Genomic DNA, 144,179 nt, shown 5'->3' with positions numbered 1-144,179 from the left:
ACACTCTTATGTTCGAACAAGGTGTTCGTTGTGGCCAAACTGTGATTAGCACAGAAGTCCAATAACAAAGCACCGCTCGGGTTCAGATCAGGGAGGCCGTTCCTCCCAATCACACCCCTCCAGGTCTCGCTGTCGTTACCCACGTGAGCATTGAAGTCTCCCAGCAGGACAACAGAGTCTCCAGGTGGAGCACCTTCCAGCACCCCCCCCAGGGACTCTAAGAAGGCTGGGTACTCCGAACTGCCACTCGGCGCATAAGCGCAGATGACAGTCAGGACCCGTTCCCCGACCCTAAGGCGCAGGGAACAAACCCTCTCATCCACCGGGAAAAACCCCAACGTACCGGCAGCAAGCCGAGGGGATATTAGAATACCCACCCCAGCCCGCCGCCTCTCACCAGGGGCAACTCCAGACTGAGACAGAGTCCAGCCCCTCTCCAGGAGACTGGTTCCAGAGCCCAAGCCGTGCGTAGAGGTGAGCCCGACTATATCTAGCCGGTACCTCTCAACCTCACGCACTAACTCAGGCTCCTTCCCCACCAGAGAGGTGACATTCCATGTCCCTATTGCCAGTCTTGGCAGCCGGGGGTCAGTCCGCCAGGGCCTCCGCTCCTGGCCGCCACCCGGCACACAATGCACCCGACCCCTATGGCGCCTCCTGCGGGTGGTGGGCCTGCGGGAGGATGGGCCCATGTCTCCTCTTCGGGCTGTGCCCAGCCGGGCCCCATGGACTAAGGCCCGGCCACCAGACGCTCGCCCTCGGGCACCCTCCCCGGGCCTGGCTCCAGGGCGGGGCCCCGGTAACCCTATCCCGGGCAGGGTAAACTGTTCCCTCTGTGTTTTTTTCATAGGGGTCTTCTGTAACAGGAAAATATGACAGTATAAATAAAGACAAAGTGTTCATGTCACTGCCCCAGAAACCCTCTACAGTCTGTTACGGAGGTGCATCAGTCTAATTTAGCTTTACAAGAACAGCGGTTCTTAAACCTGCCACAAGATGGAGCTCCGACACAAGGGATGGAAGTATCTCTGCTGTCCACAGTCAGACACACACACAGACACACTGTTCACAGTCACATAAAGCATTGAAGGAAACACTTGTATGTAAGTTCAAAGTAGAAACAACATGTGCATCAGTGTGTCTAAGTGCAATCATCTTAAACATGATATAGTCAAACCCCCGTCCATGTGATGCACAGTCAGAAGAATAGGGGGTGGTTTTTTCTTTAGTCCCTCACAGGGGTCATCACTGCAGTCAGCCAAGGTGACCATCTCCCTGACTGCTCCTGCAGCCCTCCAACATCTCCAGCTTCAACGGACTTTAGGATTATTTTCCAACTGTTAATTATCCGAGCCATTTCCTGTCATGTTTGATATATTACACTGACATGTTTTTCACCTTATTTAGCCTCATTTTCAAACTTGTGAGATAAATAAAGCATTTCTTATGTTAAGTAATGATTAATTATGATGTCACAAAGGAATAATCCTATTATCACATCCTGATGAGTTTGATCCTGAAGCAGCTTTTATGTCAAACTTGCTGCCTGTTTGACACCCGTCAGAGTCTCTGCAGAGGTTTTAGTTGCAGGCTGATGCTGCGGTGATGTGCTGCCACCTGCTGGCAGCTTCCTGTAATTACAAAGTCTATGTGAACAGCTCCACAGGCATTCAGATGTAGTCCCTGTAGTGTCTACTCCACAGTGGGAGCTTGTGCACTCGTACCTGTGTGATGGTGTGAAAACTGAGCCAGCTGAGAGCATCAGCGACCATAACCATCCATTTCTTAAACACAGAGGTCTCTGCTGTGGTTTCTCTCACTCACCACCAGGTGAGGATTTCCTGTCATTGACACTCACTGGACCCAAGCAGGTAATTAAAGTGTAAAAAGCTGTTTGTCTACAAGCTTGTCTCTCACCCTATCATGCGATTTCCTGAGGTCAGATGGCCCAGGATGTGAGTGGGAAGGGATCTTAGGGGGACACTCCAACAGGGTTAAATCTGGGACTCTTCACCATTTGAAGATTTAAGCCCTAGAACTGAAGAAGCTTCTCAGATGAAGGTGAAACATCTTCAAGCAACTTAAAGAAGTCCAGACGCTTTTCTTTCCAAGCTCCTTCGACTACGATGACCTGGATGAACCTTCATGGACATACTGACATAAACTGATCTGTAGAAGAAAATGTAGAAAAATGAGTTATATGATAAAACATGTTTATGATAGTTTCAGATATATTTCATACCATCACACTGACTCCACTCTGACATCACTGATCAGTAATCAAAGAACACACAGATCAAACTGATTGATCAGCCATCAGAGGAGTGGGATCAATGGAGCTGCTTCTGTTCCTGATGTTTGATCCTGGACCTGAACCGTCCCTGCAGAGGAGACACGACAGCTTCACACAGAAATACAATAAAATAATAAGTGAAAGCAGAGAGAACCAAGTGAAAGTGAACAAACACCTGTAACTGTGAGCAGCACGACTCTCCATCCGATGATGTTTCCCTGGCTCCAGGCCACACAGCTGTCTCTCTCTGTGGGGCGTTTAAGGGTCAGGCTGAACCGTCCGCTTTTCACACGCTCGTCTTTCTTTCACTCTGTGATGCTGCTCCTGTTTGTCAGGCTTCTCAGGACGGTGCCACCATTCCACCCGAGTGTCCTCAGGCAGCCGGACAGACTCCGCCCCCTCTTCCACCGCCACCTGACACTCTGAGAGAACAGCAAACACAGCATGAGGTGTACAGACAGCAGCAGGTTTCAGAGGTGTAGAGAAAGCTGAAGCCGATCAGAGCAGAGGACGGAGGCCATGTCCACATTAATACGTTTTCCTTCTAAAAGCTTCTTTTTCTCTCCTTTTTGGCCTCCACACTGAGACGGCGTTTTTGGTCAAGGAAAACTGAGCTTTTTGAAAAGGCAGTTTTCATGTTGCAATCTGGACTGCAAAAACTGAGCCCTTTGAAAACAACGACGCATTTTAGTCATATGATGCAGTCATGTGACCAATTAAACTAAGTGGGTGGACGGCATTATACAGCAGTTCTTTTGTTTGCTCTCAGTTTTGACAGCCCTATTAAAGATTAATATCAGTTTATACATGCTGCAGATAGCTCCAGATAAAACTTTTCCTCCACATTTGGCAGCGAAGCTTCAAAGAGCTGAAAAGTAAATAAACGGCACATGGAAATGACTTCCTGTGTGAGGCTTCAGTGTTAGTGGAGCCGCTAAAAGTGGTGGATCTAAATCGGCACCTCAAACTGCGTTCGCATACAAGTAGAAGGGGAGTGAGTGGGTCAGCGCTCAGGGCACAGACACTAAGTTGGCCTTGAACACACCATTTATTTCCATGGAAACAGACACAAGCAGAATTACAGTTTAAAATCCCCCTATACAATAAAAAGAGTCTCAACAAGCTAAAAACCCTGCCGCAGAAATAACTCTACGCTGTCAACACAAAGGCTAAACAAATGTTTCCATATGCTAAAATTCCCATAATGCCACAGTCCAGCCACACGCAGGCAGATGTTCCTTATCTGAAACAGGAGAGGAATTTCTCTTCCGGGATGGAAACACGCCGGCCAGAAAAACAAGGGGGGCGGGGCTCCTGTCGCAGACCTGTCTCCTCCTGACAGCACGTCACCGCACAGTCCCGCCCCACTCCACACCTGAACACGGCCTCCATCATAGCACTGCCAGATGCAGGCAGAGGGACACCCCTGCCCTGCTGTGGATTGCATCACCTCCCACTATGCTGGCTTGCACGCATTTCTTTTCCTCCTGCTCACCTTTTGTGCGTCGCCTTCCCATCTCTGCGCTCACTATCCCCTTTAACAGGTCCCCACCTCCACAGGTGCCTAATATTGCCTGCAAACACCAGAGTGTTCATCAGCACTACAAACGATAAAGGGCTCAGAGCCACCTCTTTGTGACCCCCACTGCCTGAGCCTGTGAGTATTTAGAAAGTAGAAGGACAGAAAATCCAGGTATTGATGAGGCTCATTGCATCATCCCCAAAAACAGCTGCTACTGTGATTCCTGCTGAAGGGGCTTCAAATAAGTGTCTGAATACTTCAGGAAATATGATGTTAAAGAAACAATCGTAAAGTTGTGTTTCCAGTTTGTCATTATCAGTGTTGGGACTAACGCGTTATTAAGTAACGCGTTACAGTAACTACGTTATTATTGCGGTAACGCGCACGGTAACTAGTTATTATGCCAAAACCAGGAACGCGTTACTCGTTACTGGGATTTAGATAGGCTCGTTATTCGTTACTTCGTGTGGTGGCTATCGCAGAGCTTCCACAGATTCAATAACATTAGCAAGTGGTGGAAGCCAGCAGGTGGATGAAGGAAAAGGGAGGCAAGAGGAGAGACCCGAAGCGGCCGCTGGTCCGAGAGTGTCAGGTGAACTGAACTTCAGGTAAGAAGTTATACCCTGCAGTCCATCTGGGACAGATATGAACCAAGTTTAGGTGGAGTTTATTTTCGTTATGCTGACTTTTTCGTATTGCGTGCTAGCTAGCATGACGGAGTTTCTATACAGCTGGGTGGGTGAGCTGAAAAGGAACACAGTTTGTCCTGGACTTCAGCTACAATGAAAAAGACACAAAGCTGGAGTTATTCTGTGTTTACGCTGCACAGCTGCCTCTTCTTCTTTCATCCTCTCACCCCCCCTCTTCTGTTTCTACTTCAATCATGAAACTGATCAATGATCAGCTGATCGGCTTTTCTCTCTTGTTTATTTATCGCCCACTTTGCGCCAAAAAGAGGAAACCAGCGGATGTCACAGTAAACAACAGCAGCACTTTTAAGCTTGATCAGCTGTTGTTAGAATTTATTTAATATTAATTAAGTATCAGCTGATGTTTGCTGGAGCCACAGCTGTAAACCTGCTGGTCATGATATCGGTTTGAATATGTGGTGAGAGGGAAACATGAAGATGAAACCAGGAGATGACAGTTGGTAACTGTGCAGGGGCGGGTCTAGCAAAGTGTTGCCAGGGTTCCATGTAGGGCATTAAAAGGGAAAGGGGGGCACAAGGAAATACTTTTCTTATTCTCATTTAAAATGTCTCACTTTTAAAAAAATAATTATCTGAGTCTTACAACAAACGTTGATAGATTGATACATATATACCATCAGAACAGTGTACATCACTGTCACAACAGTGTTTATTTTCATTCAAAGGCTTTATGATTTTTCCTATAATGGTGGGCCGGTCTCTAGCCAAAATGCCCGGGACGATTTTTTTTGTCCCAGTCCAGCCCTGTATGCAGCTCATCTGCAGTCTGGTGTTGCCTACATCTTCATATTCAGAAGGCAGAATTTCCGAGTTCTGAGTACAATCGAAAACACCATGACTGCAGTTTTTGTGTTGGATGTAAAAAGCAGGCTAGGATAGAATCAGGCGTGGGATTTCTCTCGTGGAAATGTGCACATTATTTTTTCCTTTCTATTGGTAGGTGGCACAGTGCACTTGTGGCAAGTAAGCAAGCTAGAAGACTGGCAATCTTGCTGGGTATCCAGTTACGGAAGCAACACATTAACAAGAGAATTCTGAGTAAAACCAAAGTTACTTTCCCTAGTAACTAGTTACTCTGAAAGTAACGAGTAACTTGAAGTAACTGAGTTACTTTTGAAAGAAGTAACTAGAAATGTAACTAAGTTACTAATTTAAAGTAACTTACCCAACACTGGTCATTATTAGAAACATTATCAGCCACAGGCTGAATGGATTAAATGGAGTAAACTGATACTGGTCCCACCATGACCTCTGACCTTTGACCTGCATCTACAGCACTGAGCCCTGACAGTGAGCAGCACTTGTTTCTTCAGCAGGATGTTTCCCTCCCTGCTGCAGACGGTGCAGGTGGAGATGTTTGTGTCTCCATCTGTGGGTATTTCAGGGTCAGACTGAGGTCTCCAGGTTACAGCAGCTTTCTCTTCATCTTCGTTGGGTCTCTGTAAAACTTGTGTGTCTCAGTTTGTTGCTGATGTGTTCCTGACTCGTTCTTTGGTAACTAGTCTGCAGCGTCCTGTAAAGTGCTAAAGACATGTTGGATGAAGAGCAGAAGAACAGACAGACTGAGCCTCCACAGTCGGCCATGTCTCACACGCTTCGTTTCTTTGGGCCTCAGCATCAGCAACGTGTCTGCGGAGGATGTAGGTTTGAGTGACCACAACTGTGTCTTTGTTGACCTTCACTTGAGGACATGCCATTGGATAAATGAGTCTATTTGAAACTTCAGAAACAAAACTCATATCAGAAAATGGTTTTGTTTGACAAAATCAGCTGTTGCATCTCGAGCTCCTTCACCTATAAATGTGTGCTCTAAAGCAGAGAGCAACAAAAGTCTGATTTTCTGTAGATAAGATCAAAGAAATCAATGACAACCCCCCAGAGCGTTCTTGTTGTGGCAGCTCACTGCTGCTCTACTTTTACACCTGTGACATTTGATGATAATTAGCCGTCTTCAGCTCCCTCAGATATTCTCCCCACAAAGCTTTTTGCCTTGTAAACCTTTTTAACACTTTTCTTCAGACTGGACTGTTCCAGCTTTTTCAAACATGCCATTGTGGAACCAAAGCTCAGCAAACCCAGCTTAGATCCAACATTACATCAACATTATAGATCAGTTTCTCCTTCATGTCAAAGGTTGTTGAGAAGCCGGTTGCTGCCCACCTCACAGTCTGCTTGAAGAAACACGACAGGATATTGGAGACCCATAGAAAACATGGATAATATTATTTGAAGACATCTGTAGCACTGCCTCAGTTCTGGATGTTTCCACAGACTCCTCTGTGCACCTAAAGAAAAGGTCAAAGGTCAGCAGCACTGTATTTGGGACAATTCTTCATTTACAAACGACAGTCGCACAAACTATACAGTTATTTTCCTCCAATTAGGACTTTTCACTTGCAGAAATGGTCCTGTGTGATTTCTAGGTTGTGATATGAAAAACTAGTTCCTAATGGCAGCGATTCACTCAGTAAACATGTGTTTCCTTCACCAACCTCACACACAGATCCAATAAGATCAGGAAGTGGGCAGTATAGTACAATATGTGTTATTTTGTACTGTACTGCCCAAACTAAAGATCTGCTGAAGTGTTGGAAATGATTCAGATGTTTATTTTGGACGATACAGCAGAAGATCAGACATGAAAATGGAGATAACACAGAAGACCTGCAGCAAAGGGTCAGAGGTCAGACTGGGCCACTGGATTCAACAATGAGCCAATGATCATCAAGTAGTGACGTTCTGACATTTATCACACAGTCAGAACAAATGTCTGCTGATGACTTCATCTCATGAAACGACTGATAGATGTCAATTCATTGATCAGCTGAGCTGCTGCTGCTGATCTTCATCATGCACAGAAACATTTAGCTTGTTTCAATCAGTAAATAACTCCCACTACTCTCAGTTTGAACTGTTCCCACTCAAAATGCTGTGAGAACAATGATGATTGTAGAACTTCACAAACATCACGTGTTGTTTTCCACATGTAAGATCAGCAAACATACAGAAACTTCCTGTTGCCACACACGGCCTCTAAAATCTCTTCCACGGTTTCTGTCTGAAGTCCACTCTCTGTGTCGGATCCACAGGAAACAACAAGATCTTATTAACATGGTTTTCAATGTGTCTCCTTTTAAAAAGTCCAACCAATGAACAAATGTGTGTATTTGTGGAGGCCGAACAAAAGCATGACACATTTCTCTGTTTCTATAAACTGGTGTCAAACACAAATATGAAGAGTTTCATTGACAGACTCCAAAATGCCCCCGCAGTGAATCAAAGGGAAATCCTACAGTGTGGCCAGAGAATCTTAATGGCTCCAACATCAACACATCCACATTGTTGGATCCAATTCTACCTCACAGAGTTACTAAGACACACCCTCTGCCAGCATTACAACAGCTCCACCTGCTTCACCTGCCTCCTCAGCATCTGTACACCTGAAGAGAAAAGAAAGGCTCCAAAAGCTCAAATCTACAAAGGATTCATGACGTTTCATCCAACAATAACATGTTTGGCTTCCACAGTGTGCTGTTAGACACCACTGTACCTCTGCCATTTCAAAAAGAGCAGCTTTCTAACATTTTGGCTCCAAACACTTTGTGTTTAAGTTCCTAATCTTTGTTTTCTTTGTGAAGCCGACAACATCTGGAGCTTTTTGACTCATAGAAACATCATTTTGTTCTTTAGATGACAGCAGATTGGGACTGAATAATCAATCACTATCAAACCAATAAAGACAAAAATGCTGATTTTACAGGAACTTTGTTGGAGAAGCTGTAAAGACATGAAACTGGTGGAGATCCCAAACCAGTTGATGGTGCTGATTATTCCAAATAAAGCTGTTTTCCATTTGAGATGAAATGACTTTCTGTCCTGATATATAATAAAGATGTTAGTTGTTTTTGAGCCCCTGTATTAAAAGTAGATCCAGTTTAAAGTCAGCTTGAGTTTGATGTCTTTATATCAAAGCTACTCATGATGTTGAGCTGCTGATGGAATAAAAACAGTGAAAAATCTCCCTCAATATAAAAGCATGTAGTCCAGACTTAAATGTAGCCTATTGTTAGCTGAGGTCCACACACAGTGTTTGACAGTGTAAACTGTGTGAAAGGGCTGCTGGTGGAGCTCACTAGGATGAGCAGATGACCATGTGCCACGAGGTGGAGAGCAGATGGCCTGGTTTGATTCTGACCCGGGCCACGTCCCCTTTCTCTCTCCTTCTGCTTTGCTGTCACTTATCTTCACTGCTCTGTCCAACAAAGATGAAAAAGGCCCCAAATCAAAGAAATCTGCCTGCAGCCTCTGAAATGTCTTCCGTTTCCTTCCAGAGGCCGACAGCTTTTTCACCGTCAGCCCATCAGACAGTCCAGTAGCATTTATGAGCATTTATTTTGAAGAGACTGCTATGGTGGCCTCCCATGACCCCCAGCCTCATCTACACTGAGGTGCAGTGGCAAAGACACGAGGGGGGATCTAATAAACTAAACAGAACACTCTGGGAACCATAGAAGAAATCCTTAAAATAACAAATGAATTTAACATAATACAAAAAGAAAACTGGGAACACTGAGTGAAAGTGACCCAGGACTATGACACTCTCAGCTCGTCCTTGTTCCCAGACCTGAAGATCCTCTTCTTTCATTCAGCAGCAGCTTCAGGTCTCTGATGGTCCAGGGCTTGTTGTTGGGAAACAGCCCTGCTGGGATGATGGTGTCCTCACAGAAAAAGTCAGTGATGCTGTTGATCTCCATCACAGAGCACGTCCCAGTCTGCAGTCTGATGCTGTGTCCCAATTCGGGGTATGCACGCTTGAAGTACGCACACTACGCGTACTACGTACGGTGCGTACTATAAGTACGAGAAGTGCGGAAGTGAGAGGCTTGTGAAATGGGACGGTATATGCTTCGTCGCGCTGTTCAGGTTGCCTAGCAACCATGATACTAACCGCGAGACACGCTACATACAGCTTTGTTTGACAGAAATGAAGCAGAAAATTGTTTTGTTGGTCAATCATTTTTGTCATGACATCACTTTGATTAGTTGAGTATCTGAGTCTGAAACCACCGGACTGTAAAACATGATTCAAGGGCTTCATTTCTGTACTGAACAGTCATTTAAGATTAACTAGTAAATAATAATTAGTTAATGTTGTTCATGAGACTAAAGTCATCTAACTATGGTAATGTAAATATAATATAGCCAATATTATAGTATTGTCAGATTATTATGATATATATATATATATATATATATATATATATATATATATATATATATATATATAATCTATATCACTGACTGTCAGCTTGTTGTGTTTGTGGATATATGACTGACTTTAATTATCCATAAAATCATCAGATTCTCTGTAAGATTAAGGTCGACTATATGTATATTTAGAAGTAGAGGCTTTAAAACCAAGTTAATGCTGAAAGTACAAACATCACTAGTGTCACATAACTTTGCCGACATGTGGCCAACAGCAATGTTTTAATGTTCTTCGTTATTAAACATTCGCACATGAATAAGTGACGTCATATTCAGTACTTACTTTTGACAGTTCACTTTTCGGCCGCTCCCTTCTGCCGTATTTTGCGGCAAAATTATCCACACCCACCGCCGCACTATGAATTGTGGGATATATGGGACCACGAAGCGTGCACCGGACCACGCTTGATATTTGGGGAAATCCACGGCGCATTTGGAGTATGCATTTCAAGTACACTTCGAATTGGGACAGCCGTCGTCGCGTGGCGGTGACGTAACCGCACTTAAAATGCGTACTTCAAGCGTGCATACCCCGAATTGGGACACAGCATCAGTCATGCAGGCCCTCGCTGGCTTCCTGACTCCACCCAGTCAACAACAGGAAGTGTTTGAAGTGCAGGAACAAACTGAGGCTGTGGTCAAACAGGAGTTTTTATCTCCTCGCTCTGACTCTCACTGCGGCCCCGCTGCTGTGTCAACATTTGTTTGTGCTAAACAATGATGGAAAGTGTTATAAATGACTTGTTGGCCTCTGATCTGTCACAAACAGCTGAAACGTGTCTCTCATGAGTCACATGAAGGTTTTTGACAGAAAGGACAAAAAGTAGCTGCAGTCAGTTTGTGTCATTTTTATATTTATTCATCTGGGAGAAAAATCTGAGGGACATTAAAATGTGTTTTTCAACAGAGACAAGAACATAAATATAACAGAACAGGTAAATGAACATATTTCAAGTAAACAGCTGGACTGATCAGGTCCAAACACAGTGATAAACTTGTCAAACAGCTGTCATATCTTTATATATAAGCTCTTTATAAATCCTGTTCACTGCAGTCTGTTTACTAATAATGTCAAACTGTTAGAAACACAGAAACATCAGAATCGTCTTTGTTCACATAAACCTGTCTGGGATCCTTTGTTGTTCTTTTGACGCAGAGTTACATTATAAATATAAAGAGTTATTTCAGAGTCTCATCAGTTTTCCTACATGTCTTTATTGAACACATCAGCAGGGCTGAAGCTCTCATGTTAAACACACACTGATCTATGGACACGTTCATGTGTTTCTAACAGAACCAGGCTGTTATCAGCCCTGCACTAACATTATGTCACACACACTGAATGTAACAGTGACAGTTTACATCATCACACAATCAGCTGTGATTGTTTCACTGTCATCAAACTAGTCAACAGGAAGTAGAATCAATAGAAACCAATCCTTTACTGACAGCATGTCTGATGGAAATAAGTGCAGATTATGTATGAAGTATAACTGCACACAGTAACTGTATTACAATAAGGACTTAACAGCGCCCTCTGCTGGAGTGTTTCAGTACTGCGTTAACTAGAATACACCACCTCCTCCTCCTCACACCACCTGCTACAGCTCTACTCTTCTATGACTACAGTCATCCACAGCACTGATGTGAGGTCACATGGTTCATATGTAAGGAGCACAGAGACGTCCTAGCAGCTGACCTCAGGTCAGTTTAATGACTGTGAGCAGCAGCTGTGTTATTGTCACTGTGACAGGGAGACACTCTCAGACACAGCGCTCATGTCAGCTTGTTCTCATGCAGGAGGATCAGGAGCTCCATGTTTGTCTTTCTGTTTGAATCATGATGTGTTTGTGCCATCAGAGTCTGTCATGAGTACTCAGGGTTTCACAGCAGCTCTTCTGAATGCTGACGAGGACTCCAACCTCAGGTTTCACCTCTCTGAGGTTCTGATGCCTGTGAACACTCGTGTTTCTTCTCTGGGCTCATCTGGACATGGGATGGGAGCTTCCATCATGGGAGCTTCCATCTTTAAAGGACTGAAGAAGTTTACAAATAATCATTTAGAAGAGTTTCAAACATCAACTGATTGAATCCATGAATCTGAAAACATGTTTGTGAGTGAAAGAGACAGACATGTACAGACTGAACTATCTGTTCAACAGTCAGAGTGTTTCTCTAACAGGAGACACTCTTTACACCCCACTCAGCACAGGGACACTGAGGAACCAGGAGACCAGAACCTAAACCCAGGATAAAGAGTTTGAGTGAATGTGGTGTTGAAGGTGTGGAGGTGGATCAGGGTGTCAGAGAAGACTCTGTAGAAGGACAGAGTGCCAGCAGGACAGTCCACATACACTGCTGCTCTGTTAGAGACAGAGGAGGAGGAGGAGGAGGAGGAGGAGGAGATGGGTGTTTCTCTGTTATTGTGCCACACAGAGGAATAATGATCAGAGCAGAAAAGACTCCAGGACTGATCATTTCTACCAAACACACACTCATCACTCCTTCCTTTCCTTTTGATTCCTCTGTAACTCACTGATATCCAAGCCCTCCTCGTCCACTCGACCTCCCAGTAACAGCGACCAGTCAGACCATCTCTACACAGCAGCTGAGGACAAACATCAAATCTGTCTGGATGATCAGGATATGACTGAACCTCCTCCACATGTGTCACCTTCCTGTTGTTGTCAGACAATTGGAGGTTTGTGTTCACTGTGTTTTTGTCGATTGTGAGTTGACAGGAATCTGATGGAGAGAACAAACACAATCCAGCTGCAGTTATTGATCCATCATCTGTTCATTGATTGACACTTTGATGATGACTCCTGACATGATGAAGATGGTTGAATGTGTGCTGCTTTGTTTTCATGAATCCCATTAAAAACACACTTACACTTCCTCAGACCTGGTCTCAACCATCGGACTCCAGCAGGCTCCACCCTGAAAGGAGGAGGGGGGTCAGAGCAGCACAGTCAGCATGCACACATGGACATTACATGGCTCTCATACACATGAAGAAAAGGAACACCCCACCTTGTGTCATCAGTTTAATTGATGGCCCTAGCCCTGACCTTTTGACCTTACTGGAAGTACTCCGGAAGTGCCTAATCAATTCCATATGTGTGACTAATCACATCCGGTGGGAAAAAAAGGAGGGGTGATTCCTGGGGGGGTCCTGAGGCATGGAGAGCTCAGGGGTGTGACGCAGCAGATTTCTGTTGAGTCAGTGCTGTATAGAGAGACAGAGTGGCAGTTAGTTTTGTGGGAGAAACATTTCATCATTCATCCAGGTGACTCCTTCAATCTCGGCTGACTGCAGGTTTCAATCTTATAAACAGTACATTTACACAATGACTGAAACCAGCCCACTGAAGGAACAATGGGCTGGGAGGTCAGTTCCTTAATCTTAATTATGAAAATTCTCATGACCATTGATCAACAACCACTGACCAAAACCCACTGATCAAAGACCATTAATCAATGGCCATGAGTTCCATTCACAGAGAGTTGGGGAATGGCTGCAATCACAGCATTGTGAGATGGTGACAGATGTACCCTTAGGCCCCCTCCTCGATTCAGATATGGTCTTTCCCTTTTCACGTAAATGGCCTCCTTGACTCTGCCCTCAAACCAGCGTTCCTCCCTGTCCAGGATGTGTACATCCTCATCATTGAAAGATTGTCCACTGGCCTGTAGGTGTAAACAGACTGCAGAGGAATGCAGGAACCCCTCCCTCTCTGATCTGCTAGCTAACAGCAGCCTAATGTCACTAAGCTAATTGTATTGCTGTGGATGATTAGCAGCAAAACATATTTTGTGCAACAACAATCACTCTCAGTTTAACTATAAGCTATATTTGAAGTGTTGTCAGGGCTAGAGTCAATGTGGAACAGCTCTTAGGGCCATTAGCAGTGTTAACTGCTCTGATTAGCACAGTTCGTGGCTAATACTAATTTGATGTGAATTAGCATTATCTGATAACGCTAACAACATTTTCCCTTCCTTTTTTACTATGTCCATAGGTAACGCTTATACCCTTTTCCCTTGTGTTATTACAATGTGAGGAACTAATGCTAAGTAGGCTGTCAGTCTGCCCCAGGGCAGCTGTGGCTACAACTGTAGCTTGCCTTCACCAGTATATGAGTGTATGAATGTGAGAGTGAATGAATAGTGGTATTGTAAAGCGCTTTGAGGGGTCCCGAAAAGCGCTATATAAATGCAATCCATTATTATTATTATTAGGCTGCCGTTAGTAGCTAATGCTAATACTGTTATCCCTTGGTTTATAAAAATTTGAGCAGCTAATGCTAAGTAGGCTGCCATTAGCACTCACAGTTTAAGCAGCTCTCTGTGTCCCTCTTTGACTTATGGAGAGAAATTTGTCTCCAAAGAGCTGCTGATGTGTCCGATATGATCCACAAGTTTAAACCAGGATTATAAATGTGTGCAGTGATGTGTGTGAAACCTCTGAGGACTCACATGTGTGTGCTTCCACTCACACACACATATGAAGCACTGTGACCTCACACACAACTATTTTACACATGTGTACATCCAACCTGAATACATCCTGATCATTTATACCCAGTTTATTAAGTTCAGCTTCACCTGAACATCAGTGATGAAGCTCCTCTGACTCCATCACAGCTCACAGCTGTTGGAATGACTGAAGCACACAAGGTTCAGAGGTTTTACAGTTCAAGTCCAGTGAGAACAGCTGAGTGACGACCCCTCAGGTGACCTTTGTGTGCTCGTCCTTCATCACCTCAGTGTGCTATTTACGACACAGTCAGCTGATCTGTACGCTGCTGTGAAATCAGAGGACACTTCCTGTCAGATCAGACATCTGTGTCTGTGTGAGCAGCTGCAGAGTCTCACATGTTCTGAGCTTCTTCATGTGTCGGTGATGATCAGCTGTGACGGGACACACAAACACACTCTTTAGGGGCTAACAGAGCACAGACTTGTCCACAGAGAGTTTCGGTGATGTGATTTTACAATTCTGTCATTAACCTCTGGTTATATGAACCTGTGAAGGGCTATCAGCAGGTAATGTCTCAGGTCACAGCCCACTTGTGTACTAGTATGAGCGCTGCTTCAGCCTGAAAGACAGCCAGTGTGCAGTCGTGGTGTGTTCATGGGATATCAGACAATCCTGCGTTCATGGACAGAAGTAAAAGTGTGTTTAGTCTTGGTTACAGGTCCTCTGGTGTTCATACAGAGCAGGATGACATACTCGGCTCATTCTGAGAAACTTTAAGTCTGTGTTTCTATGTGTTCCTCATAAAAATAGCTTATAGAAGCTTCCACAAAGATGCAAACATGAGAATGGATCAGTTATTTTTGATTAACAGACACGATTTATTTTTCACTTTGCACTCTTTGCTGGAACACCTGGGAGGAAACCTCAGTTTAAAGTCTGCTGAAAGGAGCCTTGATGTTTCAGGAACAGTTTTGTTAGCGTTTCAGAGGAAATGAGTGACTTATATGAATGTTAGGGTTCACTGTATGTGGCTGAATGTGATGAACATGTGATTTTAGCATGCTAGCATGTTCTGCTGTGGATGGTTTTCCTGGGACATGACAATGTTCTCGTGATGTTTATCAGATATTTAAACAGAGTTCATCATGAGAACCCTGGTAAAGTGTAAGAATATTCTGCTGGTGTGTTTGTGCATCATCAACAGCACAAATCTGCAGGTGACTAAAGCTTGTACTGACCTGAAATCAGCTGAGGAGGAAAATCATGTTTACTGCTGTATGATAATGCAACAAACAGACAAAACACATCTGTACGCCATCGTTACCTCCTCAGTAATGAGAGCTACGGGCTGAGGGGGGTTTATTAAAAAAGAACTAAACTCAGAGAGAGGAGCAGAAATCCTCCAGGAACTAAAACATCCTGAGGAAGATGAACCAAGCTTCCCTCTGCTGTCAGCAGCTAGCAGCTAAAGACCACACCCAGCTAACACAAGCTGAACACTGTGTTAGAGAGCAGCTGGTGCTCAGGTGGTGTTAACACTGAAGTCTGACCTCACCTACGCCCAGGTGTTCCTCAAACAGAAGAACAAAGCAGCTGAGACCACAGGTAACCATGGTGACCACACCTGGAAGGATTTTATTAATCACCACATTGAAGTTAACGACTTCCCATGACAAGCGTGTGATCTCCGTGAGGCTGGTCTGTATGTGCTGGATCTGACAGCACACCTGCAGTCATGTGTTTTCAGGTCTTTGTGTTCAGCCCTGGGTCCACACAGACTCCACTGTAGAAGTGTCACTCACAAGCTCACAGCTGCTTAACAAGAGGCACATATCTGCCTCTGAGAGAGGTCTTTATTGTCATTGTTGGACAATGATGAACAATGTGATGGACCGAGTTGAAAAACAGGAGGAGTCCCAGGAATTATTAGAAAAATAAAGTTTTTATTTATTTAATGCCAAAAAATTATATTTACAAAAGTAATAAATGTTGAGCTCATAAAAGAGGTCAAAGAAACAAAACTGAACTCAGGCAAAGACTGCAAACTTAACCAAATGACTGCCCAAACATACATAATTGACCTAAACATGAAATGGCATACAAGGGAATATATAATGGCTGATCCGACCATTATGACACATGAGGGGTGACAAACAAAACAAAATCATAAATCACAAAATGATGCAGTACAATCTAGTTTGTTAATAAACTAAACACCAAAGAAGAAAATCAAAACCCATTAAACCCTAAACTCAAATATTTAATTAAATACAAATACTTTGTTTTTAAATTAAAGAAAACACACATTCTCCCCTTCAGCAGGAAGTGGTGGTGTGGTCCAATAATCTTCCTTTGCATTTAATGGTTTCAAACCCTGGCTACCATCTTTTGTCCAGCAACTCCCAGGGATGATGGCAGGTAAGAAATAAAAAGACAAAGGTTAGTCAAAAATCAAAGAAATGAAGTAGTATGAATACATAAGTAAACTAAATGTGCGCGCTTACAAATAGAACAAATGTATCCAAACCAATCAATAAAGTTATTGGTAACTAAAATTTATTACTATGTTCAAATGAAGAATGAAAATACAAAAGTTACCGACTTTAGAGTGTGGCCACGGGTTTGGCCATCACACACAACAAAGAAAACTTTATCAGCTGTGGATGTGAAACAAAGACACAAAAATATAAATACAGATGAACAAAGATCCTTCACTCCACCTGCTCACTTTATCACACCTCAGTCTGGCCCCACCCACATTCTTGGGCATGGTAGTGACATCATCACTGTTGTTAGATTTGTATTGTTGTCATTTATGCTTAGAAATATCTACTCATATATGCTTAGAGTTGTATAATCACAGTGGCACGCCACTGCAACCCCCTCCGGGCTCTGCTCCATAGCTTACTTGGTGACCTCTCGTTTGGTGCTCTACTCAGCTCTTCCCAGGAGGGTGGCACGGTTCCCCCCCTTTTGGTGGTCCTCCTCAGGTCCTCGTACTCTGGGGCCTCTGGATATCTGGGGCCTGGATCTCCTCCATACCTGCTTCATACCCTGGGGGACGGGGCTATGGCTCCCCACACTCCATAGCAGATTGATACATGGAGAAACCTTTGGAATACAAGCATGCTGATCCACACAGGTGTGCACACAGGTGTACACACGGGTGTTCACAGACGCGGACTACACCTTTCTTGGCTGCTGCCTCAAAGCACATTGTGCGCTGTCTTGCGTGCTGCACAATATCGTTTAATATTTAGTATCTACTGTTATCTACTGCTAGCTAGTTTATTGCGATGGTGCTGTTTTTTTATTATGTTGCTCTTTTTTTGTTTGCTTTCTCTTCTGTTTTTTTTTCTCCATACAGGTGATCCAGGTTTTGTTTGTTTGTTTGTTTTTCTTTCTTTCTTCCCCCCTTTTTCACCGTCTCTTCTCCCCTCTGGTTTTCTTTCTCTCCCTCTCTTTCTTTCATTCTTTCTCCCTGTCCTATCCCCCAGTCATGTCTGTCTCGTTTGTAGCAACCGAAAATAAAATAAATACATAATTATAATAAAGATCAATCAAATGGACCAATATGGCAAGGCCATGATGATCCACTTGGTAAAATAAATCCACTTGGCATCTTTCTTGGCCTTAAGACAACAATTCTGATGGCTAAAGATCCAAACGGGACACTTAAAAAAAGAAAAAAAAAAGAGTTGTATAATCAATGTCATGTTGGTAGAGGGTTGATCCTTAGGAGTCTGCAAAGACTTTGTGTGCATTCCAGAGTGTTCTGGTATTCACACCCACATCCTGGGAGCATGGGAGAGGTCGTACCTTCTCCTATTGTTGGACGAGAGCAACTGGGTTCAAGCGAAGGAACAGTGTTTGTCCAGTTCTCTCCCGTGCACGAGAAACATAAAGAACTTTTAAGCTAATGATATTATATAAGAGCAGAAGCATGCTGGTGCAATAAGCTGTACGTTTTACGTCCAATGGATGATGATATGATTAGTCAACTAATCAAAAAAATAATTGATGACTAGTCAACTATCAAAATAATCGTTTTTGGCAGCCCTAACTGACATCTTGGATCAGTGTATTTCTCTTCACATTCATTTGCTCCTGTTTCATTTTTAGCCTTGTACTAGCCAGCTCGCTTCGCTTAAAGTGCTCCACTAGCTGCACCTAGTGCTCTGCTGATGGTGGTTTCTTTGAGAGCAGTATTGACTACGAGCTGGAGTGTGTGTCCAGCACAGCGGATAGAGGCCCATCCATGTTTTTCTTCAAGCAGTCGCATTGCTGCCACCATATTGGAACCACTGTCATGTACTACTGCTTTTATTTTGGCAGGCAAGATGTCAAACTTTGTTAGCACCTCTTCCATCCATGTCACTATATTGGCACCAGTATGCCTCTCCTCAAGAGGCATGGTGTAAAGGATGAAGCTCTTCATCTTCCAATCTTCACTCAGGAAATGGCAAGACACACCAAGGTAGGCCTCTGCACGACTGGTCCAGTCAGGGTGAAAAAACCTTTGACACCACCAAGGGTCTGCTTTACCTAAAGATATGAGATGATTTGGAACAATAGTAAGCATTAGGGAAATATATTACAGTATATTTTTTTCATTATTAATAATGCTTGTCAGTTTATGCAACAAGATTTAAATTTACCAATTGAATAATTCAGTTACATCAAATACAGTAACGCATGTTAAACAATAAACATTCAACATATTAAAAAACAAAAAAACAAAAAACAACAACTTTACACTACTGTACATGCTTTAACCAAGATGAATTTATTGGTTGCTCAGTCAGCAAGCTCTTAATATTATCTCATCATGAAATGTATTAACTTCTAATACAAATTGCTATTTTGTGTTTGTGGTGTGAGAGAGTGGAGTGAAAGAGAGACTAACCTTCTTAAAGGTAGCATCATATTTCTTTTCCACCAATTTGGTGAAGTGGGATCGGCCTGGTAGGTAGTTATCATGGTAATCTGGGTTGAACTGCTTGATCATCTCTTTGAAACCTTGATCATCAACCATAGACAGGAGTCTCATGTCCGTCACCAACATGTTCAAGATTGATTCAGTCAGGACATCTGCTTGCCGAGGTTTACATGTTGATGGCTTGGTGACAATGTCGTCCATTAAAGACGAACATATTTTTTTAGCAGTCCTGTAACATAACGTTTACAGCTATCAATATAAGTAGTGCTCTCAGCGTTAATCTCGTCAATACAACGTTAACGCGGCAAATCCCAGTTAGCTCAATAATGCTGTGTGAGGGCTGCACGGGGCTCACTAACGGGGATCTGCCGCAATAATGCGGTTATGGCGTTAACGTCATATTAATGAGATTAACGCTGACAGCACTAATAATAAGTAATAAGTAGCTCGCTGTTTACGCTAATGTTAGCAGCTAACTAGCCAATTATCTTACCGAGACGACTGTACCACTTCGTCGTCGGATGCCACGACATGCTTCCTTTTCAGATGCTCGTGCATCGCCGTCATACTGTCATGGAAGGCAAGTTCCATTTTGCAGATTTTGCATTGGACCTTCTTTTCTTTTCATTTGTCAAAATGCTCCCAGACTTTTGAGTTCCATTGCCGAGTAGCCATGATAACGGAGACAGCTTCTGTACACCGTTATAATCGTGCCACAAAACCAACCAATCACAGACTTGGATGCAAAAATTCTGATTGGCTGTTTTGGTCTCCAATCAGCTTGCTAGCTACTATAGCTAAGCCCAGGCAAATATCCCAGAATGCATTTCATCCACAACTTAAATTGAGGCAGTGGTGGAGGAACGCAGAGTTTGAAATATACATATTTCTTTCTGGGTCACAAAAAAAACTGATATTTCCAGGATAGATTGTTGCTGTTAGGACATCACATATTTGCAAAAGTGCTCTAACATTTTCAAAGATGCCTGTTACCCACCAGCTGACCTCACAGCTGGACTGACCATTGGGCATACTGGGCATTTGACACAAAGCTGGAGTTATTCTTTCTTTGCTGCACAGCTGCCTCTTCTCTCCTCCTCTCCCCCTCCCTCTCCTGTTGCCACTTCAATCATGAAACTGATCAATGATCAGCTGATCGGCTTTTCTGTCACAAGTCCTGTCGGTCTTGTTTGTTTATCACCCACTTTGCGCCAAAAAGAGGAAACAAGCAGATGTCACAATGAACAACAGCAGCGTTTAAGCTTGATCAGCTGTTGTTAGAATTTATTTAATATATTTCAGTATCCACTGATGTTTGCTGGAGCCACAGCTGTAAAAGCTGCTGGTCATGATATCGGGTTGGATATGTGGTGAGAGGGAAACATGAAGATGAAACCAGGAGATGTCCTTAAGTGGTCATCTGGTGTAAACTGTATAGAAATCATACATATATACCAACGAGACAGTGTACATCACTGTCACAACAGTGTTTGTGAAGCAGTATGTTTAAGATACATTGACAGTCTCATGACGACATGAGACGCAAATCAAGTCAATCAGACGAATGTAACATATGTGTTAAATACTTTTGAATTTCACCCAAAACACCCTTCTTTTTTTTTAAAATTAAATTTGTCATTTTGCATCTCACTCTCCTACCTGTGTGATCTGAGTCTGTGTGCGTTCGTGTGTGTGTGCGCTGCGTGGTGACGTAGGCGCGTGCATGTGTGCCCCGGGCACAGCTCCTTTCAGCATGGCCGGAGGTAAGTCACTGCCACGTTGCTCTCTGCGAATTAAAGTTTGTTCAGACCCCAAGCTGCAATGTGAATACAGCCGAACCGCCGCGTTTTTGTTTGTCGTTAAGAGACTCGTTCGGGATAAGTTTTGTGGAGGACAGAGTTTGCTAATATACGTTTTTAATGAGTTTTAGCCGAGAACGCAGCTAAAATGTGTTGTGGGATTTCTCTTTAGTGTATTGTCCTTTAATGTATTGTCTTGCTTTCATGTTACCTCGTTTAGTATGGGTGGTGGGATTTCTCTTTAATGTATTGTCCTGATGAAATGCTTTCATGTCACTTAGTTTAGTATGTCTGGTTCACACCTTATTCACGCTGGGAAACAGACAGTGAGAAACTGGTGAATGTCTCCCAGGATGGGGAAGCTCACACAGGAAGGCTTGACCCCAGAGTGGGGGAGATTCACACAGATGGTAGAGAGTCTGTCTGTTTAGAGCCAAGGTGTGAACTGAAACTGTAAAAGCCTTTTGTTCTGTGACTGTGTATAAAAAGGACCTGAAATGTTCATTGTCAGAGACGACTTTCAGTGCCCCCTGACTGACGTCCCTCCTTATGCATGAGATAGCTGAAATAAAGGTGTTGTTACAACTCATCGTGTCTGCAGGATTTGGTAATTGAAATTTCCACAACAGTTGGCGCTGCTAGCATGCTAAGTTAGCCTGATCGCTAGAGGCTCGTGAGCGTATTCGCTGCAGCATTTTTAACAGCGTGCACTCTTTTTTTCCTTTGTCAGGAGAGGTGTACTGGCAGGCGCGTGACACACACAGATCAGACCCGTATTTCTGTGTTGCAGATGTGCAGTAAAGAGCCAAAGACCCAAGTGCTGTCTCCTGCCTCTTACTTTCACGCCAGAACACAACGCAATGACGGACGTAACACATGAACGGGTTACACGAACAGGAAGCTCAAACTGTTTAAAAACATGAATTCAAACTCCAGCATAAGAAAGCAAACAGCAAAACTTTATTTATACAGGCAGAAACACAAAATGCTCCTCAAAGCAGAAGCTAGCACAGACGAGAACCTCAGTAATCAGATTGTAAACACTGATCATGTGATTCAATATGTTATTCCAGCATTAAAGGTAAAAACAGCTTCAGTTATATTGTTTGAAACAGATGCCAGTCACAGATAACTTGAGGTGTTGCTCTTCAACCTGTAGATGTGGTTTAGCAGCTACAGGTTGGAGCTTCACATATTTCCTGGTTTGTGCACTAATAATGAGCAGCCCAGAGACTTACTGACGTCCCAGACTCTGCTTCAGTCCATCCAATGTCCTGCTCAGCTTCTAGTCAGAGTCCAGGTTTTAATAAGAACTAAAGTCCAGTTTCCAACACACACATGAAGATCACAATAATGACACTGTCAGTGGTCTTTGAGATTTATTAGAAATCTGTGTTCATTCACATTAAGTTCAGCTCTGTGAAAAGGCATGGATCCTCCTCACAGAGAGCATCGATCAGAAGTGAGCTGGCTCCACTTCCTTTTCGTCGCACTGTGTCAATAACGTCTCGTGCTTTATCTGTTCTGCTCTGCTGTGATCTGACTGAATCCATCTCCTGATCATTGATAACATGCTGCTCCAGGAGTTTATCCAGAAGTTTGTCTAAAACAGGTTCAGACACTCTGTCAATAAACTGTGAGCGAACTGTGAGCAGCCTCTCGTCTGCCGGCACTCCGGACTCAGCTGGGACATTTCTCATTAAGGTTTCTGTTCTTGGTGCTGAAGGAACAAAGAAAGATAGACATTTAACAGCACTTTGAACTGAGGATGAAAAGAGAAGTATGATTTCAGTTGAATTTTTATAAAATAACTTTGTTGCAGAAGTTTGTAGGGTAATTTCTGCTGGTATTTGGCAGGAATCTTACCTGGCAGGCAAACAGATGATTTCCAGATTTCATTCCCCTCTTGGTCTTTGACTATCAGAGTCACAAACCCTGAATTTGTTCTCAGGAAAACTTGAAATGTTGGATGGTAATTTGGGCCAAACTTTGAGCGAAACTGTGTTTGCTAAACAACAACAGAAAGGTGCCATTTTCATGACGAGTGGGTTATCCAGGACTTTCATTTCATTTCAGCAGCATATAGTTTCTAACTGCTGACTCACCTTCGGCTGTATTATCCTGCTCTCAGGGTCACAGTGGACACTGTACCTTTGACTGAAGCTGAAAAGACAGTCAGCAGGGGTCTGGATGTATTTAGCATCATCGTGTTGTTGGGCAGCCACCTGAAGTGACAGGACAGTTTATTATGCTGGTAACGTTAATAAGTCTATTCACCTGTAGAGCTCATTTAAACATATCAGGTGTAGAATATCATGTGTCAGTATGAATCAAAAACAATCATTCTTGAGATAGAATAGCTTTGCACAGAGAAAAAAAAAGCTCCATGATTTTATTTTTATCAGTGAAGTGTCAGATCTGACATTATGGGTCACAAACATCAAATGTTCACAGCTTAGGGTCATTACTGGGAGTGAATAAAGAAGAGCAGTGATTGGTCAACAATGTGGGTAAGAAAAGTTAAATGGAGCCTGACTCTTTGTCTCAGGTAATCAGAGAGGAGTGACCAGTAAACCTGTACATAACTTTACTTTATTATCAGAAAGCTGCTGAGAATCATTTGGATTCTGAGAGGACCACAGAGTGAAGATGATGAAACTATTTACCTCTGACAATGGGATATTTTCCTGGAGTAGAAACATGTTGATTTGTGCAGGTTCTGTCTCTGAAGGTCGGAAGAACAGCAGAACTTGGCCATTTACTGTTATGTTCAGGAGCCGCTTAAAATCATCCCAGATGACGCCCCACCCAGAGAGGTGAGGAACCTTCACAACCACATGGGTGGCAGTGATCTCCAGCGGCTCCAAGATGCTCATCCCATCATCAGAGATGTGGGCAACAGACAGCAGGCCATCAACACACAGCGCTGTGAAAGGAAAGAGCTTTTCATTCTGAGAGTTCAGATTTACTTCTCACCTTATCTGAGGATTACATCTCCTGCAAACAAGTTCACCTCCATCCTTTTTTGTTATAAATAAACTGCATTGTGGTTATTTGTATGATAAAGAACAGTTCATATTAGCTGAGCACCACACAGTAACACAGATGTTTCAAAGCACAGTGCTCACCCTCCTTTGTTTCACAGTGTGGCAGGTGGAGCTCCCAGACTGCATCCTCAGAGCATGTGATGTTAAACAGCGGCCCTGCAGCTGTTTTTCCAGCTAATTGAAGGAGGCTCTCATCCCATTGGACAGTCCTGTACAACAGCTCCGCCTCCTGAGCCATAACAAACACTAGTCTGGTCAGAGTACACTGGAACACACCTGGACCAGGACACCTGAACCTGTAGGACACAGAAGGGCTGAAGCACTCCAACCAGCCTGTATGAGCTGAGGTCTGATCACCTCCAGCTGTATCACGCGTCTTGTCACATCATTACATACATGTTATCAACCTAATGTGAAATTAGAAGCACCTGTAGGAGATGTGTGTGGATTCAGTTTGTACTTGAGGGGTGAAGCTTGATGGAGGCTGGAATTCAGAGAGGAAATACATCAGCTGTTTAAAGCAGCAATAAACAAGTAAACAGTGAACAAGCTATACAGAGTACACCCATCCATCCATCATCCATCCATCTTCTTCCGCTTTATCCGGTGCCGCAGGGGCAGCAGCCTAAGCAGAGAAGCCCAGACCTCCCTCTCCCCAGCCACCTCCTCCAGCTTGTCCGGGGGAACACCAAGGTGTTCCCAGGCCAGCCGAGAGATATAATCTCTCCAGCGTGTCCTGGGTCTGTCCCAGGGCCTCCTCCCGGTGGGACATGCCCAAACACCTCACCCAGGATGCGCCCAGGAGGCATCCTTGTCAGACGCCCAAACCACCTCTGCTGGCTCCTTTCGATGTGGAGGAACAGGGACTCTACTCTGAGCCCCTCCCGGATGGCCGAACCTCTCATCCTATCTCTAAGGGAGAGGGCAGCCACCCTTCGGAGGAAGCTCATTTCCGCCGCTTGTATTCGCAACCTCGTTCTTTCAGTCACTACCCACAGTTTGTGGCCATAGGTGAGGGTAGAAACATAGATGGACAACACAGCTAGTGGCGTGTGCCCCTAGGCACACAGAGTACACATCAGGTGTTATCTGTACACACTTTCAAAACTGCGAGTAACATACTGACAATGACACAGAATCTAAAACCTGACTGGTTGTCTGCCCTGTGCTTTAACACATCTGACACAATTTCTGTGCTGAAGGCCTCATTTTTGTGTCAAAAGACAATAATCAGATCCACATGCTTTTCTCTCACCTTAATGTGCTTTATGTCATCCTTAGACAAATCAAGCTGTGTGTCTAATGAGTCTGGATTCAGTCTGACCCCAGAGTCACCTGATGAGAGACAAACATCGAATAATTCAGGATTCCCTGGAACTCTAACTGGTGCTGTTTACAATCATATTAGTTTTTTAGTGGTTTTCTGATCAAATACAAACTGTCTGTGAGGGATTTCTCTTTCTTCCTTAAAGACCCACCATCTTCTTCAGGTGCAGCCTTCTCACTCACTAAAAAGATTTTAAAAAGTATTAAAATATTTTGACCAAAACCAGTACCTAAAAACATATCCTTAAACACACATCCCATAATTTATAGATTTTCGCAGAATGAAATAAGCACAAACGAGCTTTCATGTGATATGCTGTTGATGAAATAGTGATGAATGTGACACAGAGTCTCAGTACTCACTGGTTTTGTCTATGGAAGATTTAAAAGTCTTCTCATCAACCCTGCAGAGAGCAACGTTAAAACACAACTGATTAATGGTGTACTAAGCCTAGCCAGAGAAGAAGAAAACAGACTTTACCATGAAGATCCTCAGTGTGGATCAGTATAATATCAGCCTGATGTCTGCAGTTTAGTGTCAGCACAACTTTCACATGATATTCATCTCAGCACAACTAAAACATGCTGACTGACCTCAGAGTTTCAAGTCCACATCCTGGATTTTCCAGAAAACCACACAGATGCTTCACTCCTGAATCCTGCAGGTTGTTTCCCCTCAGGTCCAGCTGTCTCAGATGGGAGGGGTTGGACTTCAGTGCTGCTGCCAGATAATCACAGCTGATCTCTGACAAACCACAGAAACTCAATCTGTATGAAGTATGAAAGATGTAAGTTTATTAGATAAAGTGTGAGCTTGAAATCATTCAGTGTTTCATCATCTGTTCAGAGCTGAAGAAGGTTCAGAATGTAGAAGTTTAGAAAATGGAAACTCCAAACAGCTGAAGCCAACAGGAAGCAGCTTCAAACAGGAAACTGTGCAGAGTTTCAGACTATATGTCCTGATGCAGCCAGTTGGATTTTGGAGATTTGAATCTCTGTTCTGTGACCAAGTCCTTGAATCATTTCTTCCAGTTTGTCCAATAAATATTTTTAACAGGAAGTTCCCAGAATATGGAAACAAAGGTTAAGTGTCCTATGGCACTCAGTGATGATGGTGCTGTGGCCCCACCACCTCCACCTCTTTGTAAAGGAACTAACTGTAATCTGAAGCTTCAAATGGAACTAAGACTTTCTCCACTAGGTGGCAGTGTCTGATGAGAAAGTGTTAGTGGAGCTGGCCTGGAGTCAGAAACAGGAAGATGCAGGATTTGGGCTGAAATGGGGAAAAGTGGTTAGCACTAGTGCCTTAAAGCAAGAAGGTTGTAGGTTGAAGCTTGTTGGCCTTTCTGTGGAGGTTGGATGTTCTCCCACAGTCCAATGAAATGCTGCTTAGGTTAGATAGATAGATAGTAGGGGTGCAACGATACACAAAATTCACGGTTCGGTTCGGTTTGATACTTTGGTGTCACGGTTCGATATTTTTTCGATACAAAAAAAATGTTCATGCCTTTTTATTAATTTGTCATTTATTAAATTTTCACGGCACATTCTGCACCACATATCTGTGAGTTCATCATTTGTTTGAGGCCAGCTCACCTCCTGCAACCACTTTTCCGAGAATACGTGCTTCTTTTGTGGTTCGGACTCCATTTCTTTGGAGGTGGAGGAACATCACAGTAATTGCTTAAAGGAGCTTCTTCGACATCTTTAAGAGTTCTAAACAAATGTCTGTCCTCCTCCAGAAAATCTTATGCGCAAACACGCGTTGCAACTTCTTATCTTGTGCGCGTTTTTATTTTGACAGCGAATGCGCACCTGCGGACCACTTATGTGCACCCCTGGTTATTTAGCTTGTCATATTGCAGCCACAGAAATTCTTTTGTCCATGAAACCATAAAGCTGCACTTTCTTTTTGCCTTATAGTCTGATTTGTCATAACTTTTTTGTGGTAAGCTTTTCTTTGGCTGTCACTTCTTCACCCTGACCTGTCTTATTTGGCTCAGCAGAACTAAAATATATATCCTGCTGCTTTTACACAGGCACTCACATAACGCTCAGCGATTCTCTGTGCGATCAACCTCTCACATGTTTAAGCTTGCTGCGGGAGATTTCACTTGTCATGTTTGCATAGTAGGCTAACGATTGATAAGATGATGTCAGAGGAATTGGTGCATAAATTATCATCACTCACCAATCAGTGCTGTTGCTCTCTATACACAGTTCGCGCGATTGCAAAGTGAAAGCAAAAAAAAGCGCAAATTCAAACGCGATTTCAATATGTCACATATTGACAGTGGCTCACCGATGCCAATGACATAATTACCCAGCTACATTTCCGATAGAATGCAAAAGCATTGACATATATTTTTCCTTCCTATGATAGGCCGACAGGCAGGGCAGGGAAGCCCGACTGGAAAAATCGCTAGCCCCGGGACGTCGGGCTAACGATTTTGCGAGCCCTGTATCTGATTGAGGAATCACTCAACTTTGGAAAAGAGAGTTTATTAAGGAGAATCATGTGCTAACGGCTGTCAAAATGACTCTGGTAAAGTTTGTAGCATGCGCACTTGTTGTTTTTGTCTGCTTCCACTTGTCTTTGCACTAGGATGATGTCGGCGTAAATGGGCAGTCATATTCGTTGTGTTCCCACTAGTGCTGTCAGCGTTAATCTGAAATGAGGTTAATGCCACAACACGGCAAATCTCTGTTAACGAGCTACCGAACACGTTAACAAGCTAACTGTGCTAACACACTAGTTCCCACCCATGTAATTGAGCATTGCTGGCACATCCAACATACTGTTTTACTTTAGTCCATGACGCGCTTACCTTCAGGGTCATACGTCACATGAAAACCAAAATAGTTCCAAACGCCAGATCTGAATGAGGGTGGGGGAGGTTCAATTTGCCATGTTGCAAGGAGAGCTTAACTTTTGTCTCGCTAGCTTGCCCTGCGCTCAGTGAATCTGTGTTCGACTACTCCGCCTAGGCTGCACTGTCGAGCGCAGATCCACTGAGCGCTCAACACAGACAGCACCGTCAGAAGGAAAGTTGATAAAATAAATTAAAAATGCTGTATTGTTCGATACATATGCGCACCGAACCGAAAGCACTGTATCGAACGGTTCAATATCGATACGAGTATCGTTGCACCCCTAATAGATAGATATAATTTTATTTCAAACATGCAAATATAATTGAAATAACAATAGAAAAAATAAATAAATAAAAAATAAAACTTAAAAATCATCAAGTTTTCATGTATATATCTATGTCTACAGAATGCGTGTGCTCGAAAAGGAGTAGGATGAAGTTTAAACTTTTCTTGTTCCTACCCCCTTACTTCAAATTTCATTGCTTACAATTCCATATCCAGGATTCAATATTATTTGATTCATATATGTTTAACTATGTACAAGTCGAACACATTGAACATACACAAATAAAACCATTTTCAGCACGTAAACCAGAACAAAAACAAACTACATTTTTACATAAACTAATCACCCTGTCTATAACACCCGCTTAATCTCTGAGCTTATTTTATATCTACGTGACAAACACCTTAAAGAAACTTAAGGTTGGGTTACTCAGGGCTTGATCTATAAAAAAAATCGTGTGAATTTTTGTATTGATGCACTTGTCTTGATTTCATCTGTACAGGTGTTCCACACACTAACTCCTCTGACTGTGATGCTCTGATATTTTACATTTGTTCTTACTACTGGCTTGCTGAACATTTCTCTCAGGTCAGGAGTATTTGGTCTTATTTGGAACAAGTTCTGAATGTCGTGGGGCAAAGATTTATTCTGTCATGGATTGCAGTGTGGCTAGCAGGAGTAGGACCCAAAATGCAGGACTCAGACTCAGGGGATGAACTCAAAATTAAAGCTTTATTTGCTGGCAGGAAAAAACATAAACTAAAACTCACAGGGAATTAACAAACTAAGACTCACAGGGAGATCCACACATCAAGAGGGACGACGCGACACTGACTCAGAGAAACACAGGGTTTAAATACACTGGGAAGTAACGAGGGGAATGAGACACAGAAGGAGAGCACAGCTGGGAGAAATCAGAACTGACGAGACAGGGAGCAAAGTAGGATACACTCACATGAGACACAGACCTTCAAAGTAAAACAGGAAGACGCAAACTAGACTAGGGGAGACAGAGCAACTAAGAAACACAGACAATACCAACAACAAAGAGACACAGAGGGGAGCTACTAAATACTCAGAGAACTAAACAGAATACAAGAAAACCAAACAAAGACACTACACTAAAGAATAAGCTGGGACAACAAAGTGAACTGAGAACATAATACAAAAATCTCAGAGGCACAAGAACTCAAAACACTGGGTCACTGACCCAGGACCGTGACATATTCGCTGCTTTGTACATTGTTTGCACAGTTCTAAGGTCAACCAAATCTTTAAATTTGAGATTATTTAATTTGATAAAAAGTGGATTTGATGGTTCTCTTGAAGTAGCTTTATTTATTATCCTTATTGCTCTTTTTTGCAGAATGTATATTGGATGAGTGTGTGTCTTATACGTGTTTCCCCACACTTCCACACAGTATGTCATATACGGCAGTATAATAGAACAATAGAGAGTATATAATGACGTTTGATTTATGAGATCCTTAACCTTGTAGAGAATTACCAGAGACTTTGATATTTTCAGTTTACTGTTAGTAGAATATGTGCAATTCCCAAATATTATGACTTTTGTTTTGCTCAGGTTCAATGTTAATTTATTATGGTCAAACCAGGTCTTCAGATTATTTAATTCATTTTCTAGCTCATTCAGAAGTTGTTCCAAGTTACTTCCACAGCACAGTAAGTTTGTATCATCCCCAAATAATATTATTTTCAAAGACTTTGAAATAGCACATATCTCATTAATATACAATATGAAAAGCAGCGGCCCCAAAACTGATCATGGAGAACCCCACACACAACAGGTTTCAGTTCTGACTTCATGGCATTAATTTGGGTAAATTGTTAACGGTTTTTAAGGTAACTCTTAACCCATGATAAGGCCACCCCTCTGACCCCATATGTACATAGTTTGTTAAGTAAAAGGTTGTGATCAACTGTGTCGAATGCTTTCTTTAAATCTAAAAAAACTCAGACAGCATATTCTTTGTTTTCAACAGCAGTTGTTACTGTATCTATAAACTCCATTATGGCATGCGTTGTGGTCCTTTTGGGTCTAAATCCATACTGCTGTTCATATAGTACATTGTTTTTTTATGATAAAGTCATATAATCTATTGTAAAGTAGAGAGATGGGCCGATAGTTTGTGAGAAGATGTTTATCTCCAGCTTTATATATTGGAACTACCTTTGCAATTCTCATCTTATCAGGAAATAAACCACTTTGTAATGACAGATTACAAATGTAGGTAAATGGTTTCACAATACATCCAAAAATACCTTTAATTAAGTACATATCAATGCCATCACAGTCAGTTGATTTTTTGGAGTTAAAGGATGTGACTACATCCATAATTTCCTTTTCATCTACTCCCCTCATAAACATTGAGTTTGCTACATTAATAGTTTTAGTTTTAGGAGGGTGCCCAGTTTTTACAATTTCTTTAGCCAAGCCAGGACCAACATCAAGAAAAAAAGTCATTAAAACCATTTGCAATTTGTGTTATGTCACTAGTTGTTGTATTTTGTATTTGAAAGTTATTTGGATATTCCAATCCTTTAGTTCCTTTATTTACAATATTATTTAGCACTGTCCACATGTTTTTCATATTTTTTTTTATTTTCACCTAAAAGTTTACTGTTGTAATTTCTTTTGCTGCTTCTCATGATCCCTATCAATTTATTCTTATACCTCTTATAAGTTTTTTCAGCTTCTATTTTTCTTTTCTTTAAAAATGTCTCGTACAACAGATTCTTTTTCTTGCATACGTTCAGTATCCCCTTTGTTAGCCATGGTTTTTTTCCTGAGTTTTTAGTTTTTTTGTTTTATTCACCAGGGGACAGTGTTTATTGTAAAGAGTTAATATTATTGATAAGTTTTCATATGCCACGTCAACGTCTTGAACATAGATGTTACTCGTCCCTCTTGATGTGTGGATCTCCCTGTGAGTCTTAGTTTGTTAATTCCCTGTGGCTGTAGCTCAGGAGGTAGAGCAGGTCACCTACTGATCGGAAGGTTGGTGGTTCGATCCCTGGCTCCTCCAGTCTGCATGTCAAGTATCCTTGGGCAAGATACTAACCCCAAGTTGCTCTCCGATGCATCCATCGGAGTATGAATGTGTGTGAATGATGTTAATAGCACTAAGTATAGATAAAGTGCTTGTGAGAATGGGTGTGATTGGGTGAATGTGGCATGTTGTATAGAGCGCTTTGAGTGCTCCGAGAGAGTAGAAAAGCGCTATATAAGAATCAGTCCATTTACTCCAGTCTTGGTTGTTGAGCTCTTTCTTAAGGCGGCAAATTGCTTCTTGTGTTTTATGTCTAATTCATTTCTTATTAGGTTCACATCTGTTAATCCTGGCGTAGCTCTGTACTGTTGCAAAAACTGGTAGATGGTCACTTAAGTCATTTATTATTAATCCACTTTCAACATTCCTGTCAACAACATTAGTGAAAATATTATCAATAAGTGTAGCACTATGTGAGGTTATTCTAGTTGGACAGCAGATTAAGGGATAAAGACTAATGCTGTACATTGTATGGACGAAATCAGTGATGGCACTGTTCACAGTTGGATTCAACAAATCTACATTGAAATCACCACATATAAATGTCATTTTCTTGTTAATGGGATTGTACATCTTCAACATTTCCTCTGTGAACATTTTTATACATGATCCAGGGGTCCTGTAGATACAGCTGATTTGCAGATTCTTTGACTTTTCAGCTTCTATTTCAATAGTTATGCACTCCATTATGTTATCCAGTGCTAGTGACAGTTCACTGATGATTCTACATTTCAAACTACAATGACAGTGAATTTCTTAGAAAACTGTGCCAGACAGTCCAGGATTTTTGAATGGTTTGAATTGAGGCTTCTACTATTAAAATGTATGATTGATATTACATTATCCATTATTATATTTTGATTGAACTGCTCATTTGTATAATACTCACATTTTTGATCATACTTATGGGTATAGACATTGTTTTCAGGGTCTATATCATTTTTCAAGTCCCATGGCCTGTGATCAGTATACTCAAAGGGTTTTAGTCCCAAGTCCGTATATACAATGTTCATATATGGGTAAGGTTCATTTTCACCTTACTAAGAAAAATGATTATTTATCACAGTTTTGTCATGTTATATGATTTATTTCTATAGTTAGTGTCTCGAGTTTTTTTTTGTTTTTTTTTAGCATTTCCGGCTGTACCACGTGACTGGTTCATGAAGTGGTTCGAACTTTGCCGGGAGCTATGGCAGCGATATAAACCCCTCAGACTTCATTCAAAATGTGGGTGTTTGATGGAGAGTTGCGGTTAGTGAGAGTTTAGAGGTTTATGAGAGTGAGGAGAGAAAGTCAGGAGAGAATGGAGCCAGCTAAGAAGAGGAGGAGGATGTCCTCCCCTGTGTGGGAACATTTTGATTTTATTCCTCCCAACAAGGTATGTAAATTTCTACAGAAGATGTATTTTCATAATACTGATGGTGCAATACAATGTATGTTAAGCGGCTTTACTTTTGTACAAGGTGAAGTGTTTGCTATGTGCCAGGGAGCTGGGATATAACAACAACACCTCATCCATGCTTAGGCACTACAAAGCTTTGCATGAGAATAGGGGGAACACTGATTGTGGAGCAAGGCCAGGTGAGCCATCAAATGCCATGATAATATAGCATGCAGTAATGTTACTAAATGATATAACAAAATTATACAACTGTTATAAGTTACGTGTGTGATATTTATATTTGTGCTTTGTTTTTATTGTCTTTCCTCAGGAGAACAATCTCAAATAGATGAAGACCTGGTTAGCACGGTGATTGAGGACTCCCAGCCATTTAGCATTGTGGAGGACAAAGGATTTAAAAGATTTTTTAAATCATTAAATCGTAGCTATGTTCTCCCCACTAAATATGTCATAAAAGCAGTTAAAATGTAGTTTTTACAGAATAAAATGTGAACAAGCAGGACTGAGGCCTCAATCTGTAGCTGTCCATACCTCAACGTTACAAAAGCTCAACCACTGTCCACACCCCAACCACACCTCACCTCACAGTAAATGATCATTTCCATTTTAAGCATTTCCAAATAATCATTTTCCATACTGCCAGTATAAATATACACAGTATACTGCCATCACTACAATATACATGTTTTACACACTCCTTTTGTTGTTGACATTTACAGGCTGTGTGCAAAATGACACACTCTTCAAATTCGTGCCTACTAATATTTTTACGTCCAGTAGGTGTCCTACTAGAGCAAATGAAGCTTCAAGAAGCTTTGCGCTGGGGTGAACCAATTGGATGAAAAGCTTCAGTACTTCATGAAGCTTCATCTGCCCATCACTAAGCTCACCCTGTCACTAGCAGCAGCTAGCTTTACTGCTGCCGAGGCCCACAAGCCCACACTACTCACGTGAAGCAGCTACACTGCACACTGCTTCCACACTATAGGATTTCTCCTGACAACGTCGTCACCCAATGTGGGAACACCAGAGAAAAAAAAACACCCTGCACACAGATCATCCCCCGCTTAAATAGCCTCAAAGGTGATTGCTGACTGGATTCAGGTGGCAAACGAGGCTAACCAAGAGCAGCTGTGTCCTGGGGAGAGAGGAGAGTGAGAGAAACAGAGGGGGTAGGAGTGGCAAGAGAGGAGGAGGTGGAGAAAAACACCACGCCCACACAAGGGCAGTTTCAGGAGGCCCAGCTAGGGCCGTAACACCCCCTCCCATAAATACAAACCAGTGGATTGTCACAGAATGTCCTACCCAACTTTTAAACATATCACTTACCATGCACCATAATAACGGTTAGGCATAGCCTGCCAAATCTGCCAAGACCTTTTCGATGGGTCCAAAACACTGAATGGGGTTGGCTCAATTCCCTCAAAATATTGTCTCGAGTGACAGCCAGATGTTTTTCGAGTCATTACATAAGGAGAACCCAGCGGAAGAAGGCCTAGAAGAAGGCCTTACTGAAACACTTTTCAGGCGCTTCTTTGCTAGGTCATGGCGACAGGCATGCTGGTTAGCCAGAGGTGCAGGTTGGAATGGTTGTGTCACACACAATCTATCACACGGCAGGTCATCTAGACCTGAAAGACGGTCAACAGGTGGCGGATCACAATTGGTCGATTTCTGACAGTGACCAATTGACACCGAGCAATTATGCTCCAATTGTTGTCTCGGACTGGCAACTTTGTCCGTTTGTGAACCACGATTGACTCCTTTCAAAGCAGAACCTTTTTGCTTTGAGTGGGCTTTCAAACAGTTAGCAACCAGGTGGCCAGGTTTGTGGCAGAAGAAACAGAGCTTTGTTTTGGCTCTTGAAACCACGCCTGTATCAGCTTTGCTAGCTGGTACACTCCTAGCCCTCGAGATCGATTGTTTCTGTTTGTAGGCCTCACAATTTGCTATCAAATGGCCAGACCTGAAACAGAAGAAACACTTTCTTTTCACCTTGGGACGGGACACAGGTACCTTGCTCCTTGAGTACTGCACAGCTGGCACATTGCTAACCTTCACTGAGGCATTGCGTCGGTCGTGCTTAATAACACTAGTTTTATGGATGAGGGCAAACTCATCAGCCAGTGTTGCAGCCTGCTGTAATGAGGACACCTTATGTTCACTGAGGTATACTGCGATGCGCTTGGAGATGCAGTTCTTAAACTCCTCTATCAGCATTAATTTACGTATTGACACCAGGTCAGCAGCTTTGCTGGACACACACCACCGATCCAAAAGCACACTTTTCTTCCTTGCAAAATCTCGGTAGGATTGCCCCTGTCCCCTTTTTAATCCCCGGAAACGCTGCCTATAAACTTCTGGGACTAGCTCATAAGCTAGCAGGATGGCATTTTTCAGCTTGTCATACTTCTGACTGTCCTAAGCTCACAATGAGGAACAAACTTCCTGAGCTTTACCTACCAGCTTACATCATAGCAAAATAGCCAACGAATCCCGTGGCCAGTGCAAGGCTGCGGCTATATGCTCAAAGGACTCAAAATAACTGTCAATCTCAGTGTCGCGAAACACTGGAACCAGACGAATGTTTTTCCCCACATCAAATGGTGCCTCTGCCTGCCGAATGGAGGCAGTCGGAGGAAGGGAAGCCTGCTGGAGTTCCAACTGTCGCAACTTAGCAGTTGTCTCCGCCTCCAACTCCACCTTTTTCAATTCAACCTCCCTGGCTCTGGCAAGCTCTGCGTCTAAACGCTTAAGCTCCAACTCCTTCTTTAGCTGGAACTCCCTCTCACGATCCTCCCTTTCCAACTGAAGACGAGCCAGGCGGACACGTAGCCTAGCATCGTGCATTGAACCTACGGATGACTCTATGGAGAGTGGTTCAAAGTGAGGCAGTGTCATTGGCTTGTCCTCAGGCAGCCACTGAGCAACAGGCGTGGACACTGATGGAGCTCAAAATTACAACCTTTAATAGAAACCTATTGGTCAGCATCTTATTAACCTGCTGTTAGCTTCATTCCACAGAAAACTGAGAGAAACTAACAGAGTTGATAAAGAATAAAGAGAAATGTGATGATTTAAAGCCTTTGAAGTGCTTCAGATGATCTCTGTCCACTTCTGTCCACTCATTCATTCATGTAAGCTTTCTAATGCAGCTTTGATCTTCACAGTCTGCTTTATGAAACTCATTCTAACCCTGAATCTCAGAGTGTTCCTCCTTCTCTTTCCCATCATTCATGCTGGCAGTGGAGGAGATTTGGATGTTGGACTGTGTTTTGGATGATGTGTGTATGTTTGTGTTGGACTGCTGTCTGTAAAGCAAATGCACATTTTGCTTTGGATTTCAGTGTCAGACAGACTTTAAGGTGGAATGAAGAGTTGGAGAGTTTCACAGTGAATTATCCAGTGGAGGATTTTTCTTCTTCTTTGAAGGTTTGAAATGTGAACATTGTTCTGCTGCAGTCAATGGATTAAACCAGAGAAGAAGAAAACAGACTTTACCATGAAGATCCTCAGTGTGGATCAGTATAATATCAGCCTGATGTCTGCAGTTTAGTGTCAGCACAACTTTCACATCATAGTCATCTCAGCACAACTAAAACATGCTGACTGACCCCAGAGTTTCAAGTCCACATCCTGGACTCTCCAGGAAACCACACAGATGCTTCACTCCTGAATCCTGCAGCTTGTTGTTGATGTTCAGCTCCAGCTCTCTCAGATGGGAGGGGTTAGACTTCAGTGCTGCTGCCAGATAATCACAGCTGATCTCTGACAAACCACAGTTGTCCAATCTGTATAAAGAATGAAAGATGTAAGTTTATTAGACAAAGTGTGAGCTTGAAATCATTCAGTGTTTAATCATCTGTTCAGAGCTGAAGAAGGTTCAGAATGTAGAAGTTTAGAAAATGGAAACTCCAAACAGCTGAAGCCAACAGGAAGCAGCTTCAAACAAACACAACAAGAGAAAAAACTCTGAATGTTTCACATTAAAGTCGTACATTTATCATAAAAACAGGACAAAGACTTGAAAAAGTCGTGTTTGTCCTTCCAGGAACCACAAGGCTTCACTTTTAAAGGTGAAGTGTGAAAGAAATGGACATATTTGAAGTCCAACACCTTTTTCCAGTCACATTATTAAAGCAGACAAACTACAAGCTCATTTTCATTCCAACAAGTCATCTTTTGAGCTGGACTAACAACACTGGTCTCTATGTGCAGCTGGCTGTGAGACCAGTGCTCAGGGAGCGTCTACAAAGTGCAACACTGAAAGAACATCACACACTAATTTGCTTCCAGCACTTTCACACAAACATCTACTGTCATCATGCCGGTGCCCTCCTCGTCATACAGGGAGGTACCGATCTCCATGTTGTTGAGGACTATGAGGAAGGTGAGTCATTTGAGTCTCGCTGTATGAGAGTCCAGTTATTACTCAATATTTATGGGTGATGTTCTTTCAGTGTTGCACTTTGTAGACGCTCCCTGAGCCTCACAGCCAACTGCACATGGACCAGCTGACATTACCCAGCATTAGAGGCGGGTGTAAAAAATTAATGTTCCCATTTAAATGGTTTTAATTTGAATAAAGCGATGTTGATTCATTCAATCCTGAATCGATTTTTAATATAAATCTATTTTGCCAGAATCTCAGGTTAAAGCTCCCAAAAGTATTTCAACAACAACCAAACAGATAAAACAGTAAATGAGAGCAGCTAAACACACAAAGATGGAAACACAGAGCGTGGATCGTTCTCTCGATGGCACGTACACGGACACGCCGTCGGGGTTGAAAGTGGACAGCTCACAGATCCTGAAGCTGCAGGTTTCATCTGTCTCCAACCAAAACTGACTGAACCAGCAGCAAAAGAAGATCCAAATGACGCTTTACGTTTGATGAACATCGTCATGAATTCTCTCTGACTTTGACGTTTACTTCCTGCACAGCTCTCTCTCTCTCTCAGTGTACTTCAAGCACAGTTTACCTTCAAAAATCTGTTTTCTGCATTATTCACTGCTTATTACGCACCAGTCTGCTGTTGTGTTCACTGCTGTCGGCCTCCGAAAACAAAGCCTCATTTCTGCTGTTCAATACTGAAGAAATTTAAACCTTTTAAAATGATGACAGATTACAAACTCTCAGCTGTGTCTGTAATCAAACCTCTGTAACTTTGCTTCACTTCAGCAGCATCAGGTCATGTTCACATGTTGATTCATGGTTTGCTTCAGTTTTTGATCGACTGCAGAATATTTTGAAGGTTATCTGCTATAAAAAGCCAGAACAGGAAAATCTGCTTCATGTGTTTCTGTTTGATCCTCAGTGACTTTGACACAAAGGCCTCTGCTGTGATGATCACACCTCTGATCAAGTCTCACAGTGTCAGCTTTGTTTTTATACATATGGATATGTGCTGATAAATGATCAGAATTATAATATTTCCCAGTGTCTGCTGTGTGCCGTGACCTTTGACCTGCTAAAGACAGTCAGCTGTGGATTATTCATTGTTGTGTCTGATACTTAGAACTGTGAGGAAGAACACTACACAGTTAATCAGGGTCCCCTCTCTCTGAATCAGGAAAGGTGGGCAGGCCGCGTGTGGGCCGCGGGCCATACGTTGAGTCTCACTGTTTGAAATGTGAACATTGTTCTGCTGCAGTCAATGGACTAAACCAGAGAAGAAGAAAACAGACTTTACCATGAAGATCCTCAGTGTGGATCAGTATAATATCAGCCTGATGTCTGCAGTTTAGTGTCAGCACAACTTTCACATCATATTCATCTCAGCACAACTAAAACATGCTGACTGACCTCAGAGTTTCAAGTCCACATCCTGGACTCTCCAGGAAACCACACAGATGCTTCACTCCTGAATCCTGCAGATTGTTGTTGCAGCTCAGGTCCAGCTGTCTCAGATGGGAGGGGTTGGACGTCAGCGCTGCTGCCAGATAATCACAGCTGATCTCTGACAAACCACAGTTGTCCAATCTGTATAAAGAATGAAAGATGTAAGTTAATTAGACAAAGTGTGAGCTTGAAATCATTCAGTGTTTAATCATCTGTTCAGAGCTGAAGAAGGTTCAGAATGTAGAAGTTTAGAAAATGGAAACTCCAAACAGCTGAAGCCAACAGAAAGCAGCTTCAAAGAAACACAAAAAGAGAAAAAACTCTGAATGTTTCACATTAAAGTCGTACATTTATCATAAAAACAGGACAAAGACTTGAAGAAGTCGTGTTTTTCCTTACAGGAACCACAAGGCTTCACTTTTAAAGGTGAGGTGTGAAAGAAATGGACATATTTGAAGTCCAGCACCTTTTTCCAGTCACATTATTAAAGCAGACAAACTACAAGCTCATTTTCATTCCAACAAGTCATCTTCTGAGCTGGACTAACAACACTGGTCTCTATGTGCAGCTGGCTGTGAGACCAGTGCTCAGGGACCATCTACAAAGTGCAACACTGAAAGAACATCACACACTAATTTGCTTCCATCATCCAACCTGAAGAGGAAACAGAGACGGCTCCCCTTCAAAGTAAAAGCTGCTCCTTTTGGACACAGTATCAAAGAAAGTCTACAGTATAACATAGAAAAGACAGAAACAAGTTTTGGTTGTTTTTAAATTGTGCAGAAATGAAACTACACTAAGCTCAATTATGTGACAGACATTTCATCCCATGTCAGTTTGGCCTCATCCTGGGCCGGATTATCAAGCACACACTCTGACCACAGGCCCAGGGGCCATGCACAGCTGGGCTCCATCCAAGAGACAGGAAACAAACCAACACAATAATAAAAAGCACCATGTGATCTTCTTACATCTTCAAGACAAACATATTAAAAACATGAGCATATTTGTTTCCTGATAAAATGATGTGACAGGTAGAACAGAGTAAAGTGGTGGTGTTACAGCCTTTCTCCCCTCTGCTGCCGAGGCTGTTAGTCTCTCCCAAACTCAGCTACAGGACTTCCAAATGAATGAAAGCAGCAGAAGTGGCTTTACAAATGAAAGAGGAAGAGGAGAAGAAGAGGAGAGGGAGGCCACCCTGACCATCACTCCAGCTGAAAACATCACACTTCCATTAAAGTTGGTGAGAAAATGTTGAGCAGGATGAGCTGCTGGCTAATCTGGAGGCTGTAGCAGCAGCTCACAGTCACAGTGGATTTCCACTCATGCAAAAGCTCTGGCTGCTTCATTTCTCATCTCATATCAGAGACTTTAATGCTTCACTGAAGCTGTACTGTGATGCTTCCATATTCCAGTGAGGCCTCCATAATGATTTCAGCTGTTCTGTACACACACTGTGTGCCCTGTATGGCTCAAAGTCTCTGCAGCCTGTTTTTATCTGCTATCATCAGATCTTCATCATCCTCATTCACATCCCTCACACACTCTACAGCCTCATCAGCACTGACTTCATCTTCACTGACTGATGGAGCACAACATGAACCTGTGGAGGCTGAAACACTGTCCTTTCAAACATCTCCCCATCACCACTCCACTTCTGTCAGCCTTTAAATGAACCCTGCTCAAGTCTGTCACTTCTGTTTGGAGCCAAAAGGAGAAATTGTTGTTCAGTCATTTGGAAAGACAACATTTCTGAAAGCACTCAAACTTCTTCACATTTGTCTTCAGAAACATCATGAACATTTAGGAACTAAAGAAAGTTTCAAACAGCAATCAAAGACCTGAAATATAGAAAAACAACAACAGCCGCAGTCAGTGAACTCACCTAATAGTCTCCAGTCGACAGTTTGGACTCTGCAGTCCAGCACACAGAAGCTTCACATATGAATCCTGCAGGTTGAGGTTGTAACTCATGTCCAGCTTTGTCAGATGGGAGGGGTTGGACTTCAGAGCTGAGGCCACAACTTCACAGTGAGTCTCTGAGAGTCCACACAGACTCAGTCTGTGATGATAGAAAATATAAAATGTGTTATTATAAAAGCAGAAAATCTGCATTATAAACACAGACTGAATGTATATGAAGACAAAACAGAGTGAGGTCATAATCTGATGAATCTGCTCTTCACATCTGTGCTTCAGCTCCTCTTACTGTGTTTGACATGACACAACGATTGAGTCTCTCTCAGACCTGCAGACTTTTAATGAGAATCTTTGTTTGGCTTTAATCTGCAGATGAAGGAGGAAGATGGTGTCACATTTAGGCTTCCATAATGTCCACAGTCTGTCACTGAGATCTGATCCAGAGTCAGAGTGAAGACACACATTTGGACTGTTTCCTGTTTTGACTCCAGAACATTTTGAATGAGTTCAGCTCAGTGAAGAGTTCCAGCTGGAAAGATGATCTCTGTTTGCTACCTGCTGTCAGGTACGACTGTTCACGTCCACACGCAGGAAAAACCTGCTGACTGTTACCAAACAGAGGAGAAATCTCATCACTGGACAATAATGATGAATGAACTCAGAGCTGCTGATATCAGATCTGATTTCAGGGGAACTAAACACAGAAATGATTGGCTCATTTTAGCTTTCTGAGCCATTATCTGCTGGTGTGTCGCTAGTTGGCAGAAAATGATTTGTATTCCTGTTCAGGGCTTCAGTGTTTATGAGTCCAGATCCAGGTGACAGCAAGTCAAAATGATGTTACCTGTCTGTGTCCAGCAGCAGCCTGTATTCACTATGAATATTGTTAAAACCTGACATGGATCAGTTTGTCTTTGATTGGTTTGTAAATGTCACTGTTTCCATTGGACCTGAGTGACGGTACAAAGACAGAGAGGGAGAGAAAGGAGAGAGAGGATGGAGACAGCAAAGAGAGAACAAACACAAACAGGTGAGAGTGGACAGGTGACCAAGGTCAGCAACCAATCAGAGAGCTTCTGTTTGACCCACAGTCACTAGTGATGACTGCACATAACCAAGCAGTGTGTTACTCTGATATCAAATATGGATCCTGCTCTTATAATAATGATCATCAGATGATATTATTGTGTTATTTTGTAGCTGAATACGATGTTTGTGTGATTATCAGTGAAAGAAGCAGTGAGGAGGATGGAGAGAGAGAGAGGACAGAGGGTGAAGTTAGAAACACTAAAAGGATTTTTCATGGATTTCATGGATGATTTGAGTGATTTCCAGCAGGACACTTAAACATGTCAGTGGACGTCCTAAAGAACATATTCACTGATATGAAACGTGTCATTGAACAGGATTAATATCAGTGGAAACATGGTGGAAACAGCTGTGACTGCATGGATGTGACACACTTCAAATCTGTTCTCCACTCTTGGATTTGGGATCCATGGAGCTGCTGCTGAGTCTGTACAATAAAGGAATGGTGTGGAAGGTTGCAGCGTACGGACACAAACACTTTGTGGTTACAATCTGATTTTATTTTCAAAATTAAACTACTAACCTACACTGATCAATGATGTTAATGATCACATCTGGACTCACCCAGCCTTTCTGCAGTTCCTCACAGCTGGAATCAGTCTCTGTCATCCCCGCTCTGATGTTTTGTACTCCTGCAGGTCCAACTCATCCAGAACCTCCTCTGACATCTGCAGCATGAAGGCCAGAGCTGAGCACTGGATCTCAGAGAGTTCCTTTTCTGATCTGTTCTCTGACTTCAGGAACTCTTGGATCTCCTGATGTATTGAGAGGTCGTTCATCTCCATCAGACAGTGGAAGATGTTGATGCTTCTGTCAGGAGAGAATTTATAACTGTTCATCTCCTTCAGGTTGTTGATGACTCTCTGGATGGTTCCTGGACTGATCTCTGTCTGACCCAGCAGACCTACTAAGAGTCTCTGGTTGGACTCCAGACAGAGGCCATGAAGGAAGCGAACAAACAGGTCCAGGTGGCCATTTTTACTCTGGAGGGATTTTCTCATGACTCTCTTCAGGAAAACATCAAGAAAAGAGTTGCCTGCATCATCATCATCACTGTCATAGTCATCACTGTCATCGTCATCACTGTCATCGTCATCACTGTCATCATTCCAGTATTTCCCCAGGAACTTCTTCAGCACCTCTGTCTTCTTGTTGGTGAAACAGTGGAACATGTAGACAGCAGCCAGGAACTCCTGAATGCTCAGATGAACAAAGCAGTAGACTGGTTTCTGGAAGATCACACACTCTCTTTTGAAGATCTCTGTACAAACTCCTGAGTACACCGAGGCCTCTGTCACATCCAGCCCACACTGCTCCAGGTCTTCTTGGTAGAACATGATGTTTCCTTTCTCCAGATGTTCAAACGCCAGCCTCCCCAGCTTCAGAAGAACTTCCCTGTCAGCCTCCGTCAGCTCCCGTGGACTCGTCTCATGTCCCTCATGGTACTTGTTCTTCTTCCTCTTTGTCTGAACCAGCAGGAAGTGTGAGTACATGTCAGTCAGGGTCTTGGGCAGCTCTCCTCTCTGCTCTGTAGTCAACATGTGCTCCAGAACTGTAGCAGTGATCCAGCAGAAGACTGGGATACTACACATGATGTGGAGGCTCCTGGATGTCTTCATGTGGGAGATGATTCTGCTGGACAGCTCTTCATCACTGAATCTCCTCCTGAAGTACTCCTTCTTCTGGGCGTCAGTGAAGCCTCATACTTCTGTTAGCCTGTCAACACATGTAGGAGGGATCTGATTGGCTGCTGCAGGTCGGGAAGTTATCCAGACGAGAGCCGAGGGAAGCAGATTCCCCTGGATGAGGTTTGTCAGCAGCTGGCTGACTGATGACTTCTGTGTGACATCAGACAGCAGCTTCCTGTTGGTGAAATCCAATGAAAGTGTGCTTTCATCCAGGCCGTCAAAGATGAACAAAAGCTGAGAGACAGCCAGCTTCTCTGCTGTGACCTTCTGTAATGTTGGATGGAAAACATGGAGCAGCTCCAGGAGACTGTACTGCTCATCTCTGATCAGGTTCAGCTCCCTGAATGAAAGCAGAACCACCACACTGACATGTTGGTTCTCCAAGCCCTCTGCCCAGTCCAGAGTGAACTTCTGCACTGAGAAGGTTTTTCCAACACCAGCCACGCCGTTGGTCAGAACCACTCTGATGGGTCTCTGTTGGTCAGGTAAGGCTTTAAAGATGTCCTGGCACCTGATTGGAGCGCCATGGAGGGCGTCCATCTTGGAAGCTGTCTCCAGCTGCCTCACCTCATGTTGGGTATGAACCTCTTCACTCTGTCCCTCTGTGATGTAGAGCTCAGTGTAGATCCTGTTGAGGAGGGTTCTACTTCCTGTTTCATCACTTCCTTCTGTCACACGTTCACATCTCCTCCTCAGACTGATCTTATGTTCATCTAAAACCTCCTGCAGACCAACATCTGCTGAAAGAAAGAAAAACAATGAGACTAAAGAGAAAGAAAACTCTTCAATGTCTGAACAACACAAGAAGTCCAGTTTTCAGAAATGAGTCCATCAGCAGACAGATGTTCAGTCTTACTTTGTACACAGCTGCTCTGACTGGCTGTCTGCAGTCCAGCTCTGGTTCTGGATCTTTCTCCACACTGTGCAGAAGCTCTGATGATGACACAGAAAAGTCAAAGTGGATATACTTCTGTCCACCTTTGATTAAACTCATTATAAAAAGGAAAAAAAGTTTGAACACAGTCATGTTTCCAGTTCACTGACTTACATTTATTCCATGGACACTCACTCTAACCTGAAACACAGCTACAACCCAACATTGTTGAGGCCTCATCTCCTCCTTTCCTGACTGTAGAGATTAAATATGCAACAACCAACAAATAAAAGAATTTGGTTCATTTAAAAGAAATTCACACGGTGACCAAGTAAAGTAACCGTAGTAAAGGAGACAACATCCCGTTGATGGTGGGATTATTTGAAAGATTTGCTTTAGTCACGTCACCAAATGCAGTTGAACCACCCGTGGATCCATGTTTGACCATTCTACCACTCTGAGCTCTGCTTTTTAATCATTTTATTATTATCATCATTCATTTATTCATTCTTTGGAGGGGGGCTATTTCCTAATGCCACCCTAATAAGGTGATGTTCAAGGGGAAATATAACAGAAACTCTTTCAGTGTTATTCATTAATAAATTAACAGATAAACTGTGAAGAAGAAAAAAACTGAGATTTAAAGGAGAGAGTGAGAAACTTGATCATCCATCCTCATAATACATGTTTATCAGTATCTGCTGTGACCATACTGCAGTAATAACTACAAGTCTACATTTCTGTGATTGTTGATCAATCACAGCAGGAATCTGAGCTCATCTCTGCACACAGAGCAGCTTCAGCTCTGGGATAAACTGCTCGCTTCACGTCCTTCTCAGCTCACAGACACTCATCCTGATATTTTCCTTTAACATTTGATGGTATAACTCATCTGAGCTTACACTTTATCTGCATAAATACAGAAAAACAGACCCAAACACCATGAACCATCAGTTTCACCATGTAGAATATATTGTTGTTTCCTTGCTTTGAATTCAGAGAAAAACTCTGATTTTGATTTTCTCTGTTCTCTTTGCCACAGCCCATCCCAGCAGCAGCTGAAGCAGCTGACTGTCACAACACTGAATAACACTTTAGGAGGAACGTCTTGATGCATTCTCAATCATCCAGGAAACTAAATCTCCAAAAGTTGATTCTGTTCATCTGGATGTGGTTATCCCAGCTGGACTTTTCTCAAAGCTGGAAAGGTACTTAAAGAAAGCTCCAGCCGATCCAGGAGAGAAGGACAACCGCTGACCAAGTGAAAACCTGTAGTGATCCTGTATGTGTCAGGAGTATCGGAGCAGCTGAGATGCATTTTTTCTAAACACCGGGTCTCTGTGGCTTTTAAACCCCAAAGCACACTGCGCCAAAAACTGGTCCACCCCAAGGATCGGGTCCCCCGACACAAACAGAGTAACTTAGTGTACGCTGTTAAGTGCAGGGGGATTGTCAGGATTTATACATTGGCGAAACCAAACAACCTCTGGCTACAACACAGAAGAGCTACCTCGTCAGGCCAGGACTCTGCAGTCTATTTACACCTACAGGCCAGTGGACACTCTTTCAAGGATGAGGATGTAACATGCTGGACAGGGAGGAACGCTGGTTTGAGGGCGGAGTCAAGGAGGCCATTTACGTGAAAAGGGAAAGACCATCTCTGAATTGAGGAGGGGGCCTAAGGGTACATCTGTCACCATCTTACAATGCTGTGATTGCAGCCATTCCCCAACTCTCTGTGAATGGGACTCATGACCATTGATCAGTGGTTGTTGATCAATGGTCATGACCTCCCAGCCCTTTGTTCCTTCAGTGGGCTGGTTTCAGTCATTATGCAAATGTCCTGTTTATAAGATTGAAACCTGCAGTCAGCTGAGACTGAAGGAGTCACCTGGATGATGACGAAACGTTTCTCCCACAAAACTACGTCCAGATGAACAGAATCAACTTTTGGAGAAAGTTGAATCATTATTTCAGCTTTAAGAGGGTATTTTAACACAAACATCAGTCCTTCTACTTAAGTATGTTTGACACTTTGTTTACGCCTAAATTAACTTTACTGTTAACGAGTTTTCATGTTTCTGTAATCCACCAGTGTGCTCATGCTTTTTTAAGTGAAAAGAGATTTTTAATGATCAAATATAATTATTTTTGTTATTTTTGTTATTTGTGGATTTTAAATGTCCTTGACAGAGACAGATGATAATCATTATCCTGCACTGTGGTCTCAGGTTTGGTCGAGCTAGCACAAAGAATGGCTGCATTTGACCGCTGAGTGAAGCGGAAAAAAGTGTGAGAGAGAGGGTGAAATTAAGAAAAAAAAAACCACGGCTCACGATAAGGAGCCGGCTCGCGTCGTTCACGTCAAAGACCCGGCTCTAAGAGCCATTTCGTTCACAACCGACCCATCACTAGTATGAATGTGGGAGCATTTGAAGGGCTTTAAAAAGGCCAATATAAAACAAAACGCAGCAAAATTGCTGACTGTGAAAGTCACCAGACTTATCAGACCTCTATGATTAAGACCTGTAAGAACACCTATTTGTACTTGTTGGCATTATATCAAATACACACGTATATTAAGCCTTTGTTTGAACTCTGGTTGAATTTGTTACTTTCAGACTGTGAAACATCACAGAGGCTGCAGCTGCAGATCTTTTTTTTCACCTGGAAATTTACTTTAAATGTTAGATGGAAAATGTATTGCTCAGTTTAACCAAAGTAAGAACAATAATCCATAAACCTTCATAAAGACAAACATCTCCCCAGAACATTGAGCTGCTGAAGTGTCACTGAAGGGAAAAACTATTTGTCCTCCTCCATCCAGCAACACCTGAAACACCTGAGTGGAAGCTCCTCCCTACACTGTGTTTGAAGCAAAGCACAAAGGAGACACCTGCTGGAGCAGCTGGAGTCCTACAGACACTCAGCCTCTTCACTACACAAACACCTCCTACAACATCCACTCTTTCCACTCTGACTGCTGTGTTTGTGGAAACACTCCAACACACACCGCTTCACATACCAACATAGAAATGTGTGTGAAAAAGAGCTGAGCTGATATTAGACATGAGGATTTATTCATAAATACAGAGTCAGGAACAACATCTAGACACACATTACCTCTCAGCAGCAGAAGAACAGCCTTTAAAGTCATCACCAACACCCTTCGACCGGTTGCTCTTTAAGGAAACACAGCTGGGTTCAGGTCCAGGTTCTGGATTAGTTTTAGGGTTATGTCCAGCTGAGCCTGGTACGCCCCACAGCTCTGGGCTTTAAAACAACACACACAGAGGTATGAGTGTGAATAACGATGGAGCAGTGATGTGAGAATGGAGAAGAGCCATGGACAGTTAGAGATGGTCATCTCACCTCTGAGCTTTGGTCTGGCTCTCATGTTCCCCACACAGAGTGCTTTTAGAGGGAGGGACTCCCTCCTCTCTGTCCTCACACTGATCCATGCTGCTCAATTCACATCAGCTCACACACACTTTCTACCTTCACCTGCAGAGGAAACACAAATCAGCCCAGCAGACCCACTGACTGACCCACTCAGCACCCACTGATTAATTCAGACACGTTTTAATCAATCACAGCATTACCTAACCCTTACCTGGATGATTGAATGGTAAATGGACTTGTTCTTATATAGCGCTTTTCTACTCTGTCTGAGCACTCAAAGCGCTTTATACAGCTAATTCATTCACCCAATCACACCCATTCACACAAGCACTTTTTTCTGATCTAAGTGCTAAGTATCTACCATTCATACACATTCACACTCCGATGGATGCATCGGAGAGCAACGCGGGGTTAGTATCTTGCCCAAGGATATTTGGCATGCAGACTGGAGCAGCCTGGGATCGAACCACCGACCTTCTGGTTAGTGGCTGACCTGCTCTGCCACCTGACCTACAGCCACCCCGATTGAGCATCAAGACACTTTTTAATATTTTACTAATTTCTGAAGCTTTTTACCAACTTTGTCCAAATTGGTCTGCTGTCATTTTATTGTTGACAAAAAGAGATTTTGAGTTTGACTGTTGACGTTTCCATGTGGGACTGTTGCTGCAACACCAGGATGTTACTACAGAATACACTTTATATTGTGAGCACTTGGATGTTAGTCCAGTGGTCCTAAACTGACACACCTGCACCTGGATTCATTCTGACCAGATTTGATCCCAACAGTGTTTCATACTTAATACATCAGACACAAACTCTGCAGCTGTCATTGTGTGCTGTGTGTGTGCAGCGGGACACCGTGTCCTATGAGTGCTCTGGAGTTCCCTGTATTAAGCATGTAAACCTGTGACACAAAAATCACAAAACTCGGACAACCACAGACTGTTTTCCTTCCTAGTGATGAAGGAAAACGCTGGGCTGGCATGAAAAGGGGCATTTATTCCCTTCAAGGACCTGAAGCTTCATAAAGCACCCCTCCAATAGCCAAACCCACCTGTTCTCTGATTGGATTGTTAAATTTGTGATTGACATGACATTGGCCAATCAGATGAAAGGAAGAAAAATGAGGTCGTACTAGTAACTTGAAACTTGAGTGCAGAGTTTCACATGTATTTTTGGCTAAGTCCACACACAAATCTTTTTTACACCTACAAATCCTGATTTACAAGTACAAAATATTTATGACCACAATTTGAGCCCATACATCCACAGACTGATGGAGGCAGGAGAAGCTGCCTACAGTCATCAGTCAGTGGATCCACAGTAACATCGACTCTGAGTTCAGCTGCTGATCATCAACTAACTGTTTCTGTCTCATTCCCAGACTCTGATCTCACATAAAACGAAGCAGATTTATGCTGAAACTAAGCTGCACACAGCTGATGTTAGCCAGGAAAACAGTACAGACTGCTAACGTTACCTTAACATGGAGACGATCAACTGCGCCACAACATTCACGAAAGCGAAAGTAAAAGCGACGGAAGGAAACGATCAGAGAGGCGTTTGAGGGACGTTCAGAGTCAGGAACCTCAGAAACGGATCAGGCTGGAGTTTAATTCTGTTTTCATCTTTAGAAACATCTGGAAATAGTTATAAAAATGCTGCGTAATAAAGAAAAATAGTGTAGATTAGTTTGAGTTGTGTTTAGCTGAGCTGTGTCTTTAATCAAAGCTAAACTGAAGAGTTCATTTTGTGGAGGAGCAGCAAGACTTTCAGTGTTACTCTCAGGAGAAAGCCTCCCAAATGTCTGTTGTCTTAATAGTGGAATTATCTGGAAAATGAACCAGTTCTTATAAGCTGCTTTTCTATATGAGCAGTCAAAGCATTTTATACAGCGTGCTTCATTCACACAAGCACTTCTTTTTCTAACAATGACACTATGATGGATGCATCGGAGAGCAAGTCAGGGTTCCATATCTTGCCCAAGGATACCGTGGCGTGCAGACTGGAGCAGCCAGGGATCAAACCTCCAACCTTCCAGTTAGTAATTCTACCTGCTGAGCTACAGTCTGTACTTCCTGAACAACACACCCTCCTTTTGTTTCTTTATTTCCTGTAACAACCATCAGCAGAGTCTGTGACTCCGTGTTTATGTTTTAGTTTATTATTATTATTCTGTGGTTTTGGTTACCTTGGGTATTTGTACTCTTCTGTGTCATGGTTCATGTTCCTACGTTCTGTGTCCCCCTGTCTGTGTTAAGTTGGTGTGTTATGTCATTACGTGTATGTGTTTCCTGTTTTACTTTGAAGATCCGTGTCTGTTCTCAGTGTGTTCAGTTTACTTTCCCCTGTCTCGTCAGGTCGGATTACTCCCAGCTGTGCCCTCCTTATGTGTCTCATTCCCTCGTTATCCTTCTGTGTATTTAAACCTCGTGTCTGCCTCTGTTAGTTGCTGGTTCGTCTGTGTTGTTCCCCTCGGTATCCCTGTGTCTCTCCGTGCCTCCATGCAATCGTGCATGCAATCGTGCATGCAATCGTGCATGCAATCGTGCATGCAATCGTGCATGCAATCGTGCATGCAATCGTGCATGCAATCGTGCATGCAATCGTGCATGCAATCGTGCATGCAATCGTGCATGCAATCGTGCATGCAATCGTGCATGCAAAGTCCTCTGAATGAATGAACCAGTGAATGCAGGAAGTGCCCACTGTTTCTGTAAGTATGGGAGGACCCACCTCTCTCTGCAGATGTCCCTGACACAGGCGGCCCTGGCCAGGATCTGCTCCCACTGGGCGTCCCTCCCCAGCACCACCCTGCTGTCCTGCTGGCTCATTAGACGCTGCAGCTCTGGGTAGACCCGGTCCTTACAGACATGACCAAAGCAGCACACAATCAAAGACAAACAGAAGCTTTGAACACATGAATATGACATTTACAGTAATGCGTTATTATTGCAAACCTGTTTCTTCCACAGAGCGGTCATGAGGCGCAGTCCCACTGCTCTCAGCTTGGGGGAGCCGGCCAGCATGTGCAGACTGTGCAGCACGATCGGGAAGCAAAGCTGGAATATTACAGCACATATGATCAGAGCCAAGTTTACAAGAGAAACACACGGTTACAGCTGAAGAAGGCAGATGTTAGACGATGACTGCTGGTTTGGAGAGTCCAGCTCACTGACAGAGTGCTTTATACTACAGAGCACTGCATCTATCCCACACAGAGGCTGCTGTGCTCCAATCCCAGCTCCTACAAACTGGGTACAAGAAACACTGTCCGTGTTCACACTAGACTTGTAGTCAAGACCGCCTAATCCGAGACCAAGACAAGACCAAGACCAGAGGGTATCGAGACCAAGACCAAGACCAAGACCAGAGGGTATCGAGACCAAGACCAAGACCAAGTTGAGACGAGACCGAGACAAAAAAAGTCTTTAAACTGCAGCCAGATGCTGCTTCGTTTACGGGTCTCGGGCATATTTATGTGTTTTTGCTTTCGCACAGCCCTCCTCACTGCTGTCTACTGTCTCACTCACTCACTGAGAGGACAGACGCATGCTCCACTTGACTGTTGCGTCTCTCACCCTCTCTGTTTTTCACTTAATTATATTATCCTATATCCTCGCATGTGATTGGCCACAATATGGAGGGATTGGAGCGTAGCTGAGCCACTGTGTGAGAGCTGAGCAGCCAAAGGAAATTAAGTGAGGGTAGAAATGACTGAAAGATTATTAGGCTCTGTTTTGAGCTTTGTTCAAAAAAGAATGACTTCATATATATATATATATATATATATATATATATATATATATATATATATACACACATACATATACACATATATATATATATACATACATACACACACAGGACACCTTAAACGAGTTTTTTAATTAAGCAGCAAGGCAGAACAAAATCGGGCCTGTATCAAGACACAGGGACTAAACCCCAATTCAACCAGACCCAGAACTGATCCAGAATTAAAACAGGACTACAACAGTAACCAAGACAGAACCAGAATTAGAACTAGATGATAGCAGCACTAAAAATCATCTTAGACCTGCACTACACTTATTTTTTAATTCTACCCAAGTACACTATTTAGATTCTGAAAAGTTTATATAATTATTTAGCCTTGTTGAGCAAACAAGCCTGCATAACTTAATAAATATAGAATTTTAAAAGTAACAAACGCTATCTAAAAAGATACAATAGGTACGAGCAGTGTTGGGGAGTAACGGAATACATGTACCGCCGTTACGTATTTAAAATACAAAATATGAGTAACTGTATTCCGTTACAGTTACCGTTTAAAAAGGTGGTATTTAGAATACAGTTACTTTGTTGAAATAAATGGATTACACGGCGGTACTTCCCTGTTTCATGTTGTCACGGGTCAGGACTGTTTGGGTTTTGTTTGACAGCTACGTTCTGTTGTTCCAGGCGGCAGCGTTACGGTTGCCATGGTTACAGGGTGACACTTGCTCTCTGCGTGTTTCCTGGGTGAGAGAGGCCTTTTTGTTGTTATTGTGCTAAGCTAATAGGCAGAATGCTACAGGTATAGCTCTAAAGAATGTAGCATCATAGGCAGTGTAGTCCGTGCTGCAGGGAGAATGGACTGCCATACACGTTGTCATCGAGCAAAAACGGGAGCTGGAAGCATGTAAATATAATAATAACCACTGCAGCCAAGAAGAGAGCCTGACGAGCCCAGTTGTAAGTAAGCTATTAAGACTCGACTGTACACCGTGTTCGTGTTTTCCTCCAAAAACAATAAGTTCCGTTGGAGCAGCTTTTCAACGCCTCTCTCTTTCTCTTGCTAGCAAAGTTGACCCAGACAACAAAGTAAAGCTATTTTTCGGCTAGCCCGACACAGAACCCACCGTATTAGCCAGAGGTCCCTTTACTACGGTTCGGAGCCGCGGACCTTCAGTAACAGTAATAAATCACAGCAATAGTACATTCACGCAGTTGTAAACAGCATGATAATATATTAAGTAATCCAAAGTATTCAGAATACATTACTCCCATTGAGTAACGTAACGGAATACGTTACAGAATACATTTTGGGGCATGTATTCTGTATTCTGTAATGGAATACGTTTTAAAAGTAACCTTCCCAACACTGGGTACGAGATACATGTTCTGATAGGTTTTTGGCAAACAACCATTTGACTAACGTGTGTCTCACCTGCTCTTGTTCCATCTCTGTTCTGTCGTCATTTTCGTCGTCTCTCTCCCTCTCTGTTCCTCTCTCTCCCTCTTTGTGCTGACAATCAAGCCAAACACAAATATACAGTGGAAACCAGATATTTACATACTCTTCAGATAAAAACACAAACACTTTTTAATTGTAACATCAAATCAGACTAAATGTTTCTTTTTTTAGATTGATAAATATAAAAAGCATATTTGTTAACTTTAAGAGTAAAGAGAGAAACTGTCTGTATTTCTTAAGTGTAAATGGCACCAAATTGTATTCAAAATTGAGCCACACTTATGGAGCTCCACAATTCTTTTCCAGAATTCTTTTCCAGGTGTTTTGGTTGACATCTCTTGATTTTTCAAAGAAACTTTCCCATTTCAAAGAAACAGGCTCTGTGTTTTGCCTTATATGCATCCACAGCTGTGCCACCAATTTACCCACATGGACTCTACTAACCAATCAGAAGCTTCTTAAGCTCAGAATGGAATCGTCTGGAGTTTTCTTAATTAATCGTAATTAACAATAAACTTAGTGTATATGTACTCCTACATTTGATGAAAGTGGTTAAAATAGACAGCTCCCTCTTTTTATTCTGACATTTAACTAATTCAAAAGACATTACAACATTTATTTATCTAAAACAAAAGTTTACTCTAAATTGATGTTTAACAGTAAAAAAAAAAAAAGGTTTTATGTTTTCTCCCTAAAGTGTATGTAAATATCTGGTTTCAACTGCGAATATACTGCTGTGTATTGAAATTCCTCTTGTTTTGCATAGATATACTGAACAACATACGAAGCATAATATATAAAATAACATCTACCTGAGTTTTTTCTTTGAAAGAAGCTCCTTATGTCCATTGTTGTGTTCATCAGTACACAACTGAAACCGATTTAGAGAGTTTGTTTAGCCGTGGAGGGTAACAACTGAAAATATGAGATGTAAGCTAAGACTCTCTAAAAAAATCAGCATTGTCGTTCGGCTTTTTATTTATCCATTTGTTGATTCACTCGGAGAGTAAGTAACGCAACCAAGTGATCAGTTTGATATCAATCTTTTGTGATACACCGTCATATTTACATTATTAGTTCAGTACGAATGATTTCCGTTGGTACCTGGTCAAACTTAAGCTCTCCCCTGCAGCAAACTCGCAGGCAGCAGCTTCTCCCCCCCTCGCTCACATGGGTGCTGTGCTCAGTCGCCTAGTGCCAAAGCTCGGATCATACCAAATTCAGGGGGAATTTACGACGGTGCGCTCTGTGCTTCGTGTGTTGTTTTTGTTTTATACAGTTGTCAGTCAGGCATCTAACAAACAAATTACACTCCAAAAAACCCCATGCTTCTGAAAAAATGACCCGGGCTTAAGCCCAGTAAGACACCCCCCACTCCGCTGATGGTTGACTCCAAATCTCCCGAACACTATGTCGATTTGAGAGCGCAAGACCGAGACAGCGAGACCAAGACCGAGACCAAGACAAAAGTCCGTCGAGACCAAGACTGAGACCAAGACAAAAGTCCGTCGAGACCAAGACGAGACCAAGACCACGTAAAAGTGGTCTCGAGACCGGTCTCGAGACCAAGACCGGTCTCGAGACATCCAACTCTAGTTCACACAGAGAAAACTGTGTGGAAGACGTGGGACTTTCTCTTTGCTCCTCTGTCAAAGTGCTAAATATCGAGAGGGGAACATTTCAGTTATGTGCACAAACTGATTTACCAACATTTGCCACACACAGTGTCCTGCTAATGGTGCTAATATTGCGACCTCAACACTAACCGAGAAGGGTCTGGCTGCAGCCACTGGGGAGCGCCATATTGGGACCTCCACAGTAACCGGAAACACGTGACCTCTACAGAAGGTGGAAATACGTTCCTGCATGATGAAGGTGTGCAACGTCTTGTGTCCAGACAAAACGCAGATTTTGGCAAATGTGAGCCTGAGCAGAAATACGATTGCTGATCGGGTTTGTGAGATGGCCACTGATTTAAGAGTGTGTGTGAAAGAAGCAAAAACTTTCTTGCATACTCTCTTGCTGTGGATGAAAGTACAGACATGATGGACATCTGGCCATCTTCATCATGGAGAGGAAATATTGGACATTAAATCGATGCACGGGACAACGACAGGAAAATACATTTTTTTAAACGTATGTCAAAGTGTAACCAACATGAAACTGCCCTGGGAAAAACTTGACGGACTTACAACAGATGGAGCGCCGGTGCTGTGCGGTGAAAAAAACGGACTAGTCCGCAGGATGCGAGTAAAGATGCAGGAGGAGAACTGTACCGGTGAGTTAACAGCACATCACTGCATCACACACCAGAATATGTGTTTGCTTTCATTTATTTTTTCTGGGGTTTTGGCAGCATGTTCATATTTCTAACTTGCATAATTTTGACAGGATATATTTTTATGAAGAGCAAAATATTTAAAGTTAAAGTTTTTTTTTTTTAAGTTTTTTTTAATCTGGAATAATATTCCTGTCTGTTTTTCTTCATATTTTCTGGAGTTTATATACTGCTGGGCGGGTGCTATGATGCTATGATGTTATTGATGTTGAACTTGTTTTATCTTATTTTATTTCTAAGGTTAGTTATTAGAGTTTCCAACCGTCCCGTAAAAAACGGAATGGTCTCATATGGAGAAAATATTGCGCGTTTCTTATTGAGGTGAAAAGGACCACAGTTTGTCCCGGACTTCAGCTACAATGAAAAAGACACAAAGCTGCTGCACAGCTGCCTCTTCTTCTCTCATTCTCCCCCCCCCCCCCCCCCCCCCTCTCCTGTTTCTACTTCAATCATGAAACTGATCAATGATCAGCTGATTTTGCCAGTATTTTCCCACATTTTCTAGATACTGCACCAGTACTGTGTGTAAAATGCCATCAAAAAGTCAATTAAGTTTTATTCTTTCTCACCTGTCTTTCTGTCTCCTTTCACTTTTTAAAGGTTGCCATGTTAGAAAAAATATTTTGCCCTGCCGTGCTGTTTATTGATGTGGCAAATGAATGGTTTATGAAAATATATCTGTCATCAGTAATCAGTAATGATCATGTCTCACCTCTAGTCTTCTCTGTCTTAATTTCAGGTTTTCACCATGTGTTCTAGATAGTTCAGGAGGTTAACTCGACCAGCAGTCTACTTTCAGGTACTGTTTAGAATACCAGAATAGGGAGGCTGGTGTAGGTTTAAGTTTATTAGACTGATACATATATACCAACAAGACAGTGTACATCACTGTGACAACAGCGTTTGTTTTCATTCAAAGGCTTTACGGTTTTTCCTATAATACCTGGTGGGCCGGTCTCTAGTCAAAATGCCCGGGCCGATTTTTTTGTCCCAGTCCAGCACTGGGTAAAGGGTACAGCGCCCCCTGGGTACAGACGGTGGCATGTCTTGGTCTTTGCTCAGGGATGTGAAGGCCTGCAGCCTGGAGAGGCTGAAACCTCCAGACTGTGTTCTGTGGCTGTGATAAGATCCCCCGTGGGCGGTCCTTGGACTGTTTCACTGTGATGTTTTCTTTTGCAGTGGGTTTAGTTTAGCTTCTGTTTACAATGAGGACAAATGATTATGGTTTTCTTCTTGTGTATGCCCTACAAACACACAAACACAGTCAGGTCAGCCCAAATTATACAGTCGATGCTCATTACCACAGTATTAAGTAATGCTGCTGCTTCACTTGGGCTGCTAACAGGCTGCAGACATTAGTATGGTGGTAGGTGTGTTGTAAAAATTGGGCTGTTTTTCACATCTTGTGGACTTCTACCTAAAAAATAAAAAAGTCAGTTTGAGATTTACCTGGTTTGCCAGAGTCTGAGTTTGCTAAACTGTAAAAGTAGCTAAAACAAAGCAGAGCCGGTGTTACCTTTGACCTGCTGTACTTACTGGTGCTGTTTTTGGACTGGCTGCTTGGTGTCTTTTGCCTCTAGTTTCCAGACGTGCACAGTTAGTTACTGCAAGTAATTCTTCAAATACAACCCCAGTAAATTAAATAAACTTATCCGATCTTAGATTTTTATAAAAGCTTGAGAATGGAGTAGAAACTAGCACGCTAAAAAACAAATGCGGCATTGGACAACACAGACAATGGGGCGGTTTCAAGGAGAGCGGGGAATCTAAGTTTGGTTTTTCTTTCCCTTCCTGCTTCCTTGTTCAGGTTCACTCTGGGATCAGTCGGGTGGTCGGGGGTTCAGACGCACCATCACACATGACTAATTTATCAGAACGGGCACAATTGGCAGCAACGCTCACGGTGCCTGTAATCTGTCGGGGATGAGACTGTATTGTCAGCACACTGTTTTTTCCCCCTTGTCAGCTTTCTTCTTATTTCCTGTCTTATGGAAGTTTGGCTTTGTCTGCATGTATGACTGTGTGTGCTGCCTCATGCAAACGGGGTGGGCTGCAGGGGTCACGGTTTGCTACACAGCGTAGCTCCATCAAGACGAACAAAGCAAGGAGCAGTGCCAAGACCCCTGAAATCAAAGACCAGGTTCAGGACTGGGCTTTGTTCCAAGAGGCTGGGTCCGTTTGGCTGGTGCAGGGGGTCTGAGTGCTGAAAGAAGTGTCCGGAGCCTTTGTATGCAGCATGCCTCCTTATCCCGCTCCTTTGAAGTCTGCTTGCTTTTGTCCTTTACATAACTTGATTGAATTTTTTGAACCGCTAATTTGTATGCATTTTGTGAGCAAAAGGGTGGGGGAGGAAGACAGAAATGCCCCCCACCCAGAATTCCACAGGAGAGCAACAGGAAGGCCAACATGATTGGCCACAGGGGGAAATGATGGACACGAGCGAGCCAAAAGCATAGCATCCATGCACGTGTTTGAATTATGGCAGCTCTTTGCAAATTTGATGACAATGGCAGGGTGGTCGAGGATCCCTCTGCAAACAGAGGCCACATACACTCTGGTGGTCTTCACTTTGTTGTCAGCTTCCCCGCTGGGAGAAACGGGAATGAGTTGAGGAGGAAAAACTGTTCGTGAGCTGGAACCTGATTTTTTTTTTGTGATTTCATAGCTTAATTTTGATTATCTTCACTTTGCAGTGGGTCAATGTGCACACTGTATGTTTGAGGTGAATAAATGCCATAACGTGACACAAAAGCTGGAACGCTCTAAAATGTAAAACTTCATATTTCCATATTTTATGGACAGTAGAACATACGTTTCAGCTGAGATCCCTGCATGTGTATTCTGTTCATCTGGATGTTGCATTTTCACTGAGTGACCACATCACTGCTTCAGCTGACTGCATGTCGCATGATGACTAAAACTAAACTAACAGTGGGTCAAGAGGTCTGTTTCATGGTCAGCAGTAGAGATGGCCCTGTCCCAACTTTGAGATGCATCGGTTAATATTTTATTAGCTTAGTTATCCAGCTTAGAGTTTAGATTAACCATTTAACCAAATTGATGATAGTAGCATTCATTGCATCGGTCCTATTAGCACTGCAGTCCTCAAGGAACAGTGCTGTTGATGTCGGATATCTTCTTTATCTGCAAGGCTTCATCTCAACTGATTCACGTCACTGAGCCAAAGTCTAATGAGTCTATATGTGGCTGCTTGAACTTGGTTACTTACAAAGGGTTTGTAAACATGCAGATCGAGCTACTACTGTGTTCAGTGATAAATCCGCTGTGCTAACATGCTTGTTTGTAAACAATATGCCAAGGAAACTCAAAGAACACTTTTTTTAAACGAATTAATATTTATTTTGTTTACAGTTTACAATGAAATCAGTCAGTTGCACTTGCTTATGTGTAGAAGTGAAGGAAGTGTGTTTTCCCCAAGCAGCCTGCCTTCACAGCTGCAGGCAGTGATACGAGTGAGGAAGGGCAGACGTGTCATCATGTGCAGAGGTGAGGGTGGGGTTTGGTGGGTGGGCAGCTTTTCACTTCCTTGGCCTTATGCCAGCGTGACAGTCGATGTCTCTGTGTCTCTTATGCGGGAGGTTATTTTGAAGGTCTCCCAGTTTTATTGGAGGAAGTGTTTGCCGGACCGCTGAAGCGTTCTCCCACCCCTCGGTTCCATTCTTCCTTTGTACCCAGCTCCTCTCCCTCAGCTCAAACGAGAATGGCTTAAAGGAGTCTCAGTGGGGACTTTCCCTTTTAGTTTAAAAAAGTAACACAAAACCCTCGTGGCTCGTAATGAAGCCTTTATCGTGTCCACCAGAGATAATGCTGTTTAAATAAATGATTACAATAGCAGTAGCAGTGGTAGCATGAAGGTGAGACTACAATGATCACATGCTTCCACTATGCTGTGCAGATGAGCTCATTTAGAACATCAGCAAAAACATGGCACCTCCATCCCCGGGATGAAACATCCTGCTGTTTCCTGCAACATCCAAGATGATCGTCCAAGACGTCTTATCCACAAAGCAGTTGGAAAACCTGACGAGGGGTGGGGGATGTTAATGTCCGTCTAAGAGATCAGCCCACTGTGGGTGGGGTGACCTGGAGTGGGCACTCCTCCCTTTTCCAGCTGAGGACCATGGCCTCAGATTCTGTTATGGAATTAAATACAGAAGGTGCCAATCCTCCAGCTGCAGGAACATGAAGTCCAACCCAAAACTGTTTTTGCTTGTTTAGCTTGTAGGAAACGTGGCATTGTCTGGGTCTCCAGGCTCTGAGTACATCACTACAGTTTAGCATCTGCACTAAAGTTTGTTGTTGGAACAGACAGGTTAGTTTTAAGGATGCAGAACAGTTAGTGTAATCTAAACAGGGGCCTCTGCAGCTGTCAGCCATAACGAAACGCACTGCTTTTAAAGCATCACATCAAAAACTGGTCAGATAATCACAATTTTATTAGTGTCACTGATGAGTTTATATTATTTTAAGGTGTAGTACAGAAGGGTGAAGCTGTCGGCCTGTACTAACAGCCAATAGGGGGCAATCAGTCTATTTTAGCTTCCTGTATGATGTCCTGTGACTGCTTTAACCAGGAAACAACATTTTACATGTTTTTAGGCAAAGACATCGACTTTGGGGGTAACGATGGTCACAGAATCGTGGAGTAAGTCTGCTTGAACCAAAGGCAGGGCTCTGTATGCGTCATTCACAGTAACTTAATACAAACAGTGAATAAAGATGAGATAAATCATTTAACCCACTTCAGGGAGCTGTGCAGCAGTTTTAACATGCTACCACTAGGTGGTGCTAGAAGCTGATATTTTGAACTAATGATCAGAGGCTGCTGTAAGATGCACACAGCAAACATTTTGGGCCTGACACCACAATTTGTGCAGTGTACACAGCTACTTCAGACGCACATACAAAAACCAGCTCATCCACACGTGGGCGATCTGTACATCATACAGAACATTTATGGTTCATTCAATCCTCAAAATACGAAATCATCCTCATCAGACTGTCACGTGTCCCTGTGGCCTCGTCTCACGCTGAGCTTTAACAGGTGAAACACATCCACACCTCAGAGTACCTGTTAACGGTTCCTCCTACGGGTTTTGGGTCGGTTGTACAACTCCACGTGTTAGTGGATCTTTGTGTACAAACATCCTGAACCAACTGAACCCATGATCTGTGTTTGGGCAGACGATCAGAAGCACAAGCTTAAGAAATGAAGTTTCAGTCAGTGGGCGGGACCTCCTGAGAGGCAGCTCTCCTGTATCAAAGATGAGTGCTCAGCACAGGCGAGCAGCCATTCATGCCCTGCTGTTTAAACAACATTAAACAGGTTTTAAAGCAGCCGACATGAGTTCAGCTGATATTTAAAGCTGGTAAAATGAGTTCACTTTGTAGAGCAGAGTAACAGGACCACAGTAAGATAAAAAACAATATCGATCATTTTGAGAATAAAGTCAAAAATCTATTTAGAGAAAAACGCTGAAATGTGGCGATTACAGTCGTTTTAAGTGCCACGGCTGCACTGTGAGCTGGTGAAATGCTTCAGGATCAGCTTTAGTTGCAATAACTAATCTGCACATTTCCACTTTATTCTCAGAAGGACCTTTATGTTAATGTGCTCCCTACACTCCTATGTAGGAAGGACACTTGCAGCAGTAGTTGTGTTAAAGGAGACGAGGCCAAAGATTTTTGTAAAGCTCCAGTGGATTCAAAGTTCAGAGTTTGCATAAAGGTGGCTTTAATAAAGACACACTTACAAATAAAGTTTTTTTAAAGCTTTAACTCCAGAACAAACTGGAGAAACTTCTCAACTTTTAGTTTTCAGACGACGGCGCTCTCAACTGATGTCACTTTGTATCCAGACCTCCAGCTGGATTCTTCTTCATATTTCACACGTCTTTGCAAACTGTGAGGTCGCACACAACAAAACAGAACAACAGAGATGCATGTGTGCGGACGCTGTTTGATCCCAGGGAAATGAATGAATCGGATATCTGATCGGAGACCGAAGCAGAGTAGTGTTACTGGTCAGACTTGTGCCTTATAGAGCTCTTCAACAAAGTCCTGTTTCACTTTTTTCCACCCAACACACACACACACAGCTGCAAATTAAATTTAATAAATAAGACGTACAAAGTTGTAAGGCAAAGTTGATCATGCATTTGTCACGATAAACAACAACATACATGGCAGCAGAATCACTCCCACCCACCAACCCTTCATATCAAGTTTTCAGATTGTTGCCTGCTGACATCCTGATCTCGTACATCTACCCCCGATTTCTGCAGCAGGGTGAACTCTTTGTTCAGGGGGGGTCGAAGCAGCAGGCTGGACCCACTGTGAGGTTTAGACACGCCAACTACAGCTGGAACTGATTCAGGACGAGTCAGAGGCTCGGATCCAGCACCCAACTGCTGCGTGCCTCAGGACGTCCCGAGATAGCTCTGCAGCTTCCTTACTGTACTTCTGTCCAAAGAGCAAAGGTCAAAGTCAAACGTAGTGTTTGTAATGTGGAAGTGTCCGGTCTCTTCAATCAGGTTTACAATCTGCAAGACAGAAAGTGAGAGTGGTGAGCACAGGCTGGGCCAAAGTAAACTATGAACTAATAGTTCTACATTACTACTTTATTATTTGTGTCTAAGATCTAATCATCTGCTGCAGGCACAGCACGCTCTCAGCTGGCCAATCAGAAAGAAGAGAGCTTCGACCTGAGCGAACGTGTTTCCCTAAACTGGTCGATTTAAACCGTGTGAATAAAATCTGAGATCTGAAAATCACTGAATTCAGTTTTTACATCTGACACGGATCCCAAACTTTGTAGAAGTGGGTTTGTGTCAGATGGACGTATTGGACACTGCTGACATCAGCTCACCTGTTGCAGTATGTGACCTTCTCTTAGTGTCATTAGTCTTTTATGCAGCTCCACCAGCTCATCCAGGTAAACCTGAAAAGCACACAGCAAAGACATAAAAACACTTTCCATATTTCAGAATATTTACTAGTCTACTCCACATTACACGCACTGTTTCTAAAAACCAAAGACACTCTTTCTCACCTTATCACACTCCATGCTTTTGTCTTGCTTGCTCTGCTTGGTGGGACTTTTTACTTCCACTATCTGACAGACAGAAGAGCAAAGAGTCGCCCAGGGTCACGCACACACCTGGATACTGTGGCTTTCAATGATGCTGATCTAAGACATAAGCCAGTATATTACTGATATGATTACCTGGTTATTAGTAGACTTTAATAAGGGCGGGGCCTCACTGCACGACAGCGGGGAATGGGAGGAGCTGTCACTTCTGCTGCCATCACTTAAACTAATCCTAAGTATGAAGTCACAAAGAATAAAGACATTAAAACTTGTCTCAGCTGTTAGCTAAAAACTGCTAACAATGAAAATCCCCCATGAGCAGCATCTGAGAGAGTGGAGACGAAGGACGGTCTTTAACATGAGGATGACTCTCGCAGAATCAGTGTCAGGGACGGGCCTGCTAGATCAGGGGTGTCCGACTCCAGGCCTCGAGGGCCGGTGTCCTGCAGGTTTTAGATCTCACCTTGGGTCAACACACCTGAATCACATGACTAGTTCATCACCAGGCCTCTGGAGAACTTCAGGACATCATGAGGAGGTAATTTATCCATTTGAATCAGCTGTGTTGGATCAAGGACACATCTAAAACCTGCAGGACACCAGCCCTCGAGGCCTGGAGTTCGACACCCCTGGGCTAGTTAGATAATGAGCGCATAGATGATAGAAAACCGGCCAACTGTTGGAGACGGAGATGATCTGGTTACATTTAAGTTATGCTTTTTGGCCAAGGTTGACGGCACGACCACCAACAGGATGGTGGAGAGAGATGGAAAGAGCTTACATGAAATGCTTGAAGTGTTAGTAAAAGGCACGTTGAAAGAACGTTAAGAAACTGTCCCAAGCAATTTTAACCAAGATTTAAATGGTGGCTCTTCATCATTTTACAGGTTTGTTGTTAAAGGCTGGCTCTACTGCACAAACATGTGAGATACAAAGTAGCCCACATAATAGCAATATCCTGGTTAAAAGGAATTCATTACCAATGTCTGCACACTTCTCTATGAAACCAAACTAGTGTGCGGTTCAGCGATTCAAAAAGCTGCCCTCGGGTTACTAACCTGTGCTGGTGGTGTGTGAGGTGTGCGTGGGCTGCTCGATCCGTGTCTGAATCCACGTCGTCGTCGTCTGAATCGTCATCGTCGTCGTCGTCCGAGTGCAGATCCTGCATCACTGACTGCAGCGGGCCGAGCACTGAGTGGAACAGTTCAATAAAGTCACAGTCACTGCAGTTTAAACCTCAGAAATACAAGCAGAAAGCAGCAGATTGTGACGTGTAAAGCTCAGCAAATGTGGACCGGTGTATCTGACTTTCAAAGGGAACATGCACACATCTACATGGCTGACTTACAGCTCTGGTTCTGGTTCCTCTCTGGTTTTCAATCGTTCTCATTGCTCAGGAAAACAACATGATTCTCTCATGTTCTTCAATCTCAAAATGATTTAGCAGCCTCTCTTACGACGTCTTCAACTTTCTGAACCAACTCAAAGTAAAAGTTTATAAACCAGGGCTGTGCCCGTTTGTCTACAGGCTCAAAGTGATACTTTAAGAAGATTTGTGGTAATAATGTTTCTGATAATTTACACAAAAAGAGATTTTCTGCAGCATTTCTAAGTTTGATTAAATGAAGGGCATTCAGTGATTGCTTCCAATGAGCTACTGTCACTGATGACACACAGTGCCGTTTGCAGCAGCATTAAAGTGGCACTGCAACACAGAATAAGTCAAATTTAGCACAGAAATGGGGTTAGTGTTAGTCGTAGTTTGGCCTGGAAACTTTTGTTAAACAGTAACTAAAGTAACTTAACCTGGTGACTCTTCAGGAACCTGCACAATGTTTTCACAATAAAACTGAAGACTCTTCTACCTGGGATGTTGGGTCATGAGTTGAGCTTTTTAACCTGCTGCTTTGGTCTTGCACCATGTACCGTATCAGTAACTTTCATCCACTGTTTGCTCTTCCTGTCACATGTGTGTCGCATATGTTGCAGAGCACTGTGATTGTTGGAGGTTCCTGAAGTTGCTGCACTGCAGACTGACACATGTGGCTCTCACTCCCAGACATGCCCAGGCTTGTCTCTTAATTGCATGCACTAGGGATCATAAACACCTGGTGTTGCTACAGCAACGATATCTCAGTATGACAGTTTTGTATCACGTAAGAATTTGTACCAGTATGATTGCAGACAATATGATATACACAGCTAGTTAATGCTTCCACTTTACAATAATAAAGCTTATGGTTCATATTAGAATATGTAGGAGGAATCACTCTCCTCAGCCTTCCCGGGAAAGTCTGTGCCAGCGGGCTGGAAATGAGAGTTCATCCACTGCAGGAGCAGGATGTAGAGTGGCTACATAAGATGCAGGTTCAGGCATACCAGGCAAATTCAAGGTCTGGCTATTCCAGCATGGTATAGTACCAAGACTCATTGGCAAGTCCTGCATGGGGCGTCAGGGACTCGGGTCCACCCACTTCCAACAATGGGCAATAGCTGAGCCCTGGCTGAGGAGAGGCATGGTCCGAGCTACTAGTAAGCTAACATAAACTAACCAACCCAGTGACATCACATGCTGATGTCGGTAAACGTGTTATATAAACTTAAACTTTAAGCACTTCTTAAATCCAGCTGCACAGACAGCGTTACCTTTGAGAGCAGGGCTCAATGGTGCCTTCATACATGTAGAGTTTCATGTCCACTTTAATGATAACAGCTAATTATCTCCATTTTAAGTTAACAAATCGTGAACATGTTAAATTCCCACCAAGCAGGTTAACGATTATGGTAACTGTGTAACACTTCAGTTTTCTTTACATTGGAGTTTTGCTGACCTCTTGGGAAATGCTGTGCATTGTTATGAATGTCAGCTACATGTGTCGTAGTGAGGAAAGAGGTTGTGTGTCTGCCTGTGTGCAGGGGTGCTGCGTGTCAGCTGGAGGCGGTGAAACAACACTGTTCAATATCGATCCTGCTGCTGAGGAGCGTTTAATCCAACAGGAAATGTTAGCTTTAATTAGTAACAGTGTAGCAACCTTATGACAACTATACCACAGTCTCTACAGGGCACACAATAAGTGTTAGGCTACCACTGTGTACTTGGTGTTACGCTTGCATGACAACAGACTGTTGGACGCATCATTTTGCTTTCTTTGCTTTCTACCAGTGAGTGTGATAAGTTTATGTCAGCTGGACCTAAAGTGATGTTAAAAACACTGTTTAAGCGTCACACTGCCAGACTGAATACTTCCACCTGTGTAACACAACAGACTCACTATAGTCTCGTCACATCCTGACATCACCCCTGTCCTCTGTGCATCGTGGAAAGTGACGATGGGAAAACATTCAGACACTTTGTGCTCACGTTAGTTTTCCTCTCCCAGATTCTCCCAACAAGCAGCTGAAGATCTATTAGGATAATTGTTGTTATCACAGATTTTTTATCTGATTACACCCCACCACCCATCCCCCTTTGTCCTGTGCTGTTGTTGATTTGTTGACACGTGCTACGGTGCTGCTGAGCACACGCATGTGTGCAAGGCGGCTGTTTGTTGGTTTGCTGAATGGCCCTGAACACATGTGCCTGTACAGTTTAAATCATTTGCTCAGGATTATGTTTAATTTCACGTGGCACTCATGATATAAATCTAATCACGAAAACACAAACAACTCAAAGCGGTGCAGTTTATTGGTTCCATCGCTTTGGCTGCACGAAGTGTCACGTATGATGTTAGTGTCACTAACAAACAGCACAAACTAAACTCTGTAACTTGTGTGCACGGTCCAAGTCGGTTACCTTGCCGTTTGTGGGGTGTGGGAGCAAAGCTTGAACTGGAGCTGGAACCCGCTGGACTGGGCTGCTCAGACTGGGAGGAAGAAGAGAAACAGGCAGCGATTAATGATAAAAATATGACTCAAACTGCTGTTTGACTGAATGTGGCGGTTCTGCAAACAAAGAAGCAAATGAATAGTCGAGCCCCGGCTTGGACAGTTTCGGTCGTTGTGTCCTTGGGCAAGACACTTCACCTACCGCCTACTGGTGGTGGTCAGAGGGCCCGGTGGCGCCAGTGTCCGGCACCATCGCCTCTGTCAGTGCGCCCCAGGGTGGCTGTGGCTACAATGTAGCTGCCATCACCAGTGTGTGAATGTGTGGATGACTGGATGTGTAAAGCGCTTTGGGGTCCTTAGGGACTAGTAAAGCTCTATATAAATACAGGCCATTTACCATTTACTGTTATTATTATGTATGTGCTGAAAGAAGACCAAACCCAGCAGGAATGGACCAACCTGGACTCACCAGTGTTCCCACTTTGAACATGTTCGGCTTTCAAACCATCTCCAAGGGACAGGAATTAAGAGTTACAGTGAGGGGGACTCTCTTTATTAAGAATATGTTTATTTATCAAAGTTTGTATTTGTTGAAAATAAATACAAACATAAAAAACAAACGAGGCTGCAGAGAGCACTGGATGTCTTTTTTAAACTAATGTCAGAACTATCTGTCCTGACATTAGTTTAAAAAGGAAAAGCTCCAACAGGAGCCTGGTGTCACAGTGCCATCCATCGTCTGTTGGGTCGGCAAAGCATCAAGAGAAAATTAGATTTGTGTGTAAATGTTCAAGGTTGAAGCCTTTTATACCTTTTATAACAGCTCACACAGAGAAAAGTTCAAATGAAACAGTGTGTGCTGACATTTCCATACAGTCCTTACCTTCATGTCCATGTATGTGTTTGACACGTCTGTAGTTTGGATTCATAAAAGCCAAAAATGAAAATCTCTTCTTTTAAACCCTTTCTTGAAGCAGCATCTGCCCACAGGCAGCAGAGGCTCATACAGCCCAGCGTGAGGATGTTTGACTCTTTCAGATGTGGACTTAAACAATGACAGTGCACGTTTAAACGTGTTTCAATGTACGAGCACAGATACATAAGGAAACCTTCACAGTGCAAAACATGGTGAGGAGAAACAGAGCGCACAGCTGCTCTGCTGGTTTACAGGCTTCTTCAAAGTGTCATAAATCTGACCGGCACTCCTGTTTACGGCTTTTGTTCTCCTTTACTCCAAGTAAGCAAACCCAATCACATCAAGAGACAATAAAGCGACTCCCAGCCCATCCAGGAAACTGTCTGACGGTCTAGTTTAGAAACCACGGGGAACAAAGTAGGAAAAGTTGATGCCAGCTCTCACATCCACAGCTCGCAGCGCTCTGCCTCAGCTCTGCTCGAACCACCCGATTCATCTGCTCTGGATTTCCTCTGACTAGTTCCCAACAATGGGTTCGGCTACGGTTCCCCCGCTGCTCTGCACAGCGAGCAACCCTCCACGCGTCCACAGTCCGCTCTGTCACAGATCAATATCCCATCTGTGATCTGTTCAGCCTACAATAATGAATCCCGCTAACCTGCAAAGCTAATGACAACAGATGGCTGGCACTCATTACAGTTTGAAAATAAGAGAGAGGATTGTCCAGAGCAGCAGACGACATCTCATGAAGAGCAAACAAATCAAACCTGGGATGTGATTAAAACAGCTGAATGTAGAAAAACACTGCACTGAATACTGTCATTCAAAATAAAGATATTTTTATCATGTTTGAAGTTTAAGACACTCTTACATAATTAAATGTTCTTATCTTCGTGCTGTGTGATGATGATGAGTGGACACTTGAATCAAAGAGATGATAAACTTTCTTTTACTTTTATCGTCAGCATCCTGAGACACCAGTATCTCTGTGGGATCCTGACCATCCAGCACAAAGCGCCTCGACGATGCGGCGCCATGGAAATAAAACGGATTCGTCTTAAACAGACGTGTGCTGGTCGGAGGTCACACCCAGTTTCCCTTCCTTCATGTCATCACCTCGTCCGCGTTTCCTTCTCTGCTGTTTTTATCCGAGCACTCACTCCCAAACTCTGAGATCAAAGATGAAGCAATGGGAGCGCTGGGCTGTGTCGCCTCAGGCCCACCAGGGTTGCTAGCCTGGGCACAATCAAATGCCTGGAATTTGTCACCCCACATGCTTTTTACAACCAGTAGCTGCAGCAGCCCCCACCCCAAAGCTACTTTCATGACAAAAACACAGGTTTCGGTGCCGCTCTGTGAGAACTGCTTTGACTAACCACGCGGCAGAGAACGATGCGTAAAAGAGCTGCACTTCATACAATCGCCGACAACAGAAATAAAAACTGCTGCATAAAGAAACGCTGTGACGCAGCCGTTTGATTCTTTCAAAGCGAAAAGAATTAAAGAGGAGCTGTGCTATTTACGGCCCTCGTTTCTCCTCAGGTGCTGTAAAACCATAAATCTTTCTCGTCTGCGATTTGGCTTTAAAACGGCATCTTTATGGGGTTCTCTGCAAACCAGCGTGGGCATGGCAACAAGGTCAAAGGTCAGCCTGTTCATGAAACTGCAGCATTTTCCTAATTTGGCTGGCGGGTTTGAAGAAAACGCTCTGTTAGATACTCGACATCATCATCAGCTGTTTGCTCCCAAACCAATCAATGTGCAGACGAACGCACCTGAACTTCCACCAGGTTTACTGTGCCCCCCCACAAACCATCTCTGGTGGTTGTTTATATACATCAAGGAGAAGATGTGCCTTCTACTTGTACCTATGTAGCAGAGCCAGTAGATGAGCTCATTCCCAGCTGTAACGACAGTAAAGCATCACGTTTACTCACATCCGATCTGGCAGACTGGTCCTCCACATCAGAGTCATTAGCATCGACCAGGTCCTGGAATGGCGGCAGCGTGGACGCGCTCCTGAGGTCTGCGTCCTCGCTTTCTGCTCGTAGCTTACTGGTGTGCAGCTGCGATCTGTCTCTCAGTAGTTTCTTATCCAAACTCTGACCGTCTAACTCTGAAATCGGCATTTCCGAGGAATTCACAAACCCCTTTTTGCGTCTTTTGGTCCCGTGATCGTCACCATCGAGGCCGGACAAGCGCTTGTTTAACCTCGACACATGAGTTATCCCCTCAGTCCTACGCTCCTTAGACAAAGACTTGGGCTGCTTGAAGCCCATCTTAGGATTGATCTCTCTAAGTGGCTGGTTCTCTTTGGGTTTCCTGGAAGATTCTTTGGGGGCTTTTCCGGGTTCCCAGCCCGAGTCCCTGAAGGCACTTTTGGGGTCTTTTAAATCTTTTGGGGTCTTGTCTTTATGGTCCTTAAATGGCTTGTGGAGTTTGGAGATGCTGCTGTTGTCAGTGCTGGTGGTTGTGGCCATGATGAGGAAAGCGTTTCCTGTAGAGCCATCCTGCAGATTGAAACAGACACAGGAGATCAGATAGTAGCGTCGGATATTTAAGTAGCTGTAGATGAAAAGTGACATCAAGCAAAACAATAACAAAAGAGAAAGACTAAAGCTACACGGGAAAAACACGTAAAGCTCAGAGTGTTCAGGCACAAGGAAAAGGGATGCTGCACGCGCTGTCAGCTGATACAGTATCGAACACGCCACCGATTTTATAGGCAAAGATGTTTTTAAAGGTGCTGTAGACATGAAACCCACTCAGTCCACACATGCAAAGACATCATACACGTGCAAATATTAAGTTATGCATAGTGATGAAAAACAATGCAGGGAAAAGTGCTGAACACACCATCTGAAACTTATTGAATACTTGTACAAAAAGCTTTATTGACAGTACAGCTTCAAGGCGCCTCCTGAAGGACGCAGTCACACTGCTCAGCTGTGGTTTCGTCCCAGTCTGTGGGATCATAATCTGAACAGCTGATTGGGTCTAATCCTAACTGTCCCTCCCGCTGATGTTAAAACCAAAGCTGATTGTGCGACACAAAAACAAAGTGTGGAACAGATCAGCTGATTCTGTTTGCTAATGTGTTGCTAATATTTTTCTACATTTTCATAGTTTAAACCAAGTTTTTCTGAATAAATATGAGTTCTAAATCAGTGCACTCTGTTTTTATTTACATTTCACGCAGTGTCCCAATATTGGCTGACAAACGTGAATTACACTGCAATGATCAACTGTACAGCGAAACACTGATGCTGTATTACTGTAAAACACTAAATATCTGTTTCTTTGTCCACAAACATCCACACAGGTAAATCTTCGGCCCCTGACATTCTGATGTACGTCAGATATTATAAAGTGGATCCCAGCAATCTCAGAAAAATGAGGGATGTTCCTGGCCAATCATTTCTAAGCCGACTAAACGAGGAAAACCAAACGGCTGGTGTGAAACTAAGAAACACTGCAACACACTGTGTGCGTCTCACATCGTGCATGATGAACACGTTATCCTCCAACACCAGACTAAACCCAGAACAGAAACAGGTAACCTGATGGTAACCCTCAGCTGCAGCAGTGGCTCCAAACTAACCTGCTGAGGTTTTAACAGCAGTTGTTCTGGTTTCATGTTCCAGCTATAAAACATGTTTTTGCTATCGTGCCATCTAAATTTTAAACTTACCACATACACTCATGTACTCATGCATATACACAGAAGGGAAGATGACATCTTTGCTGCTGAGGAATTATTTTCCCTTTTTCCAATTTTCAAAATGTTTAAAAAAATGTTTAAAACGTTAAAAAGACAAAATATTTAAAACATTAAAGCACAACATGGTACAAAACATTTTGGTTACTGGTAACCAAAATAACACAGGTGGCATAAAAACACTGATTTGAACATTTGTGACCCACCTGTACCTGTACCTGACTGTAGGCTCCAGTCTCTCATCTAAAGGTAAAATATGATGTGAAGATGACTTACTACTAAAGATGTTCATGCACTATTAAATATGACAAAACAAATACACTGTGGCACATTGTGCTGTGCATTATTAATGATGCACATTGATGCAATTCATAGAAACACCATAAATGATCATCCATTTCCTCTGACGGGTCTTTGCATTAAAATAAATATATCAATAATGACTTTGGTTTGCAGAGCGCCTCACATGAAACCTAGGGACGTGCTAGAAACAGTACAAATAAAAATATAGTGAAGAAGCCCAGAGCTCCCTCACAACAACCGCCTTCTTCAGTTTATCCAAGGAAACAGAGACATTCCCAAGCCAGCCGAGAAGCAACCTCTCCCGGGACCGCCTCCCAGAAGGCCACGCCCTGAACACCTCACCCCGGCGGCAGCCGACTCAAATGGCTCCTTTCGATGTAGAAGGACATCGACTGCAGTCCGAGTCCCTCTTGAACTCGTCACCCTATCACAAAGCAAAAGTCTACCCACCTTCGGAGGAAGCTCACGTCTGCGACGACTGCGTATGGGAGACACAATATTCTCCCATTGGGCACCAATTAAAACGTTAACATTAAACAACTAGTCCTTCTGATACGTCTAATGACAGCAGCTCTGATGATTCAGGCACATTCCTGCTAAGAATAGGCCAAAGCACCTCGGTTTGAACTCAGTTCAATTCAATTTATTCACACAGCAACAAATCACAACAAGCTTTACATTGTACAGTATATCCTATAATAATAGACACAGAAAACTCTTATCCACACACAACATCATCTCAGTTCTGTTCACCACAGCTCAATTATACACATTATGACATAATCATGTTGCCTAGCAACAAGCTTTTAGCATATATAAACTTTACCACCATATTATTATTTATTGATTGATATTTTTGTATATTAACTAACAATATTGTAGCTTTAGTATTCACTGATTCATCTAAAACAAAATAAATAAATTAGTACCAAACACCAGTGCACCCTGGGAGAGGCTCCAGGCCCTGACAGGCCAAAGCGTTTAGTGCAGTACAAGGAAGAATCACCCTGAGGTTTAAAAAACATATTTCATGCTTGTGCTGCAACGTTTTTGCAGCAGCTGGTCTTTGCTGCAAAACGAGCGACCTTTGTAGCAGCAGTGCTGCAAGCTAACAAGGTAAAGAACAGAGACACTGACCTTGGACGCATTAAAGCCTTTGCTTTTCTTTGTGTCAGAGCTGTTGGGAAGTGTTGCCAGCTTGAGGTGGGAGCCAAACAGGGAGGCTGAGCCCTCCTGCATTATCATCACCTGCCAAAGGAAAATCAGCAGCTTAAATGAGCAGAGAGTTCTTTGCTTTCAGTAAATGTAGAGTGTTCAGTCTCTACCTAGAAAGCTGCTAATGAATCAGTCATTTACTGAGTAATATCACTGTGTTTTTAGAGTCAAGTACCAGAAAAGAGGACATCAGTAAAGAATGTTCAGCTTTACTGTCAAGCAGCTTGTGTGAGCACTTTTGTACAAATTTGTTCTATATTACATCTATTTCATCCCAGTCATCCCAGTGACATCAGTGCCTCACATGTACATGTAACTGACTTGAAAAAACTGCGTCAAAAACAACAACAATCAAAGAAAGAACAACAAAGGATTCTCACATGTACAGGTAAAGATGGGTATCATGAAGATTTAGAGTAACAGATAAATGCAGGGCTCGCAAAATCGCTAGCCCGACGTCCCGGGGCTAGCGATTTTTCCAGTCGGGCTACCAAAATCTAACTCAGCCCTGCCCGTCGGGCTATCATAGGAAAATATATGTCAGTGCTTTTGCATTCTTTCGCCAGTGTAGCTGAGTAATTATGTCATTGGCATGAACCACTGTCAATATGTGACCTATTGAAATCGCGTTTGAATTTGCGCTTGCTTTTTGCTTTCATTTTCATTTTGCGATCGCGCGAACGGTGTATAGAGAGCGGCAGCACTGATTGGTGAGTGACGATTAATTGCGCACCAATTCCTCTGACATCTTCTTATCACTCATTAGCTTACTATTCAAACGCAACAAGTGAAATCTCTCGCAGCAAGCTTAAACATGTGAGAGGTTGAGTGCGCAAAGAATCGCTGATCATTATGTAAGTACGTGTGTAAAAGCAGCAGGATTTACGCTGGTATTTTAGTTCTGCAGAGCCAAATAAGACAGGTCAGGGTGAAGAAGGGGCAGCCAAAGAAAAGCCGATCACAAAACGGAAAAGATATGACAAATCGAGCCCGTTCTCACTCCCGAGGCGTAACATGGCGACATTTTGTCACGTCCGGCGGCGTTCCTGAGGAACGCGAAAGGAGACTTTCGGCGTTCTTATGGTACGCGGCGGGTTATGGCTGAAATCCAGTGCAATGACGCTCCCGCGGTAACCAACGTTCCAGCCCTGTATTCCAGCCCTAAACCTAACCTTATCCCTAGCCCTAACCATAACCGTTTTCCTCACCGTAAACAGGATTTAAATGATGTTAAATAGCGTGTTTCTAAGCTATTTGAAGGAAAAGAGCGAACATGTGTAGATTGAGTCCATATGGTTCTCATATTTCCTCATTTTTCCGAGGTCGTCATTTAGGAATGTGGTGGGTAGCCGAAAACGTAATATGTTGACGATTTGTCACCTAGCCTAAAGACTATGAGGCAAAAAGAAAGCACAGCTTTTTTGGTTTCATGGACAAAAGAATTTCTGTGGCTGGAATATGACGAGCTAAATAACACGATGTTCTGCCAGGTGTGTTGTGAGTTTCATTTGATTTCTGTGTTGACAAGCGCCTTTGTTACTGGGACCAGTCATTTTAAGAAAGACCCCATCAGAACCCATGAGCAATGCAAGAAATGCATTATTGCCCAGTCTGCAATATCTTTCCCAGAACAAACACCAATTGCAAAAAAACATACTACAAATAAACCAAGCACAACAAGAACTCCTGAAAAAGCTGTTTAGAACAGCGTGCTATATTGCAAAGAGTGAACTACCATTGGCAGAATTTAGCAGTCTTTGCAAACTTCAAAAAGCAAATGGCCTAGATCTTGGTTCCACTTACTTCTTACCTGTGACTTCAGTGAAAATTTCAGATTCAGGATCTGACACAGACTGATTCATGTTCTACACAGTTCTTACAAGTTCATAGAAATTTCTGTTCAATTAGAACCAAGTATTTGAGTTGATGATTGTAATTTTTATACAGTTGTTGTGATTTGTATTTTAACATTTTTTTTGATTAATTTTTGTTTCCGTTACAATATTATACTTTAATGTATAATATTGTAAAGGAAACCAAACGTAAAAAAAATTTCTTTTTTTATTCGGGCTACTTAAATTTATTTTGGGCTACCAAAAACTGAAGAATGCCTGCCCGAAGGGCTACCAGAGATTTTGAAATTTTGCGAGCCTTGAAATGCCACAGTTACCAAACACACACAAAACCATATGACCAAAGACTATACTGGTGGCTGCACTTGAGGTTCACCTGAAGCACAACAAGTGAGCACCGCTCCAACTCCAATCCCCAAACGTTTGATCGAATGCTTATATAGGTCATCATGTGCTACCACATGCCCCTCTTCATGAAACGCCTCACAATTCCTGCCTAGCCTAAACATTTAGCTCACTATGGCTAATCATGAGGTGGACCTGCTGTCATCTTAGATGGCAGTGCAGGGGCGGGGCCGGTGTCCTGCAGGTTACAGAGCTGACCCTGGGTCAACACACCTGAATCACATGACTAGCTCATTACCAGGCCTCTGGAGAACCTCAGGACATGTTGAGGAGGTAAATAAACTGGATTAAAATGAAGTGCACATGAAAGTCCCAGTGAGGGAATTAAAAAGCTTAGCAAAGGATGGCAAGTTAAAGATGTGTTTATTGAATTCATTATCAACATTTTAACAACATAAACCGTTGTTCCACGATTCCTGGCACAGCTTTAAAAGGAAACACACGCTTTATGTTTAGTAACAGCGTTTGATTTTCATACTGCACATTATAGCAAACATGTCCACTTTGGTCCACACGCAACCACAGATTTGTGACTTTGTGAAGCTAAACTGTGCTGCTCTGTTATTTTTGCCAAACTCCGGGAAGACAGTCGCACTATGTTAACATAGATGTAAACGCTCCAGACAAGAAAACAACCAAAACCTCTGCTGGTGTGGAGCAGCAGGGCCGTACATACACTGCCCCGTGAACGCCGTGTTTCCATGACTGTAGGCGTCTTATGTGAGCAGTGGATCTGACAATCGTTCAAGTGCACAATTTAGTAACGGGACACATTTGAAACAAAGCCAACTGGTTTTGACTGAAATCCGTTACATTAAAGTTTAACATCTGCAGCAACAATAACTGCTACATTGTGTCATTGCTGAGGTGACAACATGTAACAGGGAGGACGGAGTCATTATGAGCTACAAGCCTGTTAGAAATCTTACCTTTGAGTCTTCTGAACTTCTTTTGTGAGGATTTCGTTGCTGTGAAGGACAACAGAAGAACAGCGTGACAATCTTGGTAAACAGAAAAATACAAACTGCACTCATTATTATTCATATCTCACATATGCAGGGTAAACTAGTTCAGCCATTGACTGTCCTCTCCAGACTGACTGTAGCACTTCAGCCCACTGTGAGGCCAATCAGAGGCTCCAGACATGTCAAATAAAGTGAATCAATACTGAAGTGCAGTTTTAAAACCCTCAGATTTACTGAGGAAAGTAAACTAATGTCATTGCTGTAAAGACTATACACATATACTCCACACATACTACGTCCATGATATAAAGCGACAGCCCAGGATGGACCTGGGCTGTCACGCCCTCGTGCCTACCCCTCCAGCTTTCAGTAACTTCCTACGAAACTCCTCGGTTGGATTGTTGAAGGTGAGCTTCTCACAGCGGAGGTGATTGACGGGCGGGTGACCTTCCAGGTGGAGGAACAAGTCATAATCAAAGCGAACTTTCTTCGGTTCTTCCTACGGAGAAGTGGAAGGAAAACCACGAAAGGGACAAACAATAAAAACCCGTCATGCAGCACGTTACCCACATCATGCTCTGTTTTTGACTGCATCATTTAATTAGATTCAATTCAATTTTATTTATACAGCATCAAATCACAGCAAAAGCCACCTCAAGGCGCTTTATAATGTACAGTAGATACAGAGAAAAGCCCAACAATCATATGACCCCCTATGAGCAGAACTTTGGCGACAGTGGGAAGGAAAAACTCCCTTTTAACAGGAAGAAACCTCCGGCAGGCTCAGGGAGGGGCGGCCATCTGCTGCGACCGGACTACATGATTCAGATCCCAAACACCACAGTGTCTGTGAACGCTCTGAAGCCTGAACCATGAAATAACGGACAGAAAAAAAATTGAATTAATTAAAATCTAATTTTCATATACACCTTTAATTTTGATTGAATTTGCTACATCTGGCAAAAAAGTGTGGTGCAATTTATTTACTTTCTTCAGGGGAAAATAAATAAATAAATCACACTGATTATGTACAAGAACTGTATTTGTTAAATATGATACACTAGGCACCAAGTAAGTACCACAGTAACACAGCAAACTCCTGACTAATTAAAAAAATAAGTTGAGAAATTTAACGCAGCTTTCAAATGAATCCATGTTTTTTCTGGGTTAAGATCAACTTTGATTTTTTGCTTTTGGACTTTAATTATTTTTACTGGCTTTTTAAGTTTAAATCGCCATTTGATGAAATGATCACAGTTTGGGTTGAGACGACCTTTGCTCAGGCCTCAGCATCTGTTAGACGTGTTCGAAAGGCTCTCTGCTAGAAAACGCCAAAGAAAATAGAGCCAGTGGAACCAGTGGAACCAGTGACAAACGAAAAATCTGGAACAAATGCTGCTTCTGAATTTTGCACCAATAACCAATATTAGAGCTCTTCCAGCACTACAAAATGCACCTTTCTCTCCACTGGATGTGCCAGTTCATGGCTCTGACCCAGTATCTGTGTGGTCACCAGTTTGCTGTGTAAAGCTTTGTCTCGTTTAACTTAAATCTCTGCATTCATGACCTGCGTTTCCAGCTGTCGTCACCCAAAGTGCTGAGAGCAGAAAAGCACTGTGTGAGAACCAGTTCATCTAGCCTTTACCCTCACATGGCAAAGGTGGCATCGCCTTTACTCATGCAGGCCCAGCTGTGTGTGTGACCTGCTGCTTTGTTAGAGCTGCACACCTCAGAGTATGGTAGGCCAGTTGTTTTCTCTTTTCCAGCAAAAACACTTTCAAGAGAGCACAACTGTATCACGCGTACACTCCCTCAGTAACCGTCACTGCAGAAGCTTCCACATAAAAGACGCGACTCTTGATAGAAAAATGAAAACAGCTCTGAATGGACACATTTGACAATCAGCCTCTCCAAAGCTGCAGTTCAGGAACGACCTGGTGCAAACCCGACACATGTTCAGAGCACACATAAAAACCCCTTCATGGTTTAGAGGTTCAGGGTCTTACAACAATAGTGCATTACCCACACAAACCCTGGCAGCTGAGTGCTGCTTGTTAAATGTACCTTGTTTCTGAAATAAACTTCGATGGGCAAGATGAAGCCTGCGTATCCAGATTCCTCCACTTTGTACGGTGGATCCTTGCACACTGAAAGAGAAAACTGCTGTTAGACTTCAGGAGGCTGACAGTTCACAAAGCTTGCTTTAAATTCATGCAGTTACATGAAATGCAGAGCAGCGCTGAGTGTGCTGCAGCCATCTGGTTGGGTTGCTGGGAGACGGCCGCTCTGACAAACACAAAAAACCCAACCATTACATAAATCACATCCCCTCCACACCTGAACTAGGTGACAGGACTGTATTAAGACTGTTGCTTCATTTATTGTGTCATTAAACACACTAATCCTGCAGCTGTGTTCTCATGAGACCTCATTAACTCAATTTCTGCAGCCTACTCTGACGCATCGATACAGAGAGCGGGCGTCCATTAGAACCAAAGCCTTAAACACACATGACAAGGCCAAGACGTCCACACATGCTCGCAGAGGAGCACACGGATCACAACGGATCCCTCCTGAGTCACAAAATGTACCAACGCAGGAAATGTACTAATTAAGTTACGTGTGCTTATTGAACAAAGGAAGCTTTGCTTAATTCTCAAATATTGTCCGTTTGACACATCACAGCACGCAGCTACGATGGTGATGTGTGTGAATGTGTAGAAATGCTGTACGGATGGATGAGAGTCGAGAAGGACGACATCTTTCTCAAATCGTCCCTCTGCTGCCTCCAACATCTTCGTTCCTGAAAATCACATCTGTTCAACTCATTGGGAAAGATGTGAAAGCCAGGCTGGATTTTCTTTCCTTCTTTTGTAATTTCATGTTCAAACGTTTAAACTTATTGTTGTTAATAAGTTACAAACTATTTTACTTACTGGTCACCAGTGTTGGTCAAGTTACTTGAAAAAAGTAATCAGTAACTAATTACTAACTACCTCTCCCGAAAAGTAATCCCGTTACTTTACTGATTACTTATTTTCAAAAGTAATTAATTACTTAGTTACTTAGTTTCTTTTTAAAAACACGATTTACAACCTGAATAGGTGATAAAGTGATAGATCTTTCAGCCCAATTCTACTTTTTCTACATAATCATCATACAAAATGTAATTAAATGGAAAAGTCTCTTTTTAAAACTTGTTTTATTAGTTTTAATCTTTTAACTTTATGCATCAAGCAAAAATTTAATTATCTGCAACATTCTCTGACTGGAAGAAATTAGTTTAACATTTAAACCTATTTTCTGCACATTCCAGCACATAAAATAAAATATTTTGTGTGTTTACACTCACTCTTTCAAACAGATGCAAGTAAAACACAGCAGAAAATAAATAAAGTCAAAGACTAGCGGTCCTGTTGCTCTATTTTCACCTGTAAAGCAGGAGTGGGGTAGGCGGAGGTTTACCCTGGTGCAGGTGTGCAGCGGTCAGTGGAAGAATCCGCGAGTTTCTCTGTGAGTTTCCCATTACGTCGTAGCTACTCGGTGCTTGTTTGGAAGTTTAGGGTTTTTTTCACTGTAAAAAGAAGTTTTCTTCCCACGCACAACGGACACTAATGTTTTTGTCACTTTTTATGGAATCAAACTCAAAGTAAGGTCAGTACTTCCACGCTTTAAACGCTGCACGCTCATACTCTCTCTGCACTCGATATATGATCCATTGTTGATCTGCACACAGCTGTTGTCACGAACGTCGCACTCGCTTACGTCACTGTCATGAGACATTCTCGCAAAAAATCACGGTTTTAGTAACGCAGTAACGCGGCGTTCCTACGGGCAAGTAACGGTAATCTAATTACCGTTTTTGCAATAGTAATCCCTTACTTTACTCGTTACTTGCAAAAAGTAATCGGATTACCATCTCTGCTGGTCACAGATCTAATCCAGTAGTCTAAAACTATATCTGTTCATGTATTCATACTATGACACAGTGAGCAGTGGCACCTCTCAGTGTATACACAGCTATGTGCTCAGGTTTCAGTGGTTTAGGTTGAAAAAGCAGCCATGACCTGATGGAGCACATAATGATTGTGAAACGTTAGCTTTTTTTTTTTTCATGCTATTCAGGATTTGTTTTCCTGCCACACTTTTAAATCTGCAGCTGTTTGACAAAATTAAATGTCACAGCCTTTGTTATCCTCAACATGAATCAGGATCCTTATTTTAGGACAGATGTGTCATAGACACATGTTGTAGGCTTGTAACAATACTACAATTTCAGTTTTAATACCAATACCCAGAAAAAAACATGGTGAAGAGTATAACTGCATCCTACACCAACAGAAGTAATGGTGAAGACGTTGTTACCTTTCAACTAATTCTTTCAAATATAAAGTTGATTTAAATAAAATCAATACTGGTGGCCTGCAGCGCTCCCCCTCAGCCAAAGACACGGATTTAAAAATCAGAGCTGATTTTCAGAGATGTTGTCCTCCGACCACGAGGTCGAGGTCAGCGGGATGCAAACTCATCTGAGATTCTCAGCAGATACACCTCTGGTATCAAGTTGAAAATCTTAGGTGACCTCCTCCTTGAGTTATCACATTCACAAGACTTTACAAAACCTTGATCCCCGACCTTGACGCTGAGACCTATGGTATGAACTTCCCAACCCTACATCACCTCATTCTTGATGTATCACATCTGGACAAAGTGTGGTATTAGCTGTGAAATGAAGAAGACAGAAAACAGAGTGCTTACTGTGAACGCTCACGCCGCTCACTGCCTGGATTTCCAAACTGACCTTTCAGGCAGCTCTTTACATCCTGGTAATTGCTAATAGTTAAACAGCAATGCTGACATGTGCTCCTGCCAGGTTAATATTTATGATTATTACTTAATACTTTAATACTAGTGAAATGCAAGCTTCACTGATCTCTGGAGATGCCTCTGAAAGGACTGTTCGGTGTTAAACACAGCTGTTGACTTACTGCAGCAGTGCCATGTGAAAACATGTTTGTATTGATGTTCTTGCAAATATGTACCATTTGGAGTCAGTGATTAACATCTGAGTGCCTATTTTTTGACAGCCCTAATAGAGACACTGCTTATGTTTGGAGAACGCAGGGACTGATGTAGACCCCAAAAACACGTCCCCACAGTGAAACGAGGGCGTGGGAGTATTAGGCCGTGGGTATGCTTCAGTCCATCTGGAACAGGAAATCTTGTCAAGGTGGAAGGAATTATCAAGAAAGACACATATGTGATAGTTTGGAAAGAAAAGATCAAGCAGCCAAACCTGGATCTAAGTAATCGCTTTGTCACATTTTCCTTTGTCTGAAAAACGCCTGCGTCTCATCTGTTTGTGGGTTTATATTGGTGCTAATGTATGACCCTTACATTCATACATCCCTGTAAAAAGGCACTTTGACGTTCAATCACTGTTGCTCTACTAGAGACAGTGCTATTAAAACTGTTCCTAAGTACTGACTAAGCCAATCTCAAAGGGCGAGGACCAACCAAAGCTGCACATCAGCATGAAGCTATGGTCCAGCAGGCAACAGCTGCTCCTGTTCTCGGATGAACCCTACAAAAAGCTGAGCAAAAGCATTCTTCTTATGTCATGGTGACTCTGATTAGTGCTTATTTATGCACAGACAACACTAATTCATCGTGATATTCACCGCAGGTGATGAAGAGTGCCTGTGGTTGACTGAGCAGAGCACCCAACAACAACCCTGCACTCCACCACCCTACACGACCTCTCCTGACTCTGCATCACACTAATCAGGTAACAGCAAGACCCTTCGACAAAATGAGGTCAACATTAAGCTCCTGAGCAGCAAGAGCAGAGCAGGGATGAACGCACACGCTAAAGTTTGTGTTGGAGGTCAGTTAGGCCGTACGGGTGGAGAGCCTCAGCAAGTTAAAGGTTAGCATCCTCCTCGCTGCTCGTCGTACCTTTCCCACCCCGCTAGCACACATGCTAATGCAGGTCACGTACAGAAGCAGGCTGCATACACACTATATCAAATATGTCAGCCTGTTAAGATACACACACCTCCACAGAAACGCACTGAAAGAAACTCCTGATCAAAGGTCTGAGACTAACAGCACACACAGCAGGGTGAAACTTCCACACCTCACCTATAAAACCACCACAGAAGTGTTGGATGCTCAGTGAGCGCCGGGGTGGCAAACTTTAATTCTTGCAAAAGGTTGATCAATTTCCTATTATTTGATCTGATTTTATTAGCGTCAACATCATCAACATGTTTGATGAAGAGCAAACATGATGCAGACGATGTAGGACAACTCGAACATGCCTGAGAAGGACCGTTTACGAAGTCTGGATGAACCTTCAGAGTCGTAAACTGAAATCACAGCAGAGAACACTCAGATCTGATTTATGACAACATCTACATATCATAATAATGATAACAAAAGTAGCTCCTCAGACGTGTAACTGATGAGTCCGATGAAGAAGGAAGTAATAATGGAGCACATTATGATTCTTTACGTCCAATAAAAGCTGCCAAACAAGTGTTAGAACAAATCTAACATTAAGAGAACCATCGAGAAAAAGTGAACAGCAGACAGAGACAGCAGGTTGGTCACATCAGCTCCAGTCGGTGCTGCTCCTCGATATTAATGTTTTCCATGTGGGAAGGGGGGGGGGAATAAAGGATATGCAGGGTGTGATTGAGGTGGGTGATCTGCTGCACCCTCAAACAATGCAGCCACAAGAAGAGTGGTGTATTTGTACAGCACCAACACGCAGTCGATTTAATGTGCTTCATATTTTAGGGTAAAGACCCAACAGACAATCTACGCACGTGGAAACCAAACTACACCACCATCAGAGGTGGGCTTCACGTGTGCACCAGTACTTCCTGAAACTATTGGCCTCCTGTAACCTCACGAGGTAAGACATGCTGCACTACATCTGCTTACTAGCTATCATGTACTGGATATAAAGTCCCAGTATGGAGAGTATGGCTATAACATAACTTATTATTCAGACTTATGGATATATTCATGTCAAAAAAGGTTAACAAGTAATAATAAATGAATGCAGCAGATACCATAGGCTTTCACAGGTTTCAGGCCCTAATAAAACTCCACCAGCAGGCCACGAGTCTCAGAGCGAGTCCTGACTCAGGCCTCGGAGCTTTGTTGTGGGGAGGGACTGTAAAGAAAGACAAATGTTTTATGGTAAGGCCAACTGAGAGAGGAGTGAAAGAGCTTTCAACAGACACCCCAAATAAATCAAGCTTCAATAAACCGCTTCCTCAAACTTCCTTTCATTGATTGAACCGAGGAAGAGTTGGCATTTACAGCCCAGTTCCTGTTCCTTGGAGGTGGCCGCCTTGTTTATCGGCACCTCCTCCTAACCCCATGCCTTCTTGTAAACAACAGCAGCCAGCCTGGAGCTTTCTTTGTGTTTCACCTTCATGAGTGGGAAGCATTTTTGAGGAATCAAGGAACAACAAAACTAAATACCAGCAAAATCCCGAAGCCCTTCAGTTTCTCAGAGCTTATTTATTTTCCCTCCACATTAGAAACTACACATTTCACGCCATTTTCAGGGAGATGAACCATTTTTTTATCTTCCAACTTTCCATAAAAGTGACAATTCTCTGAAATATCAAACACCTTTGAAGAGATTCCCTCCATCTGTAGATTAAACGGCACTACAGAATCCAAATGAGGTGCTTAAGCAGCATGAGCCTCTGCTGCCAAAAACAGCACCGCCTTCGCTGCTTCCTAACAACGTCTTTACCTCCATTTGTTCAGACAGCTTTGCCATTTGGCTGTCACCATGGAAACACCTCCACGCTGGCCTGCTAACTACACAGCAGCAATGATGAAGCGCAACGGCGGCTTTACTCGCCGACTCGGGGAGCTTCTCCGAGCTACACACCCAATTGTTTGGAGAGTGAGAAGAAGTTAGACATGCGCCGTCTTTTGGCGTTCTCGCTCTGACTCCCTTCGATGTTTGGATTGATAACAAAAATATGAAGAAGACTGTATTGAGAGCACTTAGGATCTGAGATCTTATCAGTGGACCTAGTTTGGTTTGGTATTGCTACATAAGCCAATAAAGACCAGCTGACAACTGTAAACAGCAGCAGAGCTACATGACTGATGTTCAGCACCTTCTAGATTTTTTGGTGTCCCGACAGACCCCAGATATGTCCAGGTGGACATACAAAGCTTATATTTCATTTGACAAGCCAAGTAAAATGGAGACATGTTAAAAGGATGTCCACATCCATTTAGTCCTCCCCACCTCCAAAACCCTCTGGTTTCCAAGGCTACAGTTTATAACCATCTGCAGTAAATACTGCTGCAAAGGTTATCGTGTAAATCAGCACACGACCTGCTGCCATTAAAGCAAACTGTTAGTCCTCACTTCAGTTTGTAATTTTAATATCTGCTCGTGACGTCTCCGTTTTATTTCAGTGTGTAGGTTGAGCCTGTGTGGCTGTTTCAGTTAAACTGGAAAGGAACCATGTCAAGAAAAACAGCTGAGCTCAGATCTTTGTGCGAAGCACACAACGTCCAGGTGCAACAACATGTGCTGGTGACTAATCTCTTAGTTGATTAAACAAGGAAAAAATTTGACTTACCAACTAGTGTAAAACTAGGAAACACTCAGGTATTAAGTTCAGTTTGAGAACAGTTTAAAGGAAAATGTCAAAAATTAATTATAGGCCAGTCAGTGAGCCATCTGGGGGCAGATTAAACTCCGCCATGGATTCGACCCTGGAGGGTGGGAGGGTGGGGTTTGGCATCAATGTTAGCAGCAGATCCTGGAAGTCATGTAAGCTGTGAGGCCTCCTTGGACTGGACTTGTTTGTCCAACACGCCCCACAGACGCTCGACTGAACTGATATCTGTGGAATCTGAAGCCCAACTCAACACCTTAGACTTGTCCCAGTTGTTCCAGTTTGTGCTACTCAAAGGCACCTTCTCCCACTTCTCCATCATCCTGTTCTGATGCTCAGGTGTCCACTGGTGACCCTTTTGGCAGTAGACGGGGGTCAGCGTGGACATCCTTACTGCTGTGCAGCCCCATGTGCAACAAACTGCGACACGCTGTGTGTTCTGACACGTTTCTGGTTCTGGTTCCTGCTGGTTAACCCCTTCCTTCATTAGATCACTTTTGATAGATACTGACCAGTGCAGACTGGGAACATCCCATAGGAGCTGTAGGTTTAGAGATGCAGTAACACAATCTTAAACCCTTATGCTTGCTCATGTTTCCTGCTATTAAGGAGAAAACCTTCGCATGCTCCCTGATCTATGCCACTCACCAACAGGTGCATTGATGAAGAGATGACCAGTGCCATCACCTCACCCGTCAGTGGTGGATTTCCCCCCCCCCCCCCCCCCTTCAACAATGGTGAAGAAGTTGTACCTTCAAAATATTAACTTGTTCATTTTTCAACAACTTTTCCCAGTTATATGTTAGCTTTAACAAAATAACTATTTAAGCTTAAAGGTTTTATTTATTTTACATAATTTCGTTACAGATTATTGCAGGAAAATATATTTCAGAATCTACTAATAAACAACGGGCGCAAACAAACAACGCTTTACCATCTACATGACTGAATTATTGTAGAAGAAGAACATGATTAAAATGAGTTTGAATTGGGGTCGGGCGACTGGATGAATATTTCGACTATCGCCGATAGGCTGAGCATACTCGGCCGGATGGTGGACGCGTGCATGCTCATGCAAGTTACTCGAGTTTGAGTACTTTGCTCGTACTACACTGATTACATTGCTCTGCAATCAAAAAGTCTGTGGATGCACGAATATATCGCCCATCGGTGATTATTGGACTGACGATTGTCAGTTGGAAAATTTTTACATATCGCCCAACTTTAGTCTGAATAAAGTCTCTCATTTGTTTCCTAAAATAAAAATAATAATTTAAAAAATTAGACAAAGTACGTGTTATGTATTTAGGATGAGTACAGGATAAGATAACAAAGTTAAATACATTTAGAAGATTATATCATACAGTTTTGGTTTGATTACAGACCAATTTTCCTAATAATTTCATTATTATTATTATTAGTAGTAGTACTAGTAGTAGTATCTGTGTGGCCACCAGTATTGTTTTAGATCAGGGGTGTCAAACATAAGGCCCGGGGACCAGGATCGGTCTAGCAAAGACTTCAGTCTGACCCACTGGACAGCTGTAAACACTGAAGGCGTAAACTTGGCATTTTTCTTTACGTTTTACAGCTTTTTCCGATAGATAAAGGGCACTGATACTACACTAAAATTATAAAACAACAAAGAAACAGTTAAATCAGATAACTGTGTAAATTCAAAATGTCCAGTTTTAGAATTATAGGTCAGTAAGTGAGCTACCAGAACTTTACTAATTTATTTTAGACATTTTTAAAAAAGCATCTTAAAATTTAATTCCAAAGAGTCACGCTGACAGATTTCTTTCTTTATCATGTAGAAAAATTGAGACGTCCCGTTTTCCTTATTTTAAGATACCTCGGAGTCTAACTTCTTTGCACTGACAGAAAGGGGAGTTTCACTGATCTGGCCCACATAGGATAAAGGTGGGCTGTATGTGGCAACATTACTGATCGTCCTTACTGTCTGTGGAGCTATGTGATGAACACAGGGTGGACAGTCTGAAGGTTAACTGTGGGGTTCATAAGTGAATGTATGACACACTAAACTATTTATACTTAAATAAGGTTTTGTATGTAGTAATATTATTGTGTCTATTACAGCTACTACTAATGTTATACTAATTACTACTGCTGCTATAAATAAAAAATAATAGACACATACTTCACCTGATTATATGATTATTGTCATCATTGTTATTACTGTATTATAATAAGCTGAAGCATCAGCCTGCACCTCTTCACTCACTAATTTGTGTTGTTTGTTGTTATTTATGTGATTATTTGTATCAAAACATGGAAGGTGAAACGACACCAGGACGTAACATTACACAGACAACATGTACATGACAGAGAGGACTTTCAGTGATAACCTGACCAACGCTGCACTACAGGTGTGAAATAAATGCATGCACATGAAGAAACAACACACATTAAAAGTATATATATATGTATACATATGTGTGTGTGTGTTTGATCAATTACAGATGTGAAGCCCTTAACCCCCCTCCACCCCCCCCCCCCCCCCCACAAAGCACCAGGGCAGCTCTCCTCACCTCGCTTTGGTTTCGGGAAGCTCTCGTGCAGATGAAAAACCACTTTCTCCACAAAGTGCTGGATGTTGCTGTGCTCTGGTCCTCGCACAAACACCATCCAGTCGTGGGTGAACCCTTCCACCGTGGGTTTCTTCCTGACCTGGGCACGATGACCAAGTTCCAGTTTCACCTGTACAGCACCCTGCAAAGCACAAAGATGCAGGGTTAGCGTTAATACAGACGGGTCCATGTTTCGTGCAGGTGTTTTTCCTGAAACACTACAGTCTGCTGTCGAACAACGTTTGTGTCCCTCTTAGCTGAAGCAAACAGCTTAAACACGACGAGCTGAGCTGCTCACATTTCAACCTTCGTGTGTGTCCTGTGCTTTGTTTCGTGGGCTAACGTTACACAACTGTTAAACCGTAACATCGTAAGAATAAAGACCAAACTTCTCAACAAAGTTGGCATGTCTGCGTTACCGGCCCAGCGACTCCTCTCACTGACTACAGCCGCTCTCCAACACCCTATCGGCGCGTTAGCCAAAACGTTTTGGGGGTTTCTCCCAAAAGATTTTCCTTGTCTGTCTCTGAGGGGAATTTAACATCTCTATTATTTCATGTGGTAGCGGCGCGCTAAGTAGCAGTACAGCCCGAAAACCCTTGTTGCAGAAAGACCCACGGACCCCTCCGGTGTGCCATAAATGTCCACGCGTATAGTGTTTAAACCCGAGCCGGGAACAGCAAAGCACCGTGAGCAGCTACTTACCGAGTTGGCCATAGCTGAGGCCGAGCCTTCGTGTTATTTCATGGAGAATTCGCTTTATATTAAATGAGAGGTGAGTGCAGTTTGCCTATGACGGCCGACATGGTTTCTTACGCACTCAACTCAGACCCAAGACTTTGAAAGGCTCGCCGGCTGTAAAGCGTCTGTAATGACGTGGACAGTATCCGCTTGGGGCTTTTCAAAGTAAAACACCTGCGGTAAAGATGCACTCCAGGTCCCCACATACCTAACATTCTCCTTATATATATTTCTTTAGATTTGTCTTTCTTTTGTTTTGTCTTTCAGACAATCTCCACATGTGTTTATTTGAAAAGATTCAGGTTTCTTAACTACTTTTCGACTTTGTTGTTAGCATATATGCACACAGCTGTTTATAATCCTGGCTTGTATGATTTTAACCTGTATATGCATGACCCAGAATGAATCATTTTAATTAGTAAATTACTTATTTTTTATACCGTTGCCAGCAATCCATTTACTTCCAACATTAAGGTGTTAATGCAGCTCCAAAGACTTCTCCACTCTGCCAGGATTAAAACTAAGCTATGCTTCTCTAATTTTATGACTATAGGTTCCTTTTTGTGTCTCCTGAAGCTGTCCGTGCATTCAACAAGTCTTGCTGGTATTGAAGCTCTATTTTAGTTGAATTGCATGTTTTCACTGTGCAGTATTAGTAAGGAATGTAGGAGTGCCTTCACTGGCGTCTCTGTTCTCTTACTGCGTGTCTGTGGTTCCCAGCACTGATACTGGAGTGAGATTTACAGTCTATAAAGTCCTTAAAGGACTTCAGCGGCAAAGAGAATATTTTCACACACTTACTGGATGTTAAGTCTGTTTGCCATGACTTTAAACCAATTTGTTAGGAAAGTAAAAGATTGTGTAGCTATTGTGATATTAATCAGAATCAGAATACTTTATTGATCCCTAGGGGAAATCATTTAATATTAATAATTATATCAATACTCAATATTAATAGTAATTATTAATTATTAATATTTAATATTAATTATCACTACAGTGTCATTATTTATCTTTAAATTTATTTTAATGACCGCTAACTACGGTGCACTTTATCCAAAAATTATCCAGTATTTTATTTTGATCATGAAACGCGTTCACTTCCGTTACGGTCTTTGTTACGTTCAACAAACCGGATCACTTTAAGAGGCACAGCGCACGCGCGGCTTGGTGTACCCGCTTGAGGCCTCAGAAAGAGCACGAGATGCAAAGAACCAATAAGAGAACAACAGATCCACAGATCTCCAATCAACTATCGGCAACCTCCCGTAAGAACGCTACGTTCATGTCCCAAAGGAAACCTGATGTTTCTGCCTTAAAACAATTAAATGTAACGTTCAAAGTCGCTCGAACTGGAGCTTACGTTTAAAATGATAATCTGATTGTTCCTGGTTAACGAAAAGAAGTAATTCAGTGAAAGTCCAGTTTCCCATTTTCTGTGCATATATGTTACTAAAAAGGTTTTTTACTATACTGCATAATAACTCCCAAATTTGGACAAAATAATAAGAAAGTGTATGAAAAATCCTCTTACACAAACTAGCCTTCAGTGTACTCCAGAGAATTAGCTTAAAGTGTCATATAATAACAACAATAAATAACCATCATTATTGTATAGCACTTTTTAAAACACACCTCTAAAACTCTTAACACATCACAGAGAGGTCTACATATCACATCACACAGTATAGAAATATGTGTATTCAACCATAAACTGTTACAGATCCTTCTTGCAAACATATTAACATTAAAGCAGTGGTGTGAATCATAGTCAAAAGTCAATAGGAAATGGATAAATGGATGGAGATAGAAGGAAATGAAATTACATCTAATTATTACTGGTACATAGTACAGTACAGGACTGCTGCATTTTCTTCCCACTGAATGTGTCCAGTTACCCTTAATTAACATATAGTGAAAGCTGAGTTAGTCTGAGGATTGACCCTTGTGGGATTCTATAGGAGTGGAGTAAGCCCTGTAGTTCTTTATATGAATTGTTTGTGAGATAAGAATGATGAAAACTATGTGAGAGCATCGCTATAACTATAATCTCAGTTCACTATTCTGTTTGTTAGAATGGCATTAATCACCTTACCATTACTCAAGAATATTATTTTGGAGTTTCAGCAGGCACAGTGATTTACACGCTGGTGACTCCCTGCAAAAAACCTGTTCCTGTTATTAACGCCTGTCAGCGGGGGGCTGTATTCCAGTTTTCTCCTACAATCCAAGGGCCCTAAATTTAATTGACCATAGTGTGAATATGAGAGTGTGGTTCTGTCTCTCAGTGATGGACTAGTGGCAGGTCAAGAGGTACCCATGACAGGTGGGATGGGTTCGTGACACCACAGGTTCCTAAGTTGGAGGAGAGGTTAAGAGGATGGATGGATAGATGGTGTTTTAGTGCTGTGACTCTGAGAGAAACTAGATTAGAACTGATGCAAGGTGCAGGGTTCCTTAACCAGTTGAAGAAGCAGGTTTTTGGAAAACTTCAGTAACGACTTGTATTTTAGAAATGGACCTGTAATTATATAACAGTGGAAGACACAAGCTGCCTTCAAGTGTTCAGGTATCCAAAGCAAAAGCTGATAACATGAAGGAAAGGGGAGATGACCAGAAAGGTATCTTTGAGAGATTTACCAGGAATAATATCAGCAGAAGGCTATGCATATGAAAAATGGTATTCACCAAATGGAAACTGTACATTCAGGCAACAGTTATTAATTTAAATTAATGTTCAAAAATATTTAAACTGAAAGATTTTACTACTTTGTGAAAAATATTAGTTGATCTTGAATTTAAGGGCATCGACTCATCTTTATAAAGGTGCGACGGAGACAAGAAAAACCCAGAGAAGTAAGTGTTGGAGGGACAGGAATATTTTGCAACTAATTCGGTTAACTGGCCATAGGGAAGTCATTTAATTGGGTATAAAAGGAGCATACTGGAAGAACAGGGTTCTCATTGGTTTACCCATCTACAAACTGTGGCACAATATCAGAATAATGTTCTGCAGTGTAAAATCTTTACTGGGTAAATCTAGTAAAGATCTGAAAACCAACATGATCTTCTGTTACTCAGGTGGCACGCTGTCATGGAAATCACTGCATGGGTTTAGGAACACCTGCACGTTCTGCCTGTGAACACTGACATATCCAAATGGACTGAGCTGAAGTTTGTTATCAGTATTCGGTTTAAAAAGGCTGCATCTTTGATGGTTGGCATTAGATCAGTGCCTATGTAAGTGGCACCTTGCACATTTGGAAAGGAACCAAGACTGAATTATATACACAGCTTTTAGAGCAACATATTTTACATGTTTAAGGAGGAGGATGCTAAGCTGCACACTACAGCAGGGTTTTGTAGTGGAAGACCGCAAGTCCTGCAACAGATATTTGATGATATTTGTGACATCACGAGATGAAAAGCCGCAGGACTGTTGAGCAGCTCTGTCCCTTATATCAAACAAAAATGGGACAACGATGCTCTCCGAAAAGTCCAGCACCTGGTCTCCTCAGTTCACAGGTGTTTATGGACGGTTGTTGAAAGTAGAGGTGATGTTGGAAACATGGCCATGCTGCAAGCTTTTTGGGATGTTGCTGCAACCAAATTCACAATGAGCTCATTTGTTTTCTATGTTGCGTTATGAATAAAGGATGGGTTCATGAGATTTGGAAGAGGTAAAGTTTTTTGAACAGCATGTATAACTTTAACTGAGCTTCGTTAGTCTTTCTCAGCCTGCTGCAGTTACAGTTACAGCCGCGTATCTATTACAGTGAACCTGCCGTCAGCTGTATAACGTTAGCATTAGCTTGTGTTGATGCTAAGCTGCTATTAGCAGGTCCTGTTCAGCGCTAAGTTGTGTCCGGACGACTTTACAGTTTAGTTTCCTCCGATCACCAGATATTTGTGGATGGCCTCGTGTGTACGGAAGCTTCGTGGTGAAGCGCTTTGGCCTGTGGGAAATGTAGGAAACACCAGGACAAGCTGGCATACCTCAGTAAACAAACATGCTGCTCTGTCTTGGGTGGTCGGCTTTGCCATTTCCAGATTGAGCATTGTTATATATCTGGGGGATTATTCTTGATTAATTATTTGAGCTGTCACGTACTATGTGGCTGTATCAGTGTGAGTGCAGCTCATCATGGTGTATCGCACTAATTTAATAACAGTAGATGTATTTAGCCTGATGTCCTCTTTAGAGACCAACAGAGCAAACGCTGCTGATTTTATTTTTGTATTTTATAGTTTGAAAGTGACACTTGGGACACAATGAGTGTGCGTCCCAATGTATTGTGCTCCTTCAGACACAGATCCACACAGCATGTGTATATAAACCATGGAAGAAGCAGGAGCTTTCATTGTGACACACTGCTTAGCTTCACAGTGTGTGTGACACAGGTGGGTCACTTGGATTGGCAGAGGTGAGGCCTGGTAAAAAGCTACAGCTGTAAACTGTAACAGTGCTCATATAGGGGGCTGCTGGGGTTGTCTCACTTTTGGATGCAGCCTCCAGAGGCCGTTAGGGGAATTGCAGTTTTTGGCACTTCTGCACAGGTTTCAGTTTTCAGCCCTGGAGGTGCCGCCTGATATGAGGTGACACTTTTGTCTTTGTCCTCTCACCGTCTGTGAGAGATGAGTATCCACCATGTGAGTCCCTCCCTCTCCACCAGTCGGTCAGACGTCTGCTCGTCCTCCAGTCTGGTTCGGCTAAAAGGGAGATTTTCCTTCCCGCTGTGGCCAAGGCCTTGATCATTGGGGTTGACCGGTTGGTGGGATTTTCTCTGTACTTCGTGGTCTGTGCCTTCAAGTGACTGTTGTTGTGATTTGGTTGATCACAGAGACCTAAAAGACCTGGTGACCTCTAATTTCCTGCTTCTAAATCCAGACAGAGGCTGTACAAAGTTATACTGATAGAGCACTCCCTCCTCAGACTGCAGCCTTATTTGTTGTTGCTAGGTAGAATAGGAGGCAGTGCCTTCAGCAGTGCCTTCAGCTGTCTCTCAGTGGCCCATCTCCTGTGGACCAGCTCCCAGCTTGGATTCATGAGACTCCCCATTTAGTGTTTGTGTTTTTTCTCTAAAGCTTATTGTTAGAACTGGATCAGGTGTCTCTGAGCGTATCCCAGTAACACTGCAGTAGGAGGGCTGCTGGGAGACTTCATCATCTATCACCATGTGTTCTCTTTGAAAGCTACGTATTTGTTATATAAGATAACGTAATCAGGCACTGTTAGCATCTCTGTTTGAACACTTATTAATAGATATACATGACAACACACTGCCACAGTACTAAAATAGTTTAGCAAAATGCATTTAGAAACAACAATGTACACGTCATGTAAGTTCATGTAAAGTAGAGCAACATCACCTCCTTACATCATTTTACTTCCCCGTTTTATTCCCTGTTCACAACCACAGTTTAAATCATGATTCAAGTACAGATTTGAAGCTTTAACAAAAGTATTGCTTTCATTTCTCAGAAATATTTTAATGCTCTCACTACATTTATTGGACAGATTCATTTTAAATATAAAGATTGTTTTTAATACCTTGATGAAAATCCTTTGCAGATGATGCCTCAGGTCTAAAACTCTTAAAGAACCACAGCTTTTCCTAATTCTGTATTCCCAGTATTCCCAGTGTGCCTCCTTAGTGTCATGGTAACACGTTGGCTCAGGAAGTGACAAAGTCACTGGTTAAAGGCAAATAAGAAGCTTTAAAAATAAAAGCTGCCATATGAAACAAATGGAGCTTCCTGCTGTGGTGACCCCAGAGTGACTAAAGCATTTCTATAAACTAACACAAGAATAAACGAGAACATATCAAAATGAAGAGTAACTGCCATAAATCTCATGTACTTACACAGAAAAGTCAAAGCTCTGCCCATCAAAGCCCCGACTGTGATGACCTCAGGGCTCCACCACAGCAATCACAGGCTGCCACTGTGCCGCTGAGTGCGCTCCCAAAAAGCCGCAGCCCGTCAGGCCCGTCGGGCTGGTGCAGTCTGAGTGTTGCACAGCAAAGCCTCCGTGGTGTCATTTCTAAAGCATCGTGCTCATGCATTGTTCTGGCTTGTATTGCTAGTGCAGACCTAGCATTACAGCACAGCCTGTATTGTTTGCTGTATAGGCAACATCCTGTAGAAACCGCTGGCACTGTTTGGTTTCAGACTTTCAAACCATTCACAGCCATGAAACTGGACTGAGCTTATTTTCAGCATCATCTAAAATATAATGAAGGCTTTCTTTATGCTGTTGAAATGTCTTCTTCATGTTGGTGACACGTTTTCAAGTGTTCAGATTTAAAGTGCAGTGACGCGTGCGTGTGTGTGTGTGTGTGTGTGCACTGTCACGCTGCTCTGACTGGTCAGTAACTCTGTTCTACATATTGTAGTAAATAAGCTGTTGATAAGATGAACAGGTGCTGACTTACCTGTTCCTGTTTTTGGGAGCCAGTAAACAGGCTGCTGGTAGCAGGTGGACAGTACAGCCTGGCTTATCGTTATGGTAACAGCAGGTGGGTGGGACTGGGTGTGTTTGGGGAGGGGGTTGGGTTACTGTGTTAGTATATTAATAGTATTCAAAAAGCAATATGTGTTTACTGAGGCTGCTCATCCCCTCATTGTTTAGTATATGTAATAAATAATTGTTATTATTATCAATATTATTATCAGGTTAGTGAAATTCATTCAGTCCAACTCAAAGAGAATTTCTATTTGTGCAAAATATTCAGTTTGCATAACATCAAGAAGCATAAATTCATATTAAAATATGTAAGAAAACCTAAAGTGTTGTTTAGTTAGTGGGTGGATGGCTGAAGGGTAATCTTGGTTTCCTTTGTTTGGGACAAACATTTGGGAATGTTTGTTTGAGAGGAAGAATAAACTGCTTGGATCAGTCAGGGGTTCGATGTCACATCCCTGAGCTAAAGTCTGATTTCCCTGATATGTGATCATCTGTAGTTTAACAGGAGAGCTGTCTTTACTTGATCAAACCTCCTCCTCTTGTTCTAATGGAGATTCTGGATGTTCACAGGTATGATCCAGTGACATGATGGAGAGTTTAAAGACGCGGCTCGAGTTCCCCAGCCCTGTCATACAAGCCCAGGTAAGAGGCGGACTCTGCTCTGTGACTCCTCCCATCCAAATGATACCAATGATCCTTCCCTTGTCTGATTCCACAGGTACGAGTGATTTGTTAATGATAGAGGTCAACTAAGTAGCAGCTCACACAGGCAGAAAATCTCTACCATTAACAGGAATTCAGCAATACTCATAAAAAAGTCTCCTGATAAGACAGAGTAAAGAGTAACGTAACTATTTGATAGAGTAACATGACTGTAAGGTGCACTGATACATGTGTGCAGCTGTTGGAGGATTTTAAAGAGACATGAGGTGAGTTTACAGTGTAACAAGATCCAAGACACAGAGTTACTTTGTATGTTTGTTGGCAACCACGAGGGTTTCTGAGTCACTCACACTCGTGTGTTTAATATGTTTATGTAGAGGAGAGGCAGGTTTTACTGAACACACACAGACTCAGGTCCCTGTAGGCACATTCATTCATTCATTCACTCATTCATTCATTCATTCATTCATTCATTCATTCATTCATTCGTTCATTCATTCATTCATTCATTCACTCTGTAGTGTTGGTTTCTCTTCCTCTCTTTGTTATTGTGAATAATGGTACAGAAGTGTGATTTTCTTGTGTTGTAGACGGTGAGAAGTCTTGTTGCAGCTGTCTTAAAGGAAAAAGGGTCAAATGGGCAAATCACCTGGTCCTGTGCTCAGGTGAGTTCCTGTAAGAGTCACATATGATCATTTCTTTAGTTACATGAAGTATAAAAGAGCAGGAACATCTGCTTCATGTGGTCCTGTGTTTTATCCTCAGTGACTTTGACACATCTGCTGTGAGGCTGACACCTCTGATCTCACAGTGTCAGCTTTGTTTTTATACACAGATATAAAATATGGATATGCACTGATAAACGATCATAGTTATAATATTTCTGACTGTCTGAGTCCAAATTGAATCAAACCTTGTTGGGATTGAATCAGTGCTGAGCCCGAGTGGCTGCACTGAGTGGGACAGATTGCATTCTCACGTGCACCTCTGTCTTTGTCCGTTTTCATTCAGGGCTTCAGTGCATGTGTGGAAATGGCACAGATCGTTTTGTTAAACTTCTGAAACACTGACTGCATCACTGTTGTTGTTCAGGGCCCAGCACTGGAAGCTTTGTGGCAGCAGTGCTGCAGTGACTGTGCTGTGGTGTGTTCAGCGTGCTGTGACACCTTGGTGTTATTGGTGGACCAGGGCCATGCAGACCTGGACTACATCTTCAATGGTGTCCTCAACCTCCTGCCTTCTGCAAGGTATGCAACGCGCAGTTATTGGATGCCACGATCCTGCCTCAGAAAGCTCAGCTCAGCTGTTTGTCAATGAGTCTGATAGAGGCTCTGTAACCTGCATCCATGCAGCGTTACAGCCGCTGCAAAGGCACAACATGAAAGATCCTCAGCAGGACGAAGTTGTGTATCAGCAGGACAAAGAAGGCTCTCTTTAGCATGAGAATGCTAACACTGTGAACTGAGAAGAGGTATGAAGAAGGCCGTGTATGTCCACTGTTACTGGCCATCGTCACCTACAAATTCAGTCTTTAAATCCCTTTAAAGGCCCACTCACACCTCGCCTCAGGTGACCTCAAAGGTCACATGATGGGTCGCGGAAAGGTCTCATAGTGGTTCAACCCTTAACCCTTGGTGTTGACAATGACCTACGCTTTTGTTTATACTCATGTGATGACGCACATGACAAATAGCTCGATGACCATCTCCAAGGAGGGAAACGCCCTGTAGGGTTTAAATATGTGGGTCTCTCCACCTTGTATAAGAAGTGAAACATCTTTAAACTTAATCAAGTCCAGTCTCCTTCTTTTCCAGCTACCAGTGTGTAACATGGAGTCAATGCTTCCAGTGCAGGAACCTGACTGACAGTCTACAAACTGAGTTAGACACATGGAGGTCATAGCTTAGTCCAGCGGTCCCCAACCCCCGGGCCTCGGACCGGTACTGGTCCGTGAGTTGTTTGGTACCGGGCCGCGAGAGTTGAGGCTCAGGTGTGAAATGTATAGTTTTCAGGGTTTTTATCGTGTTACGTCCCCACATAAAATCTAGGCGAAGAGGGTGGGGGACAGTAACAGTTGGATCCGGGTTGAAATGAAAAGAACACCAGGCAGAGGTAGTTAACACAAAATATATCTTTATTATAATCAATTAACTCAATAATCATATAAATAGTAACAACAAAAAGAGACAGCACCGCTGCTTTAATGGTAAATCAGACAGGTCAACCCAAAGAGATGGCGACCACTTCAACAAAGAAAACAACTATAAGGCTCCAACAGAAAAAGACAGCAACGCTGCTATTACCAATAACCAGGCAGGCCAAACAAAATAATGGAGGCCGCCGTCACTTAAGCAAAACCACTGCTCAGTTAAGAACTACTCACAAAGAGCCACGCACAGTGGGGCTGGTCACACACACAACAGGCCTTTTCCACACCTAGACCAGACTCACACACTGACCAGCACAGAGGAAATCCACCAGAAGCCTCTCCCACATCCACACTGCTCTTCTCCAGCTTATATCACCTCTGAGGGTAATTGGTGGTAAACGAGGGCAGATGAGCAGCAGGTGTGCCCTAAAGGAGAAGGCAGGGGCAGAGAGAGACAAGGGGAGGGGCAAGAAAGAAGGAGGAAGAGAGGGAGAAGACAGCACCACGCCCACACACTCCCACAGCCTCACAGGATGTAACATATCGGTTTTCAGCGTCATTTTGTTATCGTTTTTATCATTAACTCGGTTTTCCTGGGTCTTTTCATGTATGTTATGAATAAATCTTCTTTTTTGGTACTGGTACTGGTTTTATTTTGTTGTATTTATCCGCAACATCTTAAAGGCCGGTCCGTGAAAATATTGTCGGGGATAAACCGGTCTGTGGTGCAAAAAAGGTTGGGGACTGCTGGCTTAGTCTGTGCTGAGGATAAATCCACGATGTCATTGCTCTCCATCAGGGCTCATGTGAAGTAAAGAAAATAGCTTTGAAAGTTTAAACTGGAAACATGAAAATGTTAAAGGTTACTGTTCCACAGTTCAGAGCTGGATGCTCTCTAATCTGGACGCTAACCTAGTTGTGCAGCATAATGTAACTATTTGAAAACATTTGAAGCAATGAAAACGCTCACACTGTTAGTTTTTTCAGTTATTCTGACTCTGATATCCAACAGACACACTCAAGGGTTGATAAAAGTCATTCGGCGATTGTTGGAGATGCAGGCTGACCAGAGCGATGGACACTTCACCTGTCCGTATTCTATCAGGTAAGTATCTCATGTCTAATATCTAGAGATGTTCAAACATATTGTCTTGTGTAATCTATCAAGCTACATATAGCTTGTAGCTTACTGCTAGTCCAAAGAAGCAGCATTGGTCCACCACCCACTTGAAGTGCCGTAGGGGTCCGGTGCTCTGTCTGGTGGCAGTCAAAGGCCCTGGTGCTTCAGTCCCAGCTATAAACTGGCTCTTGGAGCATGAGAATCCCAAACTGGTGCATGAGGTTGAAAAATACTGACTACATGTTAAAAGTGAGAGGTGGCAGACAGGGAATGGGTACGTTTGCATCTCCCTGATTTGATGGCAGCATTTAGAAGTTTTCCCTGGTGGACAAGACGGTTGCTTCCCTGTGCCGTCATGTTGGGAACAGGTGCCGATAGTCATTTGTTCACATGTGACTAACAGTTGTCTAGAGTAATTTTTAGAGTTGCTGGGTGAGGTGGGTACCCCATCTAGCAACTCCATAGTCCTGCTTGGGGACTTTAATGTTGTGGGGGCAATCTCTGAACCAGAAGATAGACATTGGAGGTTCAGGGAGCAGCAGGTTGGAAGCGTCCTGTTAGGCTTGGCTATCGTCTGGCAAATATCGACAGGATGAGTGTAACTCTTGCAGAAGCTGAAGCAAAAACTCAGGTGTACGAGGAGCTTGGTGAGGCAATGGAGCAAGACTTTTTGTTGACCTAGAAACGATTCTGACAAACCGTCAGTCAAGTCAGAAGAGGATAGCAGTGATCTGTTCACACTGGATACAGAGTATCAGAGCCTGAGGACAAGGGGCACGACTCTGAGGGTGGGGTCACTGAGGTAGTTAAACAACTACCTGGCGGCAGAGTCCGAGGGGCGGATGAGAGGTACCCTTAGTTTCTCCAGGCTCTGGATGTTGTTGAGTGCTCTTGGTTGACACGCCTTTGCAATGTTTTGTGGAAGTCTCACTTCTCTGTCCAAATGCAGGAAGCTTGGTCTGTTTTGCCAGCACCAAGTCAGATCTATTCCTGGTGGGTGTTGTTATCGATGCTTTTTTGAGTAATTCTGCAGCTGCGTGGGAAACATTGGGAATGAGAATCAGCACCTCCAAGTCTGAGGCTGTGGTTCAAAGCTGAAAACAGTGGATCACCCACTCCAGGTCAAGGAAGAGCTGGCGCCCAAGTTGGAGGCGTTTAAGTATCTGTGGGTGTTGTTCATGAGTGAGGACAGAGTGACATATTGACAGATGGATTGGTCCTGTGGCTGCAGTGATGGGGCCGGTCTACTGGTCCATCGTGGTGACCTCAGTGACGTGAAAGCTGTCAAAGCTGTTGATTTACTGGTTGATCTAACATCCCTACACTAACCTGTGCTTACAAGCTTTGGGTAGTGATCGAAAGAATGACATTGCGAATGCAAGCGGCAGATATTCGTTTCCTCTGAACAGCGGCTGGGCTTTCCCTTAGAGATGGGTCAGCCATTCAGGAAGGTCTCAGAGTACAGCTGCTACTCACCCACATTGAACAGATCTAGTTGTTTGGGCATCTGTTTTGGATGCTTCTAGGACACCTCATGTCTTACCGAGAAGAGACCCGGAGGTAGACTCAGGACATGCTGGAGAGATTATATGTTTTGGCTGGTTTGGTAACACCTCAGTTAAAGAAAAAGGACAATTCAGTTCAATTATGATTTAGTTCCAGTTCATGAGGTAATTTTCTTGTTTGGCTACCCATGACTACCACAGGCAGAAGCAGCATGGATCCAAGCCATGTTTTTGTATTTGAAACATGTCAGTACGGCGAGTTTTGCATAAAAGGTTTTGACCATATGTAACTCCTTATTCCAACATGCTCAGTGCTCGTGCACTAATAAACAATAAATGTAGTGTTTAATTGTCTGTTTTTAATCTAAAGATGTGTTTGATGGTTTTAGACATAACAGATCATGGGGTGGCTGTAGCTCAGGAGGTAGAGCAGGTCACCTACTGATCGGAAGGTTGGTGGTTCAATCCTTGGCTCCTCCAGTCTCCATGTCAAGTATCCTTGGGCAAGATACTAACCCCAAGTTGCTCTCCGATGCGTCCATCGGAGTATGAATGTGTGTGAATGTAGTTAGAGAGCACTAAGTGTAGATAAAGTGCTTGTGAGAATGGGTGTGATTGGGTGAATGTGGCATGTTGTATAGAGCGCTTTGAGTACTCCGAGAGAGTAGAAAAGCGCTATATAAGAATCAGTCCAAACAGTCCTGCTGCATTTACAGTGGGGGGCATTATTACAGTTGGTGGTGAGACAGGGAGGGCTTTCCTGTTCACAGTGCAAACATGCTGCTGAAGCCTTGAGGGAAACCTCTTCTTTGTTCTCCTCGTCCTCCTCCAGCTTTGCCTCCTTTGCCAAGTTCCTGGGGCATCCTTAATCACTTGCAGCGGGTAATAAAATGACTGAGCTGCTTTGTCTTTTTTCATTTTCCTTGATGTTTTTCTTCCTTCCTCATTTACCTCTGAAGTCATTTCCTCATTTATTTTACATTTTCTTCACCTATCTTCCTGCTTTTTTTTTCATTCCCTCCTTCTCATTGTGCTTTCTCCATGGTCATTACTGTCATTTCTGCCTGTGGCTGTCTGGCAGCCTGAACCTTCCTAGTGGGAAGATGAATGTGTTGAGGGCAGCAGGGTGGTGCCATTGGCCACTGCCTGTCTGGGCTGCCATTGGTTGTCAGGCCTGGCACTGCTGGGTACTGTAAATGCTGCACTATTAATGGAACATACACACTGCTGCCCATTGTTAAATGTCTTCTCACCATAGCCCTTAGCAATCTGCCACCATGACACATTGGCCCTCAGCAGGCTCACAGGACATTTGGGGGCTCTATCCACAACACCACCTTATGTTTGTGTGCACATACAGTGAGCTGTACACCAGTATTACTATAAATAATCACAAGGACTAGTTAGTCAGTGATTCGGGTGTCTGTTTGTTTTAGTTCATACACTCACTGGCCACTTTTTTAGGTGCACCTACTTTTTAATACCAATATCAGTGAGCGAAGCACATGGAAGCAACTCGGTGCATTTAGGTATGTAGACCTGGTTAAAATGACCACGAATAGTGAAGAAAGTTGATTTAAGTGATTGTGAATAAAGCATGGTTTATCCTGCCTGATGGCTGGTCTGCTAAACCACTGAGATTTTCCCACACAGCCATCTCTAGGGTTGACCAAAGGACAACTTGAGGACAATGGGCAAACTGGTTGAGCTGACAGGAAGACAACAGTATCTCAAATCACCACTCATTACAGTGCAAGTGTGCAGAAGAGCATCTTTGAACATACTAAATCAAACTTTGACGCAACAGCAGAAGACCATAACAGGTGTCACTCGTGATAGGAAAGAAAAGCAAACTGAGGCTGATTCACAGGGATTACCCAAACTGGACTTGACTGGAAAAGCATTGTATGATTTACCTCATGACATTCTGATGGCAGTAAAATGCAATGAGCAGGATGGATGCTCAGGCTGGTTGTGGTGGTTTAATGGTGTGTGAACCTGTGTAACAAATCCAGTCACAAAATGTCCTCAAATATTCCACAGTCAACTGTGGTATTAAAACGAAGTGGGAGGGATTGGGAATGATAGCAACACAATTATGAAGTGGTAAAATGACACAGGTCAGCAGACGCTGAGGGGCATAGTTTGCAGAGGACACCAACTTTCTACAGAGTCAGTCACTGTAGACTTCCAAACTTCATTTAGCCTTCAGATTAGCTGAAGAACTGTGAGCAGAGAGCTCCATGGGGTGGGTTTCCATGGCCGAGCAGCTACATCGCTAAGCGCATTGGATGAGTGAGATTTGGATGGAACTTGAACTGGACTGGCCTGAGTCCAGACCTCAACCCAACAGAAGTCCTCATTGATGAATTAGAGCAGAAACTGCCAGCCAGGTCTTCTCATCCAACATCACTGACTAACACAGAGGTGGGCAACTCCAGGCCTCGAGTGTCCTGCAGGTTTTAGACATGTCCAGCTCATTTAAATGGCTAAATGACCTCCTCAACATGTCTTGAAGAGGCCTGATAATGAATTCCATTCAATTCAGTTTTATTTATATAGCGCCAAATCACAACAAAAGTCGCCTCAAGGCGCTTGATATTGTACTGTATATCCTATAATAACGCAGAGAAAACCCCCACAATCATATGACCCCCTATGAGCAAGCACCTTGGCAACAGTGGGAAGGAAAAACTCCCTTTTAACAGGAAGGAAACCTCTGGCAGAATCAGGGAGGGGCGGGGCCATCTGCTGTGATTGGTTGGGGTGAGAGAAGGAAGACAGGGAGGCAACAGCTCTTGTGTGGATTGAGGCCTTCTTAGTTTGTCATCGTTGTAATAGACTGACTCAGTGGTTTGTTGGGACCATAACTTGAATCAGAGCTGGGACACTGACCCGTCCATTGCAGGAGCAGCCCTCACCCGTACGTCACAGCCCTGGAGAACAGAGTGGACTGCTGGCCGGCTCTGCTGTTCGAGATCGATGACTTTATCCAGAAAGCTGTTGACAGGTAAGTCTTACTGGTTCCTATCGTAGCTGTTATGTTGTACACTACTTTGAAGAAAACTGGACATTATGAGATGATCTATTCTCAGAGATTCTTATGACTGCAGTGTGTGTGTACGTTACAGAGATAAAGAGGCTTATATCACCATGCTGGCCCCCTTCCTTCGGTACCTATACTGCCAACCTCACAGGCAACCCGAGCACGCGCTCCTTCGACAGAGTCTTCTTAGGGTGATGCTGCCCATTCAGGGAGGATCCAGGTCCGCCCCCCAGAACAAGGAGCAGGAAACGCTGTCCCCAGTGTCTGACAGGCTGCTGCTCTGTCTTTGTCAGCTGGTTCCACACATGCAGGTAACAAACTGAAGTTATGTTAGGTAACTGTACAAAGACACGTCAACATGTTTCCACTCTGTATGTTACACCATCGTTCATTTAAATGTGTCTCTCTTATTTGCATACGCTCAGATTGACAGGAAGTAGCTAATACAGAGAGCAGGATGGAGCTATGTCAGCCTCTCCTCTCTGTCCTGCAGGTGGACAGCGTGGAGGCAGTCCTGGAGCTGTGTGCGTTTGTGGGCGCTCTGCTCCAAGATCTAACTGGGACCTCTGGAGACCAGTGGAAACCAGAGAAAGCGGCGCTGGCTCTGCAGCTGCTGTGTGCGTGTCGGCGATGCCTCGAGTTCAACGGAGACTGCAGACCAATAATCGGCTTAATGCAGCAGCTTGTTCCAGCCTGTCAGGTGATCGCTGTTTGTAGACAATCAGACACCAGCAAAGATAAAGAAGCCGCGCTGCTGTGCTGGTTAACGTGAGCTAAATATGGAAGTAAACAAAAGTGATGCTTTTTGTTTTACATGTGCAAATATCTCTGCTCCAAACCTGAGCCTGGACTCACAGCAGTGGGTTATTTGGCATTAATGCTGATCAGCTTCTTCACTCACTGCAGCGAGCTGACATGGACATGCACACATGTGAATATCTGACACTCAAAGACACTTTGTAGAAATGTAGCATTGTTTGGTTCAGTGTTTTCATAAAAGCCTTGTTGCTCCTACCAGGGAGAGCACACCTGAGTTTAAGGCCTGAACAGGTGTGAAACCTTTTGTCCTCCATGATGGCTGAAAATCAAAGCGGGTCTCACTTTAGCGCGCTCACGCTGCCCGTCTCTCTGTGTACCTGGCCTGTACACGCCCCCTTCTTTCTGTCACATAATGGTATGATCCCAGACACTCTGCGTGTGATTGGCTGCATGGTGTGCCCATTAAAATACAGTCCCACCCCTCCTACATGGGTTCTCAGCAGGGTTGAAGATTCGGCTCCTACGTACTGACGAGCCGTTAATAACTGACACGTGAATGATCTCTGATAGAAGTATAACAGGCCTGTGACACCCCTGCACTACAGTCTCTGCCTCTGCTCATTTTCATGGCTGTCATCAGGTTTGTTTACACTCACTTGTGTGATGGAGTCAAGCTGTGCACCCTCAGGCTACAGTCACATTAAAGAAAGCAGTGTTGGAGACGCTGTGTGACCAGAATTAGTGTGAAAAATTAGTTTAGACTAAATCTCACTGAAGCCATCAGAACTATGAACACGTGTGGAAGGAAGTAACTCAGAACATGTTTTAGATTCGTCACCCTTTGCTTTGATCGCTGCTCTGATCCTCTGGATGAGCTCCATGATGGGTCACCTGAAGTGGTTTGTTCCCAGTGATGCTGAGCACTTGTTGGTCTCTGCACTGCATCTCATCCAAACAGCTGATTAAAGCTGACTGAAACTCTTCATCACAGAAACAGCTGTAGTGACGGTTACACAGACCTTCTTACGTAGGGATTAAATGAACTGCTCTGCAGTGGTGATTGGTTCATGTAAACACAGAGTCTTCTTCACACACTGTCTCCATGCTGGGACCGATCCTGTTTACACGTTTCACCTTATTAACATCATTCACATCCTGCAGTTGGAGCCTCTCTGAGAGGAAGCCTGACCATCGATCCTGTCCACGCCTACAAAACCAAACATGCTGACTTATTTATTAGCTGTCAGTCTGCTGGTGATGTCAGTACATGGAACAAGATGCCTTCTGGCCTATAGAGGTTTACACATGTGGGTCAAATGTCCCCCATTGTGAACCTTGTCAGTGCTGTAATGTGTGAGCCCTCGGGCCTCTGCGGCCTGTATTGACCTGTTGGCATCGCTGTTTGTTTTCTGCAGGAGTTGCTGTTGGATGAGCTGATGATGGGCGTGGCCTTGCTCTTGTTGGAAGCCCCTTCAGATCAGCTGACCAGCCTTCTCAGACTTGGTAAAGTGATTATTTTGGACAAAGCTCTGCTGGCTTTAGCTTCCTTTAAGAGACTTTGAAGCAGTGAAAGAATTAGTGGGAACAAAACTAGGTTGTGTGTGCAGGTCATGGTTGGAACCTCACAGAGCTTTGTGTCCTACATGAGATATTCTTTCTCTCAACACAGCACTGAGTTTGGTCCCTGAACAAGCGGAGGCGTCGCCCTGGTTGAGTCCGGTCCTGATTCTCCCCGTGTTGCAGCTCCTGTCCTGCTTGGGTCTCACTGAGCCGCTGTCTGACCAGAACACACACAGCACCAACCACAGGCTGGCTCACAGCCTGCTGCACAGAGTTAGCAGGCCCGCAGATAAACCCCAGCAGGTAGCCCAACAGGTAGCCCAGCAGGTAGCCTAGCAGGTAGCCCAACAGGTAGCCCAACAGGTAGCCCAGCAGGTAACCCAACAGGTAGCCCAACAGGTAACCCAGCAGGTAGCCCAGCAGGTAGCCCAGCAGGTAGCCTAGCAGGTAGCCCAGCAGGTAGCCTAGCAGGTAACCCAGCAGGTAGCCCAGCAGGTAGCCCAGCAGGTAGCCTAGCAGGTAGCCTAGCAGGTAGCCCAGCAGGTAACCCAGCAGGTAGCCTAGCAGGTAACCCAGCAGGTAGCCTAGCAGGTAGCCTAGCAGGTAGCCTAGCAGGTAGCCTAGCAGGTAACCCCAGGCCTGCTTCTCACATTCAGTTTTTGGAGTCTTTCTTTGAGGTGTAGCCACGTAGTTCAAACACTGTTACAATAGTGCAGGTAGGTGTTAGGTGGTGAGTGGACAGAGCATTAGAGCACAGACGACATCCATCCAAAAATACTGTTTCCCTCTCAGTGTCATAGCAACAGGGCTGTCTTTACTGCCTCTTCTTCAGGGTCAGCATCCAGTCTCTGGAGTGTTGTTCCTCTGGGATGCTTTGCTTGATCCTTAAATTACACTTCATTAACATTCATGGTGCATCTGTAGCTTTGCTCTTTGTTCTTTCTCATTTGTTTCTCATGAATCTGTCTCCCTCAGCCGGCCCCATCACTGCCTCTGTCTCTGAGTTCCTGGTATAGTGAGCTCAGCGTGTCTTTGTCGGTACTGCGCAAAGTGGCCAACAATCCAGCAGCAGCGACCGATTGGCTGTTGGCGGTCAGCTCCGCCCTGTCGTCCAGCCAGCGCCTGTCCTCCTCTCTTGTCCTGATTGTGACTTATCTCATCATCATGGGTCAGGAAAACATCTGCCAGCTGGCTTTGAAAGCAAGCCAGGCTGTCGCTGCTGCCGACCCCTGCCAGGTAGATAACCCACACAACTGGTTCTCTTAAATCTGTGGCCTGAATATAAAGTAATGCATGTTGTTCCCTCTGACATGTAGATATGTTGTATGTAAGGCAGCTAGCTCGTGTTTGTCTTTCTAAGAGCAGTAAACACATGTTGATAACCTGGTGTTTTGGCACCAACACATGACTTTGAAATGGTTCAGATCAGCAGGAAGATAAAAGCTGTCACTGCTGTGTGATTGCTGCTAATCTGCTGCCGTATAAAGGGAGAGGTTAGGGAGTGCTCTAAGGGGACAGACTTCCCTCTGGACTTGTGTTGGAGTCACTAGCTGCAGATGAAGTGTGAAGTTTACCCCTCATTACTCAAGCGTGCACCGGGCCCCAGAGGATTCACCTTCTGCTCTAATTGCTCCCAGAGTGCTGCACACACTGGTGTTTGGATGCACTGGTTGAAGGTTGTCGGCATATTTGAGTCCTCTGGAGATCTCTGCTCGCTCGTACTTGTCATCTTACATGTGCAGCAGCAGGTCTTCGTTACAGGAAAAGCCAGAAGCTAACCACTATGAAACCTTAGATGATGATTTCCTGCAGTGATGTTGATTCAAAGTGATGTTTTTGGCTCGACAGCATTAAACGTGTCATCGCTCAGCTTTATTTTCTTTGCCCCTCCCTCTCGCTCTCGGGCCGTGCAGGTGAAGCGGTCGCTCTGCAACAGTTAAGGCTCGGTGTGCCATTAGGTGTGTGGTGGTAATTAAGAGCTGTGACACTGCACAGCAGCGCGGTGTATCTAAGGACCGTGATGCTGTCTCACTGTTTCCTTATTTGTAACCTGTCTCATACTAAAGTGTCAGGACTTCATGTGTGATCTATGAAGCTTTAACTGACTGCAGAGTACAAGATGGGCACAACACATTTAGTATCACAAGGGCAGACTCAACCCTCTATCTGCTCTATCTGTTTATGCTGAACATCCTGTGAAGCTGTCAGTTTGTGTACACGTACAGGTCAGTGATGCAGCCTCTGTAAGGTCTGACAAAGTGCATTTAATGTTTGGTTGGTGTGTTTGCTGATGTGGGTGTTTCCCTCTGCAGGTCCCGCCCCTAGTGCTGCTTCTTTTGTTCAAACTGTATTCTTTTACATCATATTAAAATGTATAAATATGTAGATTTAAATATATTTGTGTATTCATGTCTGGTTTGTGTTTGGTTTTCTTTTATTCATTTCTGCAGTGGTTGTTGTGTATTACTATTTAGATTGTCTTTTTTTCCATTATTGTAATTGTGTATAAAGTTTGATTTGAATGAAAGTTACACTCAAATGCTTTCAGTGTTGCTGTGTTGAGTGTTTGCATGTTTAATGTTTGTATGGAAGACACAGAAAGACATTTGGCTAAAGAAATCTGTGCTAGAGTAACTTTAAAACAATAAATAAACAGAATGTAAATAATGATGTTTAGTATTTGAGAAGGAAGCTGTTTCTACAGGATCCTGATTGACACTTAAAGGTTTATAAAATGTTCTCATTAGTTGTTTGCAGCAGAATATCAATGTATGTAAATCAAAACAACAAAAGTGTGTGAGACTACAAATTCTAGAATCAGAACTGCTGATTAACTTTTAAAGACAGATTTTGTATCTGAGAGCAGGGACACTTGCTGTGTTCAGTGTGACTCATCTCTGCAGAAGGTCAGGGCTCTGATAGTTACAGTTAGTGGGTGACTTACTGGGCAGGTGGATCCTGAGTGTTGAGTCAGGGTTCATTATGGTCCTGGTTGCTACTGGAAATAAAGAAACAAAAGGAGGGTGTGTTGTTCAGGAAGTACAGACTGTAGCTCAGCAGGTAGAATTACTAACTGGAAGGTTGGAGGTTTGATCCCTGGCTGCTCCAGTCTGCACGCCACGGTATCCTTGGGCAAGATATGGAAACCCGACTTCCTCTCCGATGCATCCATCATAGTGTCATTGTTAGAAAAAGAAGTGCTTGTGTGAATGAAGCACGCTGTATAAAATGCTTTGACTGCTCATATTGAAAAGCAGCTTATAAGAACTGGTTCATTTTCCAGATAATTCCACTATTAAGACAACAGACATTTGGGAGACTTTCTCCTGAGAGTAACACTGAAAGTCTTGCTGCTCCTCCACAAAATGAACTCTTCAGTTTAGATTTGATTAAAGACACAGCTCAGCTAAACACAACTCAAACTAATCGACACTATTTTTCTTTATTACGCAGCATTTTTATAACTATTTCCAGATGTTTCTAAAGATGAAAACAGAATTAAACTCCAGCCTGATCCGTTTCTGAGGTTCCTGACTCTGAACGTCCCTCAAACGCCTCTCTGATCGTTTCCTTCCGTCGCTTTTACTTTCGCTTTCGTGAATGTTGTGGCGCAGTTGATCGTCTCCATGTTAAGGTAAAGTTAGCAGTCTGTACTGTTTTCCTGGCTAACATCAGCTGTGTGCAGCTTAGTTTCAGCATAAATCTGCTTCGTTTTATGTGAGATCAGAGTCTGGGAATGAGACAGAAACAGTTAGTTGATGATCAGCAGCTGAACTCAGAGTCGATGTTACTGTGGATCCACTGACTGATGACTGTAGGCAGCTTCTCCTGCCTCCATCAGTCTGTGGATGTATGGGCTCAAATTGTGGTCATAAATATTTTGTACTTGTAAATCAGGATTTGTACTTAACCAAGAAATACGTGTGAAACTCTGCACTCAAGTTTCAAGTTACAAGTACGTCCCTATTTTTCTTCCTTTCATCTGATTGGCCAATGTCATGTCAATCACAAATTTAACAATCCAATCAGAGAACAGGTGGGTTTGGCTATTGGAGGGGTGCTTTATGAAGCTTCGGGTCCTTGAATGGAATAAATGCTAGTGATGGGATTTCCGGCTCTTTTTAGAGATCCGGCTCTTTCGCTCGGCTCACTAAAAAGAGCCGGCTCTTTCGGCTCCGAACCGGCTCTTCAGGTTGTTTTGTTGCTTTAATTATTTAATCATTAACAATAATATAAAATTATGTAGAAAATGAATTACTAATGTAAAAAAAAGTGGTTTTATTTATATATGTTTATATATGGCCCCTAGAGACAAAGCACGTACAAACTCTAAAGCATATACAAACTCCAAAAAGCACATACAAACTCCAAAACACATTTCTAGCGTTAACTGAACTTCCAAAACAGAGCTACCCAAATCACTTAAATTACACAATTGAAAGCATGTGCGTATTGTTTGTGTATTTATAGACAAGCACTCATATTTATTCAAATAATTAAAAAAAAAATTCATTTATCTGTTATTACCACACACCAAATCCGGTTGTTGATACTTCCTGGCTTGTGTAGACACTAGGTAACAAAAGCTCAACACTGCGCCCTAGCATCCTGGAGCACTTCTGTTGTCTTTTGTACGTGATTCTGAGTTTTTACGTGTTTTGGAGTTTGTACGTGCTTTGTCTCTAAGGGCCACCATAAATATACTTTATTTATTCACTCCACATAAAATGTAATAAATAAATCATATAATACAAAGAACAACTATTTACATTTTAAACTTTTAACTATTTAAATTTTCAGCTTTTTCCTTTTAAACAAATTTAACGTGAAACAACACAAAACACTGCAAACCACAACACAATTAAATATAAATTAAAATATTAAAACAAAAAGAAGATGCACATTCTCAATCAGTGGGTGCTGAGTGGGTCAGTCAGTGTGTCTGCTGGGCTGATTTGTGTTTCCTCTGCAGGTGAAGGTAGAAAGTGTGTGTGAGCTGATGTGAATTGAGCAGCATGGATCAGTGTGAGGACAGAGAGGAGGGAGTCCCTCCCTCTAAAAGCACTCTGTGTGGGGAACATGAGAGCCAGACCAAAGCTCAGAGGTGAGATGACCATCTCTAACTGTCCATGACTCTTCTCCACGTCACAGCTCAGCACTCACATCACTGCTCCATCATTATTCACAGGAACCAGCCTGGACCTCCACCCAGCTCTGTGTCCTGTAAGAGTGACTGGTCTAAAGATTTTGTCATTGAGTTTAAAGTCTCTGCTGCAGAGAGGTGAGCTGTTAGTAACAAGAACTCTCTGATTTAAATGATTTTGATGTTTCCTGGTTTCTAAAATGCATCTCTGTAGCAGAGCAGTGTCTCCAAGGACACACAGGCTCAGCTGTAACTGTCAGTTTATCTGGTTTTAAGACACATTTGGACTCAATTGGCTGTTTTTAACTATGTATTTTAGTCAGAGGTGTAAATTTAGACCTCACACATCTGGATCCTAAACTATGATAGAAACAGCTGCTAGCAGTGGGTAGTTTGACTTTGATACGCTGCTCTAGAAAGCAAACAAAGGTTTGTGCAGCTCCTCTTCAGAAAAGTGTTCAGAGAGCAGCTGCTGTATTAGACAAAGGCTCGTCGTGTGAGCCCAGATGTGTGTAACAGCTGGATGAAGGAGAACCATCACAGTCACGTCTCCATCCCGCCTTTATTAATGAACTTCCTGTTGCTTGCAGATGACAGGAACACAAAGTGTTTGTGCCACGTGATGCTGCAGGATTTGTTAACATGTCCATGATGGTAACATCTCCTCGTCTAACTGCAAACACATGAGCGCTCCTAACGGCAGCTATCACAGCCACACAGGCAGACTGTGTCTCACTGTTGCATTCAGGGACATTTGTTTTCCTGTAAAAAGCTGAACTCTAATCTAAGAGGACTGTTACTGACAGGAAACAGCTGCATTATCTGCAGTCTGTGTGGTCACAGCTGCTTCAATCACTTTATCAGAGAATTGATCATTGAATAAAACATGTTTGTGTCTGCAGAGGTCAGAGGTCACAGTCTGCAGGATCCAGCTGTCCGTCTGTGAGGAGTGACCGGTCCAAACATGAACCTCCAAACTTCAGTGGTGAACCTGGACCAACGAGGTCAGAGAACTGTGATGACTCCTTTACATGTTTGTGTTTTCCTGGATAAATATGACCAAAGATTCATTAAAAAGATAAAAATATTAGACTTTGTCCTGTAGCGCTGTGTGGCAGGCAGGATTGGACCCAAACACAACAGGATGAAGTCAAAGAGGCAGCTTTATTTCAGCTGTGAACATACAAACAGCAGAAATAAGAAAACATAACTGTAGGTTTGCAGTGAATGAAGCCGCAGCTCGACGCTCCACTTTGTCCCTCTTTTCCTTCTCCAAACAGCCACATCAGGAGTCTTTGATGGAGTTTTAAAATATTTAATTACAAATGTCCAAAGATGGGTTCAGGATACCTGAATCCACAATTATTAAAGCTAAAATAGTTCACAGGGTTTGGACTTTGTTAGGTGACGAGAGAACATCAAAGTGTTTTTTATCTTTAAACAGTATTTTTATCACTTCAGTTGCTCTCACAGCCCTGTTTGTTATTTTACCAGAGCTCTTATGTTTCACTCAGTGCTCCCACCAAACACCTTGGAGGACACATTGGTGTGATTTAGATTTCATTGGTGTAAACACCAGTCACACAAGCTAACCCATGGAGGCAGCAGCAGGCTTTGTGTTTGGTAAAGTCTGTTGGCTTAAACTAAGAGAGTTTAGTTTATTAGCACAAAGAGCTGTCAGCTAAAGCCCCGAATGCACTTTGAATACAGATGAACTCAGTACATTTAGCATTCATGCTAGCAGCAGGCTATGACTGTCCACTGAGCACCAACACAGGTAGGAGTGAGCAGTGATGAAGCAGGACTGTGGGCAAGTTTGAGCTACAATCCTATTGGCTTCTCAGTTTCTCCAAAGAAAAGGGGAAAAATTCTTGGTGTTGTGAAGATGTGAGTTGGTCTTGTTGTCGTGGGGCTGGAAGGATGCTGGCAGTGAGAGGCTTTTCATACAGTGTTCAGTAACAGAATGAGAAGAAAGCCACTGCACATGAAAGAAGATACTCGTAGTGTTTGTTTACTGTGTTTGTGCCACAATGTCAGATCAGTTGTAGATTCACATGCAGACTTGTCCAGTGAAACCAGTGCAAGTACTGCAGTACAGAGCAAAGACTAAGCAAGCCAGGAGAGCTCTCCAACTTTCTGAAAGTATCAGGATATTTGAGTGATAAGAAAAAGTGGATCATGCAACAATGTCCCTCAGCACACAAAACAATCAAAGCAGAATAAATATAATGTTTTAGAAAGGCCAATCAAACACTTACAGGGACCTGAAGAGAGAGAAACCAACAAAATGTCATGGCTAACAGAGGAACTCAAGCACAGACTGAATTCTGACAAACAAAAAGGTGACAGTTTATTTACCAAAGGGGTGAACCACAGTGCTCTATATATGTACAGTGAGTTGGGGAGGGGGTCCAGGGCTCCAGGGAAAAAAGGGAAGGGAGTTCAGTCACTCTTGTCCTGCTCTCCACTCACACAGCCACACACAGGAGTCACAGGTAAGCGTCTGTAACCAGGTTCGGGGAAATATATACTCAAAGTATACACAAAGTTAACCCAGCTGTCGAATTTAGAGAGAGATTTCTTAGCAAGGAGCTGAGATCATGAACACAGGAGGGTCAATGTCCCAGCGACAAACTGCTCCATGCCGCAGCATTAAATGGTTACCGGTAAGCCCAGGTGAATCAGCAATAGGTGGTGTAATCATCATAACTGTGTGGACCAAGAGCGAGAGGCCATTACAAGCTCCACCCAGGCAGGCAAAACGCTAGCAGGAGAGAGCAAAACATAACAAAACCTGAAAAGCCATCATGAGCCAGCCAGAGAGACACAGAGTTTTATACTAGAAGAGAAACCTGCTCATCTTCATCATGTTTGTTTAAATGGAGAAAATCAGAAATCTCTGTGTGTCAGACCACGGCTCTACACGGACACTTCTAAGATGCTCCAGAGTGAACTGACCCAGATAATCTGCACACAGCGGCTGTAAAACAGTGAAAGTCATAACTGTCTCTCTCTGGTGGAAAGCTTTTATTGCGAAGTCAGGAAGTCTGCAGGAAGTGTTGAGTTTGTTTTCAAAGGAGTTTGCAAAGAAAAGCGTCTGGACTTCTTTAAGTTACTTGACGACGTTTCACCTCTCATCCGAGAAGCTTCTTCAGTTCTAAGGTCAAATGGTGGAGAGTCCCAGATATAAACCTAGTGGGAGTATCCCCCCACAGAGGGACAAAAGGACCCCCTGATGATCCACTAATCGCCTGAGCCAAGGTGTGAAACTGGGTGTGGGACCCAATCAGCCAGAGTTTCGGGTGAGTTCATTGTGAAACCTGGCCCCACCTTATCATGCGAATTCCTGAGGTCAGATGGCCCAGGATGTGAGTGGGCGTTAAGGCGTCTGGGAAGGGATCTCAAAACTGGATTATAGATGGCAGAGAGTTGGTGTCGTAAACCACTGCCTCTGTTCAAAGATGGTCGCTCACAGTGGACATAGATGGCTTCTTTCACTCCTCTTTCAAACCATCTGTCCTCTCTGTCCAAAATGTGAACATTGGCATCCTCGAAAGAGTGTCCTTTATCCTTAAGATGCAGATAGACAGCTGAGTCTTGTCCTGTGGAGGTGGCTCTTCTGTGTTGTGCCATGCACTTGTGAAGTGGCTGTTTGGTCTCTCCAATGTAGAGGTCTGGGCATTCCTCGCTGCACTGTACAGCATACACCACATTGTTAAGTCTGTGTTTTGGCGTTTTGTCTTTCGGGTGAACCAGTTTTTGTCTGAGTGTGTTGCTGGGTCTGAAATGCACCGGGATGTCATGCTTGGAGAAAACCCTCCTGAGTTTTTCTGATACACCGGCTACATAGGGGATGACAATGTTGTTGCGTCTGTCCTTCTTATCCTCCCTCGCTGGTGTCTGATCTTCTTTTCTGTGCCTCTTTGCTGACTTTAAGAACGCCCATTTAGGATAGCCGCACGTTTTGAGTGCTTCCTTTACATGTGTGTGTTCCTTCTTTTTTCCTTCAGGCTTAGAGGGAACATGTTCTGCCCGGTGGTGTAGGGTCCTAATTACTCCAAGTTTGTGTTCCAGAGGATGATGGGAGTCAAACAGGAGGTACTGGTCCGTGTGTGTGGGCTTCCGGTAAACTTCGATGTTGAGGTTGCCATTCTCTTCAATGTGCACGGCGCAGTCCAGGAAAGGCAAACAGTCATTCTTTGTGTCTTCCCTGGTGAACTTGATGTTTTTATCCACAGCGTTAATGTGCGCAGTGAAGGATTCCACTTCTTGTGTCTTGATTTTGACCCAGGTGTTGTCTACCTATCTGTACCAGTGGCTGGGTACTCTTCCTTTGTAAGAGCCAAGAGCCTTCCTTTCCACTTCCTCCATGTAAAGGTTGGCTACAATAGGTGACACGGGGGAGCCCATGGCACAGCCATGTTTTTGTCTGTAAAAGCCTTCGTTGTATTTGAAATATGTAGTGGTGGGGCAGAGGTTCTAACAGTGTGCAGATCTGATCGGGTGTGAAGTTGGTCCTGTCCTCCAAGGAGCTGTCTTCTTGTAGTTGTTTTCTGACAGTCTCCACTGCCTCCGTGGTGGGTATGCAAGTGAAGAGAGAGACTACATCAAAGGACACCATGGTTTCATCTGGATCCAGGGTAAGTTTCTGGACCTTGTCAGTGAAGTTGGTGGAGTTCTTGATGTGGTGTAGGGTGTTCCCCACGAGAGGAGCAAGGATGGTAGCAAGGTGTTTTGCAATGTTATAAGTGGCTGAGTTTATGCTACTGACTATGGGTCTGAGTGGGACGGCTTCCTTGTGGATTTTAGGAAGTCCGTAAATGCAGAGTATGGCATCCCCTGGGTAAAGGTGGTGATATGTAAGGCGGTCAATGATTTTTTCCTTTTCAAAGTCTTGAAGGCAAGCTATAACTTTCTTTTTGTAGCTGCTTGTGGGGTCTCGCTTTAAGGCTTCGTAGGTATTGTTGTCACTGAGGAGAGTAGTGATCTTTGTATGGTAATCTGTAGTGTTTAGGACCACGGTGCATCTTCCCTTATCAGCTGGTAAAACAGTGATGTTGTGGTCTTTGCTCAGGGAAGCGACGGCCTTCTTTTCCTGTATTGTGAGGTTGGACGGAGGGACTTTGGCACTGGAGAGGGTGGCTGAGTCTTTCATCCTGATTTGCTCTGCTTCTGTCTGTGATAATTTATGGCAGATTCTGTGGCTGTGATGAGGTCCACTATGGGCAACTGTTGTGGAGAAATGGCAAAATTGAGTCCTTTGGCTAATACTCTCTTTTCAGGTTCAGTGAGATTCCTGTCTGAAAAGTTCTTAACCCATTTTTCCTGACTGTCTACAGGTGTGTTTTCTTCTCTGGGTTGTGTAGGTTCAGAATGAGGAGTGTGTGTTTTTGAAAGCAAGGTGTGAAATTTCCTGCGTTGTCTTTCTTTTCCTTTAGAGTGTTGGGCCCGCTGAGCCTTGACCACAAACTTGTAAACCTCTTCTAAGATTGGAGAAGGTAGAAGGGTCTGGCTGATCTTGATCTGGAGGGCATCTATAGTGAAATGGACCAGATATAAACCCACTAGGTTTATATCTGGGACTCTCCACCATTTGACCTTAGAACTGAAGAAGCTTCTCGGATGAGAGGTGAAATGTCTTCAAGTAACTTAAAGAAGTCCAGACGCTTTTCTTTGCAAACTCCTTTGACTACAATGACCTGGATGACTGAGAACCTTCACAGACATATTGAGTTTGTATTCATCACTCAGTGTTTAATGAGACAGGCAGACAGGAAGAGCAGTTCATTAGTGTTGATGAAATCAAAGGAACTGTGAGGAACTGCAGTTTGGTCAAATCTGGATGTTTGTCACTGACAGTAAATGTTTTTAGTGATAAAGAAATGTGTTCACAGAGGGAGGAAGAGGAAGAGGAGTGGTGTTTGTGAGGAGGAGCAGCTGTCCTGCTGTGCTTTGTGTCAGGACGTCCTGAAGGATCGAGTCTCTAGCAGCTGTGGACACTGGTTCTGCAGACAGTGCACCTCCTCATACTGGGACCAGTCTGCTTCATCAGGAGACTCCTCCTGTCCCCAGTGTGGAGAAAGATCCAGAACCAGAGCTGGACTGTAGACAGCCAGTCAGAGCAGCTGTGTACAAAGTAAGACTGAACATCTGTCTGCTGATGGACTCATTTCTGAAAACTGGACTTCTTGTGTTGTTCAGACATTGAAGAGTTTTCTTTCTCTTTAGTCTCATTGTTTTTCTTTCTTTCAGCAGATGTTGGTCTGCAGGAGGTTTTAGATGAACATAAGATCAGTCTGAGGAGGAGATGTGAACGTGTGACTGAAGGAAGTGATGAAACAGGAAGTAGAACCCTCCTCAACAGGATCTACACTGAGCTCTACATCACAGAGGGACAGAGTGAAGAGGTTCATACCCAACATGAGGTGAGGCAGCTGGAGACAGTTTCCAAGATGGACGCCCTCCACGACACTCCAATCAGGTGCCAGGAGATCTTTAAAGCCTTACCTGACCAACAGAGACCCATCAGAGTGGTTCTGACCAACGGCGTGGCTGGTGTTGGAAAAACCTTCTCAGTGCAGAAGTTCACTCTGGACTGGGCAGAGGGCTTGGAGAACCAACATGTCAGTGTGGTGGTTCTGCTTTCATTCAGGGAGCTGAACCTGATCAGAGATGAGCAGTACAGTCTTCTGGAGCTGCTCCATGTTTTCCATCCAACATTACAGAAGGTCACAGCAGAGAAGCTGGCTGTCTCTCAGCTTTTGTTCATCTTTGACGGCCTGGATGAAAGCAGACTTTCATTGGATTTCACCAACAGGAAGCTGCTGTCTGATGTCACACAGAAGTCATCAGTCAGCCAGCTGCTGACAAACCTCATCCAGGGGAATCTGCTTCCCTCGGCTCTCGTCTGGATAACTTCCAGACCTGCTGCAGCCAATCAGATCCCTCCTACATGTGTTGACAGGCTAACAGAAGTACGAGGCTTCACTGACGCCCAGAAGGAGGAGTACTTCAGGAGGAGATTCAGTGATGAAGAGCTGTCCAGCAGAATCATCTCCCACATGAAGACATCCAGGAGCCTCCACATCATGTGTAGTATCCCAGTCTTCTGCTGGATCACTGCTACAGTTCTGGAGCACATGTTGACTGCAGATCAGAGAGGAGAGCTGCCCAAGACCCTGACTGACATGTACTCACACTTCCTGCTGGTTCAGACAAAGAGGAAGAAGATCAAGTACCATGAGGGACATGAGACAAGTCCACAGGAGCTGACGGAGGCTGACAGGGAAGTTCTTCTGAAGCTGGGGAGGCTGGCGTTTGAACATCTGGAGAAAGGAAACATCATGTTCTACCAAGAAGACCTGGAGCAGTGTGGTCTGGATGTGACAGAGGCCTCGGTGTACTCAGGAGTTTGTACAGAGATCTTCAAAAGAGAGTGTGTGATCTTCCAGAAACCAGTCTACTGCTTTGTTCATCTGAGCATTCAGGAGTTTCTGGCTGCTGTCTACATGTTCCACTGTTTCACCAATAGCTTCACATCACTGGATGTCTTTTTGACTAAAGTCATGGAGAAATCCCTCCAGAGTAAAAATGGCCACCTGGACCTGTTTGTTCGCTTCCTTCATGGCCTCTGTCTGGAGTCCAACCAGAGACTCTTAGTAGGTCTGCTGGGTCAGACAGAGATCAGTCCAGGAACCATCCAGAGAGTCATCAACAACCTGAAGGAGATGAACAGTGATGAAATGTCTCCTGACAGAAGCATCTGTCAGTCTGATCTTCCACTGTCTGATGGAGATGAACGACCTCTCATTATTTCAGGAGATCCAAGAGTTCCTGAAGTCAAAGAAGAAACTCTCTGAGAGCCAGTGCTCAGCTCTGGCCTTCATGCTGCAGATGTCAGAGGAGGTTCTGGATGAGTTGGACCTGCAGAAGTACAACACATCAGAGCGGGGACGACAGAGACTGATTCCAGCTGTGAGGAACTGCAGAAAGGCTGGGTGAGTTCAGCTGTGATCATTAACATCATTGATCAGTGTAGGTTAGCAGTTTAATTTTGAAAATAAAATCAGATTGTAACCACAAAGTGTTTGTGTCCGTATGCTGCAACCTTCCACACCATTCCTTTATTGTACAGACTCAGCAGCAGCTCCATGGATCCCAAATCCAAGAGTGGAGAACAGATTTGAAGTGTGTCACATCCATGCAGTCACAGCTGTTTCCACCATGTTTCCACTGATATTAATCCTGTTCAATGACACGTTTCATATCAGTGAATATGTTCTTTAGGACGTCCACTGACATGTTTAAGTGTCCTTCTGATAATCACTTAAATCATCCATGAAATCCATGAAAAATCCTTTTAGTGTTTCTAACTTCACCCTCTGTCCTCTCTCTCTCTCCATCCTCCTCACTGCTTCTTTCACTGATAATCACACAAACATCGTATTCAGCTACAAAATAACACAATAATATCATCTGATGATCATTATTATAAGAGCAGGATCCATATTTGATATCAGAGTAACACACTGCTTGGTTATGTGCAGTCATCATCAGTCACCGTGGGTCAAAGAGAAGGTCACTGATTGGTTGCTGACCTTGGTCACCTGTCCACTCTAACCTGTTTGTGTTTGCTCTCTCTTTGCTGTCTCCATCCTCTCTCTCCTTTCTCTCCCTCTCTGTCTTTGTACCGTCACTCAGGTCCAATGGAAACAGTGACATTTATAAACCAATCAAAGACAAACTGATCCATGTCAGGTTATAACAATATTCAAAGTGAATACAGGCTGCTGCTGGACACAGACAGGTAACATCATTTTGACTTGCTGTCACCTGGATCTGGACTCATAAACACTGACGCCCTGAACAGGAATACAAATCATTTTCTGCCAACTAGCGACACACCAGCAGATAATGGCTCAGAAAGTTAAAATAAGCCAATCATTTCTGTGTTTAGTTCCCCTGAAATCAGATCTGATATCAGCAGCTCTGAGTTCATTCATCATTATTGTCCAGTGATGAGATTTCTGCTCCGTTTGGTAACAGTCAACAGGTTTTTCCTGCGTGTGGACGTGAACAGTGGTACCTGACAGCAGGTAGCAAACAGAGATCATCTTTCCAGCTGGAACTCTTCACTGAGCTGAACTCATTCAAAATGTTCTGGAGTCAAAACAGGAAACAGTCCAAATGTGTGTCTTCACTCTGACTCTGGATCAGATCTCAGTCACAGACTGTGGACATTATGGAAGCCTAAATGTGACACCATCTTCCTCCTTCATCTGCAGATTAAAGCCAAACAAAGATTCTCATTAAAAGTCTGCAGGTCTGAGAGAGACTCAATCGTTGTGTCATGTCAAACACAGTAAGAGGAGCTGAAGCACAGATGTGAAGAGCAGATTCATCAGATTATGACCTCACTCTGTTTTGTCTTCATATACATTCAGTCTGTGTTTATAATGCAGATTTTCTGCTTTTATAATAACACATTTTATATTTTCTATCATCACAGACTGACTCGGTGTGGACTCTCAGAGTCTCACTGTGAAGTTGTGGCCTCAGCTCTGAAGTCCAACCCTTCCCATATGACAGAGCTGGACATAAGTTGGAACAACCTGCAGGATTCAGGAGTAAAGCTTCTGTGTCCTGGACTGGAGAGTCCAAACTGTCGACTGGAGACTCTGAGGTGAGTTCACTGACTGCAGCTGTTGTTGTTTTTCTATATTTCAGGTCTTTGATTGATGTTTGAAACTTTCTTTAGTTCCTAAATGTTCAGGATGTTTCTGAAGACAAATGTGAAGAAGTTTGAGTGCTTTCAGAAATTTTGTGTCTTTCCAAACGACTGAACAACAGTTTTTCCTTTTGGCTCCAAACAGAAGTGACAGACTTGAGCAGGGTTCATTTAAAGGCTGACAGAAGTGGAGTGGTGATGGGGAGATGTTTGACAGGACAGTGTTTCAGCCTCCACAGGTTCATGTTGTGCTCCATCAGTCAGTGAAGATGAAGTCAATGCTGATGAGGCTGTAGAGTGTGTGAGGGAAGTGAATGAGGATGATGAAGATCTGATGATAGCAGATCAAAACAGGCTGCAGAGACTTTGAGCCATACAGGGCACACAGTGTGTGTACAGAACAGCTGAAATCATTATGGAGGCCTCACTGGAATATGGAAGCATCACAGTACAGCTTCAGTGAAGCATTAAAGTCTCTGATATGAGATGAGAAATGAAGCAGCCAGAGCTTTTTCATGAGTGGAAATCCACTGTGACTGTGAGCTGCTGCTACAGCCTCCAGATTAGCCAGCAGCTCATCCTGCTCAACATTTTCTCGCCAACTTTAATGGAAGTGTGATGTTTTCAGCTGGAGTGATGGTCAGGGTGGCCTCCCTCTCCTCTTCTTCTCCTCTTCCTCTTTCATTTGTAAAGCCACTTCTGCTGCTTTCATTCATTTGGAAGTCCTGTAGCTGAGTTTGGGAGAGACTAACAGCCTTGGCAGCAGAGGGGAGAAAGGCTGTAACACCACCACTTTACTCTGTTCTACCTGTCACATCATTTTATCAGGAAACAAATATGCTCATGTTTTTACTATGTTTGTCTTGAAGATGTAAGAAGATCACATGGTGCTTTTTATTATTGTGTTGGTTTGTTTCCTGTCTCTTGGATGGAGCCCAGCTCTGCGTGGCCCCTGGACCTATGGTCAGAGTAGTGTGCTGGAAAATCCGGCCCAGGATGAGGCCAAACTGACATGGGATGAAATGTCTGTCAAATAATTCAGCTTAGTGTAGTTTCATTTCTGCACAATTTAAAAACAACCAAAACTTGTTTCTGTCTTTTCTATGTTATACTGTAGACTTTCTTTGATACTGTGTCCAAAAGGAGCAGCTTTTACTTTGAAGGGCAGGCGGCTCTGTTTCCTCTTCAGGTTGGATGATGGAAGCAAATTAGTATGTGATGTTCTTTCAGTGTTGCACTTTGTAGACGCTCCCTGAGCACTGGTCTCACAGCCAGCTGCACATAGAGACCAGTGTTGTTAGTCCAGGTCAGAAGATGACTTGTTGGAATGAAAATGAGCTTGTAGTTTGTCTGCTTTAATAATGTGACTGGAAAAAGGTGTTGGACTTCAAATATGTCCATTTCTTTCACACTTCACCTTTAAAAGTGAAGCCTGTGGTTCCTGGAAGGAAAAACACGACTTTTTCAAGTCTTTTTCCTGTTTTTATGATAAATGTACGACTTTAATGTTTGTATTGTGTTTAATTTTAAAATTAAAATCGCCACCAAGAACCAAATAGTGGGAAGACAAGTCAGGAATTTTAGTGAAAAAAGTGCTAAAAAAATTTGGATCGTCCCAATTAGGAGCATAGACATTGGCAAAAATGAATTTAGTGTTCAAAATACTACCACTTACAATAATGAATCTACCATTCAGGTCCGCTATAATATTAGAAAAAACAAATGGCACTGATTTGTGTATTAAAATAGCAGCACCACAAACTCTGGATTTAAATGCAGAGTAATAGAGTTGGCCCACCCACCCCTTACGAAGTCTAAAAGGATCTGAAATTTTTAGGTGTGTTTCTTGTAAAAACACAACCTGGGCGCCCAAAACTTGCAAATGATGGAGGACCTTGCTCCTTTTAATAGGTTGGTTCAGACCTTTACAATTCCAGCTACAGAACTTAAACGAGTGACCTGCTTGTTGATTATTAATATTTAATTGCGATACCATGTTAGAACATAGATTGAAAAAAACAAAAGCTGACCGATGAAAAACACAGAAAAAACAAAGTCAGTGTACAGAACAGTACAACATAAAAAACAGAGAACACCCAAACTTCCCCCTAAATGCTGAAGCATCTTCCCTAACAAGATGCGCGCACCCCCCACCAAACACACCCTTGAGCACTTCCTCCCAACCATTCGAAGTCCCAGTTGAGTTCAAGCTCCTTGCAATACAAGGCAGAGACAAATCAAGGATTGTATGAAAATATATTAGGACAAGACACATCCTATAAATCAAGCTCACCTCAAATAAACAAAAGTATGTTACTTAAAAAAAAATACAATAAGATACAATAAAAAATAAAAAACAGTGAAGAAAGAGAAAACAAAATAGAATAAAATATTTCACAGAAATTAACCAAGATGGACATATCAGCCCAATGGGCTAAGACACTTATGTGACCTGAGAGGCAGGGCCCCCCAGGATGTTATTGGCAAAGTCCGTGGCAGACGCAGGATCAATAAACTTACGTACAACTCCATCTGGAAGTGTCACCCTCAGTTCTGCAGGATAGAACAGGCCGAACACTGCAGGTGTGAAGTTTGGAAAGATGGAGATCCTTCTGCCCTGGTAAAGTAGAGGAGAGTTTGCCCCTGCAAGATGTAGCAGCTGTTCCTTGACATAGAAGTAGTGGACTCTAATGAGGAGTGGGCGAGGAGGCGCTCCCTCTCTGGGCTTTGGTCCAAGGGATCTGTGAACCCGATCCAACAGAGGTGCTTCATTCAGTTTCAGAAGATCTTGCAGGAGATCGGAAATAAACTCCCTAGGGTTAGAAGTCTCCAAAACCTCGGGGATGCCAATAAGGCGAATATTATTGCGCCTTGATCTTCCTCCTAGATCCTCACATTTAGCTTGCAGTTGTCTGACCTCCTCCGTTAGGACACTTACAGCAGATTGAAGAGAGGTCAGGTCGTCACTGCAGGTTGTAGCTGAAAGCTCCAAATCTTTAATGGTGGTCCCTTGAGCATTAACGGTGGCCTGTAGGGTGGTTATAGCAGCTTTAAACTCAGCCTTCACAGATGATATTTCTGACCGCAGTGTATGGGTAACTGTATCAATCTTGCATTCAAGCTTGTCGCAGATGTCCTGTTTCAGAACCTCCAATGCTCTGGTAAATGTGACTTCGCCGAACGGTGCGCCCGCACCCTGCTCGTAGCTGCTGATAGCCGCGTCACGTGGAGATTCACGACCCAGCTCCGGGCTCTGTGAACCACCCGCGCCAGCCTGACCCCGTTTTCGACGTTGCTCGAAAACGTCGAAAACAGGGTCTGTCATTATGCAAAAAAAGAATAAAGGGCAAATTGTGGGACTTTTAGTGAGAGAACTTGATTGTCCGGATGCTACGGTCACCACAGCCAACCAGGAAGGAAACTCCTGCGGCCTTTCCCAGAAGTTGTCAAAAATAGGTTTCCCGACCTCAGAGAGTGAAAAAGTGAAAATAAATAAACAAGTGGGCGCCCAGCGGCAAAAAGGGTTATTTAGAGCCCACAGGGCTGATATAGAAAGTGCGGATGCCTCTTAAAACAATATTTTTGTCACTGCTTTGCGGAGCCACGGGAAACACGTCTTCACACCATAGTGTCTAACAGCGCGCCCCCCTGTTCTGGCTTTTTATAGCAGATAACCTTCAAAATATTCTGCAGTCGATTAAAAACTGAAGCAAACCATGAATCAACGTGTGAACATGACCTGATGCTGCTGAAGTGAAGCAAAGTTACAGAGGTTTGATTACAGACACAGCTGAGAGTTTGTAATCTGTCATCATTTTAAAAGGTTTAAATTTCTTCAGTATTGAACAGCAGAAATGAGGCTTTGTTTTCGGAGGCCGACAGCAGTGAACACAACAGCAGGCTGGTGCGTAATAAGCAGTGAATAATGCAGAAAACAGATTTTTGAAGGTAGACTGTTCTTGAAGTACACTGAGAGAGAGAGAGCTGTGCAGGAAGTAAACGTCAAAGTCAGAGAGAATTCATGACGATGTTCATCAAACGTAAAGCGTAGTTTGGATCTTCTTTTGCTGCTGGTTCAGTCAGTTTTGGTTGGAGACAGATGAAACCTGCAGCTTCAGGATCTGTGAGCTGTCCACTTTCAACCCCGACGGCGTGTCCGTGTACGTGCCGTCGAGTGAACGATCCACGCTCTGTGTTTCCATCTTTGTGTGTTTAGCTGCTCTCATTTACTGTTTTATCTGTTTGGTTGTTGTTGAAATACTTTTGGGAGCTTTAACCTGAGATTCTGGCAAAATACATTTATATTAAAAATCGATTCAGGATTGAAGGAATCAACATCGCTTTATTCAAATTAAAACCATTTAAATAGGAAAATCCATTTTTTTACACCCGCCTCTAATGCTGGGTAATGTCAGCTGGTCCATGTGCAGCTGGCTGTGAGGCTCAGGGAGCGTCTACAAAGTGCAACACTGAAAGAACATCATCCATAAATATTGAGTAATAACTGGACTCTCATACAGCGAGACTCAAATGCCTTTAAACATCAGCTTATCCTGCTGATCCAAGTCCAACACTGAGTTTGTAAAAACATGTTTGTCAATCATTTTGTTTGGTTTCTGAGGAAAATGATTCAATAACTTGCTGCTAATACACAACATTTCATCATATTTCCTCATAAACCTCTTTTGTCTGACCATTTGATTCCATTTTAATTTGCAATAAAGGATCCACAGAGTTTGGTGACAATAATGACAGTAGATGTTAGTGTGAATGTGCTGGAAGCAAATTAGTGTGTGATGTTCTTTCAGTGTTGCACTTTGTAGACGCTCCCTGAGCACTGGTCTCACAGCCAGCTGCACATAGAGACCAGTGTTGTTAGTCCAGGTCAGAAGATGACTTGTTGGAATGAAAATGAGCTTGTAGTTTGTCTGCTTTAATAATGTGACTGGAAAAAGGTGTTGGACTTCAAATATGTCTATTTCTTTCCCAACAGAGGTCGATTATCTTGTTAATAATTTTACCTCCTCACTACGTACGACTCTGGATACTGTAGCTTCTGTGAAATCTAAGGTCTCAAATCAGAAGTACCTGACTCCGTGGTATAATTCTCAAACACGTAGCCTAAAGCAGATTACTCGTAATCTGGAGAGGAAATGGCGTGTCACAAATTTAGAGGATCATCATTTAGCCTGGAGAAATAGTTTGTTGCTTTATAAGAAAGCCCTCCGCAAAGCCAGGACATCTTACTATTCATCACTGATTGAAGAAAATAAGAACAACCCCAGGTTTCTCTTCAGCACTGTAGCCAGGCTGACAAACAGTCAGAGCTCTGTTGAGCCAACCATCCCTTTAACGTTAACTAGTAATGACTTCATGAACTTCTTCACAAATACAGTTTTTATCAGTAGAGAAAAAATTACCAATAATCATCCCACAGATGTAATATTATCTACAGCTACTCTTAGTACCATTGATGTTAAGTTAGACTCTTTTTCTCCAATTGATCTTTCTGAGCTAACTTCAATAATTACTTCCTCCAAACCATCAATGTGTCTTTTAGACCCCATTCCTACAAAACCACTCAAAGAAGTCCTGCCATTAATTAATTCTTTGATCTCTAATCTGATCAACCTATCTCTAATAATTGGCTATGTACCACAGGCCTTCAAGCTGGCTGTAGTTAAACCTTTACTCAAAAAGCATCTCTAGACCCAGCAGTCTTAGCTAATTATAGGCCAATCTCCAACCTTCCTTTCATATCAAACATCCTTGAAAGAGTAGTTGTCAAACAGCTAACAGATCATCTGCAGAGGAATGGCTTATTTGAAGAGTTTCAGTCAGGTTTCAGAGCTCATCACAGAAAAAGAAAAAGCTTTAGTGAACGTTACAAATGATCTTCTTATGGCCGCTGACAGTGGACTCATCTCTGTGCTTGTCCTGCTAGACCTCAGTGCAGCATTTGATACTGTTGACCATAATATCCTATTACAGCGATTAGAACATGCTGTAGGTATTACAGGTACTGCACTGCAGTGGTTTGTATCATATCTGTCTAATAGACTCCAGTTTGTGCATGTAAATGGAGAGTCCTCTTCACACACTGAGGTTAATTATGGAGTTCCACAGGGTTCAGTGCTAGGACCAATTCTGTTTACATTATACATGCTTCCCCTAGGCAGCATCATTAGAAGACATAGCATACATTTTCACTGCTATGCAGATGACACCCAGCTCTATCTGTCCATGAAGCCAGATAACACACACCAATTAGTCAAACTGCAGGAATGTCTTAAAGACATAAAGACCTGGATGGCCGCTAACTTTCTGCTTCTTAATTCAGATAAAACTGAGGTTATTGTACTCGGCTCTGAAAATCTTAGAAATATGGTATCTAACCAGATTCTTACTCTGAATGGCATTACCTTGGCCTCCAGTAACACTGTGAGAAACCTTGGAGTCATTTTTGACCAGGACATGTCCTTCAATGCACATATTAAACAAATATGTAAGACTGCTTTCTTCCATTAGTGCAACATCTCTAAAATTAGAAATATCCTGTCTCAGAGTGACACTGAAAAACTAGTTCATGCATTTATTACTTCCAGGCTGGACGACTGTAATTCATTATTATCAGGATGTCCAAAAAACTCCCTGAAAAGCCTTCAGCTAATCCAAAATGCTGCAGCAAGAGTCCTGACAGGGACTAGAAAGAGAGAGCATATTTCTCCTGTTTTGGCTTCCCTTCATTGGCTTCCTGTTAAATCCAGAATTCAAAATCCTGCTCCTCACGTACAAGGTCTTAAATAATCAGGCCCCATCTTATCTTAATGACCTTGTAGTACCATATCACCCTATTAGAGCACTTCGCTCTCACACTGCAGGCCTACTAGTTGTTCCTAGAGTATTTAAAAGTAGAATGGGAGGCAGAGCCTTCAGTTTTCAGGCCCCTCTTCTGTGGAACCAGCTTCCAGTTTGGATTCAGGAGACAGACACTATCTCTACTTTTAAGATTAGGCTTAAAACTTTCCTTTTTGCTAAAGCAAATAGCTAGGGCTGGACCAGGTGACCCTGGATCCTCCCTTAGTTATGTTGCAATAGACGTAGGCTGCCGGGGAATTCCCATGATGCATTGAGTCTTTCCTTTCCAGTCACCTTTCTCACTCAGTATGTGTTAATAGACCTCTCTGCATTGAATCATATCTGTTATTAACCTCTGTTTCTCTTCCACAGCATGTCTTTATCCTGTCTTCCTTCTCTTACCCCAACCAATCACAGCAGATGGCCCCGCCCCTCCCTGAGCCTTGTTCTGCCGGAGGTTTCTTCCTGTTAAAAGGGAGTTTTTCCTTCCCACTGTCGCCAAAGTGCTTCTGATAGGGGGTCATATGATTGTTGGATTTTCTCTGTATCTATGAAGCACCTTGAGGCGACTTTTTTTGTGATTTAGCGCTATATAAATAAAATTGAATTCTTTCACACTTCACCTTTAAAAGTGAAGCCTTGTGTTATGTGATGGCTGCGTGCAGGCAGGAGAAGGACCCAAAGTGCAGACTCCGGAGACAAAACTTAAACTCAAAACCGCTTTAATCTTAGACTCAAATATAACATAACTGGAAAAATCAAAATAAACTTACACCGAAGGACTGAAAAACACACAGCTAAATAAACGGTAGATCGCGACAATGACAAACTGAAACACAGGGCTTAAATACATAGAGGGAGCAATCAGGGAATGGACAACAGGAGGGAAACACAGCTGGGGCAAATCAGAACTGACGAGACAAGGAAGCGTAAACTGAACACACTGAGATGAGACAGAAACCTTCAAAGTAAAACAGGAAACACAAAACACAGACTGAACAAAAGACACAGACTCACATGCAGGCACTACAACAGAGGGAACAGAGATGTGGGACCAGGGCAGACACAGACTAGACACGGGGATACAGCAGACAGGGGAGACAGCAACCAAGGATTACACAGAGACAAACCATAAGACATGACTCACGAAAACCCAAAGACTAGAAATTATAAATAATATAATAAACTCAAAAGCCCTGGGTCAACGACCCAGGCATCCTAACACCTTGTTGTTCCTGGAAGGAAAAACACGACTTTTTCAAGTCTCTTTCCTGTTTTTATGATAAATGTACGACTTTAATGTGAAACATTCAGAGTTTTTTCTCTTGTTGTGTTTGTTTGAAGCTGCTTCCTGTTGGCTTCAGCTGCTTGGAGTTTCCATTTTCTAAACTTCTACATTCTGAACCTTCTTCAGCTCTGAACAGATGATGAAACACTGAATGATTTCAAGCTCACACTTTGTCTAATAAACTTACATCTTTCATTCTTTATACAGATTGAGGGGCTGTGGTTTGTCAGCGATCAGCTGTGATTATCTGGCAACAGCGCTGAAGTCCAACCCCTCTCATCTGAGAGAGCTTGTCCTGTACAGAAACAACCTGAAGTATCCAGATGTGAAGCAGCTGTCTGATCTTCAGCAGAGTCCAGACTACAGACTGGAGCTTCTGCTGTAAGTAGAGTGATGGAGTGAGTGGGTGGTGCTGTCAGCAGTATTGTACTAAACACAGTCAGTATGAAACAAAGATCCAGTGTTTCCTGTAAAGCTGCAGCTTCTCAGTGAAGCTGTGAGAGGAGAATGGTGACAGGCTTCAGGATTGGACACAGACACTTCCTGTTTCTGACCTTTATGGTCACCATAGTAACGACTGACACGCTCATATCAAACGCTGTCAACATCCAATCAGCTCTCTGAACAAAGCAGCACGCAGACCAATGACTGCATTCATTTCCAAGTTTAAAGCAGTGAAGAACACAGTCTGTAGGTGAGGAAGAATTTAGTGAGAGCAGATGTTTGGATGGAATTCCTCCAGTTAACAGCTGGAACCGTCCATCTGGATTGTTGGGCTTGTTGTTGGGGTTCCTACAGAGCTCAGAGTAGACACACCAAGGTTCTTCTAATGAATGAAAGTCCAAACTCAAACTAGGAGGGAAAAACATTTTCATCAACTTCAATAAAAATCCAAAGATTAGAAAAAGTGAAGCAACAATGAGTCCTAGTACAGTCCCAGCACTGAAGTCCCTGCTGCTCTTTATACTGGATGTGCTGCATCACTGACTGACAGCTGATGAAGAGTCTCTGGAAACACTCGTTTATCTCCTCTGCTCTTCCTTCTTCTCTCTGCAGGTGGAAGGACTGGTGATGGTAAACAGGGCGGTGTGTGTGCTGAGAGAGGAGGAGCTGTGTCCTGATGATCCAGAGAGGTTGAAGCAGCAGCAGCTTGTGTGTAGAGACGCTCTGACTGGGCCATGTTACTGGGAGGTGGAGAGGAGAGCTTCATCCAGCAGTGACAGACAGAGGAATGAGAGGAAGTGCAGATGACTGTCAGTGCTGCAGAGTGAACTGCTCTAAGAACAGCTCCACTGTCAGACACAATGTAGAGTCCAGCATCATCCCTGTGTGTCCCTCTGGATCTGACAGAGGATCATCAGTGTATCTGGACTGCTCTGCTGCTGCTCTGTCCTTCTACAGTCTCTGCACAGTCTCTGTCTGACTCTGGCTTCAGACCCTCCTGGATCAAACTCACCTGCAAAGACTTTCAAACATCACTCAATATATTTGAATACAGAATATATTTGATATATACTGTAGATGTACTGTAGAGTTGCAGTTTGTCACTTGTAAATACAGTCTGTGAGCAGCTATGAGCTGAAAGATCTTTCTAGAAACACGAAATGTTTTCACTCTTCTGTTGCTTTTTCATATATTTCCACAACATTAACATAACAGGACAATAACAGGACACGTGTGATCTGAGCACTGCTGTGGTTGCTGTGCTGCACGTCTTCATTTAGATAACAGAGACATCTAGTGGTTCAGAGGGAGAACTGCAGGAGGTGGAGCTGTGTTTTAGCATGGAAAACTTTTTATCTTTTAGGCGCAGATACAAATATGACAAGTATCAGTGTAAGATACAAAAGGTCACATCAGTTAGCAGAGGGAACAGTGATCACACAGCAATGTAAGAATAGAAACATAACAGTGAATCTGGACATGTATACAGATGGAAGCAAACAAACAGGATGTAACACTACATTAAAGCCACAAATGGGAAGAAAACAAAGCCAAAGGAAAATATATTTGATCTCAGGAATCCAAATCAGATGCTTTAGAGCAGGGGTCGGCAACCCTGGGCACGCGTGTCACAGCTGGCACGTGAAGGGTTAACTGATGGCACGACCATAGCTGGACTGGCCATCGGGCATACCGATGGTGTTTTTTTGTTTTTATGAGCCGATGATGTTTTGTAATTTATTTTTTTTGTAACGGTATAAACAATGAAAGGTGGTGGATTGGCCGGATGCTGGTCGATGTGTAAAAATAAGTCAGTTGTTTGGTGGTGGCTTTGGCAGAGCTTCCACAGAGGCAGCAGGTGGATGAGAGAAGGTGAGGCAGGAGGAGCAGAGACCCGAGGCGGCCGCCGGTGTTGTGCCAAACTAGTGGTGCAAGGTCCACTTCAAATATGTTGGTCAGGTTAATCAAAATGGAAACTGTTGAACGTTTCAGAAGTTTACACATTAACCAACATGGTCCAGCACTAAACATCGTAAAGCCTTTAGTTTTTGGAGAGAGGATGCTGCCATCAAATTCAAAATGGGCTAATATTTTTCTTTAAATCTTTCATTTTCTCACTTTGTTTAAAATACTTGTTTATAGGATTTGCAAATTATTGCATTGTGTTCTTAATCATATTTAACACATCGGATCAAATGTAGGGAAGTGGGTGTTATATTCAGATTGTGGGATAAATTTAGGAAATGTAAAACTTTTGATGTTAAAATTGTTTATTTGCAGGGTTTAAAAATAAATGTGTTTACTGTTTGAAACTCATACTTGGCCTTCTACTCTTCATGGCTACTTAACCAAGCTAACAGGGTGGAGAGTTTTAGGAGCTGGGAAAGAAAAGTGTCTGAACTGCTTTAAATTTCTTGAAGACATTTTATCCAAGAAGTTTCTTCAGTTCTGAGAGCGACTGGTGGAGAATCCCAGGTTTAGGTCCCGTGTGAGTGTCCCCCTAAGAGGGTCATGGACTCCCTATTGATCCTCTGCCTAATCACACGAGCCAAGGTGTGAAAACGGGTATACGTCACAATCAGCTAAGGGCTGTTTCCCAATTCAGGGTCTGCAGCCTCAAAGGCCGCATTTTAAGGCCGATTACATCACAGCGACGCGACGAAGGCTGTCCCAATTCAAAGGCTGCTCAAAATGCGGCCTTCAAATGCGTCTGTGAAGGTTCTCAGTCATCCAGGTCATCGTAGTCAAAGGAGCTTGCAAAGAAAAGCGTCTGGACTTCTTTAAGTTACTTGAAGACGTTTCACCTCTCATCCGAGAGGCTTCTTCAGTTCATGAACTGAACTGAAGAAGCCTCTCGGATGAGAGGCTTCTTAGTAGTACTGCTGTGTTTATATATTCTGAGGTAAGTTGATCTATAGTGTTACATCATATTCTATAAGGATGTTATGTGTTTGTATATTTTCTGCCCAGTTTGACCCATTTAGCAGAAGTCAGCCTGTTTAAGGCTCTGATATCTATTCTGTATGACTTAAAGCAGTTATGACATGGTCTGATTTTCTAACCCAATAAAGGAATATTTCATATATCAGTCTACTCTTCATTCTATCAGACACAGTTTTCACAGCTCGTACATTTTGTTTTTACACATATATGTAAGCATTGAGCCAAATGTAATAATGCCAACATATTAAAAGAACAATATTTGTCTCTTATATATGATACATCTATATACACACTGTCAAATATGCTTGTCTTTGAGTGAAGATTTTAGATGATAGGAAATATAAATAACTGCAACTTGAATCTTTGACACAGAGTTCATGCTTCAGAGTTCAGATGTTCAGAGTTCATGGACCGTTGAGGCTGCGAACTTTAAGGCTGCAGACCCTGAATTGGGACACAGCCATCGACTGTGGAAACCTTGCAAGTGGATCGTAAAGGTTGTTACAGAGTCTTTCGTGTCTAAATTTGCTGTTAATAATTCTATAATTGTAGGAATCATCTAGTTTGCTGACACTGATTACGTTGGCACTTTGTTAGCGCTACAACAACGGTCAGACCCCCGAGGTATCTAAACTTTAGTAAGAATGTGCACTTTTGACACCTCTGGTTAGCATTTAGTGGTCAGTTTCAAACGTATTTGATTTTTGCTTGTTATGAACAAATTTACTTCACTACTTTTCACGATCCGTAACATCAATGCACATTGTTCCATTTACTGCATATTGCACTTTATTCATGTCTCTCATTCCACCTGCAAAAACATTGTAAAGGTCGTCACAGAGAGTTTTATATATGTATAAATACTAATATTCTCTATTCCATTCTGTTTTATTGCCCAGATGTTAGTTAGCCTTTGTTAAATTGTCTTTTATATGTCAATAGATACATATGTCACAAATAAAAGTGTCTCTCAAATACTCAAATGCTTTCAGTGTTGCTGTGTTGATTGTTTTCATGTTTAAAGTTTGCATGGAAGACACAGAAAGACATTTGGCTAAAGAAGTCTGTGCAAGAGTGACTTTAAAAAAATAAATAAACAGAATGTAAATAATGATGTTTAGTATTTGAGATGGAAGCTGTTTCTACAGAATCCTGATGGACACTCAAAGCTTTTATAAAATGTTCATTAGTTGTTTACAGCAGAATATCAACCGATGTGAACCAAAACAACAAAAGTGCACAAGTGTGTGAGACTACAAATGATAGAATCAGAACTGCTGATTTCATTACTCTGAACTTTTAAAGGCAGGTTTTGTATCTGAGAGCAGGGACACTTGCTGTGTTCAGTGTGACTCGTCTCTGCAGAAGGTCAGGGCTCTGATAGTTACAGTTAGCGGGTGACTTACTGGGCAGGTGGATCCTGAGTGTCTGTTGGAGTCAGGGTTCATTATGGTCCTGGTTGCTACTGGAAATAAAGAAACAAAAGGAGGGTGTGATGTTCAGGAAGTACAGACTGTAGCTCAGCAGGTAGAATTACTAACTGGAAGGTTGGAGGTTTGATCCCTGGCTGCTCCAGTCTGCACACCACGGTATCCTTGGGCAAGATATGGAACCCCGACTTGCTCTCCGATGCATCCATCATAGTGTCATTGTTAGAAAAAGAAGTGCTTGTGTGAATGAAGCACACTGTATAAAATGCTTTGACTGCTCATATTGAAAAGCAGCTTATAAGAACTGGTTCATTTTCCAGATAATTCCACTATTAAGACAACAGACATTTGGGAGGCTTTCTCCTGAGAGTAACACTGAAAGTCTTGCTGCTCCTCCACAAAATGAAGTCTTCAGTTTAGATTTGATTAAAGACACAGCTCAGCTAAACACAACTCAAACTAATCTACACTATTTTTCTTTATTACGCAGCATTTTTATAACTATTTCCAGATGTTTCTAAAGATGAAAACAGAATTAAACTCCAGCCTGATCCGTTTCTGAGGTTCCTGACTCTGAACGTCCCTCAAACGCCTCTCTGATCGTTTCCTTCCGTCGCTTTTACTTTCGCTTTCGTGAATGTTGTGGCGCAGTTGATCGTCTCCATGTTAAGGTAACGTTAGCAGTCTGTACTGTTTTCCTGGCTAACATCAGCTGTGTGCAGCTTAGTTTCAGCATAAATCTGCTTCGTTTTATGTGAGATCAGAGTCTGGGAATGAGACAGAAACAGTTAGTTGATGATCAGCAGCTGAACTCAGAGTCGATGTTACTGTGGATCCACTGACTGATGACTGTAGGCAGCTTCCACCAGTCTGTGGATGTTCATTAACTGCTGAGAGTGAGACAGAGGTGTCCTAAGAGTTGCTTTTCGGAAGTCGCTGCCAACATTTCATCTATAAAATGCATTTCTGTGCTCGTTCGCTATAGTCTGCTGTTGTATTTGTAGGCAGGTCATTTTCCTTTTTCAGTTTAACTGGTGATATTCATTCGTGGGTTGAAGGTGAATGGGCTGATGTTAGTTCATAAATTCCACAGAGTTAGTAAACTGGCCGTTTTTGCTCAATAATTCCTGTTTCATGTTCAAACCATCAGACAGAAACTCTGCGTTTGTTTTTATGTTCTTCAGCCTGTTGGTCTTGAGGTAATCTGTGATGCGTTTAATGACCCTCCACATGCTCTGAGGGTCATTTGAAGAGAAATAGAACTTCATCTTTACAGCATAAGTGGGTTTTTGCCCTCTTTATGCCTGCAGTCAGGCTCTGTTTATTGTAGTATAACACTCATAGGTACGGTGGCCCTGAAGTGCAAATCACACCAACAAATTGCTAAACACAACAACAAAATTGAGAAACACAAAAACAAATGGAGAACCACAAAACAAAATTGAGAAGCACAAAAACAAAACTGAGAATCACAAAATCAAATTAAGAAGCACAAAAACAAAATTGAGAAGCACAAAAATAAAACTGAGAATCACAAAATCAAATTAAGAAGCACAAAAACAAAATTGAGAAGCACAAAAACAAAACTGAGAATCGCAAAATCAAATTAAGTAGCACAAAAACAAAATTGAGAAGCACAAAAACAAAAGAAGAATCACAAAAACAAATTGAGAAGCACAATTACATTAAGAAAACCGGAAAGGGTAGGTACCAGTCGGCAACAGGAGACATCACTGATTGGATGTCCGCGCTGTTCGTCTTTGGAACCGGAAGTTACTCTGCCTGTAGCGCATTTCGTTTGAAGAAGAACGGCGGAATGTTTTGTCCTAGCTGTGGGAAAAAGCTGGTTGAGGAGTCACCGAACTTTTGCAGCGGCTGTGGCGAGAGGCTTTATCACGCATCTTGCATCGGAGACACTTCACTCCCATTGAGTAAGTTAATAAGCATAATTGTTATTTATTGATTTATTAGCCTAGCGTTAGCCGTTTCCAGACCATAGCAGACCAGAGGGCTGTTCCACTAAGCGAGCTCAGAAAATCGAGGCTCATTTGAAAATGCACGCAGCTGTCAAAATGACTGCTCAAGACCTTTCTAGTAGTGAAGGTTTGAGGGCAGTTCTAGTGTTAACAAACCTCGCAGCTAGGGTGCCACGGACCAGACTTGTCCACAAGCATATTGCATAATGAATGAGCAGAAAGACTGCAGGTTAGCCTCGTTCCTGGAACCGAATTTGGGGCAATCGAGCCTGGATTTTCAGAGTGAGCCTGGCTTTTGGGTTTAGCTTGCTTCGTGGAACAGTCCTCTGAGCATTTATTGCTTAAGTAATGTATTGCTTAAGTTGGTTAATATATATTCATAATTTTACACATAAGTATGATAGAGCAGTTTATAACATGTCACCGCATGCGTTGATTTATATAGTTCCATATTGTCAGCAAAAAATCCTTCACTGTTCTATTTTCATTTTGCAGATATGGTTCAAGAGACTGTGGATTTGCTGTTGAGGAGAGGGAACTGGATGTGTTTCCCGAGGAGGGGCTACCGGTTGGATTGTGTGGTGATCCAAACATTGAGGAATATTTACAACAGGCTGTACAACAAAACACACTGCAGCAGCCACAAGACTGTGAATCGGCCACAGAACTGTATTTGGCCCTGAAGGACATAGCTGGGTTTTAGATACCAACTGAACTTCAGTTTGTAATGACATTTGTCAGAGTTACTCTGACGAAGACACACACGGTGTCGAAACGTTAGTTTCTTTCCTTTTTTTGCACCTAATAAAACCTTTGGACTTACTTGAGTGCTCCAGCCCTTCTGTTTTTCCTTCATTTTTTAATGTTAGTAGTGTTTCCTTTCCCTCTTGCTAAATTGAATATAATATTGTTCATAATATACAGCAACTGGCATGGATTTAAATATTAACATTTAACCACAAGGAAACATTTAAAATTTTCTTTAATAAAACCATTTACAAATAGTGTCCAGCATTTCTGTGACTTTTCCAACATACACAATATTCAGAAAAAACAACTAAAACAACTAAATGTTTAACAATATGGAAGTTGCTTGTCACATGAATGTGTTAAGTAGTGTGCCAACAGCAGCTGAACCTAACAGGGTAACTCAGTAACTGTAACTTGATGACCTTGCTGATTTAAGAACATCCAAATCCTGGAGCATTTTGAATTCCAAAGTCCATGTTGGCCTTAAAGATGCTGTATGAGTCACAGATGGGTAGCTTCAGAGTATTTGCACAGGTGTTTTCAACTGGAAAAGGCGAATCACTTAAAAACTGGATGCATGGTGGTGGTGTCATTCCTGCCGGTGGAACTGCCGTCAGCCCTGTGGCAAACATCATCAAATCTTCCAGACACACTGCTATTGCCTTCTCTGAAAGAAGAAAGTAAACACTGTAGTACATTACAGAAAATTTATTTCCTTACCTCTCCTTTCATAAAACTATAAACAAATAAAAACTGCCATTCAAACCTTCACAATCAAGGAGATAATCTGCCTAAAAGCCAAGTGTTAGGACCTCCTTATGCCGCTTGTTGCTTCCTGCTGGGCTGAGATCTGGTCTGAACATGCTCTCCAGTTCTGAAGCAGTCAGGGCCTTGGCAGAGAAGCATAGGAGTGGGGCCAGCACACTGGAATGTTGTTGCAGTGCACTTAAATAATTCAGACTTTCCAGTCCATCTTTAAATCTGCAAAGGATAGACAAATAACTAATAATTGGTTTATAGCTATAACTATTGCAGTCTTCTAAATTGTGTTTAAATGTCTTTACCTACTAGATCTTTCATTATAAATTTGGCCAGATTTCAAATGCATAGAATCACTCATACACAAAAACAATTCATAGTGCTCAGAAATTAACTGTGACAGCAAAAAAAGAAGAGCTCATTGGGATTTCAGCATTTAAAAAAAAAAATAGTGCTTTCACACTGGAATAAACAAGTGTGTCAAACAAGGGATCACTTCTTTTTATAAATAACTGAAAAATGAATCATGTTGCATGACTATGATTATTATGGGTCATTGTGAACAATAAATGTATACTAAATTAGAGTTCTAGTGTCAAAAGGTTAATAGCGTGCGACAGTGGCTCAGGAATGTTGTTGTTCATCAGATCACACGGATGCTACTGAATCAGTTTTTTCATATACATCTGAAGGTCTGAAAATGTCAGTGGCTGCTGTGATGAGCAACTGGCCATCCTGAATTTAAAAGGAGTAATGAGTTTACCGTTGAATGACACTTTGGTTTCTTTCAAGGATGTACCATCTGAGGTACTCCTCCACAAATGCTTGTTTCTCACAAGGCTTGACGTCATCCAGCAGTTTGGAAGATTGTGCTGTTTTGCAAAATAAGATTATGCAAAGACTCCTCTGATTCAGCTTTCAGGACCTATATATATAAAAAAAGGTTTACTGTAAGAAAAACAAAAATATAATTTTCACTACTTTTACAATTCATTCAAACATTGGATTAAAAAAAATAATCAATTTGTTATTTCACTTGTGTTGTTGGGAGGTGCAAATCTGTCCTTTCAGATTACAGAATCTACCTTGAACCTACTTTCAAGATATGATCCAACCCGGATAACTTTTATCCTGATTAAATCTTTTAAACTGGCCCCAAGTGTCTTCTAAGTAAACCCATTCCCTGAGCCTAGGTAATTTTCTACCGGATGTAGAACTTTTGTGATCTCCTCATCTTGCACATCTTCTACAGTGGTGCTGAAACTCTGATTCCCTGTGATGTGGTTGACCAGGTTCTTGGAGAGGAAATGTGGTGCTGGTCCCCCATGCACAATGGATACAGCGATCATCTTTCCTGCTAAAAAGTACTCATCTAGCCTGGCAGCTGTTATACAGGGCACATAATTATCATGGTTAATTGCTATTAAATATGCTAATGAAAAAAATAAGCCAATTTTTATTAAAATTTCCATTGTAATAATTACGGAGAAAACATCCACCTCTTGAATTATATACAAGATAACGGCTCTCTGGAGGTCCATCAAAGATGGGGCGATTTCTCAGACTGCCCATAAGAAGTGTGAGGAATTCACGCCTCGGGCCACCTGTATCCAAACCTTCTTCAAAGCTGCCAGCATCATCATTAAACTTGATGAACATGTTGTAGTTGTCAGAGTATGTGCTGCGTCGAAATCCTCTAACAGCTCCATCCCATACAGCTGACCTTGATATATTGAACCTGCTGACCTCTTGTGGTCAAGTTCTAGTGCCAAATTTGCAATAATTTCATGTGCCTGCAAATTGGTGTCTCTAAAAAAAAAAGGGAAACTTATTTTTTAAAGGTGTATATACTTCTCTCATGATTGCATGATGTCTTGTACAGAACTAGATGGCGGTTAATTGGATTCAAATGTTTAAATTACTAACACAGGTTCCTCTGGGGGCTCAGCTTTGGCTTCGTTAGGAGTAGGATCTTCATCATCAATCACAATCGGTTCAAACAGCTGTGTGTAGTTTCTGCAGAGTGAAAACATGTACACAAAGTGTAGATGCAAAAAGACAAATGCATAAACATGCAGTTCCAGTTTTATAGAACGATTCTACTATTTTTCTGAAGAATCTAATGTAAAAGAGTCAAACTACATACATTTATAATAATTGTGTGTATATATTTTGTGCAACCCTCTGGAATAATTACTCAAGATACAATGCACCTGTAACAGGAGCTCTCGACAGTGAGGCATTCAGTAGTGCCTGTATCATTTTCTTCTTCCAAATCTATGACCTGGAAATACAGAAATGAGGATGAATGAAAATTCATATTTGACCAATTGATAATTATTTTAATATAGGGAGCCTAAGTCTCCTCCCCTTCTGGTCTGCTCATGGGTCCCTGAACAAAAGAAAAATGAATGGAAGTGAATGGAGCTATAAAAGTTATTTTCTGGTCTGCTTTGCCTTACTCTCTGAATCACACATATGTTGTACTTCAATTTAAATAATAAATAATTGTGTTTCGACTATGTCTGTAATGTAATTTGAGATTTGTTAGCTTTTAAAAATTCGTCATTAAAATGACTACAAGTCAGATGTCGCAAATATGACGTCGCCTCAGAAGCTTTTCTCCCCCAGCGTAGCTGCTAATTATCACATGGCCAGATTTATAGTGGTTTTCTCCACATCCTCCTGGAAGAAGGATTCGAAGCTCGCTAAACAAAACTAAGCTTTTCCTCTTCTCTGTGTCTGGTTCGATGATGTCAATTTTGTGAGACGAACATTTACATTTCGCCACGTCTTTTCAAACAAAACCTAAAATAACCTTTGCCACCTGTCGCTTAAGCACTTTTTGGCATCAAAATGTGTTTATATACTTCACGGACATCATATTTTAAATCCATGGCACACATCAAACGGGATCAGAAAATATTTTTTATTGGCTCATAGACTCCTATTTTTTTAGCAGTAGGGGACCCATGGTCCGGAAGTAGATGGATGTACCTTAGGTTCCCTATCCCAATAGATTATCTAAAGGTACAATAAGTAAGAATGAAATAAGAAGAACATCCTGTGGTCAAATTTGTGTACTGCAGTCTATCTTTATAAACAAACGAGTGACTCTCCCTCCTCCCGTTCCATGAGTTTCATGGCTACGGATCAGCGCCAGAAGATTCTAGATGACAAAGACGAGTCATACACAGTTAGTTTCAATGTAACCTTCCTTCCAACATGATTGAGACATTAGACTGCTTTGTGATTATTTCATGTAGTATGACTTATTGTACCTTTAAGGGGTGGATGTTATAATCTATTGATAGTATGAAAATTGAGGATGTGAAATGCATTGTATAATAACAATGAATGTAATAAGCAAACAGTGAATCGTTATCTAATTGCAAAGTAAAGGCGGTGGAGATTGTCTGCTGCACTGTTTTACTAATAAAATAGTTTTTTACCTGTTGTACTTCATTAGCAAGCACAAGATCCCCAGCACCCTTCCTTAGAGAACAAAGAAAAGCATTATTGTTGTGTACTGTGAAAATATTAATTGACACTTTGAAAATATTTAAGCATCTTGATTAAGAAACAAGCAATACAAGTATTATGTAGTCCATGTTCCAAAAACCATATACAGAATGAATGACAAAAGTGTATATCTCATTAATACAAAGTGTAGGCAAAAAACGGTAAAAGATTACATGTTCTTAAAATATCACTTACTCATATTCTGCCGCTTTCTGTAAAGGACTGCTTTCATGTTGAAGTTCCCATGGCTGAAACAAACAAACAAACAAACAAACAAACAAACAAACAAACAAACACACGCACGCGAGCACGCACACACACACAAAATGTATTTCACATATAACTATTAACTGTTTTACTGAACTGAGGCAAATGGTGGTGGCTAAACAACAAGAAAACTCTATAAAAAAATTAAAATTGTACTTACCAGTGTATCAGCAAGATCAAACTCAGAGGGCCTTTTAATAACAATCTCTGGGTCAGAGTCAGACAAGTCTGAGTTTTCTCCAACTACAAAACATGAAAACAAATCAAGCTAAGCTAACTAAATTCATACTAATGTATGAAACTTTATTTGATCATCAATAATAGATTAATACGAAAGGCATAAAGTTAGCATTGAAAACTCATGACTCAGTAGATCCAAAAATGGCTGAATTTCATGTTTCCAGGAAGAAACATAATATATACAAGCTAATTTAGGGAGCAATGGTGGCAGAGGAGTTAAAAGCCCGCCCTGTAATCAAAAGGTTGAAGGTTTGAGCCCTGCTCAGTCTGTCGCAGTCGTTGTGTCCTTGGGCAAGACACTTCACCCTCCGTGCCAGGTGGTGGTAGTGGGAGGGATAGATGGCATCTGTGTACAGCAGCCTTGCTTCAGTCAGTGAGTCCCAGGACAGTTGTGTCCACATTGTAGCTAATCACCAGCAGTGTGTGGGTGAATGACTGGTTTTGTTGTGAAGTGTCGGGGGGGGGGGGGGGGGGGGTTGTAGAACCCTAGAAGGTGCTATATCAAATACAGGCCATTCACCATTTTAATGTAGGTATGCTATTGACTTGGGTGCTTTATACGTAATGTTATCATTTCACAATTTCAAAATTAGCAGTTGTTGAAACTAAGGGAATGTGTGTCAAAATCCAAACAAACATTAGCAGCTTACCATCTTCAAAGTCACTCTTCAAGCAGATGAAAACAGTGATTCTTTGATAAGGCTTGCCAACTTCAGCCTTATAAGCTTTGTGTTCCAGGGACAGTAATGACCTCAGTGCCATCCGGATACAGAAGTAGGAAAGGTCCATCTTTTAGATCTTTGTTAAAGTCCTTCATTTTTTTAACAGCTTGATTGAGCAGACTTGTGGCAGTAGCGTCAGGGTCTGTTGTTAGGAAAATAGTTTTTCCACGGTATGGCTTCAAACCACCCTTTTTAATGGTCATCAAGCCGACATTTATCTGTAAGGAAAAAGACATGAACAATGGGCCAAGTAGATACTAATATGACTCTAAGCAGATCTATTCAAACTTGAATATTTATTAACTGCAAAAGAGGGATCTTCCTGACAACCTAAATGTACAATTACTCGTAAACAATTGTTCTTATTCTGGATAGCTTTACTACACTGAACATTTTTTACACAACTCCCCTAAGGAATAACAAAAGAATGTCATTAGAAAATTAACCTCAACTTGTTTTCAGACTGAGCTAGCCAAACTACCTGAACCTTTCTTTTTTCCTTTTTCTTTAAGCCCTTCCTCCCTTCAGAAAACTTTTGCCTCTTTTCATTTTTCTTTTTTCTGTATTCTATGAAGGTGCTGAAGGTTGGAGTCGGGCAGTTTGAGGTAGTCTGTGATGCTAAAGGGAAACAAAGGAAAAATGTACTACAATGTCACACATTAAAGACATTCATTCATGTGACATTCCATTGTCCACACAACACGCAAATAATGACAACACTGAATTTATCTCACTAGAAAATTTCTTCCAAGGAATGACAATGCAACTGATACTATTGACCAATACAATTCTACACCAGTAAGTTTTAATGTATAGACACATAATAGTGTTAGTTCCTAAAGTTAACCAAACATAATAAATGAACTAATTTATTATCGTTTCAGTTGTGGAAATGCTCAGAGGACTGTTCCACGAAGCAAGCTAATCCCAAAAGCCAGGCTCACTCTGAAAATCCAGGCTCGATTGCCCCAAATTCGGTTCCAGGAACGAGGCTAACCTGCAGTCTTTCTGCTCATTCATTATGCAATATGCTTGTGGACAAGTCTGGTCCGTGGCACCCTAGCTGCGAGGTTTGTTAACACTAGAACTGCCCTCAAACCTTCACTACTAGAAAGGTCTTGAGCAGTCATTTTGACAGCTGCGTGCATTTTCAAATGAGCCTCGATTTTCTGAGCTCGCTTAGTGGAACAGCCCTCTGGTCTGCTATGGTCTGGAAACAGCTAACGCTAGGCTAATAAATCAATAAATAACAATTATGCTTATTAACTTACTCAATGGGAGTGAAGTGTCTCCGATGCAAGATGCGTGATAAAGCCTCTCGCCACAGCCGCTGCAAAAGTTCGGTGACTCCTCAACCAGCTTTTTCCCACAGCTAGAACAAAACATTCCGCCGTTCTTCTTCAAATGAAATGCGCTACAGGCAGAGTAACTTCCGGTTCCAAAGACGAACAGCGCGGACATCCAATCAGTGATGTCTCCTGTTGCCGACTGGTACCTACCCTTTCCGGTTTTCTTAATGTAATTGTGCTTCTCAATTTGTTTTTGTGATTCTTCTTTTGTTTTTGTGCTTCTCAATTTTGTTTTTGTGCTTCTTAATTTGATTTTGTGATTCTCAGTTTTGTTTTTGTGCTACTTAATTTGATTTTGTGATTCTCAGTTTTGTTTTTGTGCTTCTCAATTTTGTTTTTGTGCTTCTTAATTTGATTTTGTGATTCTCAGTTTTATTTTTGTGCTTCTCAATTTTGTTTTTGTGCTTCTTATTTTGATTTTTTGATTCTCAGTTTTGTTTTTGTGCTTCTCAAATTTGTTTTTGTGCTTCTTAATTTGATTTTGTGATTCTCAGTTTTGTTTTTGTGCTTCTCAATTTTGTTTTTGTGCTTCTTAATTTGATTTTGTGATTCTCAGTTTTGTTTTTGTGCTTCTCAGTTTTGTTTTTGTGCTTCTCAATTTTGTTTTTGTGCTTCTCAATTTTGTTTTGTGATTCTCCATTTGTTTTTGTGTTTCTCAATTTTGTTGTTGTGTTTAGCAATTTGTTGGTGTGATTTGCACTTCAGGGCCTCTCAATTTTGTTGTTGTGTTTAGCAATTTAGCAATTAAAGTTATATAAACAATTTACAGTGCAAATGTAAATTCCTTGCTGACAGTTTAACCAAAAGGCATTTCCAGTGGAAACTGGCCGACATATCCTCAGCATAACCATGTGTAATATCCACAAAACTTAAAAAGAGGTTATACACACACAATACGGTAATATTATGTTGAAGCACAGTACGTATCACTCCGCGAGGCTCCCCCTACGATAGCCGTAATGCGCCGACAATCCATCAAGCGGTGCGGCTTCGTAGCTTAGAAAAATCATACTGAAACATTTGACAGATTTCCGAGCGCCGTGTACGACATAAAATCGTTTCGAGGTCAGTAAACACAACCAGAATTCATACATAAGGCACACGGAATTATAAGGGGCTCTGTCGATTTTCAGAAAAATCAGAGGATTGATTTTAAGTGTGTCGTATTTTCCAAAAACACGGTAATAACGACGGCCCGCTAGCATGCTCTACCAAAAATAGTGCTTTGTTGTGTATCTGACGCCCATGCGCGTTTTACCCATATTCTTTTGCGATATTTCATTTTCCTATCATTGCCCAACATTACACCGAACGGTATGATATAGCCCAGCCCTAGTGCGCACAATATAAAGTGTATTCTGTAGTAACATCCTGGTGTTGCAGCAACAGTCCCACATGAAAACGTCAACAGTCAAACTCAAAATCTTTTTTTGTCAAAAATAAAATGACAGCAGACCAATTTGAAGAAAGTTGGTAAAATGCTTCAGAAATTAGTAAAATATTAAAAAGTGTCTTGATGCTCAATCATCCAGTAAATCCCCAAAAAGTTGATTCTGTTCATCTGGATGTTTTCAGCAGCATGGATCAGTGTGAGGACAGAGAGGAGGGAGTCCCTCCCTCTAAAAGCACTCTGTGTGGGGAACATGAGAGCCAGACCAAAGCTCAGAGGTGAGATGACCATCTCTAACTGTCCATGACTCTTCTCCATGTCACAGCTCAGCACTCACATCACTGCTCCATCATTATTCACAGGGACCAACATGGACCTGAACCTGATACAGACTCTGATT

The 144,179-nt window shown here is 42.7% G+C and overlaps 4 protein-coding genes, 1 long non-coding RNA gene and 3 pseudogenes across 9 annotated transcripts; 4 read left to right on the top strand and 4 right to left on the bottom strand.

The window, feature by feature from the left end:
* Positions 1–11,853: 11,853 nt before the first annotated feature.
* Positions 11,854–19,782, bottom strand: LOC148105913 (stonustoxin subunit beta-like). Its single transcript, XM_087838416.1, has 3 exons — positions 19,709–19,782; positions 12,687–12,733; positions 11,854–12,538 (listed from the first exon to the last, which is right to left on the bottom strand). Exons 1-3 carry the CDS (start codon positions 19,780–19,782, stop codon positions 11,997–11,999), a joined length of 663 nt encoding a protein of 220 aa, XP_087694542.1. The 3' UTR covers positions 11,854–11,996.
* A 2,626-nt stretch (positions 19,783–22,408) lies between these two features.
* Positions 22,409–49,359, bottom strand: LOC148105912 (NACHT, LRR and PYD domains-containing protein 1 homolog; annotated as a pseudogene). The gene is made up of 15 exons (XR_015718539.1): positions 49,319–49,359; positions 47,806–47,898; positions 47,557–47,706; positions 44,416–44,492; positions 42,459–44,299; positions 35,512–35,942; positions 34,987–35,274; positions 25,751–25,791; positions 25,317–25,396; positions 24,490–24,545; positions 24,143–24,357; positions 23,681–23,940; positions 23,120–23,239; positions 22,881–23,022; positions 22,409–22,734 (listed from the first exon to the last, which is right to left on the bottom strand). The product of XR_015718539.1 is annotated as an NACHT, LRR and PYD domains-containing protein 1 homolog (transcript).
* An 11,763-nt stretch (positions 49,360–61,122) lies between these two features.
* mllt3 (MLLT3 super elongation complex subunit) lies at positions 61,123–94,194 on the bottom strand. Of its 4 annotated transcripts, XM_087838991.1 has the most exons (14): positions 93,568–93,700; positions 86,924–87,104; positions 77,924–77,988; positions 77,767–77,849; positions 76,058–76,201; positions 75,667–75,705; positions 72,402–72,512; positions 69,181–69,753; positions 66,296–66,365; positions 63,561–63,693; positions 62,638–62,734; positions 62,464–62,526; positions 62,281–62,352; positions 61,123–61,954 (listed from the first exon to the last, which is right to left on the bottom strand). In XM_087838991.1, exons 1-14 carry the CDS (start codon positions 93,590–93,592, stop codon positions 61,832–61,834), a joined length of 1,779 nt encoding a protein of 592 aa, XP_087695117.1. In that variant the 5' UTR covers positions 93,593–93,700; the 3' UTR covers positions 61,123–61,831. The 4 variants fall into 4 exon arrangements, with proteins under 4 accessions (XP_087695117.1, XP_087695116.1, XP_087695115.1 ...); XM_087838990.1 differs by lacking the exons at positions 77,924–77,988; positions 93,568–93,700 and adding an exon at positions 94,138–94,194; XM_087838989.1 differs by lacking the exon at positions 77,924–77,988.
* Positions 94,195–94,203: 9 nt separating this feature from the next.
* On the top strand, positions 94,204–103,612 carry LOC148105911 (focadhesin-like). The gene is made up of 8 exons (XM_087839016.1): positions 94,204–94,221; positions 94,740–94,811; positions 95,423–95,497; positions 95,925–96,079; positions 97,994–98,086; positions 102,515–102,616; positions 102,738–102,963; positions 103,146–103,612. Exons 2-8 carry the CDS (start codon positions 94,755–94,757, stop codon positions 103,422–103,424), a joined length of 987 nt encoding a protein of 328 aa, XP_087695142.1. The 5' UTR covers positions 94,204–94,221; positions 94,740–94,754; the 3' UTR covers positions 103,425–103,612.
* A 1,188-nt stretch (positions 103,613–104,800) lies between these two features.
* LOC148105910 (focadhesin-like) lies at positions 104,801–106,478 on the top strand. The gene is made up of 3 exons (XM_087839027.1): positions 104,801–104,914; positions 105,081–105,274; positions 105,947–106,478. Exons 1-3 carry the CDS (start codon positions 104,848–104,850, stop codon positions 106,235–106,237), a joined length of 552 nt encoding a protein of 183 aa, XP_087695153.1. The 5' UTR covers positions 104,801–104,847; the 3' UTR covers positions 106,238–106,478.
* A 2,119-nt stretch (positions 106,479–108,597) lies between these two features.
* On the top strand, positions 108,598–119,800 carry LOC148105909 (protein NLRC3-like; annotated as a pseudogene).
* Positions 119,801–128,199: 8,399 nt separating this feature from the next.
* LOC148105908 (uncharacterized) lies at positions 128,200–129,592 on the top strand. Its single transcript, XR_015718615.1, has 2 exons — positions 128,200–128,368; positions 129,044–129,592. It is a non-coding gene; the product is annotated as an uncharacterized LOC148105908 (long non-coding RNA).
* Positions 129,593–135,885: 6,293 nt separating this feature from the next.
* LOC148105907 (G2/M phase-specific E3 ubiquitin-protein ligase-like) lies at positions 135,886–142,426 on the bottom strand (annotated as a pseudogene).
* Between the last annotated feature and the right edge of the window lie 1,753 nt (positions 142,427–144,179).

This window comes from Neolamprologus brichardi, chromosome 3, assembly GCF_056152115.1.
Source record: "Neolamprologus brichardi isolate AB-2024 chromosome 3, ASM5615211v1, whole genome shotgun sequence".
In the NCBI taxonomy this organism is placed as follows: domain Eukaryota; kingdom Metazoa; phylum Chordata; class Actinopteri; order Cichliformes; family Cichlidae; genus Neolamprologus; species Neolamprologus brichardi.
Note: the sequence above shows the minus strand (reverse complement) of the source record. Positions and strands in the feature narration are given on the sequence as shown.

Excerpts from the sequence above, each read along its gene's own strand:
- LOC148105913 (XM_087838416.1), bottom strand. The coding sequence starts at position 19,782 with ATGACGGCGATGCACGAGCATCTGAAAAGGAAGCATGTCGTGGCATCC. Across the intron at positions 12,734-19,708 it reads GAAGTGGTACAGTCGTCTCG|GGTGGAGCCTGCTGGAGTCC; the intron begins GTAAGATAATTG and ends TCCTCCTTTCAG. Across the intron at positions 12,539-12,686 it reads GAGACCAGGTCTGAGGAAGT|ATTCCTGTCAACTCACAATC; the intron begins GTAAGTGTGTTT and ends TCTCTCCATCAG.
- mllt3 (XM_087838991.1), bottom strand. The coding sequence starts at position 93,592 with ATGGGCAGAGCTTTGACTTTTCTGT. Across the intron at positions 69,754-72,401 it reads AAGGCTTTAATGCGTCCAAG|GATGGCTCTACAGGAAACGC; the intron begins GTCAGTGTCTCT and ends TTCAATCTGCAG. Across the intron at positions 63,694-66,295 it reads CACACCCCACAAACGGCAAG|TGCTCGGCCCGCTGCAGTCA; the intron begins GTAACCGACTTG and ends TGTTCCACTCAG.
- LOC148105911 (XM_087839016.1), top strand. The coding sequence starts at position 94,755 with ATGATGGAGAGTTTAAAGACGCGGCTCGAGTTCCCCAGCCCTGTCATA. Across the intron at positions 102,617-102,737 it reads ATCCAGAAAGCTGTTGACAG|AGATAAAGAGGCTTATATCA; the intron begins GTAAGTCTTACT and ends TGTACGTTACAG. Across the intron at positions 102,964-103,145 it reads AGCTGGTTCCACACATGCAG|GTGGACAGCGTGGAGGCAGT; the intron begins GTAACAAACTGA and ends TCTGTCCTGCAG.
- LOC148105910 (XM_087839027.1), top strand. The coding sequence starts at position 104,848 with ATGATGGGCGTGGCCTTGCTCTTGTTGGAAGCCCCTTCAGATCAGCTG. Across the intron at positions 104,915-105,080 it reads GACCAGCCTTCTCAGACTTG|CACTGAGTTTGGTCCCTGAA; the intron begins GTAAAGTGATTA and ends CTCTCAACACAG. Across the intron at positions 105,275-105,946 it reads CCGCAGATAAACCCCAGCAG|CCGGCCCCATCACTGCCTCT; the intron begins GTAGCCCAACAG and ends TGTCTCCCTCAG.